This window comes from Perna viridis, chromosome 4 (assembly GCF_037379345.1).
Source record: "Perna viridis isolate PV_CMFRI_1.1 ecotype Kerala chromosome 4, ASM3737934v1, whole genome shotgun sequence".
In the NCBI taxonomy this organism is placed as follows: Eukaryota; Metazoa; Mollusca; class Bivalvia; order Mytilida; family Mytilidae; genus Perna; species Perna viridis.
In genome coordinates, this window is record NC_142448.1 from 13,322,939 (window position 1) to 13,432,234 (window position 109,296).

At 32.7% G+C, this 109,296-nt stretch overlaps 3 protein-coding genes and 1 pseudogene across 8 annotated transcripts; 2 read left to right on the top strand and 2 right to left on the bottom strand.

The window, feature by feature from the left end:
* Positions 1 to 1,833: 1,833 nt before the first annotated feature.
* Positions 1,834 to 16,112, bottom strand: LOC148618928 (rhomboid-related protein 3-like). Its single transcript, XM_088578300.1, has 10 exons — positions 15,951 to 16,112; positions 14,540 to 15,110; positions 13,760 to 13,783; positions 13,193 to 13,357; positions 7,968 to 8,189; positions 7,168 to 7,310; positions 4,672 to 4,784; positions 3,895 to 3,995; positions 3,525 to 3,579; positions 1,834 to 2,434 (listed from the first exon to the last, which is right to left on the bottom strand). Exons 2-10 carry the CDS (start codon positions 15,032 to 15,034, stop codon positions 2,202 to 2,204), a joined length of 1,551 nt encoding a protein of 516 aa, XP_088434426.1. The 5' UTR covers positions 15,035 to 15,110; positions 15,951 to 16,112; the 3' UTR covers positions 1,834 to 2,201.
* A 6,711-nt stretch (positions 16,113 to 22,823) lies between these two features.
* Positions 22,824 to 28,998, top strand: LOC148618929 (uncharacterized; annotated as a pseudogene).
* Positions 28,999 to 35,804: 6,806 nt separating this feature from the next.
* LOC148618930 (uncharacterized) lies at positions 35,805 to 61,870 on the top strand. 2 transcript variants are annotated; one of them, XM_088578307.1, is made up of 2 exons: positions 35,805 to 36,987; positions 39,111 to 39,552. In XM_088578307.1, exons 1-2 carry the CDS (start codon positions 35,933 to 35,935, stop codon positions 39,292 to 39,294), a joined length of 1,239 nt encoding a protein of 412 aa, XP_088434433.1. In that variant the 5' UTR covers positions 35,805 to 35,932; the 3' UTR covers positions 39,295 to 39,552. The 2 variants fall into 2 exon arrangements, with proteins under 2 accessions (XP_088434433.1, XP_088434432.1); XM_088578306.1 differs by lacking the exon at positions 39,111 to 39,552 and adding an exon at positions 59,631 to 61,870 and having other exon boundaries at positions 35,814 to 36,987.
* Positions 61,871 to 62,735: 865 nt separating this feature from the next.
* On the bottom strand, positions 62,736 to 97,022 carry LOC148618931 (sodium/calcium exchanger 3-like). Of its 5 annotated transcripts, XM_088578310.1 has the most exons (13): positions 96,931 to 97,022; positions 87,040 to 87,093; positions 79,254 to 79,933; positions 76,159 to 76,176; positions 73,523 to 73,573; positions 71,760 to 71,992; positions 68,758 to 68,963; positions 68,258 to 68,496; positions 66,729 to 66,961; positions 66,377 to 66,482; positions 65,674 to 65,852; positions 64,802 to 65,131; positions 62,736 to 63,532 (listed from the first exon to the last, which is right to left on the bottom strand). In XM_088578310.1, exons 3-13 carry the CDS (start codon positions 79,909 to 79,911, stop codon positions 63,293 to 63,295), a joined length of 2,493 nt encoding a protein of 830 aa, XP_088434436.1. In that variant the 5' UTR covers positions 79,912 to 79,933; positions 87,040 to 87,093; positions 96,931 to 97,022; the 3' UTR covers positions 62,736 to 63,292. The 5 variants fall into 5 exon arrangements, with proteins under 5 accessions (XP_088434436.1, XP_088434434.1, XP_088434438.1 ...); XM_088578308.1 differs by lacking the exons at positions 87,040 to 87,093; positions 96,931 to 97,022 and adding an exon at positions 85,579 to 85,700; XM_088578312.1 differs by lacking the exons at positions 73,523 to 73,573; positions 96,931 to 97,022 and having other exon boundaries at positions 87,040 to 87,312.
* Between the last annotated feature and the right edge of the window lie 12,274 nt (positions 97,023 to 109,296).

The window sequence follows — 109,296 nt, forward strand, 5'->3', positions numbered from 1 at the left end:
CGCGCCCGTTAAAAACAAATTTAAAGAAAAAAACTACAATCCAATGGGACGGAGGCAAACAAAATTAATAGTCTACCTACATGAAAGGAAGTGAAAATGTCTAAACACTGTAAAGAATACTGTAAACTCCATCATAGTTATATCTGGAATGTAGACCATACTGACTGAATTCCTCCACTTTTTGAACCAAATGTCAAATCTCAGTAATTTATCTGATTGTTTTAAAGGAAAATAATTATGATGAGACAGAGATGATTTTAATATCAAAATTACCGAACTTATAATCATGAAAACGATGGGAAACAAATAGTACACCTCATTTCAATTGTTTTGCTCATTTTGGTTTTTTTTTCAAATTTTACAGTGAGTGCTTAATAATTGATAGATACATGATCATTAAATGATCAAAAATACAACAGACGAAGGAAAGTCACATAAAAATCATTAAAAAAGCAGAGAGCACAAGTATCGTTATAATGTTTTTGAAGGACGTACACCGTGCTGCTTGTTGAAGGTCTGAGTCCGGAGACAGGGGCAAATGAAGATGGATTGGCCTTATCGGGTAATTACATCATGGGTCCCGATATTCGAATTTTTAAAGTGAAGAACTGAATATATAGAACCCCCCCCCCCCCCGGAAGCACCGCGGAGATAGCGTTTTAGAGCATCATTTATGCCTCTCCTGGATGTATTTTATCTCAAAAAAAGAAAAAAAGATGGCAAAATTAAGTGCAGGCAAAAGCTTTTTTTCCTAACGGCAGCTACGCGCCTGGTGGTCACAATAGTGTTTTTGTAAACCCTTAGCACCATTACCTGTGTTTTGGAAGTCAGATTTTTCTCGGTCTTTTCACAGCTTGCTTTGTGATATGGGTTTTGACCATCATTGGAGACCATCGGATGCCCTGTAGAAGTTTTATTGGTTGTTGATTGTTATTTGGTGGATGACTGTCTAATTGGCAATCGTGCCACATCTTTGTTTATAAGGATAATAGCTGTGTGTCCTGTTCTTTGGGAGGGCAAACAAAGAAGCAGCATTAAATTCACACTTTTAGGGTTTCTTTTTACTGCCAATGTGGGATTGCAGTATCGAATGTTGTTATGCTACTTAAAAAAGAAATCTAAGATGTAGTTTTAGTGGAGTCCGTGCTGCTCTTTTACTTGTTTCTTGGTGCATATTATTTTGGTTATATAACGTTCTTTGGTTCTATCATCCCCGTCTAGTCTCTATCCCAGGGATATTTTCTTTAGATTTCCGCCCGAAACTTTGTTCCTTTGATTAGTCTTGTCTGTAATTTTTTCACTATTTATATCTGATAAAATTCATATCTGGTGTAGCAAGTTCAAAGGCCATTTTCAATAGTTGTTAAGATGTGACTGATCAGCTGAAAAAGAAGTTTTAAAATGTACCGGCAAAAAAACGTTCCTTTTTTTTGCACTTATATATTTGAATATCCTGTTTAAATAGAAACACATAAGGAGTATTAGACCGATTTGTAATTGTATATGATTTCGTTTTTCAGAGGCGATTTTAGTTGCTGTATATATTGGATTGAATCTGATTCTCAGTATTTTAATGTGGAAGCTTTTCATTATTATGGAAACTACAAAATTCAAGAATAAAAAATAAGTTGAAAAATATGATCAACTTTTTTAAATCGTCTCAACTGAAATGAATTTGATCAGATTTATGAAGAAAGCTTTCACCATTTCCAAATAACAATTTTGAACCAACCGGTTTTCTCGAGTAAAATGATTTATGTGACTTGATTTTTAAATATTAGTATGACATTAAATGTAAGATGATGGCACATAAAGAAACTTTCATACTTTAAATACAATTATAAAAGATGTCTTTAATGAACAGACTTAAAATGGAGACATACAAAAATGTCACATTCCCATAAAGTTATTCTTGAAATAGCTCATCCGCTTCTTGTCATAAGAGACATTTGATGCACATGCGCAGTAACGAGTCACAATGTCATTAAAATAGTTAATCCACTTTTAATCATACACATGTCACATGTGTAGTAACGAGTCTCAATGTCATTGAAAAAGCTCATCCACCTCTCGTCATAAAATACATTACCATGCTAATACACATGCGTAGTAACGAGTCACGATATCAATAATCTACAAACTTCAGGAGGACACCTGGTACTTTTTTCAGTATTATAAATTTAGCTTCAAGTTGAGGAGAATCAATAATACAACACATTCCAACAGACAGCAAAAACCATACAACCTAAATACACAGCCAGTGCTATCCACCAAATGTATTGATCATGAAGCTTCTGCTCGAAGTTCTTCAACACTACAAGTCCTATCGTCAGTCCAGCTAGTGCACCCATTAGATGTGCTGTATAACCTACCGGAGCGTTCGATTCGGTTCCTGAATATCTATCCCATATAGCAAAACCAACATCAGCGCTTGCTAAAAAACAAATAAAGACATTGCCATCAATGTTTTATAAGGAATAAATAGCTTTGCCAGAAATTGTTTTAGAAGAGAGGATGGCTTTTCAATCCGCTACAGTACAATAAATATAAAAGATATTGAATTGTATGTATAGGTATAATGGGGGGCATTTATCACACTTATGTAACTCTACATTTATTAAAGACATACAATGTGGCTTAGCAGGAATTATGTAAGGGATGATTATGAAAACTTAGAAAATACTGGTTGGGTGAGCGATTGGAGAAACGCTCATGTGGCGGGAAATGTGAAATCTAAAGATAATTATTTATTGCAGCTCAGGTTATTAAGTTCTACAATTGTAAACATAGAAGATCAGGTTATGGAACGCCAAATGAATACAAACATTAAAAATGAATTCATGTATAGATTAAAAGGTTCATTCAAGTTTACCAGGGGAACCCACTTTACGTTTGTTACCAAATGGGAGTGTTGCTCACTTTTGATCACAGAAGGAACAAGTTCATCAGGGCAAAACGGAAAGTAAATATTTTTCAGACTCTGGAGTACAGGTATTGCATGCATAGGGAGGGGGTGTCATCTCTGATTACCAGAGGGACACCAACATGCCAGAAAATGTTTTTACCCAAGCTGCTGGTTGTTTTCACAGAGTCTTGACAAAATTTGTGCTGTGGTCGTATCCTTAATAGTGAAGGTAAAAGTATGTTTATAAAAATTTACAATTTTAATTTGTAATAAATATTTTACACTTTGTTTTCATTCATCTTCACTTGAATAAAATGTTTATACCGATATTTCCCTTGATTATAATAAACAAAGTGCAGAAGTATATGCATCTGAAGCTCATCAAACCAGTTTTGTCTCCATGAAGTTTCTTCTATTTTCTTTTCTTAGTTCTCCTATTCCAATGTCATTGTTTTATACTTTATTGCATCACAGAAAAAAATAAAAGTATATATTCAGTATGTTAGCATTACCAATTTTCAAAATAGGTTCTATTAGCTAATATCTTTTAAATAAAAAGTAGCTTAATATCAGTACATCTGACATAGTTATCTTCACGAAAGTTCATCTAGAAACTTACCAATAATAAGGACTGCTGCTAATTTAAGAATACCAAGTTCCATGTTTGAATAGTTCTACAAAATATGATTTAAAATGTAGTTACGCTTATGAAGTTATAAAAGCTAATTGTAACTTTAACTTGATTCTAAAAAAATTTACAATAATCTATTTGATAACAATTAAACCTTTACAATAGACAGATATTCTTTTACATATTGTTCTTGTCAATTTCATAACTTTGTTTATACAATTCTTTGTTGATGAAACAACAAAAAACATATAAAACTATAAAACAGTTATGACTTACTTTAAATGTATTTTTTTGTATTTTAATATTATATCATGCAAATTTATTCGAAATAGTATAAAATATAAAAAAAAAACTTTACCAGAACAATATTTGCCAAATGAGCTGCCAATAATGCATAAACTCCACCAGAAGCACCCACTAAATATGCTTCCATGTCAAATACTGATGTTCCCAATGACCCTGTAGATATAACGATTTATTTTACAAACAAAAAAACTGTTTTCTAGACTGAACGTTTTGCATCAAAAACAGCCCGGTTTTACATCCAAAACAATTTCGAATAACCTCTCGGGTTAATATGGTGTAGTGATAAAAAAAAAAATCTTGATTAATTGTTTATACTTCATTCTCATTACATACATTTTATAATTATAATTATTAACTGATATACAACTCTCTAAAATTTCATAAAACAAAAACATTAGCAACATTTTTGTAAGAAAAATGTGATAAAAATAAAAACTGAATTGTTGTCGTTCACTTCTCATCAATATATTTTAAACATTTATCGTTGAATGTCGTGAATACATTTTTAATGTGGTTCATTCCCTTTGCTTATTGTATTATTTTAATGTGATTGAATGCTGTAATTGAATTAAATATATATGCTAATTGAAATGAATGTGAGTTTAGTGCTTTTTGAGATCAAATACGTTGACAAATACAAGAAAAGGACTGTTGAATGTCAACCAAGAGGATTTTTTTTATAAGAGGGGGCATAGATCAGATGAATTGATATGGTAGGTATTATAATATTCATTGGTTATTTCATAATATCATACTTGCAATTACTGAATAACATGTGATATAACAAAAGGTCAGTGTTAAATAAAAGAATTAAGGAAAATGGTAATACCTGCCAATACTCCAGACATATATACAATACAAGTTCTAAGGCATCCATGGATCATCTCCAGAGGTATACCAACCACTATCTGTACAACCATATTGAACATCAAGTGAACCCATCTGAATAAAGCATGGATTTATCATCGATATTATATCTATGTTTCTAAAAATCATATTTAGTAAACTCTATTATCTGCTTTGATTGCTTTTGACACTATCTTGTTTACGAAAGTTATACAGGAAAAATTGCAATATATGTTTTGAAAAACAAATGAAAAAACGTGTTGTGTCTCTCCTATATTTTTCATACGTCTAGGGCCACAATATCAACAAATAAAAACATACTGTAATTTTTCCTATATTCTATTAGAGCTATTCCTTAAATTCATCTGCAGATATAAATATAGTTAATATTCACAGGGACCACTCCTATTGCGGTGAATAATCTATCATGAAGTGAAGGCCAGTTGCCGTGGGATTGAACAACATTTTTTTCAATTTAATATAATTTGAAAGATATTTCATTCTTACAATTCAAAATATGCCAGTTCTTTAATTGGCTTTTCATATATTTTTTTTCATAGCAATTTACACCGTGGTGGGGGCTAGGGTCAAAGTACAGCAGTTGTATATCGCCAAAAAATATTGCATGACCCTATCTTTTGAAAGTTGTAAAAAAATAACTCGTCTTATGAACCTTAAAGAGTAATACATAAAACTTCTTGATCTCTAAAGATATATTCACAAGGGGCATAACTTTAACAATGGGTTTGCGTTGAAAGCAATTGGGTTTTTTTTACTAAATATATTCCTGTAATACATGCTATGACCATATTTTCAATTCAAAATAATTATATAAATTTTTATCAAAATCCTTCATGAAGAAGCTTGTTAACAGTGCATTTCCTCTACATACAAACATTAATTCGTGTTTTTTTTAACTTTGAGGGTTGTTCATATTTCTTAAAGGTTTTTCTGCATGATTTAGATCTTCTTGAAACCCCGTGTTAAAGATTATTATCAGAATACAACAGCATTCAAATCCTATATTTTTTTTCAACTCTTTATACTCCTATTCCCCATACTCCGTTAAAACCCCGACTCAAAAACATTATACATCAATGTTACTCCAAACAGACGATACACCTACAGATATGTAATACTTAATACGGATTCTTCATACTTTGTGAATAACGATTCCGAATCATCTTCCAAACATACCGAAGAGAATGTTTTCAAAATCCTGGAATTTTTATCGACTTCTTTGTCCAATGCGGTGGACGCGTTTTTCAATAAACGGTCGACATTTCAATAGGAATAAATTGTGCTCCTCTACTCGCTGACCTAGTCCTTAGTTTCCAATATAAAGATGACGCATTATCGTTATACAATCCTTGTTTCATTGTTTTTATACAATGCATCTTCCCCAAAAAACTTACGATAAAGGAAACTACAGACACTGTGAAGTTAATCATATCTTGACCTCCACTTAGAGATCGATGGTAAAGGAAAACTATTGACCAAACTATACGACAAACGCGATAACTTTTCATTCCAAATTGTCAACTTTCCTTTCATCTGTGACAACATCCCTTCAGCGCATGCGTATGGAGTTTTCATATCACAACTCAGACGTTATACAAGAGCTTGTCATCATTATGCAGACTTTTTCTATTGTGCTTAAATTCTTAAAATTAGGCTTCTGGAACAGGGTTATGTCGCTTCAAGATTGAAGTCATCACTACAAAAGTTTTATGGTCGTCATAATAAACTCGTGGATCGTTACGGTGTATCCATCTGCACCATGAAAACTGATTTGTTCAGCGTGTCATAGTTTTCATTTTATCTTTCGTCTACCCCGGCATTGACTTTTTATGAGCAACTCGGCAGGTGTTTCTAGAAAAGAAGAGGATGCCTACCCTACCGGTGCAACTGAGCCATGCTCATTTACTTTTGTTGCTTTCTTTTTTGGTTATTTTATGTTCTTTGTTGTGTCTGTCTGTTTTCCATGTCCAGTATTTGTCCCTGGATTGCATTCTTTTCATTTCCGCTGGAATCTTAATTCCCTTATTTACTCTTATATCAACTTGTTTTTAAGCAAACTATAATTTTTGACTTGGCTTGGTTACAATTACAATCAAATAGAGCTGAAAACAGGAAAGTGCCAGTATATGGTTTACACTTTGACAAATGGCGTCTCGTTTCAACTTTTATATACACTATACTACTTTATGATAGTAATGTAGTGTTACTAAAGACCCCTACGTGGTAAGGGAGTTTATAAAGAATGAAATGAATAAGCACGTTTTTTTAGGTTGGCAACAATGACAGTGACAAATAAGATGAAAATGAAAGATTTTATAGTTTATCACTCTTTTAACATTTCTTACTCGCGTGTCTCCAAGTAAAGAACAAATGATACGCACTGAACGCCAATGAATCAGAATATAATCAATATTATATTTTGATGTTCTAGAGTTATTTCTCTTGTATGTATACTTACCCTGCATGTATGAAAGTATAGCAAATATATCTCCAGAATTCTACGCGTTTATCTGGTCTATATATAAGTACACTGTCGACAGGTAACGGTCCATTGTGTGTGATGTTTCCTCCTTCCACAGAGTGATATGCAAATAGTCCCACCTATAGCAATAAAGCAAAGTTGTAATGTTCATGCTCAAATAAAAGACATATTTATATTCAGTTCATGTTCTACGTTTTTACATTTTCCCAACTGAAGATGAACAATTATTTATCAATTAATTTTCTATTATTATTTTTCTCTGAACAGTTTTCCTTGGGAATTAACCCAGAGTAATCGTTTTTATCAAATCATTTATGTGCGTGCGTATCAAAAGTCGAAATTTTATGGTAATTGCCACTAGTAGTAGAATTATCCTCTATCTGTTGAATTTGAAGTGTATTTATCTAAAAATATTTTTTTAATATGTGTAATGGTACAATAAGGTATCTCTGCGAGTTTGAGTTTGACAACAAAATTGTAAAAACACTGTACGTTTTGTCTGCAAGTGCTTATTTAGAAGAAACGGTGTCATATCAACAAAGCCTTATACAAAATATGATAATATGATATGAAATTGAATACTCCACTGAACTGATAGATGATCGGATAGGAAAGTGTCCATCCGTTCACTCTTAATATATACATACATAACATGATATGTATTCATTCAAAAGGACACCTGTAATCAATTAATCATTGAACATAACAATGCCTCGTGAACTGCAATAATGAATTTTTTCAAACAAATAATTCCAAAATAAAAAATACAAACTAACCTCAATAAGTGTAATTAAAGGCACAAAAATCGGTGGAGGACAGCAAGTATATCTATCTGCGTAATACTGTCTTTCAACATCATCGGTCAAGTAATTACGAGCTACAGCACGAACCATCACCTGGAAAAACGTTGTTCTCTCTTGTCTAGTTAAACATTCTAATTTCTCTTTACTATGACCATCTACAGCAAGTCTGAAACTTGGTGTTCTTTTATTACTCATCTACAAATATACATAAACCGAGGGAAATGAATCACGTTCGAGTCTTACTCATGCTTTGTTTCTCATATACTTTTTTTTAATTGCAATGATTTCCATGTACTATAATGGTTTGATTTTCAGGGAAATAACATTTTTATTACTGCGAAGAGTGTCTTGTTTATGTGGCATCGTTGTTTTTTTTTTTTTTTAAACATTGCACTGTTACATTACTTAAAAATAATACAATAATATGTTAATAATTGACTCAGTTACTGAAAAAATATAACATTTCCTAGTTAGTCATTATATCATCTCATTTAAAACAAAAGGCGATGCTATTTTAAGTATTACTAATACTGTATTATGTTGTGCAGTCTCTAAGTGTAGTTTTTTTACCATAAGCATTTAATTCTGCTAAGTTATCGATCTAAAGCAGGTCACTGATTGGTTCGATATATAATCAATAACATGTGTTCTTGACATCATGATGCTATTAACGGAAGTCTGTATAGGTTACTTGTCAATATATCTGTCAGCTGTTTGATACAGCAGCTTTGTCATTTATAATTATGAAATTACCATATGATCTCAGCTATTTAACTATGTCTCGTGTCTCTGTTTCAATATTTGATCAATAGATCTTGAAAATATTAATATTTTGTTTTCATCTCGTTCAATAACTTCTTTTTACTCGTTTTTTGTCAGAGTTAGAATATCTGCAAGTCTTTTCAAACTGGACTTCGAAATTGTAGTTCTCTTACATAATAACTAGGTTCGCGGCAAAATTAAAGCTCCAGGCAACATATATGTGTGTGTGTGTGTGTGTGTGTGTGTGTGTGAAAACTTATGATTTGTGATACATACGGTATGTAATATCATAACATGTGGAAAATTTAATATGACAGAAGAAAAATTAATCGTGCTTGTATATTACTGTCACTTGTATTATTGTATATTGTCTTTTACGACAGACCAGAAAATCTACAATGGTCTGCGGTGTCGTAACGTCTTTGCAGTATCAAATCTTTTTCTTAGCCAGACATTTGTCTCGTATTTGTGTGATTCGTGGTTTGGAATAAACTCAAAGGTAAACAATATATATGATGGTAAATTAGTTCAAGTCTTATATAATGCATTTAACATCTCACATGCTGCATCCAGAAACGTGTCCCATTCAATTGCACATGCATATTCGATTTACAAATATCTTACAAAACTGTTTATGTTCGTTTTATGAAATAGTTGGAGCTTGGGAGAGATATACTCTTGATATCTACTTCAAATATTGAGACCAGTACAATACATGGTTCATATTCACCGCTTTTTTTAGTTCTGAGGCATAAACTATCTTAAATTGTTAAAACCAATATCTGTTAATCGCAAAATAGTTATCAAAAAAACGATTACAAGAGGCTAATATATACAATTCAAAGAAAATGTCTTCGCGACTACATCAGTTTGACGTTAAACGTAGAATTTTGTGCAGGCACATAACTGGAGCATTGGAATGGTAAACGACTGAGAAGAATACTTTTGCGCCAATTTCACATTTAAGAAGTACCATTAGCGCCACTTACATTTTTAAAATTGTTTAAACTGCGCCAGTTTACCTCTTCATGTGTTACAATCAATATATACCTAGAGTTTATGCTATTATGTATAATGGATAATCGAGAATGCTTAGATTTTAGTTAGAAATAAAGCGCTTGACTTTTTATGTGTTTGTTTATTGGTTCGTTTATAACAGCCCTTAGAACGCATCTCGGGACTGTGGTAAGTTGCTAAAATACTTTGTAGTTTGTTTTTTGCTAAAGTGTACGGACAACCAATGAACCATAAATCTGTTAAACTCTACATCCGGGAAATAAAGGAATGTCCTACTGTGCTACACCGCTCAGTTTTATGCCATCGTCGGGAACACGGCTCTCTCGCCCGTTTGAATATTTATCGCATATTTATAAAAAAAAAAAACAAAAAAAAAACAAACAAACAAACAAACAATGATGTCTATGTTTGTGGGAACAATTAGTTTGTGATTTTATGGCATATTATCGGATACATTTGTAAAATTGGACATGTTCGTGGAACCGGACACGTTTGTGAATCCTACATTTATTGCCATTTGTGGGTTTTTTTTTTACTTTAACGACCACGTCTCGTGTGTCTAAAGCCACGTATGCATGTGGATGCTATGTTTCTATATTAAAAGGAATTATTTTAAATTTGGAACAGTATGGTACGAAATAACAGTTTACACTCTCAAAGCCATGCTATTCTGTACAACCTGTTAAAAAAATCGGAAACATTATTTATCTGATTTTATTCAAATCCAAATATTGAGAATTTGTTCGTTATCAAAACGTGATTTTGTTTGGGATTAATTGAATCGCAGTTTGTGTACCTATCGAAGTAAAAGACGCCACAGTATCCATCAAAGCAAGCTATACAATCTGAATATAATAATCTGAACAGGTCCATATATACACAGAAAAAATTACAATTTTATTTAAAATATATGGAAACATATAATTATTTAGAACCAGTATGGTAAAAATATACTTTTGTGCTTTTAAAAAATGCATGAAATAAAATGTTTTCAAAAAATCATATGAAAACCATACTCTATTGAAAACATAATATACTATTTGATTTTTATTATTGTCTTGTTTTTAGTCAAGTGTTTTTGATCATATGGTCCTAAACATATGAAAAACATATCCCGAACTTAAATTTTTCAGGTGTTTTCAAAGCAATTTTTCCTGTGATACAACGTATTGGCCTCGACAGATATTGATTCTGAAAACACAGTACGAACCAACTTTCACTTATGCTACTTCCGGTTTGTCTGATAAACCACCGGGTACGCATGAATTTCTGGTTCAAGTGGAATGTGCCGTACAGTGGAAAGCATCGCAGGCCAGAAATTAACTCACGAGTTAGCAAATTTGTTCTAACAAAAAGGGATATAACTGAAAGACCAGGTTACAATCGCACAATTAACCATATTTATCATTTTCAGCGATTTTATATTCATTCAAATCTTTAGTTTTTTAGTTATCAGGAAGCTGTAATGATTTTAAATGACTTAAAAGTTTTACTTTTTTATTATTTTTTTTCCTTAGGTTAAAAAGAAGATAAAATGCATAAATTATGTGAAAACTATACGCATGTCATGTGTGTCATTCAACTGAAAACATGTTAATGCCATAAGTTTTTAATTTACTTGTATACTAAATTTATTCGTGAGTCGGAAACATATGTTTTGAATGGTGGTCCCTGAACATATGAAAAAAATATGAGAAACATATATATGCTTTTCATGTGTTTTCAAAACATATGAAAACACATTTTGCATGTTTCCTTTGTAACAGACGCTTTTTTTAATTCAAGGAAAGTTAAATGGTGTGCTTTGTTATACTTGTTTATATATTTTCTAATATAAAAAACTGAAGAAGCGAAAGCGCTATATATTTGATTAAAATGCTCATTCATTTTTATTTTCTGATTCCATTTAAGAATGCCCACGAGTTCAAATTCAAAACCATCAGTTAATTTTTTTTTTCATCCTATCCACCATATCAAGATTTGCAAAATATAGCTGAATTGACACATGTTAAACTTTTTCAAGTATTCTAAAAATCCATTGTCTAGGAAAACATTACAAAAAACAGCAAAAAGTTGTATTTAGAATTTTATTATACTTTTTCTGTTAAGAGTATCAAAATTTGAAGAGATTATTATGAAAAGTTAATATCGCTATCAAAATCCACGAGCCTCCTAAAGAGAATCAATGTTGATTTACATGCCTGTTCAAAAAGACCATACGATTTGGATAAAAGAGATATTCCATTCTATCAACAAGATATTGTGAAAACAATGCACTTGAAATGAGAAAGATAAACAAAAAAATGCGAAGATAAGTTGTCACATTCCTGACATAACCCTGCTGATTAAACTGACACATTTTATCTTTGATATTTCTTTAAAAAATGAAGAGAAAAGAGAGAAAAGTACTTACCTAAGTCTTATGTAAAATCCAAGATTTTTATCATTAGTTCTAGGTGCATTATATTAATACTATAAGCCAAATTGAACACGAATATTAGAAGAAAACAGACTGGAGACAAAGTATAAAAGAGATATTAAGTAATTATTAATATTATACTGTGTCAGGTGACTGTCATAATTTGAGTTTCAAGTTATTAACGGTTCGCTACCTATTTTTAAAAGATGCAAAGTAAAATTATGTGAATTCATGAATACATAATTGGAACTTCTGTTTACAGGAATTCCCACGGGGAAGTCTTTTCAACAAAAAAAGCAATTACCGTTTCCAGACTTTGCCAGACATGAGCACAGCACCATAGCTTGATAAACAGTTTGTAATTTCATTTGTTCCATTTTTTAAACCGAAAAACCGAAAATTAAAACACGGAAAGCTTACTTGATATTTTTCATAATCATTGTTACATACATGTAGTGACATTTCCAGTAATAACTGTACATAGGAAACAAAAGATTCTATTTTTGTCTTGTTAACAGTCAATAATTCATAAAAGTATTCAAAGTGTAGCTATATAATACTTTATTTTTCCATTAATGTTTAAATACAGAAATTAAAAGCCAGAATAAAACATTGGCGTGACATCAATAAAATTTCCGAAAAATGGTTTATTGCAAATTTTACGAGTTCTGTCCCATTCTGAGCGAGTGATTTAATATATTTTAAACCAACAGGCAAAGATTCAATTTCCACTAGTGGTTCCCCCTCTCAATTCAACTTTTCCGCAAAGATATTTCAGTGTGTTACTTAAGTTTATTTTTTATCTAAATTTAATTCATTTTTTTATTATATAATAGCTTTTTGTTATGCTCAGCAAAAATACACTAATGGAATCTATTTGAAAATAATGTTCTTTAAACTTTTTCTCTAAGGCTTTGATTACATCGAGTGTTCCTCGAAAGTACAATGTAAGTTAAAAAAAAAACTACAATTTTGACAATGTAGGTGTCCTTTAACTTACTATGTCGACGAGTTCTTGATAGGTAAGTTCCTCTCTCTTTGGTTCAGTACATTTCATCTGTAAAACTTCTACAGTATGGCTTTCCATATCTTTAATGAAGACAGGGTTCCGGAGAAGTTGTCTTATCTCATTTACACTTATTACACCGGGACGTGGTCTGCCTGGCTATATGGTAAAATAATCATCGTCCACTTCATATTTTAGAAGTTAGTAACATGCTTTAGTGTAAGCCTTATATTACGAAATCGAAAAAAAAACAAACAAAAACAAACAAAACAAAACAAAACAAAAGTAAAAAACAAAAAATGCGCGTTCTTACAAATTATACGAAATACAAGTAACAAGACAGTGGTTGTTGTTAGGTTTGTTGTTTGTTTGGTTTTTTTTTTTTTGGTTGTTTGTTTGTTTGTTTTTTTTATTATTATTATTATTTTTATTATCATTATTTCCGATAACTCCCAATTATACCAAAAAAATTCAAATAGCTCATTATGTTTTTTTAGAAACAGTTAAATAATCTAAGACAAACTACTGTTATCATGCCAACACGAGATAACAATAACTTACCCGTTCAAAGTAGTGCTTCCAATTCTAGAAAAAAATGGAAAACAGTGTGGTCAGAATAAGTTGAAGAATATTATATCTGACCGTTTCTGTCTAAGAAAATTATCGCGTGAGAACAAAAATGGTAAGCAAACCAAAATCTCCTTCATGAATTATGAAAGACCGTCAAGCGAATAATTGGGTTTAATGTTGTTCGTTCATTTCTATATTTTTTTATCTTCCTGTCTTAATTAGATATTTGTCAGGCTGTCAATAATGTTGACAAAATCGAATTTTGGTTAAAATTTCAGATTATCTTTAAATGCCAGGGTCTCAGTAATTACAACTATGCTATTTCATCATCACCTTTCCGGCATTCTACAGTAATTTCTCCCGGACGCTCATCTCAACAATTTCAAAGCACACGATGTTTGATGCACGAGAAACACGGAAAAACATCACATCCCATTAGTTCGTTTCCAAATTTAACTTGTAATCGCTTTGTGTTCAAGTTGAAAGTATTCGATATATAAATTTTGTAATATAAGATAAGAGTATAAATTGTCATATACTTCAATGGTGGTTTGTTGATGCTTGTGAAAATTGTGTATAACAAATTTGTATGGTGCAGTGGTTAAGCTACTATGGCGATTGTGTTTTGTTAAGAAGATATTACTAGGGATCGTGATGCACGTGCAGAATACACCTAAATTTTTGTGTACACATAAGTAACTTAAAGGTTCGTGATACACAACTATAATGTGACACACTCCCTTAAATCATATGTGAACTTTGTGTACTCACGTCTATTTGGTGGGTTTTGAGGGACTGTATATAGGCATTATCAACATCGTTCGGCTTTCTGGCAAAACTTGGTTGTCTTTTCGATGACATGCTTGCCGTCCCAGACAATTTACGCCTATCCTGTCTTTGCCTCGTTCTAGATTCTCCGAGATGGTCAGGAAGCGTTTCTATGCCCGGACTTACTGGCTTTACTCTAGGTTGTGATATCAGAATAGGTTTTAGTATTGGCAGAGGTTTGTTTTGTCGTCTAAATGAAAGCTCAGAACAAATGTTATTATCCTCAAACACTGAGTCACTAGAAGAAAACAACTCTGGCTGTCGGCGAATGGAAGATAAGTCTAGGGTTAACTTCGGTCTCATCTTTGGTTTAGGAGGAGGTATTGGTTTCGAGACCGCACCCATTTCTTCAAGTGATAAAGAAATGGATGAAATCGGAGATTTTTCTTCTGTTGGAGTTATATCTTTAAATGCAACTCTCTGCTTTCTGACAGCCATTTCGATTCTGTATAATTCTGTTCATGTGATCATCTCTGTTGTTGTGTAAGTTCATCAACATCCGTTGGATTGGAATCTGAAAAAAATGACATAATTGATTTTATTAAGTGAGTTGAACTTAAAAAGCACACACACACACACACACTCTAATCATGATTTATTGTATCGAATCCCTCGAGTGTCTACTCAATGCTTTTAAAAATAATCAAAACAACCAGCTTAACAGTAATATAATAACGAATGCTGTCACAGTGAACTATCGTAGTGATAAAATAACACTCATTGTGTTATATACTGTAATAAATGACAAAACAGATTGTTATGGGTTTTTCATTAGGCGTGTGATGCAGAACAATTACTGCTGTAAAATGAAAATAAAGCCCACTGGTCATTTGGCGCACGGGAAATCAATGAATATAGAAGTCTACAAGCGTTGTGTATTCTGATGTATCGATTGTCATCGTGTGTTATGTCTGTTAGAAAATCCTTGTTTTGTACTAGAAAATTGCTTTCTTCTATAAAACCTCCATCATTAGATTTAAAAGGCAGCGTAATTAAAAGGCGTCTAACAGGTCATCTGTTCAGATTGTGAGATGATATCGATCTCGGCCTTTTATGTAATCACACACTAAACAAAAATACTTCAATTTGGCCCTGATGTTGAAATTAATAATGAAAAACACTCGTGTATTTTGTTTTGTTTTGTTTTTATTGACAATTTAAAAAAAAAAGCAATAGATAAATATTTATCAGTAATACTATGTAATTAAAGTCCATTAAAATTTCAATAGTCTGTTCACTTTTAACATTCACAAAAATGGTTTAAAATTTGAACGGGTTAAACTTTCTTTGTTCAAAATAATGACAATAAAAGATTAATAACAAAATCGATTTGTTGGCAAATAAAATCGCTTACCATGTGGTGACGGTTGATTGCACTCTATATAAATATAATCCATGTTCGGAAGCCTGTTTCCAATGAAATCCTACAATCAGCCTTTGGTCTTTTGTTATGATGTTACCTTCACATCCGTGATACTTTAGTCTGATTTAAGACAACAACAAAATATGAAAAGAAATAAACTAGTACACTATAAATTTATTTTATCGAAAGAACGAACTCGGTATGGCAGTGCATAACATGTGTATGCTATGTACACTTTAATCATAAACGTTTATGCATGAAGTAATATCTCTGTTAGAAAGAAAAAATTTTCCCATTTGAGAAAAAGTCAAATCATATCATATCTTAGACCATTGATTAGTGATATCGTTCAGTATCCTTCACATAGGAATGGTCAGATCTTGAAAGATCAACAATAAATACTCTCAATTTTTCACATTAAATTTTCTTTAACTTCACATTGGCGGGTTCAATAGACCTCTGATGGCTCGGTTCAGATTCACGTTTGATAAAGTATTGAGTATAGAGTTAAAAATGTCCAGTTTCAAGTAAAGAAAGTCGAGTATCAAGTTAAACACTCCAGTACAGAGTAAGAAAAGTCGAGCCAGAAAAGTCGAGTGAAAATAAATTTGATAACAAAAGTCATGATATGTTCAAAACCAAAAGATAAGAGATTTGCAAATTTCTTTAATTCGGACTAGAGCTTAAGTTCATGAGTTTGGTACATAAAATTGCAAAAATTGTACCAAAAGTTGTTTTAACAATATTTTTACATTTTACCATCCATTGACATAAACTATATACATGTATACTTTATTTTGCTAAACCTATGTAGAAACATCTGTATACAGATTTATATTCGTATTTTACAATATTAATGTACAGTTGAAGAAGAACATAAGTTGAAATACAAATAACAAACAAACCAAAAGTTAAGATTGATAATTACAAAGATGAGGATCATTAAGATAAAAAGATGTTGGTTATAAAGACGTGGTGGATAAAATCATGATGATGAGTAAATAGTTAAATGAGATCATCCATTTTTGGCAAGGAAGGCTATTTATAGCCTGAACTTGACTTAGAGATCATCGGCAACTGTGGTACCGGAAGTTGGATATTGGCACGTGTAACCACCAAATATTAAACATTTCGCGCTTGTTCTTTTTATTCTTTCCCATGCAAAATTTACGTTTGTATATCGCTCCGCCGCCGATCAATCAATCATTCGCACTCCCATGTCAAGTTTAATATGTGATGTTTTATTTTTGTAAGACATGAAAGTATAATTATTTTAAAGCCATTTTGTAATATTTGTTGAACTGCAATATTTCTATGAATATTTCCTTATTCTAAACTATTCAAATTTTGACCCAGTGTGCAGGACTAATTTTTTTCCAAATTGACCTGCATTCGAGAGAAAAAAGAGGGGAGAAATTGAATCGTGCACAATCCAACAAGATCAAAAATGTAAGTACATTAATTTCAAATTAATTATTGATTGTAGGAGTTTTTCACTTTTAAATTGAGTGTTTACGGTTGTTTAACACTCATTATTGTAGAAACGCAATCCGTCAAAAGCATCTACCCCGTGGCTTCCCCTCCGGCCATTTTGAATTGTTTGGTGTATCATGTTGATTAACACCACCTTGTACGTACTTAGGGACTTATGAGATTTCTAACCTGACAACTTAAGCGTTCAGTTATGAAAAGTTTACCTCCTCAGAATATTGGTTCACACGCTTTCTTGAAACGAATCCCGCTACTTCGATACCTTAGCCATACCTAACTTAGTTTCCACCGCAATTTTGAAAAATTCAATTTTAAAATCCTTGCTAAAATTTGAAATTATCTCTGTGATTCTAAATCGTGAGCAAAAGTTGCTTAGCTTGCATTAGGTAAAATACCTCAGAGAATAAATTTAGATTATTTTGGTTATCCGTTAGTTGATTTAGCTTTACCTTTCTATTTTACGTACTTCAGGTTTTTTCCGAGGTTCCCATTGCCTAGAGAGCATATATGTTACTAAAAATACATTTCACCAAACCCCTGTGTATAGACTTCTATCATGACTATAAAAATCCTTGATCTTACTCTGTTATTGTGAATGTCGAAAGCTGTTAATAATGGATTTTCGGAGCTGCAATGTACGGTTTTTGTGTGTACAAAAAAGATTTTGGTATAATTTTAATGTTTATGATTACAGTGAGAGTGCAAGGGATTGACATCCCTCCTTTTTATGAAAAAAATTTGTAATTTTCATGTGTAAAATTGACTAAAATGGCAAACAATGACCTAGCAACCCCTTTTTCTGAGGAACCCAAGCTGCCACCCCTCATTTTCAAAGTGTGTGTATCCACCCCTGCCAGATGGGTCCTAAAGATTTGAGAAAGTGTTCTAGTGTTCGTAAATTACAGGTATTTTTGTGAACAATTTTGATAAAAAAAATATTTTTATACATGCTAAGAGTTTTCAAGTTGTTTTATATTTTATACACATTGTACTTTTAAATACAAGTATATCCTACATATATATATATCATGTGTTTGATTTGATCCCAGGAATTTATAATGCAAGCAATGTGTACATGTACATGATTAAACATGCATGTAGCAAACAATATGAAGTTTTTAAACCAGAAAATAAACATTTAAATCATGGAATTGTTAAATTAGTATGATTTCAAAGCAGAGACATAAACAATGTCTGTTTCAAAGGTAAGAATGACAGGCAATATAATTAAAATTAGATCTTAATTACTCCTCCTTTTTTCGATGTCACATGAAAAAGGGGGAGCAATTAAAATCTGATCTGAATTTAATTGGGATGAAATGAGGCCATGTGGCATATTTATCACATTCAGCAGTTGATCTTGATCTATTAAAAAGGGGATACATAATAAAAATTAAGTATTTATATGTAGCCAAACAAACTTTTAGAGCATAAAGAGTCCCAGCTTATGACATTCCTGCTGGAAATTTTCCTAAATATGTTAGCGGCAATTTGATTACATTTTGTTTGTACAAGAAATTGCCCCATTCTCAAATATTCAATCATTATCAATGTGGCCGACCTGTGATTTGAATACCTTATATCACACCCCTAGACCTATATCGCATACTGTATATCACACCCCTAGACCTATATCGCATACTGTATATCACACCCCTAGACCTATTTAGCATATCCTATATGACACCCCTAGACTTATATCGCATACTCTAAATCACAAGCCTAAACACATTTCGCGTACCCGTAGAACTACATGTATATTACATACTGTACAAATGTACATGTATATCACACCACTAGACCTATATGGCATACTGGATATACTGCATACAGTCAATTAAGTTAGAAATTCTATGTCCATGAAAGTGGATTGAAAATGTGATGGATATCAAGGCACCCAAAAGTAGACCTTTCCTAAGAGCTTATTTTCAGGGACATTCATACATGTACAATGTATGAGGTAAATGAAGGTATACATAAGTTTGTTCATATACTTCCAATGTACACAATGATTTAATATTTTCAGAACTGGTGATAGGTCTGCTGTAAGCACAGTTAGTGTAAAACAGTTGTCATATTTCTTAGCAAAATTTGCAGTTTACATTTGTATTTCTGTGAACAGGAAATTTATACCGAGAATCACAAAAATACATGTGCGTGTACTCTATGGTTACTTGTATATACAGTACAATATTAATTAAAGCTTTCATTCTTGAAATTATGATACATTTTTTGTATTTGTTATATGATAATACATGTATCTAATTTGTTATCTACTTTACAGTGTGATATTAATTGCTCATAAATAAATCAACATTCAGGGATGGATCCAGATATTTTGAAATGGGGGGTCCAGACATCATTATAAATTATCAGGTAACTAGAAACCATACATGGGAGAAGCCCTAAAGCAATATCATTAGTAAACTTACCATTTTCTGTATTTAAAAGATTTTTGTCTGGTACATGAAATGACTAATTTATTGTTTGGAACTCACCACTTCAAACCACTTTAATGATCTTCTTGGTTATGAGGTGATGTTTTTTTTAACAATGACCACCTGTCAGCCAGGTGAAAAGTAACCTGTTCTACTCTTACTTATGTTACCTGTTATTAAGTTATTGAAACAAAGATGTGCCCATGAAGTACACTGTACTACATTTTTGTAAAGTTTGTTATGTTTTAAGATAAATTTGAATTGTTTTAGAGACAGAAGTGTTTATTTTTTCTTAATTAATACAGCTGATAGAGATATTTTAAGGATAACATTTCAGAACACTAAAATACAGTATATATTTATTGTATTAACATTTTATAATGTAGGACAGAAATTATGTTACAGAAATACTGTTTGCAAAATTTGCATCAACCCGTACTGACCGGGTGACTTAAAAACCAGTAAAAACCTGGGACAATGATAACCGCCCAACCTCTATTTTTGCCTGATTTTCCACAATTATATGTACATGTAAGAATATTTGCCATCAAGAGGAGGTTTCTGTACTTCCATATCATGTGGTAAAAACACATGTATATTTTCATGCATTTACATTGTAACACGTTTCTTTTATCAAAGACACTGTTTCCTTGATTCCCTTTCAGTGGTTCTTCCTTTTAAAGTTTCTCTAGATGTAGCGAGAAGAAAGTAAAAGCAAATGGACTATTCTAGTGCTGGGGTCTTATTTAAGCATAAAACAAAGTTCATGACTCTCAAGTGCTGATACATGTCAACATATCTTAATAAAAACTACAAATATGAAGTCTGATTTGTTAGCACTTATTTGTTTGCAAGACATAAGAGTTACTTGTTTTGTAATCTAATACGTATTTGTGAAACAATCATACAGAAAACAATGAAAGAAATGCACATACATTATTGAAGGTAGACAGGTATAAAACACTCTGCTTAAGGGCAATAATGATTCATCATAAAAAGTGGTACTTATGGCCCATGAGTTATGGGGTATGGGTTTACTAGTAACATGTTTGTTTTGGAGAGTAGAAAAGATGGATTTATATTCAAAGTCCATTTGTTATAAAGAAAGACATATTTCCTGTATTAACTACATCTCTTCATCCTAGACTTTCCAACTTGATTGGAATCTGAAATTGCTAAAATATATGAGGTACAAAGTTTTTTTAGTTGAGAGATCTTTAAACTGCATAGTAGTTTTGCTAACAAGAGTTTGTATCCTTGTTTGAATTGAAAAATTTCTAGAGAAAGGTAATCATGTATTATAAAAAAATGTATAGTTTAGACATTTTCAACTTGGGGCCTAATCTAGACAACAATTGCATGGACAAGTTTTAGTAAATTATGATTGAAAGAGTAATCAATGGAACCAAGATTATAGCGGTAATCAAAAGAATGCAATCCAGGGACAAAGACCAGACACGGAAAACAGACACACACAACAAAGAACACAAAGTAACTAAAACCATACATACAAAGTAACAAAAGCAAATGAGCAACTTGGACTATACCAAAACCTGAGAGCATGAACCAGGCAGCAATATTGACATATTTGTTCATTTAATCTATTACAAATCACTGTCAAAGTAAGCACAAACAAGAAGTGTTTTTCCTCATTTCTCCCTTTAGATTAGGTCCTTGGTCAACCCTCCGAGGTGCACATGATTCATTTCTACTTCAAGCATCTTCAACCCGAAATTTCAAAGCGTGGATTCATTCTTACTTTCTTACTTTAAAAAATTATCTAATAGTGATAATCAGTGATTCCTAGTGGAGATCATATTTGTTTTAAGAAATGCCGGTTTAGGTGTAAAGTGTCAAGAAATTTGAGGACATAAACGTACACAGCCAGAAATGCCAAAAGCAATAATAGAAAAGAAGATCCATTAATACATTAGAAATAAACAAGCAGTATTGATATGCATTTCATTAAAACAGATATGGTTACTCTTTAAAATGACTAAGTTTTTGAGCGGTTTATTTAGCTTGCAATTTGGTTACATAAATATTTATGAGGCCTTCCTTGACTCAGTGCCTCAGCACTTTGATAGTTCCGATAAATTGACACAACTTGTGTGATATTCATTAGTTTATTAAACTTTAAGAACTTCTCTGTCTAAGAATCTGGCAAAATGTGTATAAGGTTTGGTACATTAAGAATAAAAACGCATTATCCAAGTATTTATACTTCATGCCCTCCAGAAATAAACCATCAAAGTGCTTGTAAACCTTGCCTTTTTAAGATGCTATTAGGTCGAATTTAGTTGAAATGCACTATGACAAAATGGCTGCTAAATTTCCCGCACTTTTCCCCATATAATCAGTCAAAAAAACAAATTTGAAAAAACTTTTCGGTTCTTTTCTAGATCAATTGAATATATCTTAGTCATAAATGACGAAATTGGGATCAATGATGTGCCATCAATTGCCAGATTTTTACACAGAACGGTACTTAATTTAAAAAAAAATGAAATTCACTATAAACTTCTTAATAGTTATTCACTATTTTTCTATCATGAAGGACTTGCATTCAATGTTTGGTGCATCATTTTCAATGTTTGAATACCAACTTCGGGTAGAGTGGTCATGAAGAGTTTTTTCAACAGTACTTTTTAGCCATTTACCATTATAAACAAATTGATAAAGCCATATGTACTTCAGGCCACATTAATTCAAAATGTTTTCAACGTTTATAAGCTTATAATATCTGTGACTAAATTATATCTTCCTAGTTCCCCATAAACCAAAGAGATCAGCGTTGTTGATTTAACTCGGAGTAGAAGTTTACAAGATTTAAAATAGATTTTTTGTCTATAATTTCATTATTACGAAAGCCCTGTATTTCATAACCATTCTGTAAGATTGGCTTGTCAAACAGATCAAGCTGGCATTTAATTGAAAACCAGCTACTGACCTGTGTTCAAATTACCAAGAATTACCGTAAGCTTGGGTAATAGTGAACATTTTTAAGAGGAGAAGAAGGAAGTGATTTTACAAAAATGTGGGAACATATTCTGAATGCCTAGAAGCAGAGGGATCATAATACAGGGACCGGTGTCAGGAGAGCAAAGAAAATTTCACAAAGTTAACTGTAAATCATAGAATGAGAAGTAACATATTCAATATATCAATATAAAAGAACTTATACAACAAACAGAACAAAAATACACCAGGACATTTACATGTATGTAAGCTATAAAACGTACAGGTGTCTGATGCAACTAAAATATATGTACATGTACATCAATATGTATCTTACATTTGAAAAAAAACTTGTATTTGTACATGAATTTGCATGATGTTTAAACTTTTGTACACTTGGGAAATTTTGTATTCTTACATACATATTTTCATTTTATTTTATTACATTAATTGTTACATTTAAGTGAGATTAAAGTACTGACGTACTGAGTCAATGAAGGCCTTCATAGTTTGCTCTGTTCACATTTTAAATCATAAAAAATGGATTGTATAATATTTAAGTAGGAAAGTAATTTTTAAACCTTTGTTTCGAAGGAGAGGGGTATACAGTTTTACCCTTGTCCGTGTTTCCCTTTTTTTCGTGACACTTTTTACGTCAAAGTTTTCTGAGCAACTACTTATCATTATTACTTATACGTAATAATCGACAACAACTTCCTGTTAATCGAGGACTTTATTTTTCACTTTATATTTTGAAAGTCGACATTTTTGACGCGTTTTTCTCTGCAACTACTCATCACTGTGGCTTGAAATTGTAACACATTTCCTCGTAGTTATGCTTTATACTGGTATTCATTTTGAGGAAAATTCGACAACTTCCTCTTTACCGAGAAGTTTTTTTGTTTTTTGGTTTTTTTTTACTGTATGGTAGGATCCTTTTTGAACAAATAAATCAATAACTTCCTGTTTACCGAGGACTTTGTTTATTTTCCTTATATCGTGGTTTAATTTTTACTCTGTTAGAAACAAAGCTTTTTTCAAAGATGGTTTATAAACCGAGCAGTCAAGACACCTAGAAAAACAAATGAGAGAAAAATTACCCACAACTTAAAATATTCGGAACGAGTATGACACGTAACGGGGATCCCTACGAGTACGATCAGTTGAAGAAATAAACACAATCCACGTTGGGCGCCATCTGTAACCTAGTGGCTGTAGCACCATTAACTAAACCCAAGGCGTTGATTCAAGATGTGTATTGTATTTCCAACCAATCATATCAACAGTAACAATGTATAAATATATACTAGTAACCCTGGAAGTAAAATACATATAATCAGTACTAAGAAAGATGACTCTAGCACTCAAATAGGCAAAATCTGCCAAAATTACATGTATGTTTCATAGTCAATAGAAAATAGTGCTGGTTTTTATTTTTTTGTCAATATTATCAAATATAAACTGCATAAAGTATTTGGTTAGCAAAATAAGCACATCTGTTAGATAATAATGCACATCTTTTGAAAAATACAAGTTATAAATAAAACATATGCATTGACAAGACAAATAAGCTATTAAAATGCACATATAAGCAAATCATGCTGAAAACACTACACTTAACACAAGAATACATATAAATAACAACATGCAACACAACCTACCATGTATATGGTACAAAAGTCTTCTCCTCAGAAAATAACTGTTACAAATGTGGGATCTACATCATGAGCTCATCAATAAGTACAAGCTGTAACAAAAATAACTATCATAAGTACTGTGTCTAATTAGAGTACTCTCTGATCATTTCAATATTTAACATAAAACTATATACATTTACCTATTAGAACATATTGTAGTCAAAGTTAACGGGTTTATAATGAAAAACATGATTTATCTGTTATTTTAATCTTTTGATCTCTAAATTTAGCCTTTTATGATTTTAAGTAATTTAAACAATATTTAACTGTTTTTATCAATAAAATTAATGATTTTTAAACTCTTATGTGTTTTATTATTTTATACAGCACTGTCACCCAGAAATCACACACTCTGGCCATTTATACAAATCTTACATACAACACTCATAAAACTGTGGAAAATGGAACTATAGACAAGAACATAAGTAAAGGATAAGTAAACTAACCTTAAATACAGAAAAGTTGTCCACTAGAAATAAATGCAGAAACCAAAGTAAATTAATAAAGTTAACTAGAAATTAATATGTCTGCCAATCAATCACAAATCAGGCTGTCGATAGAAAGAAACGATAGAATTTCCCTCCAAATGTGACACATGACCAAAATGAACCAATAAAAAGACAAACAATCAGAGTTTTCCCAAAATAGAATGATAAAACCTAAGAGTATAGGAATAGAGAGCACCTTCTATGAAGATGCACTCAACCATGAAACCAACATATAGTAAACTACTAGTGGAATCACTGAGGCATGGAACGATCTCTGACCATTCATTACAATGAAAGCAATACACATAATAATACATATATAGCAAGAATGAACACAATTTATATAATTAAGTAAATTTATTTATTTATCAGAAATACAAAGATAAAAATAATAACTGTAATATACAAAATATCCACTCCACCACATATGTCTAAATGGCTTTAAAGTTAGGGTTCTCCCAAAGTTATATAAGTGCATTGTAGGTTTTTGTAGCTAAATAACAGTTAAATCCAGTCAAAGCATGTAAATTTGCCTTTTTACTGTCTAATTACCATCAATATGAATTAAATGACCATACAAACAGACAAGAGCATAACACAGCAGCCCAACCAGAAGTATGACATATTCTGAGTTACATCCGATTACCCGTGGCTGGATTCTGTCACCTCTACAGTACTAAATACAGTTACTAACAGAATCCCAATAAGGAGCTGTCCTGAGAGCTCAAGACTCAAAAAGGCTATTCAAACAACTTGTATCTTTCAGTACTTCCATATTCTCGATGGCTAAATCAGAAAGTTAGCAAGTCTCATTCAAATTAACTGCATTGGTGTGAAATATTCCAAATGAACACAAACTGAAGACTTTTGGTGAATAAAATCTTTCCCAACTAACCAAGACAAGAACTAACATATATATGTTACATATTTTTCAACGGATGTTTTTAATTGTTATGTGTTTATGTGTTAAGAAAACAAATAGTAATAGGAAGATGATTATTTAAACTGAGCTTGTTACAATGAATTTGATAACGTTTAAAAGTAACAATATGTAAAGAGCTGTGTGCAGCATGTTCGTTGGTACATATGTATGACATACAATATCTATATGTTTGATGTTGTTCAAACCTTTTTAAGTTGGTAACATGACTTTAATCATGTTGTATACAGCAAAAAAAAAGACAAAGCATCAGAAATGAGCTAATTAAAGTTTCTTTTCTATATATAATAAGGAAACTTAGTGCAAAGAAGACTACTGTATTGTACATTGATAATTAAAAAGTTTTTCTTTCATTACAATATTTTATAAATTAAATCTGATTTAAAATATAGAATGACTGAAATAATGCGTGTACTTCAAACTACTGGATATGATTTAAAGCTGATGTTCTCGGAAAAGGTATTTGAAAAAAAAGGAAGTGGCACATTTCTTCTAACGTATCAAATGACAGTATACAGAAGTAGATGGTATATTATCAAACAAAACCTGTTATATTCATATATGCTGCATCATATTTCAACAATTTAGCATTACATTTTCGTAGAAATAATGTTACTGCATAATAACCTTTGTTTAAGGCTGTTTAATATCTACATCTTGGAATATCCAGCAAATTAAAAAAAAAAATATCAAAATTTGACATAATGCTCATCTGGTAAAGAGTGACGCGAAGGTACTAAATAACGGTGACCACAGGTGTAGAAAAAAAACTTAAGATAATCAGAACTTTTTCGCAACTCATGGAGAATTTATGAAGAAAGAACGATGTCTACGTTAGGGATGCTACTGTGAAGTTACCCATCTTTAAAAAAAATAGTAGAAACTTTTCTCCTTAACCTAACCTGACAACCCGGTAATATTTTTGTTCCACAACTTACTCTCATATATATATTCATTGTAAATTTTACCATCATCTGGTGATGTTAAACATCCGATGGTGCGGACTTCTAAATAAAATGAAAGATGCGGAATTTCTCTTGCATGCTGGTTTTGATAAACTACGTATTTTAAGGTTATCTTTAATCATTTCCTTTTCACGTTTCGCTCTTTTCCATTGACTATGTTCTGTGCCTAGAAACTGAGTGCTACTGAAAAATATGATATCCGCTTAACGAAGGAAGATTTCGCGTGATGCCTAGGTCAATTGCAACCACAGTGTCGTGGCTCTATTGACAATAAAGAAAAAAAATCATTCAATTCAACATACCGGTGTCATATGATATTTTAACCCCGCGAAATATTGTCCCCCCACCCTGCACGCTATTTTAACCCTTGCTATATTTTGACCCCCTACAGCTAGTTGAATAAAACAAATGGGTTAAAATATCACAGTATAGGTTACAAATTTCACAGGGGGGGGTAAATATCTCAGCTGGGGTTATAACATAACAGGATGTCAAAATATCATATAACACTGGTAATACTACATGTACATGCAAAGGACTAAGATTACTTTTAAAAGATTATGTTCAACAGACACATTACCCTCCCAGCAAGTTGGTCCTTTGTTCTTCAAAACACCTGGAAAGTGTCAATGTTTTAGTATCTATGCTGAAGGATCAGGTAGGTACATGTAAATCTCCATGAATTTCAGATAAGTGAAGCTTTTGAATAATCTGCATTTACTTTAAATCATAAAAATTTGGAGAAATTTTGGGACACAAAAATTTGATTTCTTGATTATGAGAATTTTTTGCGTTTGTCATTTTTATTGACTGTATACAAATACATGAATATATATTTAGGTCTTACTTCGGGAACTCATGAGTTTATCTTGTTGATGAGAGTGAAGAAACTGGAAAGGAGCTTCTGGCGTTATATGTATGCTTCAATACCAATTCCAGTACAAGTCATATGGCGAAACCGCATCGAAGTTGCACATGGATAATTGCACTGGTCAAAACAAGAATAACTTTATGCTTTGGTACGTGTAATGTATATGCATAATTTAACTAATAGATAATTGACAATTGTTTATATTTACATGTATAGGATTTCACATTTATTGTTATAGTTATTCTTTACAAATTTGTATCTTTATTTAATGTGGTAAAAACTAGAAGTTGTTAATCCTTACATGTGTGTAGAGGTAGGAAATTTATGAATTATCATTTTTGAGTTTTATTGCTGAAATTCCATCCAGTCTGGCATTTTGGTTTGTGGAAGGTATCTGTGTGATTTTTTTTATATACAAAAAAGTTGAAATTGAAAGGTCAATATTTTCAATCGTTCTGTAGTTTGCTTTTGTACATATACATGTACATGATGCATATTAAATATTTTTCTATGTTTATTTAAAAAAGTGATATGGTACAGTTACACAAGGACATACATAAATAGTTTCTAGAAAAAAAAATATTGAGCACTGATACAACACCACAACATGAGAATGTATCTTTAGTAATTACGTTTGTTTAACAATTTGCATAAACTTAGAGAGCAATAATAAATGATTACATAGGGTGCTAGCAGTTGTTTATAATCTAAACATGGTGTGGCCTACCTGATTATAATGGTACATTCACATTTGATTTTTAATTCAGTAAAACATTATATGTTTTCAGGTTAAGTGGCGTCATTGTTTCTACATGACATTGTGCAATCTGTCACTGCTCCGTCTAGAAATAAACACAATATACCCCAACTAGTAGAAGATGAGGAATGCCTATCTATGTCTATGACTGGAAAAAGTTCTTACGGCAGTTTTTCAAGACACTTCCAGCACTAAACACATATCACCATTTTCGTGTAGATAAGGAATTTCATGAGGCTGTTTTTGTAAAGAAATATTGTGACTCTATTGAAAAAGAATTCAAGTTGCTTAAGAAAAGAGTAGTCGTAGACTCATCTATGCAACAAGAGATGCCAAGAAAAGGTTTAGATCCAATGTGACAGTGGTATCTGTACCAGGAAATCAGGCCACGTCGTTATGCTAAGGACACTATATGTTTAGGGGGCGATCATTAGATTTTTAGGGGCTGGCAGATTTTGAAAATAAATAATCTGTCTGATTATTTAGGAAATAAATAATCTGGCCTCATCATACCAGAAAATAAATAGTCTGACTTTGCAAATTGTTAGAAAATAAATATTCTGACCTTGGCTACTGAAATTAAAAATAAATATTCCGATCTTGGCTTGTAAATTGAAAATAAATATTCTGACCTCCACAAACCTTAAAAAAATATTTGGCTCGGTACGCTCGCCATGGATTATTTAATTAGAAAAGTATACATGTTTACTCCACAAGTTTTATACAATATCCTAATAGTCTCCAGTGGAAATATTAAATGCATGTAAATGTACATAAATGACTTTACTGTGGTAGGGTAATATGTAGGGCTGGGAAGGTCCACCATGCACCTCCACTCACAAAGTCAATGATGATTTTAGGTACCTTTATACCTCCCATTACCGTATCAATTTGTCGCCAAAGAATATTCTCGGATTTTTTTTCCACATAAGCCAATATTTGTACCCCACTGGGTCAAAAAGCCTAGATTTTTGTGACTCAATTATTTGAGCGTCTAAGTCTTCCTGGGACAGCATGTGTGAACAAACAAAACAATTATAGGTCTCATCATGTAGCGCAATGTCTCAACTTTACAATGGTACCAAGAAATTTGTGGTAACACTTAGGGTTTTGGGGTAAAATGAAAAACTATACCCCTACTCCACCCTAAAATCGCTTAAATTGACATATTTTTCCATATCAAAACCCCTAGAGTATTCATGCTTAAGTAAAAAATGGCTAATTTGGTATTTTCTGTTTAGTATTATTACCATTAATACTTCTTGGGTTCTTTTGATGAATTTTTGCGATTTTTGTGGTCAGAATTTATATTAAAAAAAATGCAAAAAATGGGATTTTCGATTTTTCCGTAAAAAGTTACGTACGTTCGACTCTACAAGCTATCACTCAACTAAAACGTCTCAAATTTGGTGTCATTCGATAGATAACTTAATTTTCTACATAAATAAACCACAAAAAAACTAATTTTCAAGAATGAATGTTCAAAGAATGCTAACAATATTACCTCTACCTCTACCTCTAGAAAACTGGTCTCAGTATCAAACATAATTCTCATTAACAGTATACTGTCACAGTAGAACTCATATTTTAGGCATTCACAATTAAGATAATCATGTACCTAACATATCTGGTCAATTCAGGTGCTTAGATTTTCTTTTTGGGGTTAAAATAACTATAAAATCGAAAAAAAATGTGAATTTTCAGAATGTCAGAATTTCTTTTATATCTACCGTTATTTTCATTTTTTCAGAATACCGTAGTTTAAACAAGCCTTTGTGTGATATGGTGTATTAATATAGTGTCTTAGCGTCCTAATGACCCCAGGTAATACATATTTGAACTTTTCCAAGTCAAATTAGTGAAAAATTGCTACCCTACCCATGAAACGAATACCTCAACATGAACTAAAATATTAATTTTAATTTTTGTATATCTAAATACAATTATATATTGTCTTAGCTTTCTAATAAGCACGAGTAATAGATATTTGAACTTTTCCAAGTCCAATTAGGTGAAAAATTGCTACTCCACCCATGAAAAAGTATTTCAACATAAACCCAAATGTTAATTTTTAGCATATTATCGATGTTAAAAATTAAGTTTGGTACTAGTGTTTTAAATATCGATATATTCAACATACCTGTTGACTTCAGGGGCGTTTTTTTCAGTTTCCATATGATAATAATGAGGTTTTTTTATAAAATGGAAATTTTCAGAATTATATATTTTTTTCCAATTCACCTGTAATTGGCAATTTTTCAAATGCCCTACTTCAAACAAGCTTTTGCATATTCAAACACATCTATGTAGCATCTAAGCTTTCTAATGAGCCAAGGCAACGCATACTTTAACGTATTTTAGGCCATTTAGGCGAAAGAATGGTACCCATACCAACTAAAATGTTCGTAATAACCCAGAATTCGTATGTGGTAGATTAGTATTTTTAAATAGTGTTGGATGCAAATCATTCATCGTAGTTGCTTCTTTGAAACCTTATATGTATAAAAATAGTGATAGCAAAGAAAATCATGTTAAAACTGTGATATCTTAAACAAAAAATATACATTTTACGTGATAAAATGTGTGATAATCTGTTAATTCTTAAATTTCCCTTTTTTAATATTGTGTCGTCTTCGTGACAATTAAAGCATATTTGCTAGACAATATGATTGATACAAGAAGATCTCTATAATAAATGCCAAAAAGACCATGTGTACAGTTCGTGTATGCTATAAACGAGCATTTTCTTTCACATTTGGGCAGATTTAAGTTACCATCTTTCGCCCAAATGGCCTGGAATTATTATTATTTTTTTATTATTATTATTTACAATATTTGGATAGCGCATTATATAATATTACAATTACTCTAAGCGCTTTACATACATAAAAATATCACACAATATAAACAATAATATGTAAATAATATAAATTAAACAAAAGAAGGTAAAAACAACTGAAATTCAATTTAAAATTCATAGAAAATTTGTCCAAAGTAAAAATCTATTTAAAAATAATTTAATTAAAGGATATCTTTACTATTGACTAAAATAAAAAAACAAAATACTTTTTTTGAAATTAAAATTGGAATACGTTTAATTGTGCATTGTCTTGACTCATTAGAAAGGAAAGATGCTACATAAATGTGTTTGAATATACAAAAGCCTATTTGAGGTAGGATGCTTGAAAAAAAAATTGCCCGTTACAAGTGAATGGAAGAAAATATGAAATTCCATATGCCTGTTCTTGAAATTTCAGCTATTTCGGAATATATCGTGAGTTCTACTGTGTTACTTCCCTGGAAATTTTAAGAAACTTCCTGGCACGGAAACATTTTCTATGCACAATCGGCAAACCTCGGGTGACTCCACTACTCTACCTCAATCCCTCGGATGTGATACTGGATTTGATATGTGTCTACGCGCTACATTTATTTGCCGGAAGTTGACCGTTTCACCTATGACCATTGGAAGTATGGCTCGCTTGACCAAGCCATAGGGTGTGCGATACGCTCTATCAATAAGACGTACATATCCGTAAAAATAGAATTAAAAAAGTTAAGTTAATTATCTTAGAAAACGACATGTTTATATTTATAAGCACACATTTTCCAATTTCAAATCCATATTATGGGCGCATTCATCTTTAAATAAACATTAAATACCGCTACATAGAAGATTTCAAAAAGTAGCTCCAATGGCAGCTGACGTAATACAGACGAGGTATGAGGAGGGTACGGACTCGGCCGAAGTTGCGACGAGTGTTTCTATGCATTGGAATTATGAAGGCTTATATTATTGAATGTAAAGACACTGTCTGGCCGGAAATAAGTATTGTGCAAGAAGGAAATACGATGAGAAACGACCGACTGGTTGTTACGGACTGGAAAAAAATTCTAAGAGAAAAACGAAGAGGAGTTACCGTTGGTTAAAACATGTTCTACTTTTAGAATTTATATAGTTCCTAGCCTTCTTAGAGAAGGGGATAGACGAAAAACTGAGCATAGTATAAACAGCATTAAATAGCAAGCGGGCATGTCTGAGAACACACATAATAACTCAAATATGGAAACCAAATGTTTTAATGATATTTTTGTGATTATCCCACGGGCCTGTGGAAAGAACTTGTCCTTTTTGTACAAATGTGGTTGAAGATGATGAGTTTTCTAGTGAACTCTGATATTTATACAAGATATGATTTATTTAATCATGCTATTCATATTGGTAATTCTTTTGTTACGAAAACTGATACTGAAAAATTCCCCCTGAGTAGATTTTAATGCGTGAGTTCTGTTTTAAACTTCGGTATTTGATAAGATTTTTTGGCACTGTTTATTTGAAAATTGAAATGTTGAAACGTTGGTTGACACAGCAAAAGGATCTGCCTCCACAGCAGCCCTATTTGCCCGATCCAAGAAAGGCTGAAACACCAGAAAAGGTGGAAAGAATTGTTTCGGCGAATGAAAGTGTTGAAAAAGAAATAATGTCATCGTCAAGTACGGATCGATTATTTAACTGTCCCTTTCATAATAAATAAAGATCAAAGCGTACACAGGTCATTATGGTCACTATGGATTATTCGGATCAATGAACACATTCACAATGAAAGTGTCAATCTTACAAATACAGGTAGCGTGGACTGCTCTCACCTGATATTGTTTTCGCAACAATTTAAAGGTCAGCTTGGGTCGTTCTGGTTGTAAAATTGTTTACATAGCAATTTGTCTTTGATCGACGGGTATGTGTTGTCTAGGGTAATAAAGTCTCTTCTAAATTTTGTGATATGGGTATTTATGTTCGCGGGTATTTATTTTCGCGGAAAATGGTCAACCGCGAAATCCGCGAAAATAAATACCACGCGCAAATAAGTACGTTTACAGTATATCTTCTATCAAACAAAATTGTTTAAAAGTTTAACTGATAACTTGGATATTTTTATATAAATATTTTTTAGAAATTGTTTTAGTTTCTTTCATGGATTTTTACAGTTTAAATGCGGTTTATAGTGTCTGATAGGTCAATATTTGGCGGGTGTCAGATTATTTTAAATCATATTGTTGAGATATGTTATTTTTACGTGTATATAGCTTTATGTTTATAATTTGATGTGTGACACTTTAATAAAGTAAATTATTATATTATATTCTAATATTTAATGACCCATATAATTCCAGAGGAATACCATAGGAATTTCCATATCATGCTGTCTATGCAGATTTTTTTTCAAGGTACGTCCTGGTCAATAGTTAAAGATTTTAGATCAAGCAACCATGTTTCAACTTTGAAACTTATCGATAAAGCATTCAAATCAACGAAGAACATTATAAACTAAAAAAACGCGTTTGTTACAATCAATAGAAAGGTTTTACTTTTCAAATTTCACAATTATAATATCAAAGGCAATCTTCCAATTTTACAGGACATTTACCGAGAAGTTTTATTCTCAGTATAAACAAAGATGGTATGACTTATTTGTTTTATTCAAAAATGGGGACAAAACAAGGATGTATACTTAGCCTGACCTCATTTTCACTCTATATAAATGATTTTTATAAAGACAAATTAATATAAGATAAGAAAAAAAGACCCTCTTTAAAAATCTTTCGATCCATCGCTTAACAAGTGTTTGGTGGTGTACAGTTACCCAAACGTAATGTAACTTTTGAGGATAAAAAGGGACAAAAATTCTGTGTCCGTCAACAAACAAAACAAAAGGAAAAGGCCATATCTTGATTCAGAATTGGAATCCAAATATAGAGCCTTTAAAAAAAGTATACGTATTTGCAGATCATTCTGCGCTGAACCTTGGAATAATAAATGCGAACCCATGTTTTATCAAAGAGAAAGGAATTTAATAGATTAATATGAATGAAATAGACAGTTTAATCCAATTTATTTGATAAAGTTGTAGATTCTAATAATGAAACCCTACTTATGTTAAAATAGTCCAACCTATCTTATTATACTGCAGTGAAATATGGTTGGTCTCTCAACTTTGTAACCAATAAACATGAACTTGAATCAAAATCATCTATGCCAACAGTCAAAACATTTATCATTACCAACAGTCAAAAACATTTATCATTACCAACAGTCAAAACATTTATCTTTACCAACAGTCAAAAACATTTATCATTACCTACAGTCAAAACATTTATCATTACCAACAGTCAAAATATTTATCATTACCAACAGTCAAAAACATTTATCATTACCAACAGTCAAAAACATTTATCATTACCAACAGTCAAAACATTTATCATTACCAACAGTCAAAAACATTTATCATTACCAACAGTCAAAACATTTATCATTACCAACAGTCAAAATATTTATCTATGCCAACAGTCAAAATTCAGATTAAATTTGCTAAATCCATTACTAGCGTAAACCGCGCGACAGTCAATCTTGCAAAGTTGGCTGAACCTGATATGTATTCAATATCTCTTAAATCAGCGACCGAGTACTGGCTTCATGTAATCAAATCTAAAAACTTTGTTGTATGATGCATTTACTGCAAGATGGTTTTGCTTCTGAGATAAAGCTTTTACTTATAATAATAATACTTAATTTTGACCATGTTTGGGATAATCAGGGAACATTTTCATTAAAAAAACTGAATAATGCTTAAAATGAATTGAAAGAAAATTATTTTGCACGTTGGAAAAAAAAACTAAATTTGATGACATTCATTCTGGTTATGGGCAACAATTACGAATTTACAGGAAGATAAAAGAAAAAATATATAATAGATACAAATTCAAAATTAGACTTGGATAGCAATATAATTAAAATATTCACAAAAAATAAAATTAGCAATAGTTAACATGAACTTTTGAGTAATAAACGATTTTAAATCGATTCATTTTATGTTCATTTGAAATATAATGTTACATTTGGAGTTTAGTAAATATATTGGCATACCACCTCCACCAATTCCATTTATATACATATATAGTGTAGAGTAGTCGTTGGTATTACACCAATCCTAATGGTATTTGCCTCTGAAACTTTCTAGAAATGATACGATTTCCCTCTTTATTTGTGACGTGTTGGTAACAATCCTTGTAATCGGGATTTAGCCAAATAAAATTCTGTTGTGTTCTGTTCTGTTCCAGTCGCTTAAAAACAATAACACGCACATCCAATTTTTCGACGCTGGGATCTGAATGTCATGAACTACTAAGCCTAAATTATAATTTCTTGAGGAAATTTTGGTATATTATATTATCTTGATAGTATCTCTGAATGTGTAGTTTTTTTTTTCTTTTTCTGTTCATCAATTTTGAAATTGACGAACTACATAACACTCGCACATGTTTCACGTTCTTGCATCCGTCGTAAGTAACTGTGACGTCATTTGATTTAAAATGTGGGACCCATCGCCAGAAATCGTTACAAAACTTGATAGAAAGTTGAGATGTCTAAAACTGTTTTTGGTGATATTTCTTCCGTTGTTTATTGTCTGTACTTGTTTAACTCACTACTATTTGGGACTACCGGGACATTCACGCACGTCTCAAACAAACACAGAGGATGACGAACTTCTCAAAAAGGTACTTAAAATCGAACCCGTATACAGAAGTGGAAGAGAAAGGCGATCAATAGACGTTGCCGCCTACCGAGAAATGGGGTGGAAGTTCACACCTGAAGAAGCAAAAATGGTATTTAAAGCTTACTACAGGTGTATAGCCGAGCGCAAAGAGGAGTCGACCTTGAAATCCCACATAAAAGCGGTGCTTGCACTAGAAGGCCAGACGGTCAAGTTAGAATGTGCAACCTGCTTTCGTCCAGACCAAGATCCTTCAACATACGACTACGAATGGCAACAGTTAAGAACGCAAGATGGCGTTCTGCGATATGTCGAAGAAAATAACAGAATTGAAATAACGAAAGATAAAATGCTGACCTTTTTAGAAGTGGATGTAATCGACGCCGGACAGTATTTCTGTGTACAAACGCATATCCAAGAATACGTAGAAATATATCAGTTGGATGTTGTATTAAAAGAAAATAGAGTAACTCTACCCGAAGATGAAATCAAAGAATTGTTGAAACCAGTCGTATTAAAAGAACATAATTTGCGCGTTTTCACTTATTGGTCTTCGTGGAGCATGTGTAATCAGTGTAATAAGATTGGTAAAAGAAGGAAAATTGGCGTTTGTATGATTCAAAAACGGTACATTAATAAGCCTATAGAGCCGATAGACTTGCCTATCATAGCTTTATATCCTGATGGAATTCCATGTCGTTCAACTATACTTCCAAAGGAAATCTCACGTAACAGAGAAATCCGATTGAGACCTAGCGAAACTATTATAGGGGACTGCTACGTAGAATGTCCTACTACGCCAGCCTTTTTGACAGTAACTGACGAAAACGGGAAAATTGTAGAAACCGTTGAAGCAGGCTTTTATTCTGCACGGTAAGTAATGTATTGAAAAGCTTAAAGATTTTTCTATTTCCCTTTTCTATAGTTCAATACTTAACAGTCATATAAAGGACATCGTAAAGGTCCGCAATTTTCTTGCACTGCATGTTATCTTATTCAACTCAATTAACTTCAGCATTTTTTTTGTTTAGAACGCTGCAAACATAACCAGGAATATTAACATTTTTAAAAGCTTGTCATTAAAGTGTAATCGATTTACACCATCTTAAGATTTGGAGACAATGTTCTTACTTATAACTATCAATGAATGCTTCACCTTCCGAAGAAAATATGCATTGTTTCTTATTCAAAACTAATTTTTTTATCATAAGCTTTCATAAGTCGCCACATCGGCAATGTTCGTTTTGCTAAATAAGTAATTAATCATGATTAATTACATTATTCTATATATGCTGTAAACATATATTATTACTTTTGACTTCAAATGGTGATGTGTGCAAATATCCTTTTGCTCAATGAGATAGGCAATTAATAGAACAAAATCATACCTTTAGTGACGTATCTTGCCCGGATTTCGTATTTCTGAACTTTTGTGCAAAGGAGCGTGTCGGATATAGAGTCCCGTTCACACAACCAAATATGCACATTTTAGTATAATGATCATTGATTGTCATACAAACTTACAACCAAATGTACATATCCCCTGAAATGCTTGATCCGTCCTGTAGTACGTGGGCTGAGATACCCCCCCCCACCCCCGTGCACCCCCGCTCATCAACCAAAATATGATTTTCATGTACCCTTATACCTCCCATTACAGACTATTTTTGTCGCAAAAAAATTCACTGGAGCATTTTTGTATTTTTCGTCTACTTTTTATATCTCGTTGAGGCAAAAATAATTTTTTTGAGTATTTTGATGTATGTATCATCATGTAGCCCAATGACTCAGCTTTACAATGGTACCAATACTGTTGCAGTAACACTTAGGGTTTTGGGGTAAAATAAATAAAGTGTACCCCTACCCCGCCGAAAAATTGCTTAAATTGACTTATTTTTCAATGTCAAAACCTCTAGAGTATTTATACGTCAGTAAAAAACGGTTATTAGGTATTTTCTGTTTAGTATTATCACAATTTATACTTCTAGGGTTCTTTTGATAAATTTTACCGATTTTCGTAGTCAGAATTTATCCAAAAATTGCAAAAATTGGGATTTTTGAATTTTCCGTAAAAGTCAGATAAATTCTACTCTACAAGTTATTGCTCGACTAAAACGTCTCAAATTTGGTATCAATCGATAGATAATTTTATTTTCTACATAAATAAACCTAAAAAAAACTAATTTTCAAGAAAGATTTTCCAAAAAATGGTAAAAATATTACCCCTACCCTAGAAAACTGATCACAGTATCAAACAGAATTCTCATTCACATCATACCAAAATTGTAGAACTCATATTTTAAGCATTCATTATTAAGATAAAGATGTATAAAATATATCTGATCAATTCAGGCGCTTAGTTTTTCCTTTTAGGGTGACAATTACTGTAAAATACTGGAAATTGAAGAAAATATTAAATTCTGTTTTTTTTTTTCTGAAGCATAAATACTCTAGGGACATAGAAAAACATGCCATTTTAAACGATTTTTCGGCGGGTTAGGGGTATATTATTTTCATTTTACCCCTAAACTGTAAGTGTTACCGCAACTGTTTTGGAATCATTGGAAAGCTGAGACATTTGGCTACATGATAATACCTAAATATGTTTAGTTTGTTCACACATGCTATCCCAGGAAGACTTAGACGGTCAAACAATTGAGTCACAAAAATCTTGGCTTTTTTACCCAGTGGTGTACAAATATAGGTTTATACTGAAAAAGAATCTGAGAATATTCTTTGGCGACAAATTGATTCGGTAATGGGAGGTATAAAGGTATCTAAAAATCACCATGAAGTTGATGAGTGAGAGGGGGTGCATGGTGGACCCTCCCAGCCCAAGGACGACTGCTTTATATATTTAAATTACACTTGTATAACATCTGTCTATGAATGAATGATTTTACCACTAATACTAACCAAATTTCAACGTACTCCACTAAAGAATCGTGCAAAATGTGATTCATGGTTGGAAAGCCTACATATTTTCACTTTTGCAGGCGTGTAGCTGAGGCCAAATTGAAGTGTAGGCACAATTTCGGCAGGGGGTCTGGCGGAGCCCTGGTAGGGGGTCCAGGGGGCGAAACCCCCACCCTCACCCCGAAGCTCCGCGGAGATAGCATTTTAGAGCATCATTTATGTCTCTCCTGGATGTATTTAAAAAACAAAAATTGGCAAAATTAAGTGCAGGCAAAAGCTTTTTTGCCTAACGGCAGCTACGCGCCTGTTTTGATATTTTGTATAAAATGTTATGATAAACAGAAATAAACATGTGGCTTTTCATACTCTCTGTGCTCTTATGAGATAAAAATTATATAATTCAAAATTAAGGGAGATAACTAATAATACACTAAAATAAAACAGAAACTATTGATTTTTCTATATCGATTATCTTCTAAGAGCAGACCGACTGGAATGAATGATTATACATATTATATTATAGACCTATGAAGCAACTTAATAACAATAATAAAAATATGTAGTTTTTTTTTAAGGTGTATCACATATTGCAGAATTTGCATGATTCTTACGAAGACTGCTACTTAATTATCTGTTTTATAATTTTGTGTACGAAACAGTGCGTCTGAAAATAACTCCGTAGTACACCCTGATGTGTGCATAATCTGCATTAAAGTTCATGATGATTGTATAATCAATACAAGTGGATATGTCGGACAGACGCACGTGGACAGACGGAAATATACTAAAAAATAGTTTTTCATGAAATCAGCCTCTCTTAAAGTTTGTGAATTCGGGCGACAAACTTTCTGAGAAAGTTTCACCACTTGTTTCAATAATTTTTGCAAACCCTTGACGTTCATTAGCTTTACATGGAGTAATACATGTACTTCCAATTTTCCCTAAAATTAATGTCTGCTAGTACTTGACAATTTTTCAACAAAGTATCGGCATTCCAATGTGCACCAATTGTGTCCCTCTCCTAGTCATTCTGTTGTTTGTTCTCATGAAGCGGAGTTCTTTCAAAATCTTGTGCAAGACAAAAAAAGGTTAGAGAGGCAAGATCCTTTAATTACACATATCTGTATATTGACGATGTTCTTTGATTATTATAATCTTAAATTTGGAAGAGTAATCAAGGGAACCAAGGTTATAACGGTAATCAAAAGAATGTAATCCAGGGACAAAGACCAGACATGGAAAACAGACATACACAACAAAGAACATAAAGTAACTAAAATCATACATACAAAGTAACAAAAGTAAATGAGCAACTCGGACTCCACTAAACACTGGGAGCATGGACCATGTGCACCGGTAGGGTAAGCGTCCTCTGCTTTTCTAGAAAACACCCGCCGAGTTGCTCATAAAAAGTCAAGTCCGGGGTAGACAAACGAGGGAAGGAAAACTATGACCCGTTGAATAAATCAGTTTTCATGGTGCTGATGGATACACCATAACGATCCACGAGTTGGAGAATGTCTTCCGTTTATTTATCCACCAGAACTGGAAATTAAAGAGACTGCAAACGCAGCTTCCATCGCGTCATTTTTAGACCTTCATCTCGAAATTGACGACAGTAGTTATCTCAGTAAAAGAGTATATAACAATCGACATGGTTTTGATTTTGTAACAAAGTGAATTAAAAATCCTGTGCAGTGATATACCAGGAAGCCCTGCATTTTAGTGTTTATAGTTCTCAGTTGTCAGAGCTAATAGCGGCTTTCCTGACCTATTAAGACGCCACCGTTACCTAAGAGTCAAACTGTACGCAGCATAAAGAAGTTTTATTTACAATATCCATATCTTATTGAAAAATGTTCTGTTTCCGACAAATAGATAATAGAAGATGGATATTCAAAATGTCAACAAATTAATTTTCTCTGGTGTATTTTAATATTATTTCATCTTGAACTTGACGCACCTTCCAGACAAAGTACAAAAACTTTTTAGAATTCTTGGTTAGGATTTACATAATGTTAATTGTAATGAATTCTTTTTATATTCACTTATTTATTGTTCATATCTTCTGTACTGTTTTGGCTATTGTTTTTACCCATTTTGACCGGTGGCAATTTGAGGCTGTCCAATTGTTTTGTGTTGAAATATACCGGAAACAATGGAAGCGGGAGGTTTAGCGCGCTGTCAGTCGGAGCGCCGCGTTCAGTTGAGGTAGAAAAATAGTGATTTTTTTCTGTCCACCGGTAAGACCTGTCCGTCACTGTTCTTTCGATATGGCGCTTGTATCTACATCATGTGGTTCTGATAATCGTGTTGTTTTGTCATAAATTTGGAGAATTTAGATCCAGGTGAACCGATTTGTATAGGACAACATTTTCGAGGTGACTGGCATACTGTCACCATTTTTTCTAGTCCCACGTTCTTCAAAATTTACCTGGATAGTGAGAGAATTAAAGAAATAAATATGGCGGGTAAAGACCACAGTCCAAAACGATGAAGCAGATTACCTCGCTAAAGAAACAGCGGAAGAAGCCAAAAACTTGTCACCTGAAGACAATATCATGACTGTACATGGTATAAAAAAGGGAGCAGAGAAAAGTACAGAAATAAAATGGCAAAGAAGATGGACAAATGTAGATAAGGGCAGAGCATTGTTTGAGAAACTCTCAACTATAAACCTAAAACCCAATTCGATCATCCAAGCAAAATATGTTCTTAATATTGGTCCAACTAAGAACAGGATACTCAACTCAAAAGATGCTAAAAATCTCAAACAATCTATGAATTAGAAAAATGAACATGACCAGCCTATAACATCAGTAGATGGCGAAACAATAGGAAAAAAACTAAAAACAAACTGGAAATCGTAGCAATATTCATCAACTCAAGAAGATGCTTCCAGACCCTTAATTCTTAATCTTAATTCGGAACATGGGCAAGCACTCGGAGATAATGTACCTGTGGAAAATAACACAAGGAGTGAAACCAATAAAGACGAAACTATTGGTGCCTTGAAGCCGTAAGATTGAGGATTGAGGTCCAAAATAACTGACACAATTGTGTCCCCGGGACTTTTTTTTTACAAAATACGACCGTAAGTAGGAAGGCAAAATGTATATGTAACTTTTCGATTCAAGAAACAGCCATTACAACTCCATTTGAATTAAAGTAATTTAAAAAATTTTTCTGTGAATTCCCAGGACAAATGACATCTTAAAGTTGCATACCATTGCAAAAATTGGAAAATAAGGTTTTCAAAATCATTATGCCAATGGTACGATGATCGAAAAAATTCTTCACAAAATTTACTTGAATATATGAATAATATTGAAAATCCACATTTTTACCTTTTCTGCTAACTGACAGCATGGAGGCAAATTACTCACACATGTAAACAATATTCATACACTTTTGTAGTAAATTACAAATATGATTTTAAAGTACAGATTCTCAGCTTTATTTTGACTACTTTTAATCAGAATACACACAAAAAATCCTGTCGATCGCAAATTGACTCGTTCTCCAGATCAGAATATCTTTGATGGCGCTCTTTGATCTCCTGCTTTAAGTGGTGTTCGGTCTAGAGAAGCATTTACTAAGTTCTATTGAGTTCAACGCGGCGAAAGGAAAAACTGACATAGATCCCCCCCCCCCTTGAATGTCCTTAGTCTCTCTACGTCCCTGCGTAATTTTGATTTTGATTTATCTTAACGTGTTCTTTCATGTGGTGTGGTATTGAAATTGCACATTTTTGCAAAATGTCCAGCAAAATGATTTTTTGATTATGGCTTTGCCAAAGTGACTATTTCCTCAAAATAGAGACAAATCGAACGGTTATTCCTAATATAGTTTCTGGTGTTATTTCCCTTCTATTGAAAATATTTTATCTACACGTATATACATTAACATAGTTTTTAAAATAAAAGCAGATAGGATTATTCTAATTACATATTTTTTTTTCATGAAGAGTGGCTGTGTGTTGGTTGCTCTTCCTCTATGATGTGAAGTCAAACTGACTCGATCAAACCAGAGGTGGACATACTATTAAATGGTGTCCAGTTGCACTGTTTGTGAACATAAGAATATCAGGTTATAGAACTGTTCACCCATGAACAATATATATATGTATATCCTAGAAAGGGATCAGGAAATACAGGTATATTTTTACATTTGTATACCATCACAGCCTTATATGAAATTAAAACAACCAGTTTAAATAGAACATCAAAATTGACAGTAGCAAGCTATAAGGAAACAATAACAGTCAAACAGTTATATTTTGTTTCTATTTCAAGACATTTTTGACTACACTTCACCACTTAATGTACATGTATAATCAGTTGTTTCAAGACAATGAAATTACAAATGTATTGAAGTCCCATTTACAAAGCACTGAAACTTTAATTACTTGCCATGATATGTTTTCAATATTCAAGGACAAAATAAAACAAAAAAGTTAATTTAAGGAAATTATTAGAATCTCCAATTTTAAACTAAAAAGTAGCAGTTATAATCCACTCAGGTTCCGCATGCTGAAATTTAATGCAGATTCCTAGAAATATGTGTCGGTATATATCTTTTTGTTAATCAAACAAGTCCATATTTTAAGTTTCTGACATCGATATACTTTATCATCATGCATGAATGTCAAATGCTGTTTATCAATAAAAAGGTATGTACAACTCAACTTAATTATTTGTGAGTTGTTATGTTGACATCCATGTGGTCTTGGTCAATCATAATACCGAGGTTACTGGTGTTGATGCTACATGCCCACAGAACAAATCTTTGATAGCTTTGATTTCCAGTACGACAGTAGCTATTCCCTCTCACAAAAACAAGTCACTTTTCTCTAAGAATAAACATCCTCTGTCTTAAAATTTCACTAATTTGACGGTTATACATTACATTTTATATAAAACTAATATACTGTAATATTTCAATATATTAGTTACAAATATGGACCTAAGGAACAAATATCCGAATAGTCATTTTTAAAGTACCTTTCCAAGTCTTATTGGTGTATGTATACAAAGTGTACAGTAAATTATTTTCCTTTCTTCACAAAATGTATGTCTAACACTGCAAGACAACAAAGATCTTTGACTAATAAAATGTAATTATGCAGTAGTTTTATTAGCATTAAATAAAAGTTATAGAAGAATGACAAATTTCATTAAATTAAGACTCGATTTCTTTGAATGTACAGATGGAATGTCAACAACTGTCAATATTCTTTAGTTTGTTTGTGTGTGTGTTGGTTTATGGAGAACAATTAGTTCATGCTTTGAAAGCTCTGATTTGGTCATGCAGACGAACAGGAATTAAACAGCATTATTCATAAAAATTGAAGACGGGAAAACTATGACATCTCAATATATCATGTAGTTATTCTTCAAAGGAATTAAATAGGTCTTCCTTAATTTGGTAAATCTCTTGGATCTTCAAGCGATTGAATTCCAGTACAACCTGATTCCATTACTTTTTTAATTTAACTTATATTATTTTTCCATTAATTATTATATAGATAGCAGTATTTTAACGAATATTCCCAGTGAAATAAATTTCGATAATTCACACTGAAATAAATTCGGTAATTTCATTCTCGGACTTTCTCTCGCCAAAACGTCACAACTTTAAAATCAATCCGCGGTTTACAAAATTTGAAATTTATGTTGAAAATAGCAACGAATAATAAAGGAAATCAATATAAAAAATAGGATAATCAATTGGTTATCACGAATAACCAAAATATGATCACTCAAGCCAAGAACACAGTAAGATTTAGCGCACGGAACAAGTTCCGCACACTCGTTAAATCTATGCGTTCTTCAGCATGTATCTTTCTTCATAGCTTCAGTTCAAATTGTTTGTACGATCGTCTAGAATACCCAAAAATCAGCCTGCTTAATATTCGTCAATCATATCGAAATCGTGGAGTCTCTAACAGTCCACCATTACTTCATCCTCGCTTTGCAAACGCTTCAAAACAGCCTCAAAATGTCGATTTTTTGGTCTTCATTTTCATATTTTAACCACTTTATTTACTTAGCCATTTACATCCAATAATTATTATCAGAGGCAGACGTAGAAAATGATAGCAGTAATAAGACATATACTGCCACTACAATTTCCAAAGAAGATATAGTGGAAAACCATAAATCTGTGCTATCCTCTTTTCGTCTCTCTACCAAAGACGATGATTGTGATCTACAGTCTATGTGCTAGATTCCTAAACTCCACAAGAATCCATACAAACAACGCTACATAGCTGGATCTGCAAAATGTACCACCAAACCCCTTTCAAAGGTTTTAATTTCTATACTAACAGCTGTCAAAGATGGTCTCTAGTACTATCACGACACTTGTTACTCCCGTAGTGGTATTATTTCAATGTGAAATTCTTTATACTTCTATTCCCGATACTCGGTTAAAATCCCGTCTCAAAATCATTATACATCGTTGTTACTCCAAAAAGACGGTTTACCTAGATAAAAATGTTGTTCTTGGTAGATATTGCTTATACTTTGTAAAAAATAATTCCAAATCATCTTCCAAATACTAATATACCAAAGATGCTTTCAAAATGCTGGAAATTTTAATTGACACATATTTGTCCAGTGTGGTGGATGCGTTTTTCAACAAACGGTCGGCATTCCAATGGAAACAAATTGTGCTCCTCTACTTGCTGACCTATTCCTTCACTCATATGAAGCTGACTTTAAAGTTGATCTGATCCGAAAGAAAGAAAATAGTTAAGCTAGATCCTTTAATCTTAGTTTCCGCTATATAGATGACGCATTATCGTTAAACAATCCTAGCTTCGGGGATTTGATACATCGCATCTACACCAAAGAAATTGAGGTACATTTGAAAAAGGATACTACAGACACTGTAAATTCAGTCTCATGCCTTGACCTACAATAAAGATCGATGGTTAAGGAAAACTATTGACCAAACTATACGACAAACGCGATGACTTTTCATATTGTCAACTTTCCTTTTATCTGTGGCAACATCCCTTCAGTACCTGCGCATGGAGTGTTCACATCACAACTCATACGCTATGCCAGAGTTTGTCGTAACTACGCGAACTTTTTGTATCGCGCTAGACTTCTTACAATTGGGCTTCCTTCTGGAACAGGGTTATGTTGCTACAAGATTGAAGTCACCACAACAGACGTTTTATGGTCGTTATCATGAACTCGTGGATCGTTACGGTGTATCCACCTGCACCATAAAAACTGATTTGTTCAACGTCTCATAGTTCTCCTTACCTCTTTCGTCTACCCTGGACTTGACTTTTTATTAGCAACTCGGCGGGTGTTTCTAGAAAAGCAGAGGACGACGCTTACCCTACCGGTACACCTGGTACATGCTCCCATTTTTAGTGGAGTCCGAGTTGCTCATTTACTTTTGTTACTCTGTATGTATTATTTTGGTAATTGTGTGCGCTTTGTTGTGTTTGTCTGTTTTCGATGTCCGGTCTTTGTTCCTGGATTGCATTCTTTTGATTTGCGCTAGAATCTTGGTTCCCTTGATTACTCTTTCACATGGAATGATGGGTTATATTTGGTGTTTTTAGAAAACTCTGCGTCACTTTTGTCATAAAATCACATTATTGACCAGACAAGGGATGCAATTGTGTCAATTAAATATAGACGCGGGGTATCCCATACTCGAAAAAAAAATTACATTCCCCTTTTTGAAACGATTGTCCCGACAAACCGTTGTACCATTTGGTTGTATTTTTTGCTCTAAATCATATCTCAAGTCTTTGAAGAAACATTAAATAAGCTTGAATTCTATGAAAAGGGTGTACTTCATGCTTTTTTAGAAAGCATATTCATTTCCGGTTTCTTTACAAAAAAACGCGAAACGAAAATTACATTATCTTCCCCCCTTTCCCGCGTGAAAATTAGTGGAATTCTCCAGTCTGTACGGCATTCCCACTGTATAAAACTTGGTTTAACCCACCTTTCATTTTGAAATGCCTGTACCAAGTCAGGGCCATTGCGGTGGATTTGCCCTGATATTGTCATTTGTTGTACGGACTTTCCTTTTAGACTATTCCTTCTGATTAAACTTTGACCAAGTCCCGTTGTTAGTTGCATTTCAAAGTGTGTCAAAAAGCAGATATGGATGTATTATAATAGTAAAAATAAATTCAATTTCTTACTAGAGTCCTTTTTAATAAATATGCATTAGGTTTGTGCACGAGAATCGAGACGTATGTAACGTTCGCGATAATTTTACAAAAAAATATTAGAGGAACTGGCACAACCAGTAAAACTCTTGCATTTTTAAGATGGTAATTTGAAATTAACTTGATATCATGAGTTTTGGTTGATATAAAACATTTGAAAACGTTGAAAAATATCGTAGTAAATTAAACTGCTGTATACACAAAACAAGGAGTCATTCTTTGAAAATCGGGAAATCCGAATTCGGTAATATTAAATCCTTCGACTGAAAACACCTAATCAACAAACCCAATCGGAGCTCCTCAGACTTCTAATGCACAGATAAAAAAACTTGGAGGCACTAGAGGCTAAAAACCACTAATTCCACTTCCCATAGGCTTCTATGCTAATTTCACAATATTCAATGGCTTCTCTGGACTTTACCTTAACTTTAACCTGCAGATGACTATATATCAGCATGATTCTACATATGTCAGCTCACAATCCTCAGAATGGCATGTGGGGTTAGCAGACTTGCAGTGCAGTACTGGTCACCGGAAGTGAAGGGTCTATAAATAGCATGGGAAATCCCAGTGTTTTCACAAGATAGGGGTATATTTAAAAATCATTATGGAGATTAGGCTTCACATCACAAGAAGCAAAATGCACCTATAAAATGTACAGAAATGTTTTTCCTTTCAGAAACTCTTTAAATTTTTAAAATAAGATGAGAATTTTTTTCACAGCACTAAGAGGAACAGGGGTAATTTCTGCGTAGGACTATTTTTGCGTACGTTCCAAATGCTCATTGGTTGAATTGGTGGTCTGTAACCTAAAGGGTCACTTTTTGTCTTAGAAAAAATAAATAACTATACAGGTATCTTCCTACACACATACTGAATGCATTTGCAAAGTTTCAGTGAAATGTGACAAGCACTTTTTTAAATATTTGATTTTTAAATATAGGGTAACCAAGTTGTGCGAGCAAAAAAGTGAAAATATTCTACCATACTGAAATGCATTAAATATTTGCAAAGAACTTTTTCTGACTTTTCAAATAAAAAATATCAATCACAACTTGTTTTTTAACAATATTAATGAAGAAATAGTTTTAAAAGTAATCATTTTCTGAGAAATTGGTCTATTTTTAAAAATTTATTTCTGACATGCCTCCCCCTTTTTCTTGATCACATGTCAAAAATCCTAAATCTTTAAATTTTCACAAAAGGTGATATATTTGGCATTAAATTTGTAAATACAGTGTTTTCACATTAAAACATGACCAGTAAAGAGCACCTAAAGCAAAAAAAGTGCTCAATAATGGATTTTCCATGTTGCCATAGGGGAATGCTTATATGGCCTTAACCGCAGTAATGAAAGTGAGTTTTTCCTCATTTCTAACCTAATTTTTGCTCAGATCTACACAAAACTTGATTTCAAGTGCTTATTACTACCATATTTAGGTAAATATAGCCCTCAAAGTTTAATATTTGATATTTTTACTAAATTTTCTACACTTTTTACAAGATAGGACATAAAAATCAGCCAAAAAGACCAATTTTCCATAATTTGGACCTATAACTTAAAAAAATGCATATTTTGAAGGATTTTTGTAGTGTATTCCTCTCATGGCAAAGTTAACAAGATCTTCAAGTAGTTTAAAGCTATTTCAAGAAACTTTTCATTTTGCCATGGCTTCAGCTTAAGGCTAAAAACCACTAATTCCACTTCCCATAGGCTTCTATGCTAATTTCACAATATTCAATGGCTTCTCTGGACTTTACCTTAACTTTAACCTGCAGATGACTATATATCAGCATGATTCTACATATGTCAGCTCACAATCCTCAGAATGGCATGTGGGGTTAGCAGACTTGCAGTGCAGTACTGGTCACCGGAAGTGAAGGGTCTATAAATAGCATGGGAAATCCCAGTGTTTTCACAAGATAGGGGTATATTTAAAAATCATTATGGAGATTAGGCTTCACATCACAAGAAGCAAAATGCACCTATAAAATGTACAGAAATGTTTTTCCTTTCAGAAACTCTTTAAATTTTTAAAATAAGATGAGAATTTTTTTCACAGCACTAAGAGGAACAGGGGTAATTTCTGCGTAGGACTATTTTTGCGTACGTTCCAAATGCTCATTGGTTGAATTGGTGGTCTGTAACCTAGACGGAAGAATCTGGCCGGAATTTGACCGATCCGATTCTAAAATTATAGTTTTACTGGTTGAAATTTTTACCATTACTGTTTTTCCTAGCTCCTGAAATCTAGTCTTTTCTCTTGATTATGATGGTGCAAAAAAGTCAAAATGATGGGTTTTTCATACCATTTTTCACCTACTTTCTGATTCTTACAGAAACTGACACTTAAGAGTCTACACTTTGGTTTCGGCACATTTTCACGAGAACTCGCTTTCAGTTGATATTGATTATTTTCATTAAGTTGATGATATAAATAAACAAATGGATATAACCCAGCAGGAAAACTTCAACCGTTAATAGAACATTTCAATATGTGGTCATAAGCTCTCCGTTTATGAATCTCTGGTTGTAACAAAAGCCCGGTCTGTCATAACAACGTATTCCAACTAAAGCACTCTACTATAGATAAAAGTTTAAGCGGTGATTATAAGAATCATAGTGTATAGAAGAAGACAGTAAGACCACCGACGTCCCTGCAGGGCAACATCAAAGAACAGATTAGAACTCATAATCTTTTGGCAGAATCTTCATTTTTACATAAAAGCTATCATATATACTGTTTTTAGTCTGTATATTTTGCAAGACATCTGTTGTTCGTTGGCACCCGTCTGACAGGCACACTGCGAAAAAAAAAAAACAGACCAATGCCAAAAAATCAGACTCAACGCTGACGAATTGGTATTCGCCAGAAATGGCAAAAATCTCGTTGCATACAAAGGAAGAAACAAGAAACATGTGAGACTTTTAAACACATTTTCGTTTGGCTAAAATAAAAGTTGGCAAACCAAAATTCATAACTAAATACAACAAATATATGTACATGGGAACAGATGACTTGAACGATAAGGTGGTCAGCTTTATGGAGGTAATAGAAAAAGTATAAAGAATTGAAAAAAAGTGGTCGTAAATCAAATTTAACCAGGGTGAACAAACCTATAGGAATGTATTGTGAGTTCAGACAGGAGGCGAGGTATACACAAGATAACAATGTAGAAATGGAGTAGCACCCTTTATGTGTTGAAAAACATAAATGCCATGGTTCCGAATATTATAAACAATCCCTTGAATAAATGATATTTTAGTACTTGTAACTTATAGTCGAATTAATTTGTAAATATATATGTTTATGTCAGCATAAACCAGAACGCTTCATTTTTCAAGACATGATTAAGGTATTTGGGTAAGCCGCTCAAGTTATTGTAGTATACTTTGACACATTATAGGCAGCGCCATCATTGTCTAAACGTTACAATCCTATTTACTGTCACTAATACAAGAGTGATACGACAAAAAAAACGACATACATGTCCAATTAATTGAAAATGATAATTGATAATTTGAAAGATAAGGGAAATAATACGTTTAAATAAAAGGGTTCCAAACAGAAGAAAAACACTAAACTCATAACAAACAAAAAACAATAAGAATAAATATACTTCAGATTTGTATTAGTATATACATGTACAATGTGGTTATTATCATTTTAACACATGTACACTTTATTTACTTCATATGTCATCTGTAAGTTTTTTTTATTAATGTTTATCGTAAAAAATAAAGCTTTTTTTCTATTTGCATTATAAACCAGAATTATACATTTAAGTAGGATATTAATTCCATCATATTGCATTCATAAATCCAAAACTTCTTTATTAGATAACTCTGTCTATTTGTATACATGTAACTTCTAGTGACCTTAATCCGCGCATGTGCTGTAAGGATCGATTCTTAAAAAATCTTAGGTGTCTTCCTCGAATGCCAACAATTTATATGTTACCTATTCCTTGAATGCCAACAAAAATATTTCAATAGATGTTTATATTATAACAATAGGTGTTTTTATAACAATTAAAATGTTTTACAAGTATTTAATTGTTGAGATTAATATACCTTTTTTATATGGAAAACAGTAGATTTTTAAAAATATGTAAGAATATAATAAAATTGAATTATTAAAATTTGTAAAAATATAATAAAATTTTAACATTTTTTTTACTTTTATTTAAATAAATGTATAAATCATATACCAAAATATTAAAGAAATTCAGAAATTCCATAAACATTTTTCCAAACTCTGAACTTTATATTAATGATTTATTTCATTCTTTCATTCATTCTAACTTTTAACTAATTAATATGAATACATTTATTTTCTACATTTTATGCCTCATGTGATATCAATTTATAGTAATAAGAGTATAGTCCTTAAACCACTTACAGCAAAAACGGATTTTCTACATTGTGTTATTAAACTGAACAAAAACTTCATACTTGGTAACTTTTCCAGTACTAGTATTCCTACATAACTTGAATGATCGATTGAAATATCTTCAAGTTATTGGACTACAAAAAATAATTCAAAAGTCTATTGTGCTATACATGTACATGTATGATTTTATGAAGAAATGCATGAGTAGAAACAGCAAAAAAAACAAATAAAAAAAACAGATTTTAACAACTGGAATAACTATCTGAAATATGAACTGAAATAACTCACATGTAATTTACCTATCTGTTAATTAGTATTAATGTTTTAATAAGCATGCACCTTTGTTGTGATGACCACTGACACCTATTCCTTGAACGCCAACAAAATTTTACAGGTAAATTGCCGGTAGATCAAAGGATGTTGGCATTCGAGGAATAAATCAAATCTTATTACGAAGCGAAAGCGGTAAATCAACAAGGAAGACCCGTTTCTTTGATGGACTCAAGCCGTAAAAGGAAAATGCAAGGATCATTTGTAATTTATGTATAGTGATATAATATGGCACAAATGTGGTCAGTAATTGTTATTATTTATTTGAAAATTAATCAAGAGACAGGTGAAATGAAATGAAAACAGGACATGTGCTTACCTATGTATCAGTAATTGCTATTTTTAACCAAGGCAGGCGCGTAGCTGCCGTTAGGCAAAAAAGCTTTTGCCTGCACTTAATTTTGCCATTTTTTTTTTTTGAGATAATATACATCCAGGAGAGGCATAAATGATGCTCTAAAACGCTATCTCCGCGGAGCTGCGGGGGGCAGACCCCCTGCCGTAATTTTGCCTACACTTCAATTTTGCCTCAGCTACACGCCTGCAAGGTGAAAGTATTTTTAACCCTGGTGATTGTCCTGTGGGCAATATTGGGAAGTAATGGCGAAAATCAAATAATTAGATTAGAGCTGTCGATCTTCTTTGATTAAAAAACGTTGTTTTCTCAATATTCTGTAGGTACTATTGACATTTATTTCTTTAATTAATTGCATTATTGCAAACTTATTTCATTGAATCAGCAAAATTCAGTAGAATCAAAACTGAACAAATTCGGCAGCTAAAGCAGCTTTAAATGTAATGACAAATTACTGCCAGCTGCCCAAGAGTAAAAATCAATACCATCACATGGGCCTTTGACATGTCCTGCTTCAAAAAAATCTCGTGTACATCAAAATGTTTCTGAATCATAGATAATACATGTTTAATCTTATATTGAGAAGTTGGACTATCAGCCCTGTCGTCAATACAGCAAGCGGCAGTGTCTATCGTTCTGATAAAAGGAGTAAGCCTACTGATTGCAGAAAAAAAACGAACGATGCATTGTTGGTTAAGTCATTTGAAATGAACGTGAAGTTTTTATGGTATAAGTTACTGTCTAATTCGTAATACACAACAATGGGATGTAAGCATACATAAAATTTATTGAAATATGAAAACTGAACGTCATCGCTCGTTTTGCAGTTAAAGTTTTTGGCGAAGTCAGTCTGTGCAATACAAGAGGCGCCCAGGAGCCTGAATCTATCACATGGTAATTTTTTGTCTTTCAAGGGCAATAACTCTAACAAGGAGCTGCCCGACAATTTTGACCCAAAGAGGACTTTGGTAATATCATAAGGATCATTTCATCAATTGAAAGTTTCATTCTTCGGTCAATTGAACTAAAAATGGTGTTCCGGGACACTTGCTTTAAATTTGTGTAATGCTTTATACTGATTATAGACGAGTTCAACATGCTTCTTGAATTATGTTACCAGTGTTTTAAAAGGGTTCATTAATTTACTTCTTTCACAACATCAATATACAGTATTCATTCTCTATTCGTCTGAATATAGCTGAAATATTGCTGCTCGGACGTTAAACCCCAACAACAAACAAAATTCTCTATTCGGTATCTGATTTGACTCGCGTCTATTCGTCATACTCAAATTTAAATTGGCCTCTTTTGCTTGAAAAAAAATGAATTCATATTGTCAAATTATATATTTGTCTTTAATAAGTGTCTGGATTTTCTGTTCCCTCAAAACCAAATTCCTTAGGCATCATAGTTATAATGACATGTTTTTGTGCTTAATCCAAAGGCAAACATTACGCGTCGCATTCTGATTTTCTTTTCCGTGTATTGTTTTATAGTCTGATTTACCAGGCATAACTGAAGAATTGTCTACTGTGTTCAAAAGGTCTAATGCAGAATTTTGTGTTTTATCTTGGACGCCTCTTTCATATCGTCTTCTGTAATAACTTGCTTCCTGTTTTAGGGATTTTCTTCTGATATTGGGCACCTTAGTTGTATAGGAAATCATTCTGTCCTTCTTTGAAATTTTTCCGCTCACGATTTTCTTAATCAAACTAGGATCATCTATAGATGGATTTGGCTTCCTCTACTAGAACATTAAGAAACTAAAGTTTACGACATACGTTTCTGTGTTTCGATGGGTCCAACCCAGAAGCTTCCATTTCGGAAATGGATGACCTTATTGGGTTGTCACTTTGTGCATGAATTTTTTAAAGGAGAATGGTTCCTTGCATCATTGTCTTTTGATTCACCATGCAAAAATTTCACTCTCCTTATCCTTTTCCTTGTAGATTTTTCTTTTTTCTTCTTCTTCTTCTTCTTCTTCTTCTTCTTCTTCTTCTTCTTCTTCTTCTCTGTACCTTTTCATTCTTCTTAAGTCCCTTTTATTCAATAATTTACTTTGAATTTGTGACCTTTTCCTATCCATATTTTTTGTAAGAATGCAGGTTAATTTTTTTTGCTTTTTAGCGACACTGGTATCCGTTTTGATATCCTGTTCTAGTGTTCTGCTTTGTCTTAATAAATTTAGGGGAAAAGATATACACTAATTTACAGTCCAAATATGAAATTTATTTTATTGAACCTCTAAAGTTTTTATATATTTCGACTAATACGGCTATCGGATAGTATATATAAACTAAGAATATGTGGACACATTAAAGTTTGTTTAGGGTATGCTCGATTTGTCAAATGCTTCAGTTGTGTAATGCATGTTTTATACAATTAAAATTTAGTTGCGTTTGGCAATTCAATTTAGACAAAAACGTCGTATTTTTTTTCAATATAAAAAAATAATAATTTTCAATATCAAGTATGTATTTTTTATCATTAGAAATTCATTTTTAATATTTATAATCAATTTTTAATATTAAGAGAAAAAAAACTACTTCTAAGGTTAGAAATGATTATTTTTTTTTTTTTTAATATTAGAAAAGTAATATTAAAGAATCAATATCAAATAATAAGAAAACAATTTGTAACAACAATCGTTCTTAGATATTAAAAATTCAATAATCTTTTTTATATTAAAAATGCATTTTTTATTTTAAATTTTTTTTTTGTTTTGTTTTGTTTTTTTGGTTTTTTTTTTGCAATTTTAAGAATTTCTTATATTACATAATGATTTGTTCAATATTAGAAAATAATTTATAATATTTGAAATTATTTTTTTTTACTTATAGAATCTTTTTCTATATATAACCAATCCATAGTTGTGGCATGTTTCTTTTCTTCAGTAATGTTGGTAATTAAACTATGGTTTTAAAATGATTGCTTGTGTCTGTGAATGTTTTGACTGGGAGGTGATGTATCTGGTCTTTTTTCTTGTGATATTGGAGTACGTCAGGGTGAAATTTTTTCTTCTTTTTTTCCAGTGTTTTTTTTTGTCAGACCAAGAAGAATATTTTGTTCATAATGATGTAAATGGGCTGCAAGATATTAATGATAAATGTGTAAGATTCGGAACCGCGATTGGACATGGAGGTACGATGGTCGCGCGGAAGTGCGATGGTAGTACGCCGAAGTGCGTTCATGATTACGCTGAACTGCGATGGTTCGACATGATTGTTGACTGCCAATAGCAACGAGGAAATGCGTTGGCCACTGCGAGGAGGTGCGGTTTTTTGTACTTCGCTAAAATGTTTTGACTATCATGTAGATTCTTTCCGTTGACACTGTAAATATACGATTATCTTGAAATTCTACAGATATGATATTAGTTTACATGCAATCAGAAAAAAACTGCTTTCATTTCGTTCATACTTCCATCTATTGAGGAAATTAAAGAAACAAAATTAATAATTTTGCTTCATTTTTTACCTATACCCATTGGAAATTTGAATAAAACTGGCAGTCTCTGTATGTGTGTCATCTTATACACTGCTGCTAAGGTTATCAAAGAATGATTCAGAGGTCTAGAATGCGTAATATGAAGAGAAACGTGCCAGTCTTGTCCACCGAAACGTTGAATGGGGTACCAACGCACTTCCGCGCATTTGCGTTAAACATCCAACGTACTTCAGCGTTGACCATCGCAGATCAGCGCGACCATCGCACTTTGGCGTCCCCATTGCACTTCCGAGTTTTACAAATGTAAAGATATGCTTAGACCATACATAATGGTATTTGTATTATTTTATGCTGATGATACAGCAGTTTTAGCTGAAACGCCTGATGACCTTCAGAATTTTTTACTGTAATGAATGGAGTCTTGGTATTAATGTTGATAAAACTAAAACTGTTATATTTACGAAGAGAAAGTCAAAACGTAATTATGAGTTTAAACTATTTGGATCGGTAGTTGAAATTGTAGATTCCTACTTTTATTTAGGTATTGTGTTTAATTATAATGGAAAATACACTGTTGCAAAATAGAAGTTAGCAGCGCAGGCACAGAAGGCTGTTTGCCTTATATATAAAATTGCGTAGTATTCCAATCCCTGTAGATCTTCAGTTAACTTTGTTTGATTCCCTTGTTTTACCCATATATAGTTCTTTATTCTTGTGAAGTGTGGGGATTTGAGGATATGCAGGTTTTGGAAAAGATATATTTACATTTTTTGAAAAGAGTGCTTGGGTTACACTCCCGAACAACGAATTATATGGTTTATGGGGAGACTGGTGCCTATCCGCTGGCAATAAAGGTTAAGATTAGAATGTTGTGTTTCTGGTCAAAACTGCTCACAAATCAATCAAAACTATCAGGTATTATGTATCAATTACTTTTCAAAATGCACTCAACAAATCTTTTGAAGTCAAAATGGATCGATTTTTATTAAATCGATTTTAGATGACGCAGGTCCGAGTTATATTTGGGACTGTCAGTGTGCACTGGAATCAATTGAGATAAAATCATGTATACAACAGATTCTAGAATATCAATTTATACAGAGTTGGTATTCTAATATGTTGAATAGCTCAAAGGGTCAGTTCTATAGTTCATTTAAAACCGAGTTCAAGTTAGAAAATTACTTAAAAAAGTCAAAGGAAAAGATACGTCAGAGTTATGCGAAATTTCGTTGTATCAGTATACCATTTCCTATAGAAACTGGACGATGGAATAACATACCTCGTGAAGAGCGTTTCTGTCATCTTTGTAATGATAGATTGGTTGGCGATGAGTTTCAATACCTATTTGTATGTACAAACGATGTTGTACACCAACTGCGTGTAAAACCTAATTATACCGACCTACTACCACAAGAATCCATCTCTGTCGAAGATGAAAGACATGTTGTCGTTATGCAATGTTACCGTTCTAAATAACATTGTCCTATATATTGACAACATTGGCAAACTTTTTTACTTGAATCGACAATATTGAACTCAATTCTCCCCTGTGCATATCAATTATACCTTATACATGTATTGCAGCCGGTACTTTTTATTGATCGTGGTAGAATGTTAACTGTATATATGTTCGTTACACTTCTGTCATGTTCTCCATAGTATTGTATGTTATAGTTGACTGCTACTTGTTACAGTCCTGTACTGTCTGAGTGTATAATAAAATCTGAATTTTAATAGACCCTATTTTTTAATTTGTATTTTTACACATTTCAATTTTCATTTCTTTTTTGTTTTGGAGGTCGAAGTGGAGAGCTTTAACACATATTTGTTCTTAATATAAAGTAGTATTTATGTTTTTGTGAAGTCAAATGAAGTCATTTATGAAATAGGACCCCCACCCCACCAAAAAAACAAACAAACAAACAAATTTTTGCACAAGGCTTTTAATCATGAATGTGTTTTCATAATGTATAAATATAGCGAAGTCTAAGAAAATTAGCTTTCGTACAAATAATAGAACACAACAAATATTATTTTATTTCAGAATTTACATGAAGTTAAATATTGCATAGGGTTTTCAATGAACTTCAGTAAAAAGTACCCTCTCACCCATCCCCCTTTTTACAAAATAATTGGACGAGAACTATGTAATGCAAATTTGTATTTCCTGGATTACATGCCTACTTGTGAAAGTAATGCATTGAGTTACCATTACTTGTAAAACTTAATAATAATTTATGTATTATACGTTTTTTTGAATTACTTGAAAACAAAATGTAATGGATTGTAAAGTATTAATTACGCATAAGCATTACCCCCGTGCCTGGTGTGTGTATTAACGTGATATATAGTTCCTGCTTTCAGAAACACAAAAAATGTTAAGATTTACGTTATAGGGAGTAATCGATCATACTTTATATTTTATTTTAGTATAAACTTATGAAAGAGTAATCAAGGGAACCAAGGTTATAGTGGTAATCCAAAGAATGTAATCCAGGGAAAAAGACCAGACATGGAAAACAGACATACACAACAAAGAACATAAAGTAACTAAAATCATACATACAAAGTAACAAAAGCAAACGAGCAACTCGGACTCCACTAAAAACTGGGAGCATGGACCAGGTGCACCGATAGGGTAAGCGTCCTCTGCTTTTCTAGAAACACCCGCCGAGCTGCTCATAAAAAGTCAAGTCCGGGGTAGGCAAACGAGGAAAGGAAAACTATGACCTGTTGAATAAATCAGTTTTCATGGTGCAGATCTATACACCGTAACGATCCACGAGTTCATGATGACGACCATAAAACGTCTGTAGTGATTACTTCAATCGTGTAGCAACATAACCCTGTTTCAGAAGCCTATTTGTTAGAGTTCTATCGCGATACAAAAAGTCTGCGTAGTTTCGGAAAGCTCTGGCATAACGTATGAATTGTGATATGAACTCTCCATACGCAGGTGCTGAAGGGATGTTGCCACAGATGAAAGGGAAGTTGGCAATTCTACCCAAACGATATTCTTTCTTTCGGATCAGATCAGCTATAAGGTCAGCCTCATAAGAGTGAAGGAAATAGGTCAGCAAGTAAAGGAGCACAATTTGTTCCCATTGGAATGCCGACCGTTTGTTGAAAAACACGTCCACCACACTGGACAAATATGTTGTCGATAAAAATTCCAGCATTTTGTAAACATCTTCCTCTGTATATTTGGAAGATGATTTGGAATTATTTCTTACAAAGTGTGAGGAATCTCTTCTAAGAACTATATATTTGTATCTAGGTGTACCATCTTTTCAGGAAAAACAACTATGTATAACAACAGCCACATGTTTGTTCCTACTACGTTAGTCTAGACAAGTAAGTTTCCTTGCTGTAGGGAACGAACAAATTTTTATTAAGTTAGGAACCTATGCTTGTAGTGTCGTGAGAATTTCATTGTTTTTTTTTCCATAGATTGTTTTTAAGTAAAAATCGGTACTAAAAAGAAAACGGAGACATTATAAATCTAACAACGCAAAGGATACAAGATGGAGAAAGCTCAGGCACCCCAAAAGAGCCTTTGCCGAGTTACAGAACATTGAAATATTACCCGAGGGTATCTGAGATTTCCATGTCTTGCATTTTCAGTGGTGTTTGATTCTTTTAATATAGTTTTGTGATTATTACCCCAATTTAAAATGCTTCCATTGAATTAAACGTTTTATTGTCAGAAACGTCGCGTGTGTGTTTTTTTTTTTTTTTTTTCAACCTTAGATGGAATTGACGATATTTCACATGGATTAATAGAGGAATATATTTGTCTTTTTAGTGATGAGAATTCATGATTATTTCTTATCTGTAGCTTAATCCTAATTGTTTTGTTATATTCCAGTAACAAACCAACACTACCACCGATGGTCAAGCGAAAAGTCATTTACACAAACAAAGGTGAAAAAGTTGTCTTGAAATGCCCGGATAACTCGGAAAAGAAAACTTTGATCAGATGGCAAAATGGCTCCATACCTCTAAACCCACTATCAATTCAAAGAAATACACGAGGTAGAGTGAAGATTGACGGTAGCAATCGACTGCATATAAAGGGAATCCGATTTACAGACATGGCTATATATAGCTGCTGGTCCAAGACAAAACTCATCTGCACTATGAAGGTTATAGTTACAGAAGGAGTAGACAAAGGCGTCCATTTAGCTATTACCAAAGTTGGTATTGGGTTGACAATTACTTCCCTTGTCATATCCTCCGCCCTTTCTTGTTATAAAAGATCAACGAAAAAAGCTAAATTCTGACATTTATTATTACCGATGTCACAGTGCATTATAATTAATACATTAACGGATGGTTACAGAGACAAATCCGGAAAACGTTTGATAATAGAGGGTTTTTTTCTGAATTAGATGCAAGTATTAGTTTTAACTAAAAAGTTATCATAAAAAATCTCAAATGAAAAAAATTAGGACGTCACAATACTAAGATCTTTTATGACGTCATACCTTATACGGTTCGTTCCTTCGTGTACTATTATTGGTTTGTTTCAAGTGGTTCGTTTCAGATGAATCGGAAGCAGAATTAGGGAAAGTTCCTTCGTACCGGTGAATGAAAAACAATAGTACGTGGGCTGAGATAAACCCCCGTGCACCCCCCTTCAGAACGAAGTAAACTTACATATGTATGTATCATCATGTAGTCCAATAAGTTAGCTTTACAATGGTACCAATACTGTTGCAGTAACACTTAGGGTTTTGGGGTAAAATAAATAAAGTGTACCCCTACCCCGCCGAAAAATTGCTTAAATTGACTTGTTTTTCAATGTCAAAACGCGTAGAGTATTTATACGTCAGTAAAAAAAGACCGTTTATTGGGTAATTTCTGTTTAGTATTATCACAATTTATACTTCTATGGTTCTTTTGATAAATTTTACCGATTTTCGTAGTCAGAATTTATCCAAAAAAACTGCAAAAAAATGGGATTTTCGAATTTTCCGTAAAAGTCAGATAAATTCTACTCTACAAGTTATTGCTCGACTGAAACGTCTCAAATTTGGTATCAATAGATAATTTTATTTTCTATATAAATAAACCACAAAAAAATAATTTTCAAGAAAGATTTTTTTTTAAATGGTAGAAATATTACCCCTACCCCTAGAAAACTGATCACAGTATCAAACAGAATTCTCATTCACATTATACCAAGAGTGTAGAACTCATATTTTAAGCATTCATTATTTATATAAAGATGTATAAAATTTATTTGATCAATTCAGGCGCTTAGTTTTTTCCTTTTAGGGTGATAATTACTATAAAATCGGGAAAATGGGAAATTTCAGAATTTCTGAATTTTCTTCTATATCACCCGTTATTTTCTTCATGTTTTTGATTTATCCCATTTTCCTGATTCTTACACTTAAAAATATGTTAAAATGAATAATTATTATTCATTGCATATATTTAATTTGTGTTATTGTAAACATGTTTAAGATGTAACTAGTGATGTGGTGTTCCCAGATTATATTAAATATGTTTTAACAGGACTTGACCTATACTTAGCAGTTTGGTGGGTGCTTTAAAAGAAGCTGGAATTACACGGAAGTCCATTGTCCCGGGTTTAAAGCGAGGTTCGTGATTTTTTTCTCTCTGTGCTTTTTGTTTTTTAGTTTCTTTTTACCTTCTGTGCTTTGCTCTCAATAAACTAGCGTAATGATATGTAGTAAATCAGGAAGCGGTTAGAGGTCTAGGGATGAGATTGCTCTGTGTATTGTCCTTTTTGTCGTTCCCTGACGTTGAATACATGTACTTAGTTTAACTGTGGACTCAAAATGGGTTTTATTCCTTTTACAGGGAGTATTTTCAAGGATTTAGATTAGGATGGTAGCAAATCTCTTAAATTACAGTCTGCCAATGGTTTGCCCAACTTGTATGTAGGCTGTACAGTACAGCTTAGAACGTCATCCTGTTGAAATTAGGAATATTATTATGAAGTTAAATAAACTTTGGCATGTCAAGAATATGGGTTAGAATAATGACTGTAGGATTGTTTTGTGGACAATTTAAGTATCATCCTTAATGTGAAAATTCGATGGGGAATGAATTTTGAAGTCCGCAATTTTTGTTAGTTTGGAAGAGAGTTATTTTGGAATGGAAAAAATGCGATCAGGAGATTTGAAGAACTGTAATTTGACATTCATAGACACACTATATTTGTTTAAGTTTTTAACTTTTTAGTTTGTGTTATATAATTTCGGGTCTTCAAAGAACCTTTGTTGCTTTGGGTTTAACACACCCGATCCCTAAGCTTTCGAAACCCGTTTCTGTGCATGTCTTTTCTGGAATGACATTAAAATTGAGCTGCAGCAATTTACAGTTCTCCATACTTATCTGATTAAAGTCAAGATCTTCACGTATGTAAGTTGTAACTCGCATTTTCTTCATAACTTAAACAAAAATAATTATTTTTGGATGACTGGCATGAAAGTGAGCCTTAAACTAAAATGATTCTTGTGCGGATTATGCGATGTATGTCGTTATTAGGAGAATCATTCGTCATGAAAAAAAATGAGACTTTCAAAAATTATTTGTCTTCTTGTATGAGTTGCTCATTTACTTTTGTTACTTTGTATGTATGATTTTAGTTACTTTGTGTTCTTTGTTGTGTGTGTCTGTTTTCCATGTCTGGTCTTTGTCCCTGGATTACATTCTTTTGATTACTGCTATAACCTTGGTTCCCTTGATTACTCCTTGTAATGATTTATCAACTTAAACAATTTACTCAAGCCAAAAACTAAGTTTTCCAAATTTTCTCAAAAATGTTTTAAACAAATTTGTGTAATAGAGAAATGCATATCCTTGCCAATTTAAATCGTCTGAATTGAAAGGGAAAATATTGCATATCATCTGGTTTCAACTTACTGTCTTCAGTGCCACGTAGATCATTCATAATTATTTTTGTCGTTTTGCATGTATTAAAGAAAAAACAACAGACACAACTGAAATTAATTTAATAAACAACTAAAGAAAATCAACAGTATAAATGTATTTTAAAGAACAAGAAACAAGTATAAAGTATAATATATATGTATATATCACAGGTAATACTGCACTATTTTGTTCACAAATCATCACATTATTCGTGCATAATTGGTATAACAAAATTTATATTGCATCTCCTTTCAAAAGCGTTTGAGCTCCTTTTCATGATACGTGAAGAAATTTCTTAATTTTGTTAAATTTTTTGCCTATTATTATTTTTGTGATAATGTCGTTTTAATCTAAATACGTTATGCAATATGATATGCTAATTGAGTTGTAATTGAATAATGTACTACTCTACTAGTTACGAACAATTACTTGGAAATCTTTATTTTTGCCTAGTTTGTCCCACATACTTTATATCCGATGATATGATTTTACATTTCCATAATGAAACAGTCCTGACAGGCGATTGGCTGTAAGTGGCATAAAAGTCATTGAACATTTGACTGACTCCGCAATTCCCTGGTGCAATAAGGGTTTTGTTTTAATTATTCTCAGTGTTGCCTTTTAGAAACCTTTAATAATATCGTATGATTCGAGAGACGAAATGACCACGTAAAATACCCAGAGGAAAAATATGAATATTCCTGTTATCCATTTCGTTTTGACTGGTCCCCCAAGTTCTCCATTTCCGAACAGTTTCATTTTCCTTCTAATGAAGAGTACGGTTATGGCAACAAAAGCAACTGATAGATAGATTACAACAGAAAATCCCAAGCTGCCCGCTTTATACTCAAACGTTGTATCCTGGAAAATATAAACAGAGGAGATTAGTAAAATCAAACATGTAAAATGATGCTTAACTTCCCTTAAAGGAAAAACACAACATAATGCGATTTGCTACGGTTTATATCAAAGTATCAGATAAGAAAGTAATAAAGGACTCCAAACCTCGCGGGGGGAATTCAAATTAAGAGTACATCAATCAGTAATGATCGAGACATGCATTTCAGCAATTAACCAAACCATTCCTTAACACAAAACCATAAACATTCTGTGGATAAACAGAAAAGTCAGAATTAACAATGAAACATAAGTAAATGAACAGAAATCATAGTTTGAGCGGTATTTCAACACCTAAAGACTACTAAACGTGAGGCTCTTAATAGCCTGAATCGCTCACCTGGCTCGATAAGCAACACTTTATTTTTGTAAAAGCGGCTATTTTTTTTTCTTGGATAAAATTTTCACACGCTAATACCTAAGGAACAATTAAAATGATTTTTATTAAATTCTGTTGGGTAGTTTCTGAAGTAAAAATGTTTTAAAGTAACAACATTAAAGATAGCCAGAAAAAAAGTCGAAATGGGCAATAACTCCAACATGGCTGAAAAGATTAACACGAAAATTTGACCACTGCAGATCTCATCATGCTGAACATTTTAATTAGTCAGATTTTGGTTGACCATCTACGGACGACGACAAAAGCCAAATGATTACAATAAATACAATAATAGTAGAAAGTAAAATGAACGACCCTGACTCCTCAAGATAATTTATAGCACAGTTAGGTTCGTGTCCTCTGATATCCATTTATATAAAATATTAAAAATCAGGTTTACCCATTCTTGAATGTGATTAAACATGCTAGTGACTTTGACCTACAGGAAGTTACCATTTCATAATATTCTAGCAAAGTCTTGATAAAAATATTCCATAGCTCTGCATATAACATAAAGTAAAAACGGGGAACATTTTGATGGGTCCAAGAGATATAAACACAGCCAGACTGTGAAAATAACAGCCAAATGTAGTATATGTTCAATGAACCGATACAAATTATGAACACCTTGAAATAATTATGCTCGTTTAGGCTTACTTGTTGAATTTTTTTTTTAATCTCAAGTGGAGACTACCACCTTAAAAATATTTTATAATTATATATACTGTATATTTACGAAACGTGTTTTTTTTTCACGATTCATCTTAAGCAATGATATATATACAGTCGCAAAATTACAGTTTGTGTTATGTGTTATGTTTTGAAAATAATACAATAGACTTAAAAAAAAATACCTTTGCCTCCCAGTAACTGGCTGCTAGTAACCATGGTAAACCAAGACCCAAAAATACATTGACGGCATTACTACCATTTATATTTCCAATGGCACAGTCTGCGTAATTTTCATTGATAGCAGCAAGTTTGCTGGCAAAAGTATCTGGCATGCTTGTTCCTAAAGCAACAAAGGTAATAGCTGTCACTGTTGGTTTAATACCAAGCAGACATCCGAATATCGTCGCGAGATCTGCTACTATAGCAGTCAGCAGACCAATTACTAACAATGAAAAGATGAATGTCAACCAACCTCCCCATATTCCTGTTGGTGGAATGCATGCGAAAAATACCTGGAATAAAAGTAAATATATGTACAGCATTGTTTTGGTAATTCTACAATTTGCGATGAAAAGCTCCATCTTCTCATGTGAATATACACCATCGATATTTCATCTCAAAAACCTGTAAAAATGTATTAAATTTTCTGCATTCCGTATTAGGAAATAATTGAATAAAGGTGACCTCATTATAGTAAATAAAACCATGCATACTTATATTATCATATAACCTTATAAAAACCGTACCAGACATTACTGTTAATCACTGAAACTTACTTGAGTTTCCTTTTGAAATAAATCGGTCATTTCTAATTAACATGGATTATTTATGGGCTTCGATGCGTTTTAATCACTGTTAAAGATTCAAACAGATTAGGTTGCATTCTTGCCAGCAAACATTTTTCTCGACTAAATTTTAAAAAAAAGTTTATCTTGAATTTATACAAATGTACAGTCAAGTTACGGTAATTTAATTAATTTCTTTTTTAGTTTAATGGCGCGTAGATTGGAGAATGTTCCTTTTAAAATAGTTCATAGATGCAGATAATATCTACCTTCCAGAAAAATGACAAAAAATGCATGACGTAATCTAATCCTGACGCTTCATCTATATCCCCGCCATTGACATTCATTGCCTCATGAAACTGTTGTTTCCACGACGACGTGTCTAACCTAATTCCATCTAGATTCTGTTTTGTCTGATTTGCTATTCTTGAAACCAAACCATCAAATTCTGAAATAAAGACGAGAAATAAAAAAAAACGTGATGAAATTTATCGATTTTTTTAGTCGTTTCTCTGAGAAGAAAGATTTTTGTCACTATCTGTTTAGTATTTAGGTTAAATAGTCTTGAGTTCAATCGATAGGTATATTTTGTTCAATGTAACAAAAAAAACTTACTGCACCACAAATTTTTTGAGCAATAAAATTGACAACAAATTGACTTCTGAATAATTCAACATTGCCACTTCACTCTACGTGACTACAGAAAGATTCTCGGCAATAGTTCGTCACGCTTTTGCAAAATGAATTAATTTCTGGGCCTCATAAAATAATGATATTAGATCAAAAATGGAAGTTTACTTGGCTATAAATAAAGCAAGAAGAAAAAATACATAGGCCATGAATAAACCATAATATGGATGCATTTGATATATATGGTTCTTAAATACATTTATGATTTATTTATTACTATTGCTTCTGTATTTTGTTAGGATATTTTGATAGTGCCACATTCATTTTTTTAAATTTCTGTACCTGCATCTGTAACCAAGGTAACAATAGTCTTGGGTATTTTACCCAGCTCTGCACCTCCTGTTGGAGTGTTTAATTCAACTTGAAAACTATGATCCCTTTCTGGTAACTAAAACAATAGGAAGATATTAATGTGATATCTGTTCAGTCAGTTAATATTAGGCCTTAGCTTACTTATTTCTTTTTTTAACAAAACTACTTTATGATTTATTCCATTTAAAATTATATTCATTTTTTAACCAAAAAACACATGCAGTTAAGAAAAAACGGTATTTGTTTACGTTCAAAAAGAATAATTACATTGATTTCAACTGCTAGTATAACAAATTTTACAGTCTTAGACTAGATGAATTACCTCCGAGTCCATGATAGCGAAGGACAGCGTTTTACTCGTTTCGCCATGTTTAAATGTGAGGTCACCCTCTCCACCAACGAAATCGACATTATGTTTGGCAGACATTTCGGTTGTTTTCCAGTTAACTGTTACCTCACCGTCAGCACCGTTAACTCGACTGACGATGACTTGTGCTGTTGCATTACTTTCGCGAACAATGTAGCTAGGTTTTGAAAATTCAAATTTTCCAGGCTCTGTAAGATATATATATCAGATATAACAGAATATTCATTTTACAGCTGACTGACTTAATTTAAGACATTCTTTCAAACTTTTCTTTTGCATTATATTATACTTATGAGACATCCATTACATTCATTTTCGCCTCCTTTCTATTTTAATTGTCAATTAATAAAAAAAAATTACACAATTTTTAAAAGCTAATGTGACGCTTTAAATTACAACATCATTAGTTATGGAGACACAATTTCACATAGATTAATCATGTAAAACATTTAAAAATACAACTTTCCAATATTCTCTGGCTATAAGAGTACTTGATCCAAAACATTTAAAAAATATATTTTCAAAATGTCATTCATTATTAAAGTATTTTACAGAAATAAACAAATTTAATATAATATAAATGTTTCATTATCGGTAATAATTTTTCGCAGTTCAGTGTCGTTTGAGAGTACTGTAAATAAATATTCATATTGTGACAACAACTCTAAACAAATAAATTTTCCAATGTTAATGACACAAAAAAAATATGGCCTTAAAAACTGCTAGTTGAAGGGTCTGAATAAAGTAGTTGATAATTTTTATTTAAAAGTACTTTTATTTGAAAAAGCAACGAAGGTGACCTGAATCATACACCACATGTTGGTATTCTAAAAACCAAACATCTGAACGTAGCTAATAAAGATCTGTTGATCAATTTACTCTGATGAGTTTTTCAACAAGTATTGTGCAGAGTCGTTACTTAGTATGTAAATTGATTTGGAGACTTCGTTAATCTAATCAATTCCACACCTTGTAAATTAATATGCAATAAAGTGAATATGTGAATGAATGAACGAAATATTATTATTTACAACAGAGTTGAGGTTTTTTTTACCTCGAGGTGGATAAGTTACGACAGACGTTTTACAACTCTATCTTTTATAGACTTCTATCGGTGTTCTATAAATATACATTTGTTGTAGTTACCGTTGTTCTGTAAATACTATGTAATACGGATAAAACGTGACGTTTTTTATTGGATCTGGCCTAAGTTTCATTAAAAAATTGAGATTTTCCTCAAATTCTTCCACAACTCAAATTTTGACCGATAAAATCTATCGAAATTGGAGATTTGAGGAAAAACGAAAGGTTTTGAGGAAAATCTCAATTTGAGATTTTTTATGAAACCCATGTCTGAACTTGCTTGTTAAGTTGAATAAGAAATCAAGATTTTGTTTTTTGATAATTTCGACAACTACAAAGATGATAAATGATAAGTTTTAGAGTACTTTAATACTCCAGATGAAAATTGTCACAAAACTTACCATCATCATTGATAATTGTTACTTGGTTGATGGAAACTTTTCCCAGAACTACATCGTGTTGTTTTTTATCCTCTGGAAGATGAAGCTTGACGAAGAAGAATTCATCTGGTTCCCAGATATCGTCATCAATAATTTCCACGTGAACTTCACGAAGTGACTCGTTGACAGCAAACTCGACAAACTCCTTCATAGGTTTATAGTCACTCCCGGCTTCTGCAGTGCCATCTATCGTCTCTACCCTAAATATTGAAAGAGACAAAACCATACAAACTTCAAAATCCTTACTATGTATATGGGTTTAACTTATTCTAACAAGTTTAATGGAAATGTAAGTACTTTCTTTGGTTTGTAAATTCTCCGTCAAAATCCACTGTATTCTTTCTTTGTTGGATGATTTTACACTTTCTAGGTCGTGACTTAAAAAAACTTTAGAAAAACAACTCAGGTTTGTCTGGCATTCTATAACAGGATGGTTAAAACATTTAGTGACTTGCACTTACAAGACTGTGACAGGTACATCCATTTTACCAAATCTTTTAATTCCTATTCTGACCTTTCCTTCGTTTTCTAATACTGCACAAGATGATGCTGTGAACTCCACAACACTATTAGAACCGCCATCGCTGAGATCTATGAAGTTCAGGCTTGCAGTGGAATGAATATCTGTCAATATCTGCGACTGTTTTACTTTGACGTTTTCGTACAACTGAAACAAAGGTTCTTATGGAAATATTTTAGGAGGTAATGACATGATACCAGCATCTTACACTACAATCATTCTAACATGAATTTATTTGTCAGCCATTATTTGAGAAATGTTGGTTTCTATTTCATAAATCGATCGGAGTTCTCTTTTCCAAACAGACACCATGATTATGCTCTGTGTCGATATTTTGTCTATAACACAGGGAATAATAATGTTTCATGGCCCCTTAACAATTGTAAATAACAATGATATCTGTGTCAACGAACAACAAACAGTATGAAGATCCTAGAGGAAGACAAAAGCTATATATCTACAACGAAATTAAGAGTTCCTACTATTTTATTCTGGCATATATAAACAAAACAGTTTCTTTGTTGTTGGTTTTTTTTTTCTTACAATAACTAAAAAAAAATATACCACTCATACAATTTCTAACCATTTACTGCAGTGGTTTATCGTGGATAGGTTATTATAATAGCAAATTAATCCTCATTTTTTTATAAAATGGATTTTTTTTCAAGTCTGTTATGTTAAAGATAAAATAAAAAAACCCTACAGTTAGATTTTATTTTACATACCACTAAATCAACCAAATGAGCTTTTAGACAGAACGTACGCAAAAATAGTCCTACACCAGTTTTAGTGCACATGTGTTATGTTGCTGTGGAAAAAGTGCACATCAAACCTACACAAGTGAGCTTGTGTTTTGCAGGAATTATATTTTTACATAAAATAGTCACTGTAACTTACTGAATTAAATATTTTTTATGAATTCTGAATGAAGACCCCTTTTGTGAAATTGAGGGGAATTCCCATTCTATTTTTAGCTCATTGTCTTCTAGGAGCCAGTGTCACACTGCAAGGTATTTTCAAGGCTATTAGTGTAAAATTCAGCTTTTATGTTAAACTTAAGGTAAAAGGTCTATAACACATTAAACTTAGCAACATCAGTAGTTTGTATGTAATAATAAAATGATGCCAGATACTGGAATTTTAAGACTTGCCATTGACTAGCAATCTAATTAGAATCAGACCTGTCAATTGTACCATTCAGTAACATCATGTAGTGACTGAATGGAACAATTGATACAATCTAATTTTAATCAGATTGACCGACTATAATCATTATATATAGACAATTTTAAAGACGAAAAAAATAATATGCTTCATACAAAATCAGTATACAAATTCTACATTAAACTTCGTCATTGTTAAGGAATAGTTTTCATTGAGACTGTATCATGTTAATGAATAACGCATGAGATATCCAACATTTACATCAAAAGTTGATTTTAAGGTAAATGACTTACAAAGTGTTATGATTCGATAGTGTTGATAGAATATGCATTGGTTGATCGGTAAAGCGCCGGAAGTACAGAAAGATCTAATGTTTCGATGTAGTTTACCCAAAAAAAAATAGTCTTTAAGTTTTCATAACAGCGTAAAATCACGGAAACAGAATTGTGTCTAGCAGTAGACCGTACGAAAATCTCAGATCTTGAAAGTGGCGATTGGGTTGTTTAACCTTAAACAATTGAGATGTTCAAAGCGATTTGCATTTGGTGACAATATCTTTTTATTTCATTTTTTTAAACATTCAAAACCCTGACTTGGGAGGATGCCATTCAAATAATTAAAAAAAAATATACGAACACACCAATCAGTGTTGATTTTTTTTTCTATAGAATTCACAACTAACGTTTAAGTTCAAAGCTAATTTATTGTAGATTATTTATTAGAAAAATCTGTATATATCTTGACGTTCTTGACTCCAGACTTTAAAACTATATACAGTTTTGTTCCGGATTAAGAAATAAATGCTCGTCACGTTATCTGTAATTAAATAAAATCATTTGTATCTACCTCAATTATTTCCAAGAGCTATCAAATTTAACAAACATAAAACTTGGAAGGAGGATCTATAGTCTGGTGTAATACAAAATATCTCCTAATTAGAACATTAAGTAGACTTTGGAGTTTTTTGTGTGGTATAAACTAGTAATGTAAAAAAACTAATGCATTACAAATTAGGGCATCAACTGAAAGTTATTAACAGATGTTATAAACAGACTTTTCCCCAAGGTCACAAGTAAATAACTTGGAATTAATAACACTATACTAAATCCCTGGTACGGACAGGATAATGCTTCCGGCGAACACCACTATCATCTATATTCATACACATTGTACAATAGGACATTATGTATTAGTTGGATACAATCCATTAGGATACTTCTCACAGCTATATAAATCAAAAGATCTCAATTCATTCTGTGTGCATTACTTGATGAATTACATAAGTACTAGCTGCTAGTATTTTCACAGAGTTCTAGCCTGTTTTGTAATAATATGATTTACTTGTGTCTTGTTATATCATTGTACAAGAGACTGCAGAGTTAAGTTTTAAATAATGCAATCAGTCTTAAAAACAAAACATTGCTGATTCCTTGAACATATTTTGTTTAAGTTTCATATGGTTATAATAATAATTTCTGTTGTGTTGTCAATTTAAACAGCTATCAAATGGTACAAGTCAAAATGTAAATGTTATATCTAAATATTGTGTTGCAGAATACTGCATTTCATTGTTAGGCTACGACAATTTTTATCCAAAGGGGGTCAGGGAATATTAGGCTGGGATTTGATGTTGGATCAGATTTTTTTCGCGCAGCAACCAAAATCAATATTTTTTATTAGAAAACCTGCTTGTTAAGTATTGGGAAAATGTACAAAAATACATTAAATCTTTTTTTTCAATGGATGAACAAAAAAAAACCCTTTTGAGGCACTACAAACCTCTTTCAGTGTTGAATTGATTTGCGGTAAAAGTTTGTGTCCTCCCGTCAGCCCCCGTCGAGCATTTACTCTGTACCACATTGAACTGTGGTGTTCGTTCTGTGCTATTTTTGCCGCTGCAAGTTTAGCTGCCTTTTCTTCAGAAAGATCCCTGTTCCGCCCAAGTTCTTTTGCTAGATGTATGATTTCAGCTCTTTCCTCTTCGGCATTCGTACTTTCACTATTGTCGTAATCTTTAAAAATAAATTTGTCTTATAAAAGATATTTCTTTTCATAATTATAGTCAACAACAACCATACACTTTGATGGTGATAATCGTTGGATTAAAACGTTTGATTAAAATATGATAAATTGCAATGATAAATGTTAACCGCAATATATACACATCTAACAAAATAGGGTTACCTAAATCTTAAAAGCAATATACAGTTTAATTGCTTTGTATTATGTTATCACAGTTCCAGATAAATACTACGACAACAACTCATGCAACTACTTTTTCCCAAAGCATACAAACAAGCATTTAGTTGGTGTTCATTCCTTGCACTATCTCCATAACCGATCAATAGTACATTATATCAAAAAATGTGCATGGACAAAGAAGTAGTAACAGAGTAATAGACATTTTTTTTTTATTTATTGCTACTGTAGTCACATGACTTTAAACGATGTAATACTGTAATATGTAATACTAAAATAAGAGCAGCTTAGAGAAACATACGTATTTGAATGGGATAAAAGTAAGCTTTACTTTAACTATCATTCTGTTCCCTTAATCGAAAGTTTGAAACCAAGCTTGTTACAAATATAAACCATCTTATGTAGATGCACACAAAGGTTTTGGAATTTCAAACATGGCCACCATTTCAAAATGGCCGAGGTTCAAATTTTAAAAAATATGTCAAAAAATTACAAAAAATGTAGAAGGACATACTTAGTTTGAAAATAGGTCACCAGAAGGGCTGCCCATCGGCCATATTAAAAAATCAAAAAGTGGCCGTCATACAAAGATTTATTAAAAAATAAGAATATAAAAAGAATAATCATGGAGAAACTGATTTAAAATGCTCCCGTGACAACTTGGAAGCTCGTGGAACATTCTATTACGCTGTGCGTAATAATTATATCTAGTTGCATTTAATTTACATTTGCATAAGACACAAAAGCAACCGAGCATTGCAACATAAATCTGCAAGTTATGATATCACGCAAATATGGTATGATCTTGCAGAATGTAGGACAAGGTTACGAAAAACTTTTTTACAAACTAAAATGGTAATAGTTAATTGTTTTTGTTTGTTTGTTTTTTTTTTTGGTTTTTTTTCATACTTCTTTCATACTTTTGTTAATATAATGGTATACTATTTGCGTGATATTATAATATAAGACTAAGGCCACAATAAGTAGACACTACCAAGCTGGCAACGTTAGCTTAACACAATATACATTTGTTCATTCCATGTTAGTAAAGTACTGAAATATGGCGACACTGTAGATTCAAACTTTTATCGTCTTATGGTAAGTGAATAATGAATGATAACTTAAATCATATTCTCTCTGTAACTGTACATGTATCAAATAAGTAAAGCTTAAATAACAGCAAAAAAAACCAGTCAAATACGATGTAACGTAAAAGTGAATAGTTAAAAACAAAACTCAAAATATTGGATTGTTTACCACTTTTTAAACAAGGACAATGATTGGGTACAGACGATAAAGATTTGAGTCTTGGGGATTTGTTAGATTTCATGCATCCCTGTTACCTATTGTTATGCGCACTTTGACATCTTTAATCGTAGTATCTGATTTTTCACCTAAATGAAATAAATATTTACAATATTGAAGTGATCACTACAGATGTTTTTTTATGGTCGTCATCATGAACGATCAATACGGTGTTTCCATGAGCAACTCGGCAGGTGTTTCTAGAAAACCAAAGGACTTTTACCTTACCGGTGCACCTGGTCCATGCTTCCAGTTTTTAGTGAAGTCCGAGTTGCTCATTTGCTTTTATTTATATGTACATATTATTTTGGATTTTCATGTTTTTGTCTGTTTTCCCTTTCTAGTCTTTTATCTTTGAATTATATTGTTTTGATTTCTGCTCGAATCTTGGTTCCCTTGATTACACAAATTTACCTAACGGTGTACCTTTTCTCAAATAACAAAATTATTACACCTATCCCAGAAGTGGCAGTAAGTTGTAATTCCCAGTCCATAATGTATGGCCTTGTCTATATATCATGCACAGGTTTGTTTATCACATATCTTTAATAATCTCTGCAATGTTTTTTTTTCAACTAGGAATGTTGTATATTAGATAATTTATGACTGGCTATGGTGCAAAAGTGTGTACAAATTTAGGAGAGAGATTTCCCTTATTCCCTCAAAGAAGATTGTCACGGATGGGTGTATTGATACAAAAGTATAAATATTGCAGTATTTTATTTTTAATAAATGCGAAAATTCATAATAAATATGCTCGTACTGAAAATTGAATAAAGCAAGACAACATATTTTTTTTTAAATTCTGGAATTTATCTTGAAAGGTTCGATGACTAATTAATTCTTAACTAAAAGAAATATAATTATATGAACAATGAAATCAGTTGAGCAGACTACACAGGAAAAATTATTTCACGTGATTTTCGCATGAATTTCATATGATTTCCACCTGAATTGAGCAAATAAACTTCGTGATAAATTTCACTTTAAATTCAGGTGAATCGAGTCTTCACATGAAATTCACGTGAATTGATAACATGAAAGTAGTGTTAAGTGAATTTCACGTTAAAATCACGTTAATTTCATGTGAAATTCACATGAATTTCACATGAAGCTCGATTAACATGAGCTTCACATGAAAAATATTTGCCTGTGTAGTCGTTCATCTCGATGTGATTATTCCATGATAGTGCATTTTCTACTTAGATGCGACGTAGATAAAATCATTCCTCTTCATTTAGGTAATAATTGATTTACGGAGAATATAAGATTTTCAATGATTAATTATTTGATAAAAAATGTAGTAAGTCTTGCTATTGTCTGTCACCTTCAATATTGATCTGTTGTAATAATGCAAGACTTTATCATTGTTTCGTAAGATTGTTTAATTCAGCGTTTCCAACGAGAAGATTTTCTATGCGAACTTTGGTGAACTTAGTCAATGCCAGGACAGAAGAAGATATCAAGTATAGCATAATATGTATGATTGAATTGGGGTTACTAACTCCATCATATATTACTTGTCTTAATGACAACTTAATTAACAAAAATATAGAAACACCTTCCTATGTAGCTATAGTGTTCATAATGACGATGATGAATTTTAATGAAAAGAAGTGCTTTTTATACAGTCTAAGTACAGATCATACAAAAGCTACTGTGTATAAATATATAACAAAGAAAAGTAAATACGTCATGATAAGTAAAATGCTTTCTGTATTTATGGTTTATATGTAGAAAAACAGGATCTAATTAGTATAAAGAACAAACAGATGATGATACTAAAACTATAGCCATAAAAACATAAGCATAAAAACACTTGGTAAATGGATGATTTTGCATCTAAGGTGACACACACTAAAATAATCATTGTCCAGAAAATTACTGAAATAGCAAAATGCAATGTTTTATAAAACGGACAGAAAAATGATAAGGTGAATATTAAACACGCCGTCACAATAAGTATGGAGTGCCGATATGGCAGTTAGAATATATTGAGATGTATGGAAATATTAAGTTGTTGTGAGATCAGCATCAAAACACAACAAATGAACCGTAAAGACTGACGAATAGATCAGAAACAAAGATGCATTGATTCCTGGCAACATATGAAGAAAACGCTATTCAAGACGCATGAATAACTGATCATTTTGAGAGCAGATAGAGATAACAACCATCGACGATATGTAAAAAAAAAACCAAATAGAATCAGAGACACACAAAGTATACGTGGTTTAAAGAGTAGAAAAGTATCAAAAATCAAAGAAACGTGTATAGCTGGTTTTGTGGAGAAGACGCATGAAATGTTGGTACAGAATACATACTCTTGTTCATGCAGTTAAGTTTAAGACCACGATTTCTAAGTGAATATTTTGAAAATAATGAAAGCAACAAAACTGTCCGAAACATACACTCTTCACGGTTAAAAAAACCGTTTCACATATATTTGTATTACAACTAAATACTCCAAAATTCAATAAGCACTCATATATACATTTGAAAATGACAACTAAGTTGATAGTGCATGCGAGTTGGCCAATTGTCAGATAAGAAGAAATATTCACATAGTGTTTTCTATATTAACTAGTGCTATTAGTAGATGTTAATTAGTAAAGGTTCATTCCCCGTGCAACTAGATTACGAAAATAAAGACCAAATTTCTTTTCTACATTACCTTCGGTACTCTTCGGTCCTGGAATGAGAATATTTGCGTCTTAAAATCGGCGTAAGGATTTTTATATGGTTTGTCCTAACAATGATGATAAAAAATATACCAAGCTTTTGGCTAATAAGTGTCTCTGGCTGTTATACGATGTAATTAAAAAAACGCACACAAAAAAAAATGTTCAAACATTAATAATAAAAAAAGAACTTACTAAACATCATTGATTTACAAATTGACATGTCCTTATCAAAAATCTTGTAACATGGGACTTTGATGAGTCATTTGCATGTCATTACATCATTGTTGCAAAGTTTCTAGCAACGAACTAAAGCACTTCAAAGAGATTGGGATTAATGCAGCAACAATTATAGTATAAGTCTCAGAAAGAATAATTCATGCTCTTTGTTTATAAAAAAAAAAACAAAAAAAAAACATCAGCACAATCACATATTTAAATGGATAGACGTTGAGTTCCTCCTTTCCTAACACACAGATATAATTGTAAAATGTGTGTAAACAGACAAGGCATATTACATGTAATATTTTTGCAGAAACGAATTTTATTCGTGTTTTACAAAAATCTTCGATCATTCACTAATTATGCATATTTCGAGTCGTGTTCTTGAAAGTTGATGTAAATTTACAGTCGTCAACTGAACGATATATAACAAATGTTCAATAAAAATAATCAATTACCTCCTGTAAGTAAACAAGCATTATTTTGAATTGAAGTGGAAAGGTTGTTCTTTGATAAAGCAATGGCGTGATATAATCCAATGGTTCCAATTACGTAATACTGTCCTCAAACACATTAAACAGAATGACGTGTTTGTAGTGATTCTGGGTTTGAACAGCCGTTCATTTTCCTTTTATCGTTATTTCCTTATAACTGAAAAAACTGCCATGTGTAAAATTCTGGCAAAGTTCTTACTTACAGAAACAGGATAGGGTCTAGTCGTATTCATTTGAGCAACTTATTATTGTTAGATATCACTCAGTATATTTTAATACATAGATCGACGTTGAAGAATTAAAATAAGAATGTAAATTGTGAAATATTTTCTGTATCAATACGTCAAAAAAAGATAAACAATCATAAAAGTTGTGCATTCTGTAATGATGGATCTAATGTAACTTATAAAATCTCAGGGTAAAATTAACCATTCTAATACTCATAGATGTACTATGTTACCAATAAGAATCTTTGAATCCATTTTTTTTTCTTAAAACCTCTATACGTGCCAGGTGTCTAAAAGCCGTAACTGTCAGACCTTCTATCATCAAAACAAGTTTTACAGACGATTGTAAAAACAAACAAAACGTGACTGATCGTCAAGTTTTGATTGTTTTCCGAATAAATTAAACATCACATAAAATCATCAAAAACCATGATCACTTAATGGAATTTGATAAGAGAAAGAGTAAACACAATATGGGGGTTGTTTTGTAATATTTTATATTTATGATTGGCGGTTAGTCAGTGACTCTTTTTACAATATATTTGATTACCGAGAGAAAATATGTATGTGACATTTCCAAAACATGTTTTTTAAGCTAATCAATTCATTTAACATCCTACCATGAAACCTCTTTTCAAACGATGCGTTTATTAGAACTTGGCTGGCAGAAATAACCACAAAAAGTTAGAATTCAACCAGGTCTATTGATTTCTGACATCTTCGTAAAATATTCCGTTCTTTGTGGAACCTTTTGAATGTTAGCTAAAGTGCTTCACAATTCAATTTACATTTGCATTAATACCCTGCAAAATATCCGCTGCCTCTTTTGATTAAGCAGTAATGGATAATCAAAAGATCTTTCATGTGTTCAAATTATTCAATAATATAGCAATTTCGCTAACATTTTATAATGTAATAGTCGTATTTGACTTTCTTACGTCAGAGTGAGAACAATATGTGACCACTAAATGGTTTTGAATTTTGAGATAAAATGTTTGGTCAGTCTGTCACAGAAATCTCGGGAAGGCAGTGGAAATTACATTGAAATTAAGCTTTGTTTTTCTTGTTTGTTGTAATTTTTTGTTCTTTTTTTTTCGTAGTACTTTATTTTCACATTTTATGAAACCTTATTCAGGTAAAAAAAAGGAAAATGAAAAGCGATTAGGAGCTACAAATAAATCAACGGAACTTTAAATTGATTAATTTTGGAAGAAACACTTGGATTGGCCGCTCAATAATAAGTCATGTACATGTTTTACTGCAAAACTGTAATGAATAAATATTCTATGACCATGGGTTTCTAAATCTGAAGAATATGAAATAAAGCTTTCCCCAAAAGCAAGCGAAGGTGTTGAATTATTCAGATTTTATGTATCTAGATTCACATAATTTCATGTCTATATTACTTGTGTCCATACAGCTAATTAAGGGGGTGAACGCCTATCTGAATATGAATATGCATGTCTTGTCTTGTCTTGTCTTGTCTTGTCTTGTATTATGTTTTGTGTGTGTATACGTATGCCAGTATTGCTCAATTTTTCATTTCCAAAAGCTAAAGGCAGCCTAAATCTCATCTCCACTATCTAGGTTAAATCTGTAAAATTTAATTGTTTTGTTTCTCTGTTTTGTCATTTTTTTCCTTACGTCTACAAAGAGAATAGCTATCATCGGTACTACTTGTATTCTCCTTTAGTGTCACCACAACTTGCCTGATCACATTTTTCTCAAACTTTAGTTTTTATATTTTCTTATCTTATCATTATTTTGCTTTCAATTTTGCTTTCATGCTTACGCACGCAAATAAAATTTATGAACAAAAACAAAACGTCATGATGATTCGTCTCATGACTTGTTCAAATTCATTTGTGAATTTTACATAATAGTTGCCGCGAATATTGCTTTGAAATGATACTGAAATATAGACCCTTCCTCAGCAACGAGCGGTTCAAATAGTTTAAATCAAGAGTAGGCTGACGAAGAATTTAATCCATTTCACCCATGAATTCAGTAGAAAACTAGGACAATGTAGGACGGTGGGAAATCTCTCCAAAAATTTAATATCCACCATGTGGTTAAAAATCCTCGTGCATTTTTAATCACTGGCTTGTAATGGGAGAAATATAATAACACCTATATTAAGCTTACCTATTCCAATTTCCACTTCCGAGGACGTTTTATTGCTTCTTTTACAACAGAAACGTTTGTCAACAGCGTACGACACCAAAATTAGCATAGGAAAAAACAAAAATGTGACAACTGCCTCCCATAAATCCACAACGTCGGGTGTGATCACCATGAGCACTAATGCAAGCCATACGTAAGACAAAAGATTAAAAACTGACGTCACAACATACACAGGAACAAGTTTAATTCTTCTAATTTCGTTTTTCGGTATACAAATGACACAAATAGCGGTTATAGCCAACAAGTTAAAGGAAGCTGATCCAACAATAGTTCCAGGACCTAGCTCTCCTGCCACAAATTTATTTCCACATATTTCTATCACATTGAGCAAAATTTCTGGGGCGCTAGTACCGAAAGCAAGAAGACTTAAATTAGCGACAGTGTCATTCCACACTTTAACTTCTACGTCTCTCGTACCCTCTTTTACTTCTGAATCTGCTATCTTAACTATTCTAGTCTTACTAGTAATTTTTTCTATTGCGCACATGAACGTATCTGCTACTATAGCTATTCCAAGAAATAACCATAGCATGGCAACTAAGTAGAGAATTGCCCGAACTGCAACATGCCAGTTCGATTCATCCAGAATAGGCAAGATCAGTGCCGTGCAGTTCGACATCTTTTAAATTATCTTCTTATTCCTGAAATCAGAGAGAAATACGAATCAGTATACAAAAATTATTACTGATATGCCTATTCTAAAACAAATATCTACACTGTTAATGACCATGGTGTTTGCATTTACAAGATAATTGTTAACAATTGATTGATTGTAGTTTTACATCATATGGCAGTTATTTCATGCATTTCAGGACGAGATCTAGTCTATCCACTTATCGAACAGACCCTGCTTTGTGAATACGCAGACCCAGATTTTAATGTTCCGGCACATAGGATCGACAGTCCGAAGAAGAAAGACGTATTATTCCAGTTCGGCACTTTATTTCAGACTCCGGGCTATTCAGTCGTCACTGTTCAGCGGAGAAGCAGTGATTCTTCGGTATAATCCATCGGGGATCGAATCCACGACTTTGCACGTTCCCATACATTCTACCGCGAGGCAATCGAGCCGGTTTTGTTTCAAATATCATTGCTACTGACAGAGATGCATTGTCTTTTGTTATAAACTTCTATTTTAACATACAAACTGACTTTTATAGAAATATAAAACTACATAAAAGGTTTAATCGTCTTTGAATGGATTAGTAAGTTACTTATGAATGTCAACAAATCTATTTTTAATTCGTATTCGTTAAAAATGTGAAATCAACTAATGTTTTCAATCCAAGTTGGTGGTACATTTGGAATGGTGATTGCGGCAATATTTGACCATCATTAACATGGGATTAAAACAATTATACAATAAATATCAAGAACAAAAACACTGTGCAGGTGGTATATTGAACTCAGAAAGTATGTTAGGCCTGCAGCAAGACTAAGCATGTCGTAAAAGGCGACTAAATAGTGCTCAGAACCCTAGCAGGGGCTAGGGCGCTCTGCCCACAGAGCAACTGCGTTGTGTGCCCCAGGTGGTGGAATGGGGTACCCCTGGCGAGTTACATGCTGGGGTTGTCAGGCTATAATACGGAAAACCTGACCGCAAACCATAGTGGTGCACCGTGTTGGGAAAGATGTCACGTTCCTCACACATTAAAGAACCCTACTGTGGTATTCTCCCGTAGTGGGAACCATAGGACTCCGCCACAGGAGGCTAATTTGCCCGACCCTACCCACCACTCCCTATTTCCAGTGGCAATCAAAATTTGTCGACCCCATTATCCTTGTGTCCCATCCCATTTTTCATTTCATCATTATTTCATGTTCATTTTATCATCCACTTCATGTTCATCATCTGAATATAGCTGAAATATTGCTACTCGGGCGTTAAACCCCAACAAACAAACAAACAAACAGTAAGTATAATTGGTCATTGATAATTCTTTTATAGAACATGTCATTATAGAGTCATATTTAGCTTTAAAACGCTACATGTTCGTATTCCAACAGCGTGACATTTAATTTAAGCACCTAAACACGGACCCGAGCCTTATCATACTTTTATCTGTGTGTTGCTGCTATTTGAATGTTGTTTGCCATTTGACTCTATTTCCATAACTTTGTCTCCTTATTTTGGCTTTTTGATTTTCTATCTTCCCCTCAACTTATTTCAAAGTATTAACAATAGTTATTGACATTTTTTTCACATATTTCTTCGGTACTGTATATGGTTTTGTCAGTTAATTTTTTTTTCGATTTGACTGAAAGTTAATAAAACTTTGCATACATATCATAAGTTCCAAATCCCCTGTTAAATATCGCAAATGTTTTACAACTGAATTCATGCTTTAAACGTGGCCGTCTATTTTTTATTTCTGTACTAAGTACAGACGTTCTGAAATTCGTTTCATTATTTTGTACGTTCCGGGCGTATTGATTTGGGTTCTTTATTTATGTATAGGTCAAGCTACCTTTATTTATATTTTATGCAGGTTAATGGAGAAAATCAACGATAGGGTGAAAATGTATAGGGAATATGTTGTCTTGTTTCACCAACTAAAGATTTGGAGATAATATAGTAAGCAGATATGGAGAACTTAACAAAATCACAGTGACATATCAATAAAACACAAACAAATAAAAAATGTCTTGTTTTGCTTCATGTGCTCTACTATTGCTCACACTGGATATGACCAGCCAGTTCTCATTCAGAATTTGCGAATCTATTGCTGGTGTACTGTGATAATTTGCGTGGAGTGGCTGGTTTAAATACAGAGTATGTGGAGGTGTGAAGGCTGTGAAAAAGCGATATCATACGAGTATATATTCAAATGTGATTATATCATTGTTTAAATACTAATAAGTATTAGTCAATGTAAAATGTTGTTTGAGTATAAAAATTAAGTCTAAAGTTAAAAATCTGACAGTTCCTTGCATTTGTTGATATACCCTTAAAGTAGTTGTTACTAGTGTAACACGCCGTTAATGAATGATAAAAGCTGACCATAAGTGTCGGTTTTCTAATTTAAAGCAAATGCCTGGTCTCGTTGTGATCGTGACAAATAAATATTGATGGTTTAATGAAGTAGTTAGATAATTAGGCCTATGTATGGATAGAATTCCATACTGCTCCACAAGCCAATCTGTATAATGGTGTTCATCAAATTAAACTGCTTTGACTACACTAAAGCATGAGAAACATTTCAATCAGCATATATTTTGTATTTTCAAAAGTTATGTCATTGATGTTATCATACTTTATGTAAAAATTGCACCGAATCCATTTACAATAACAATGACTCTTACACAACATCAAGATAATATTGGTGTATGTAGTAAATACTAGGAACTGTAGTGTCTTTAACTGCAGTGGTTATATCTCCTAATTAACAGTTTAATAACGCGTCTGTAGGAGGTACTGTATCCGTATGAATTCCTTAGAGTAAAGTGAACAATCAACGATTCTAAGAATACCAGAAATGTTGATTATCAATCGAGAACTTGAAGTTTCACATTTATCAAACTACCTAAGGATTAGTTTAACACTTTAGTGCTTGGCAATTGCTTTAAATTAACACCACAAAATTTTGTAAGCCGAGTTGTGAAATAATGTAACAGACAATTAACAATTCAAATGCATCATTCATAGTATCGAATGACCCTTTTGGCTTTACTGCGGGGTAATCAATAAGCGCACGTGACATGTACTTCCCCATAGTAGGGCTTGGGGTAAAGCAAAATATTTTTCTTCTCAAGGAAGTTTATATTGGGCATGCACAAACAAAACCCCGCAGTAAATTTAATATTCATGATTAATACCTGCAAACTTTACTCACCCGCAGACGTTACTTTTAAAATTTTAATTGTTCTTTTATGGATATAATTGACAATTGAAGTAGAATGACGACTGGTATGACTAGATTTGGTAGTGGTTAATTAAGACGACAAATCTTCAAATACAAGAAAGATGTCTTCTTATCATTATTGTCTTCAAAACAAGGAACGCTGAACTGCTTCACAAGCAGGATATCATAAGTAATCAAAGTACTGCCTGCAAATCAGTTTGCATTACAACTTCCAGGAACAATGCAAATTATTAGTATATGTTAACTAATGGTCTTAATATACTAGTTGTGTTATTCGGACAATATAAATGGTTTTCAGTGGGGAAAAGATAAATGAACGCTAGCCAAGCTCCATATTTTTATTGTATCACCACATTTTATGATTTATGATATTCATATAATTGTTTTCTTGCGCCATGTTTACAATTTCTAGACAACATTAACAACTTTTTTCACATTTCGTGTATTTAAGAGAAATCTTAACCAAATTAATAACATAAATGCTTGGTTCACGCGTGCTGCACATCGATTGTATTACTAGAATCAAATTCTCAACAAATGAATACAGCTCGTGACATCCCCTCTGATCATTGGGCTACAGAAAGGGTTCAAGAATTCACATGTAAATAACATCCAATTCGCATTTACAACAGATTATGCTGTTTTCTTGTGAATTTCAATGAAAATTTGCTATCATTTATGCAAACTGGAATCGGATCATTTGATATGAATTGTGAGGACAGACGCATCGCATTTGATCCGCAATGATTTGCGTTTTATGTACATATGGATGGGGCCTAAACGAAAACATTTGCTCTCGATCTATTTACTCAATGACACTGTTGAATACATCGTGGCAACCTACTTTGGTCTTGTTTTGATTCCACATCGTATGAATGTGGGTGGCTTCGTTATTTTTTTCCCGAATAAATTACAAAATAACACGCTGATCGTTTGTTTTTCTCAATATATGTGCAAGCGTAGATTACAAGATTGGAGATCGAAAATGAGTAAAAAGCTAAAAGTGGACGTTTAAATTCGATCTTATAATGGACCTTGTCTGTGATGGCAAAATCTGATAGCGGGACAATAAATTATTCAATATGATATCAAACAATAATTGATAGCTCATTGCAGCTCGTTTCTCACTGGTTTTAACAGCTTTATTTTAATTAATAGGAAACAGAGAGATTATACATCTCTATAGTGACACAAACATATTGATTACATAACAGAATAATTTCCACCAATCTAATTAGAATTCATTTGTTTTGTATTCGGTTTTATGTAACTTTGATAACTTTAAAAGGTATCATATTTACACTGCAAATAGCTTAAAGTTTCGTAAGTTTTCCAAATCCATAGTTTAAACTCGGATCAGGGGAGATTGTATTTGGAAACCAATTGTTCCAATATTTGATGAAAAGTCCCAACGTTGAAATTTTGATTGCTGTTTGTTCAAGTCTTGTTTCATTTTTGTTGCAACGATGTGTAGCATTATATTCGTATAAAAGGCGTATTTTTTTTATTTTTTTTTTTTGGGGGGGGGGGTTGATATTTAGTCCAGAATAGTGTATGATCTCGTTATTTGTAAATAAATTTCGACATATGTTAAACTTCCAACAGTTTCATTTTCAGGCTTTCCAGTCGTGAGATGGTAAAACATCTGCGCATATTTTCACTATTAATCTTTTAACTCTGTTTCAAACTTTGCAGTGGTCTACATTTATAATGGGGAAGTGCAAAATACTTGTTATATAGTTAGTTATAAAGCAAACAACGAGTAGTCACATTCAGTCGGATTTTCAAGAGAAAAATGAAAGTAACATTTTTTTTCTTATTAGTACAATCAAGTTGTTCTTGTGGTTATTCAACTATAGAAACTTAGTAAACTTGAAAACCTTTGTAAGTTACGTGTAAAATAAACTATTAGGCTGAATTATGTTTAATTCAGTATAAATGACTTTTGTTGATTTCATTTAAATGAAGTAAATGAAGGGACACCCGAAATGTAAAAATAAAAATAGTTTAAAAATGATCGACTATACCAGGAACGAACACGATTAATTTCGAAAAGAGAGTTTCCAAAACTTCAGGAAACAGTTTAAGACTTTTTGCTTATTCATTTAAACAGTATTTCACACCTTAGTGGATTTAGATTTTCCACTATATAGGAGAACAATTAATATGTTCTGGATTATGAGCTTACAGTCATGATTTATTAATAAACTCTGAAACTAAGAGTGTAATGGTCTAGCTGTGTCGACATGGACTCACTAACCGTATTACAGTTATGGCTCATTATACAGAATAAAAAGGCGGTAAACGTTGAAAACAAGACGTACATGTACCAGGCCGAAATAAGAAAAAAACATTTAAAGTGTCGATTAATTGCAATTAACGATACCAAAAGCCACCGAAAAAGATTTAAAATGTATTTTTACCTTGTAATTAAACATTGTAGAGTTTGTATTTCAACTGACCAACATTTGCCTTCCGTATCAAATCAATATTAAACAGATACAAATATTCCATTGTTTTCCTATCACTGAAGACTAGCTGTTAAGGTGTTTTATCAATTATGATGACGTCATGAAATCGTTAAGAAAGATACCTCTAACAAAATCACAAAAATAGATCCTGTTTTACAGATCACTGTCATGGCGATTCGTGTTTCAGCTTTAGAAAGGGACATTTAAAGAAATAGAAGCCATATGTCACCAATGTGACGAAAATACCATAGACAGTGGCTGGATATGGGCAGTTGTTTTCCCCAAGCTTGTGGTCTTGTGTTCCATGGAAATGTTAATTTAGCTTTTAATTTAACGGAAAGCTTTGCAAATCCGTACGTTCAAACCAGGAAGTTTTTTTTCTCTTTAAATATTCTATCATTTCCTACAGTAACAATGTATCATTTTCGGGGTGTATATTATCTATTCTGTCTGAAACAATATATATCAGACTGAGTGGACCGGATCAAATTTCCCGTGGGAAAATACGTTTTCATTATGAAGAACCTGATAACTTAAGAAATAACATAGCAGACTGAATGTATCGTAGAAATGATGGACAAAATGGCTTCAAAGCAGAAAAATATAGCAGACTGAATGGACAAAATAGTTTTACAGTAGAAACAAAAGAGCAGACTGAATGGACAATAATTTCCTGCTAGTAGATCAATAACGTCTTAAGAAAATATAACTTTCTAGTAAGAATGATAAAAGTACTTAGATCTTTCTGTTAGACAATGAATTCACTATACAATAAATCCCAATGGAAAAACGAGATGTTTTGGGGATGTTATGCAACATTTTAGACAACGAAAACAACCTACCATCTTGTAACTTCTTGTTTCTGGTGTTTATTTACTTGTGCATAAGAAATGCAGCAAACTAACGGGCTTCAAGTAATTTCAGTAATTTTGTATAATTTTATCACTGAGGTCCCAACTGTCTTAAGAAAACTCCTTAAAGTTCCATAATGCATCCTTTCCTGAACTTACGTCTACAAACCATTTTATATAAAAAAAATACAATATTTTTCACGGGATGACAGACCATTTTATAGCGTATACATGTACATATATATATATATATATATATATATATATATATATTGAACTCTGTTAACCGAACCCAAATATCTTTCCTAGTATATATCGGCTTTACATACTTTAAAAGTTATTAGGGTTCGACTTTGAAGTTTTCATTTTCTAAAGAATTGAACGCAATATATACGGACTAGCATTTCATAGTACCAGGGATATAAAACGATGAAATATAGCAATTATGAAATTATGGATCTGATATTAATTGAAACAAGTGTAAAATCTGAAAACTTTCTTATGGAGTAATTCTTGAAGAAATAAAATATTTAAATAATATAACACAAGATATTTTACATACCTAATTTTTATTCCACCTATTTCTTAAGCCACAGCACATGTGTCGATTTCAGTCCTGAAACAAATTCAATAATCCACATTTTAAAAACTTTCAAAATGTCCCGATCAAATAGTGCTGTTTTATATTTAAAATTGATTGCCGGTTTTCTGTGTTTCTAAATAATTAAAATGAATTAATAAATGTCTGTTTGCAGGCTAAATCACAGAGTATATATAAATATCTCAGTCAGAAACCAATAAACCAATACGTTGTGCTATTGAGCTCTTGTTGAGAAAATCACCTTGATCGATGCCGTGTCATACTGTTGACGATTTTTTCTGGGATTTAGATCACGGTCTTGAGAATGCGAATAAGCAGAATTAAATGTCCGATACTGGGTGAACAGAAGAAGTGTCACAAACACAATTGTGGTGTTTTATTCAGCATGACCAACATGTTAATGTGGAGTTTTATATCAATTTTAAATTATCAGTCGTCATTAGGAGCATTTGGGCAGCTTATTGCGTTTGAAATTTCTTGAATGTTTTAATTGTGTGTGTTTAGCAGATATGTACTTTGGGTCTAGTATTTCCATAAAATACCAGATATACCATCTTTCGCCCAGTCGTACTCATTCAAACTGAGATGAGTATTCCACTGGGGTTATAAATTAAATCACAGGTCTAAAGTATTTTACTTGGGATATAGTCAGAATTTATAGCCATTGAAAAAAACTATATTTTACAGTTTTACTGCTTTCTGCATATTTACACGAACTGTGTATAAGTGGAAAGTAATTAATTGCATATTTCACAAAAGAAAATCCTAAATCTAATTTGTCACTGCAACAGACTATTTTTCACAATGTCATGAAGGATATTTGTAGACAATACCAATTGAAGTTCAACCATGAATCTAAACACATCAACATTTTTGGGTATCAAAACGTGTCTTCATTACATGAATTACTGTAACGGGTAATTATGATTTATAGGAAACGGATGATCACGGATTATGAATTATATATTTCTTGGATTTATAGTTATGAAAAATTAATCAATTACATTAAGAACATTGTCACCTTTAATATTAACAAGAAGAGCAAATAGGTGTTCCCTAAATATGGACCAAGTTTACAGGAGGCCCGGTTTCATATGACTGACTATAGTACTACCGTATAGGGTACAGATGGAGCAAATGAAAATGGTAATATTCCTTGTGGCAATACTCCAAATAAACAATAATGGTGATAATTGTTTTTAAAAACTTAAAAGTGTCGTAAATATATGCAAGTAAATTTTGAATCTGCAAGAGTGTTAATGTGTGTAATTCTTTGTTGCTGTCCCCTAAAAATTAAATAGAAAGCCAAATTTTTGTCTTAATCATTTTGCAGCATATATAAATCATTTCTCAAAAAGTTCAAGGGTTTGGGTATATCGTGTGGACATGATATAACATGTTGTCGATGAACATTTCGTATACCGTGATGTTACATTCTACGGATGGATACGTTTACGTGAAACATATTGATAAACCCAGCAATTAGAGCTTTTAAGTTTTTATACTTGATAAATATATGATATTGATTAACTATCTCATCATAAAGTTCCATTTCGGTCTTTTTGTGTCATGGCTTTGGAAAGGGCGCTATAATTGATTCTGTTTTTTCCCTTGCATTATTTATGCTTGCTTTAACGATAGTTCCCATGACGAGAATGACAACGACATGGTTGACTGGAGATTAAGATGGATACCCCAATGACAAACAACAAAGCAAACTACGCAGTTAAATTGGTAAAGAAACTAGGAATCAAGTGTAGTTGTATATACAGACAAGTACATCTTATCTGCATAGCAAGCCAGTTAATTTGTGCTAAATGCGTAATTTTAAAATTTATGAAACAAGTTTCGAGTATTAACCTTTTGGAAGTCGAAGAAATTTTGTAATATTTTGCTCAGTAAATATACTATTGTCAAAGTTTTTTTTAATGTAATATAACGTCGCTGAATGCACAAGTCTTGAGGTTACAGACCATCAACTGCACCATCAATTTGGAACGTACGCAAAAAAGTCCTACGCCAAGGTACAAAGTAGTCCCTTTAGCATGCCATAATTAAAAGAGTTGACAATATTTTTAAATGAATGAACTTTTTTTCATAAAGGGAATTTTATTCTGATAATTTTGAGCCCAAAGTATGCTGCCTCAAACTTTAATAAACTAATTGGTGGAACCATAAATAAAGATGGTCTAAATAAAGAATTTTTAGGATTCCCCAGTCTATTTTTAGGGTAGACGAGTTCCGAGTTTCAATGATGCACTGCAAGGTAGTAAAGCCCTTGTGAAATTTTAAGTGACATAGCAGTACATGTGTATGTTTTATGTGATATATGGTTTTGGTTAGGTTAAACTTAAGGTAAACTACTGAGGATACCCTGAAAATGAGCAAATTAACATTGAGACTAATGGGAATCAGAATTAGTGGTTTGTAGCCTGGACTTGTCCGAAATTTCCGATGTAGAACGTATTAACATCCGAAGTCCATTTAGCATTTTATTGTTTACTTCCGGGAAATCGAAACGCTGCATTACAACGCAAAATCTTCTATTTTATGCTTTTCTTTGCATTTTTAACCTGTATACGATTTTTCATCAGTATTTTTACACAAAAAAGGTACTTCGCTTCTAATATTGAACTCAACGCTATGTTAATGACAAATCTCGATGCATTTGAATGGTGGATGAGGGCCCATTTTTATGAAACCACGGACTTACGTGACGAGCTTTAAATATCCTTAAATGTCGTTCGTGCGCTTACGCTGATCCGCGCCGTTCCCGACCAGTCGTGTTTGTCGCCGCTCCCGTAATGTTGGGTTCGTTCGTAATTAAGCTTTGTTTGCACTGTGTACTTTTTCATTTTATTATTTAATTTGTAGCTTTTAGACTAAGTTCATACCACCCCATATATCTTTTACTTTATATATATATATATATATATATATATATATATATATATATATATATATATATATATATATATATATATATATATATATACATATATATATACATATATATATATATATATACATATATATATATATATATATACATATATATATACATATATATATACATATATATATATATATATATACATATACATATACATATATATATACATATATATATATATATATATATATATATATATATATATATATATATATATATATATACATATATACATATACATATATATATATATATATATATATATATATATATATATATATTTATACATATACATATACATATACATATATATATATATATACATATATATATATATATACATATACATATACATATATATATATATATATATATATATATATACATATATATATATAAAAGTATATATATATATATATAAAAGTAAAAAACCGCTCTAATTTTGTTTTAACATTTGTTCTAATTTTTTCTTCAAACTTAAAATAAATATCCGCCGTAATCTCATTTATTTTGATTGACATTTTTTTTTCTTTCAAAACAGGAGGTTTCATCAAATCTTTATTAATTCATTATTAATTATGGCTAGCCTTACAAGAAAAGGCAGAAGCCCAACAGGCACTTCACCAGAAATGCCTATCAAGAAGGCTAATTTTAATGGCCACAAATAAAAAAGTTAGAACTTCTTCCCAAGGGAAGAAGCAATAGTTCTTTGCTCAAAGGCTAAGAAATTTATTACCTTGACAGTACAAACTTTGCACTACCTCCTTGTTTTTGGCTCTGTGAGATATAAACAAAGAGGCTATATCCATCAAGCCTTGCAAAAAGAGTTTCTTGCTACATGTGCCTTCAAAAACTATAAGATCAAAACTCTTATCTTTAAATAAATTAGGTTCATTTACGGTAAACTTTTCCAAATATGATAAGCGTCATAAAAATTTAGTTCAAACTCGCACCACACTCACAGGTGATAAGATGAATGTAGGAAAAAAAGTCACTGGAAAAAAAGTCACGGATAAAAATTCACAGGAAAAAAGTCTCGGATAAAAATTCACAGGAAAAAAGTCACGGATAAAAAGTCACAATACATGAAAAGAAGTATTATATTCAAATCTGAATTATCATCTTAATACTTCTGTTTTTTAATTTTATTAAATCTATGACATATTTGTTCACCTTTTTTTTTTCATGGGTATACCTTTTCAAGATACTTTATTTAATAGGAAAGAAATATGTTAACTGTCAACTTTTATTATTAATTGTCAAACTCATATAATCATATCACATGTATTGTATCTGTATGTTCATTTGTTTGTATATGCTTTGGATTATTGTAACCCCTCGATAAACTGATTGTTTAAAGACAATAAAAACATGACAAATAAACTAACAATTAATCATTTCTGTTTGAAATGAAGCCATTTCACTGTAACAGTTATTTTAACAATTTACAAGCACCCAGATAAACTGTATGAAGCCAGATCTGTCAATTAGAATATGACAACACATCCTACCATATTGTGTATGCTTGACATGTTTATTCAAATTTGTTTGTTTGACAATTATTTCATGTCCATTGCATATTGTTTTGAAAGGGAAATCCAGACAAATTGGCTACAAATGTAACTTTCAAGAAGCCCCACTTTAATTGGGACATTATTACGGCATCCTCTATGGCTTCCATCATTTTTGCATATAATGTAGAGCAGATTTCAAATGTCATCACAACCAAAATGGAAATCATCACAAGCAACAAAGGCGGTTTGAAGCTTTGCTACCAAGGCTTCATGTACACCAAACATGCTACCAGAAACCAATGGTGGAAGTGTGTTAAAAGATCAAGCACCGGCTGCAGAGGGTCCATCAGCACAACACTTCAGAATGAAAATCCAGTTCCTCCCCAGCCACACAACCACGCTCCCAATGACACCAGCATAAAGTACTCCAAAGCAAGAAACACCATGAAAGATCAAGCCAGCAACACCAAAGACAAGTCTAGCCAGATATTTGCCCAAGTTGTTGCTCAGTGTGAAGACAACGTCCCAGCCCTGATGCCAAGAAAAAAGAACTGTAAGAGAACCATACGGTACCAACGGCCAGCATCTCCAGTTCCAGACACACTAGCAGATGTCAGTTTGCCAGGTGACTTCAAGGAAACATCAAACCAAGCTGACTTTCTACAGTATGACAGCGGCCCAGAGTCACAGAACAGTATCTTAGTCTTCTTCTCACCAGACAGCCTAGAAAGATTAGTAGATGCCGAGACATTCTACATGAATGGAACCTTTTCTGTGGCTCCCCGTCCATTCAATCAGGATCCCATTTAAAGACGTATCCATGACAGCAGTCTACGCCTTCCTACCAAACAAGCACCAGGAGACATATACAGAACTCTTCCAGGCCATCGTTGACAAATGTAACAACAGAAACCTTCAACTCCACATCCAAACCATAGTCACCGACTTTGAAGACGCCGTTCTACGTGCTGTTGCAGCTGTATATGGCCGTAAGATTAATCACCAAGGATGCTTCTAGCCACACGGAGGAAGATACAGCACTTTGGTTTGGTCCCACTCTACAACACAGACAATGACTTCAGACTCTTTTGTGGTATGATAGATGGCCTTGCCTTCCTGATGCAAGAAAGAAGAATAAACTGTACGAACCATGATCCACCAGGAAGCCATCGGCAACCCACCAGTAAGGAGACTCCAGCATCGCTACGTCCAACTGCAACAACGTTTACAGAACCTCTGCACTTACCTTACCACTGGACAGAAGACTATCCAGCAGTTTCTCCAGGGTGTGGGATTCAACATCAGACTAAACCACAGACGTTAAGACTTTCTACCAAATGAACAATCAAAATCTATGTGTTGAGTTGAACATTCAAGTTTATGTTAATAAGTTGAACAATATCCATGTTACATGTGATGAACATTGTGATAATTAATCTGTGTCATTTATTTATTCTTTGTTGTTATGTCTTGTGATACTTGCATTGTTATTATTTATTGTAATTTATTAAATGTACAAAAATCAGTTGGTCTCTTTACTTATTATCGTTATAAAGTTTGGAAATAAAACAATACAATTTATGCTGAATTAAACATTAAAACATGCCAGAAAATATGTCAAATATGTCACAACAAATCAGTGTTATATCCACATTTTATACCAGAAGTAAATCTATGTTCACAGCAAAAGTTTCGAGTAAATCATACCAAGTCAGAGTACTAATATTATTGTGACTTTATTTTCTAACTTTTTTTCCGTTTACCGATAAAACTCTCCTAAAAGAATAATTAAAGTCATTTGGAATCCCATCCAGGTACAATTTTTTAACAAAAAGACAATTAAACTTAAAATGGGCGGTAATTCAAACTTTATTTTGTCTAGTCTGGATTACAAGCACAAGGATTTATCCACTATAACATTAGGACACTTTCAAGATTACACGCTTAGCCGTTATAAACCTAATCAAAACTCTGTACTTCTTGTGCTAAGTTGTGACATTTTGAAAAGGAATGCAACAAGACCAGCCTTACTTGAATTAAATGTGCAGGAAAACATACAACATCTAAATGCACTAGTCAAATAATAAAATGCAACAACTGTAATGGCAACCATCAAGCCATAGATAAAAAATACCAAGTTTATCAACACCACAAACTGGTTTTACAATACATGTATGTTGATTATTTAAATTTTGACCAGGAAGTCAAAAAGGCTCAATCTAAAAGTCAACCTGAAAACAACACCGAAGCCATAAAACCCACCACAGATGACACCACAGGAAGACTACTTCCTATATCACCGGAAATAGTGGTAATTAATGACAATAAAAACCAATCTTATGCCGAGGCTGTAAAAACGGTAAAGGACGGAAAGTCACAGGACAAAAAGTCATAATTTCGGTAGGACAAAAAGTCACAGGACAAAGTCACAAATCATGAATAGGACAAAAAGTCACAATTTTAGTAGGACAAAAAGTCACAATACTTTATATAGCACCATAGACATTTTATACAAAACAATAAACAAACAACAATATAAGCACAGAAAGTCAATAAATAAAAAGTTTTGCAATGTTTTCTTTAAACACACGATATCACTTTGAGCATTTTGTTTAAACACATGAGTTCATTTTCACTATTGTCACTGTTTTAGCAAACACTGTTGAAAGTCTATTTAGTTAGAAACGTCTATCTCTGCAGCTGTAGTACGTCTACCCAGGCAAATGTTGAAGGCGACACCATTCAGGAATTCTGGAACTGTCTTTCTGCCTGATACACGGTCTTGGCACAGATTCTGGAGTCGTTTCTGGAGATGAACTATCTTCTGCGGAACTCTCTTTGCTGGCTGTGTACCGATTGCGTCTTGGAGAACGATCGTTGTTACAGTAGACTGCTCACGCTGAAACCACTTGAGGACGGTCCAAATACTAGAATGAGACGTACCAACCAGTGTGTAGAACTTGTTATTCCAACCTTCGCAGACGTTGTTGGTTCTTGGGTTGCATTCCATAGTGGCTTTGTGGACACTCCAAACAGCAAGCTGGAACATAGGCGGTGTACGGCGCATCATCAGCTGAGGTTGTTGGTCTGCGTTTAGTTGCTGTACTGGACGGTAGGTTCCACTAACGTAGGTTGCGTCAAAGTAGTCGACTAAGTCTGCTGTCTCTGCTGGCTCTTCTGGTGTGAGGCGTCGGATGTAGGCATTACCCTTTGGTAAGTCTTCTATTGGAAGGAAGGCTAAGGCATCTAAGGTGTTGCAGAAGTGGCGGAACACTGGATCACTCATGTAGTGGGTAGATAGTCTGAATTTCTGTATCTTACGCCAGGTTGCCTGTGTCAGGTGGTAGAAACAGCCTTGGTGCTCAACTTGACGACCGAATACTGCTGAAGTTGCTCTGAGTAGACCATCTTCAAAGTCGGTTACCACTTTGGTGATGTTGATCTGTAGACCCATGTTGTTGCACTTGTCGATGATTGCTTGGAAGTGTTCTTCATATGCTTGGCGTGACTTCTTCTGTAGTAGGCTGTAGACAACGGTGATGAAGGTGTTGCCGAATGGTATTCTAATGGTGAAGATCTGCTTAAATAACGGTGGTGCTGTGTCGAAGGTACCATCCATGTATAGTGTGTCTGCTGCTGCTAGATGTCTAAGGTTGTCATCTGTTGCAAAGGCAATTATTCTGGTTCTGGCTTCTGGACCATTGTCGTGGAGGAGGAAAGTCTGCGGGTTAGGAGGTAGTCTGCGATAAGATTGTTGTTTTAATTAGTACATGCAGGTCTGTCCAGATGTTCATGCATTTCCTTGGAAGCCATACATCTTTAAAACCACACATTGATTGGTCAAACAAAACTCACAACTTTCACTATGCACCCTCCTATCAAGCCATACAGATTTTGTAGCACATTCATTGGTCATAAAAAAACTACTGAAAATTTCACTTCTACAAATGTATATCCAACAAAAAAGAAAAAAAATAATACTTCAAAACAATCTTAATGCCTTTTTCATAAAAAATTAAATATTTGCCTGTAAACTTTAGCAAAACTCTTATTATTTTACCATAATTGAAAAAAAAACTATTTGAAAAAAAAATACAAAACTAAAAATTAATCCCCCAAAAAATTAAAAAAATATATTTCTATTTCATATTTGCCTTAAAAATTATCAACATTTTATGATTTGTGACTTTTTGTCCTCAATTTCCACTGTGACTTTTTATCCTGTGACTTTTCGTCCGTGACTTTTTGTCCGTGACTTTTTGTCCTGTGACTTTCCGTCCTACACTCTGTAAAAACATCACATCTCACTTCATTACTCCAAAGCGGACAGCCGCAGGGAATTAAACAAACTCAATCACAAAACGCTGACATCAATGACTGTCACAGTGACCTTAATACCAGTAGTGGTTCCGTGCAAAATATGGTTAATTTTATTTCACCATGTAAGTCCCCTGTAAAAACTACACAACAGGCAGCCAGAAATACATTAAAAGGCAGAAAGCTTATTACAAAAGATAGCACAAAAAACCAACATCTGACCACTGCAAACAGTTAATTACACAAATACTTGAAATAGACGATTCTGGTATAGACAAATCCCTTGTGCAAGTTTTAGTAACTTTTTTGCAAAACATGGGTGTCAAAATCCAGCTTCAGCAGTAACCACCTTTGTGCATGTTTTTTGTATTCTATTTTAACAAAGTATTTTTAATATAAATTTCTTAAATGATCAAAGGGTCTTCAATGGAATGTCCGCTCATTGTGGGCTAATTCTTCAATGGAATGTCCGCTCATTGTGGGCTAATTCTCTACAACTTATACATTATCTAGATACAAATGACAAACCCCATGTCATATGTATACAAGAAACCCATTTTGTTGATAAAAATGTATTGAATTACAAGGCTATCATCAACTTGTTATTAAAAACAGAGTTGCTACCAAAATAACTAAGAGTAAAATAAAACAAAAACGCGGCGAATCCATTGGTATTGCAGTTCACTGTCAAGATAAAATTATCAATATTATTAATATTTATAGAGCCCCAGGTCAAGATCTTAAATTAGAAGATTGTGCTAATGTTATTGATAAGGTTAAAGACAATATTGCCATTGTTGGAGAATTTAATTTCAAATCCTCGCTATGGCGGTCAACATCAACCGATAAAAATGGTAAAATTTTAGAACATTTTATTGAACATAATAATTTTATAGGGTTGAATGACGGTACAGGCACACACCGCTGCCATGATGGTTCACTTACACATTTATTTAAGCTTAACATCTCCTCTTTTGGCCAACAATTCATCTTTTTATGTGCATTCTGACTCCATAGGTTCAGATCATTTTCCTATTTTGACCACTTTATTTTAAAGTGGTAACTTACCAGATTCATCGAAGCAATCCAACATTATTCCTATTCCTAAGCCTAACAAAAATAAATCTGATCCAAAATCATACCGTCCTATTTCTTTAACTTCTAATCTTTGTAAACTTATGGAAGGTATGGTTAATGAAAGACTCAAATACCTTCTCGAAGAGAAAAATATAATTAAAGGTAAGCAAAGCGGCTTTAGGCAGGGTCGGTCTACTCTAGACCATTTGTTAACGCTTGAGAGTGATATAAAAAAATATTTTTGAGCAGTATTCCTAGACATTGAAAAAGCTTTTGACCTAGTTTGGAAACCAGGATTGTTACATAAATGCAAATCATATGGCATCAATGGGCATATGTTTAACTTCATAGCTGATTTTCTCCAAGATAGAAAAATTAAAGTAAAAGTTATTTAAGATGAATTAGATCAATTTGAGTTAGATAATGGTATTCATCAAGGTAGCGTTTCCCAATCTCAAAACTCACTTTATCATAATTTGCAGACATGTGCCATGTGGTTAAGGTGTTATGATCTTAAAGCTCTTACTAGAAAAATGCAGCTAATCCTTAACAGCATAAGTAAGTGATAAAAAAATGGGGCTTTAAAATATCCCAAAGCAAAATAGTGGGAATTATTTTTGGCCATAAAAAAGAGACCTCTGTCAGCTTATTTTTAGACAATAAACCAATCTCATTTCAAACACATGTAAAATTTTTAGGTCTCATTTTTGACAAACGTCTTACATGGAATAAGCATATGTAATATTTAGAAGAAAAATCAAAAAGCAATTCTGAACTTACTGACATATGTTAAAACAAATAACTTTGGCATGAGAACAGAGTCCTTACTATTGCTTTACCGGTATCTATTAAGGTCAATTTTAGACTACGGGTGTCAAGCATTTAATTCTGCCCTTCCAAATGTTAAAGAAAAACTAGACCGCATTCAATCTAGGGAACTTAAAATCGTTCGAGGGGTAATCAAATCAACACCTTTAGAAAAAGTTCCAGCAGAAGCAGGTGAACTCCTTTTACCGCTCAGAAGAGACCAACTGAGTCTTAAATATTATGCAAACAAAATTCTTCAAATCCAGCCAATAAGTTAACCGAACAATGCTCGGGATATACTAAAAGATATTCACATAAGTAAAAAAAAAATGACTGCTCATATGGTTTCAGAGTATGTCAAATTTCTTCAGAGAATGATTTAGACTCAATAGATATCGTTCAAAACAAACAACCAAAACATGCCCCCTGGATAATTGTTACGGCTAACATATCCGAGTGTATTAAAATAACTGCAATATCGATTGCGTAAAAATGGATAACTGATCAAAATTATCAAGACAAAAACATTGTCATCCTCACGAATTCTTTTAGCTTTCTTCAATCTATAAAAAATAATAAATCTAGTAGCCCAGACTTGTTAAATTCTATTTAGCTATACGCAAAATTTCTAAAACAGAGAAATATAAGTGTAATTATAGAATGGATTCCGGCACATGTCGGTATTCTGGGTAATAAAATTAAAGACAGATTGGCAAAACAAGTTCTACTATTGATGTCAAAATTTGGTTTAGTTCAAAAGAATTTATTTCTATTATTTCCAAAATCTTTAAACAAAAATGGCAGACAAGCTGGGAAAATTCGAATCACATTTGGCATAAACAGCTAAAACCTAATGTTAATGCAAAACCAGCATTTTAGTGGACTCAGACTGGGCACAACCATGCTACCAGGTCAAATATGCTAAAGATATATCGTCTTTATGCCAAAAATGTGGAGTTTCAGAGGACATTAAGCACGTCCTTATAGATCAAGTACGTTTGGAACTGAAAGAAAATATCCACAAATTGAGTCGCCACACTCTTTCGGAACTAAACCTTAACCCACCAAAATCAGTCCAGCAACAAGCCTCGTCAGCATTAGCGCAATATATTTCAGTCACTGGTTATCACAGTAAATATAGCATACTTTTGTTTAAATTACGTCAGTTATCTTTACATAACTTAAAGCCCTAAATATATGTATTTTTTTCTTTTAATTTCAAGTTGGATAATCCACACCCTATATGTCAAGTGTAGTTGCACTGATATCAGCCAAGCAGTTTCAGGTGGTCGTGCGACACACTTATAAATATGTAACGTCAATATCTAACACAATAATACTATAACCAACATATTCATACAGTACCATTTATCTTAAATAATATCATCTTTCATTTTTCAATTAAAAAACAAAATAATATATAAATTGAATTAAATAAAATTAATCACCTGATATGGGGTTCCACAATGCAATATATACACATAATCTCTCATTTTATTCATTTATTTTTTACTATTATTTTTTTTTACTTTTGTTAATCATGTACACATATGCTTATGAAATATATCTACCGCGCCGATAGCTCCAGCCGTTTGTGTTATAATGTCGCGCGTTCTTTTTTAAAAAAAAAAAAAAATACTCATAAAGCTAAACTCCCAAATAATAAAAAAAAAAATTTTTATTTTCCTTACTTCACTGTCTTTTATTTTACTACTTTGGCTTAAAAATATATTTTTATTTGCTTCTTTGGCTAAACTTTTAGCTGTTCTTAAGTCCACGTGTAAATTTTGGATTTACATTTACACTTGTAGAATTCTAAGTTGACCAATCTAACCAATGATAAACAATCCAGTTTCCAAACTTATTAAAAAAAAGTTAGTCAACCCATTCACCGGAAGCATGAGCTGGAACGGTCTCGTGTGGCGTTAGTAAAACTGCGTATTAATGTCGTGTGTTAGCACGGTAAAATCCGGGAACTACGCCCGGATAGACAAGGCAGTCTAAATTTACATGCACTTTTTGGCTCGGCATAAACTTTTCGGCATTCAAAAAAAACATACACCTTTGGTAACTTAAACTTTTTTTTTAACTTATCATCTCTCTTTTTTTTTTTTTTTAGTTGGTAAAAATACAATTTAAATAAATAGCAAAAGTATTTAAAGCCAACCAAATTAGGCCGTCCGTGCGAGACCCGACAGGGTAGTCAAGGACATTAAAAAACCCCTTAGTTAGTCGTTCGTGCGAGACTCGTAGTCAAGGATGTTAAAGACCCCTTTAGTCGTAAAAAGCTTGCTAATATATGAAATAGTGTAGATAAAATGTAAGTGTTTATATGAATCAGGCAAAATGGGAAAAATCAGAAACCATGCATGTCATAAACCCACCGATCTGAAAATGTAAAATCACTCAAGGATACTTTCTCTATTTTAAAAAGAGTTATCTGCCCTTGAATTTATTGTCAGTGCATTTGATCCAGTATGATGTGATGCAGTAAAATTGTACATGCTTCAGCAAAAATTAAAACTAAATAAAATTGCATTTTAGCTTTAGTAACTTGATAATGTCTTGACATATTTGTAAATTTAGCCAAAAGAAAGAAATATTTGTAATATTGAATAATACATAATCTGTGACAGGAGACTAAATAGGTTTGAATTCTTTGGTACTTGCTTAATTGTTTTGCAAATAATTTATGTAAATAACTGACACTTTATGGAGATGGGTAAAATGTATTTAATTGCTCTAGATAATAGTTTCCATTGTTTAAGGATAAATAAATTAAAACAGTATTAGACATGAAAGATAAAGTAAGTTTGAGTAAACGTAATCTTACACAACCAAACGTATCATATACTCAGGTGTTATGAATATTCATCTTTGGTCATTAAATAAAATTAAGAGATTTCATTGGTAAATAAAGACAGGTCCGACAGCACGTGATACTGGGTTTTTAAGGGAGCTCAACCCAGCCCTGGTATCACTGTGTACGTTCAGGACAAAAAAGAGTAAAAACTTAATATCTTTATTTACCAGGTACGTTAACAATTTAAATTTGATATTTATTTCTAACTTTTATAATTAGAATTTTAGAAGTAAAGTTTTTAGTTGAAGTTTTATTTAAAGCAACTATGTATATAATTAAATTCTTATTTATCAAAATAAATAAACGAAAAAGTATATTAATCAAATAAATAAAAGTATACATAGTATTAAGCTTAAATTATAATAAAAATATATTTTGATCACTGTGTACGTTCAGGACAATAAAGAGTAAAAACTTAATATCTTTATTTACCAGGCCAGCCTCGAAAGCATGCAGTGTCCGATGGGCTTCGGACACAAAACCAAACTACATGCATGCCAGACATAGCAAGAAAACACCACCACTCCACCAAGACTCTACCACGAGCGAATTCTCCCCAAACAACAAACAACAAAATATGTCACTCGAAAAGATAGAAATAGTTCATATTAACGTGTCGGACGGGGAGGCAGTCGACATCTGGAGGAGCCATGTCATGCCCTCGACCTCTCCGCACACAATTTCCAACATAACAATGATATGGAAAATTTGTCTGTTTTCCTTGATTCTGATGGTGCAAATAGTCAAATGATGGTATTTTCATACCATGTTTCAACCACTGCCTGATTCTTACAGGGACTGACACTTAATACACATTTGTGATAATTTTTAAATATAAAGGATAAGTGATAAGTAAAAAACTCCGAAATGCATAAAAATACAATTATTGGAAGTAATTTTGATTAATGTAGGTCACGGTTGATTTCCTTAATCAGTTAGATAGTACACTCAGTGAATACACTATTTGATAGATTATGTAAATAAACATGATTGATTGATTGATTGTTGGGATTTAACGTCCGAGCAGCAATATTTCAGCTATATTCAGACGATGAACATGAAGTAGATGATAAAATGAACATGAAATGATGATGAAATGAAAAAGGGATGGGACACAAGGATAATGGGGTCGACAAATTTTGATTGCCACTGGAAATAGGGAGTGGTGGGTAGGGTCGGGCAATTTAGCCTCCTGTGGCGGAGCCCTATGATTCCTACTCCAGGAGAATACCACTGTAGGGTTCTTTAACGTCCGAGGAACGTTGCATCTTTCCCAACACGGTGCACCACTATGGTTTGCGGTCAGGTTTTCCGTATTATAGTCTGACAACCCCAGCATGTAACACGAAAAGGTACCCCATTCCACCACCTGGGGAACACAACCCAGTTGCTCTGTGGGCAGAGCGCCCTAGCCCCCTGCTAGGGTTCTGAGCACTATTTAGTCGCCTTTTACGACAAGCTTAGCGGTGCTGCAGGCCTATTCTTTTAACACCCGGACCTGTACGGGGTTATACATAACTAGCCCTGGAATACAGCATTGAAAGCTGATGGAATAACCACCATGACTAAATGGCTAATAACCACAGTTTTTTAAACTTATCTTAATTAAAACAGTTAAATTCTTATTTTGCACTTAAACAGCGTTTGCCTTTGATATGATATTTGTTAATACATGTACTTGTTATAGGGTTCCATTGTTTGCACCTTAATTTTTTGTTTAGATTCTAGATAGACCACACAAGAAAAGTTGCACGTGAGATACACATTTATTTGTTTTGTTATTAAATAACTTAAATCAATTTGTAATCTAATGAGTAGAATTTTATATTTTCATAACTACGATCATAGTAAGAATAAAATATAAACACTTGTTAAAATGATTGATGATTGTTAGGGTTTAACACCCGAGCAGCAATATCTCAGATATACCCAGGCGATGAACATGAATTGGATGATAAAATGAATATGAAATGATCAAATGAAAAATGGAATGGGACACAAGGATAATAGGGTCGACACATTTTGATTGCCACTGGAAATAGGGAGAGGTGGGTAGGGTCGGGCAATTTAGCTTCCTGTGGCGGACCCCAATGGTTTCTACTCCGAGAGAATACCACATAAGGGTTCTTTAACGTGCGAGAAACGTTGCATCTTTCCCAACACGTTGCGCCACTATGGTTTGTGGTCAGGTTTTCCGTATTATGGCCTAACGACCCCAGCATGTAACATGCCAGGGGTACCCCATTCAACCACCTGTGACACACAACCAAGTTGCTCTGCGTGCCTATTCTTTTGACACCCGGACCGCACAGCGCCACAAGTTAAAAAGATGTGCAGAAGTGTTATCAATTAATTAAAAGGTAATTAAATATATTTGACATTAGAGTGTAACCCTTTATTTGTATAACATCATTTTAACACACAGATGTTTGTTGGACCTGATCGCTTACAGTGACATCTGTAATCAATAGAAAATAAATCTAAAAAAAAATATGTTCCTCATTTTGGTCCAAACTTTCATCATGAATTTGTTAATCTTAGAAATAATTCGTATAATTTAAGGTACAAATCCACGCACGGGAACAGCCTGGTATGGTAGGAGAAGTTTTGGGTATGAGATAGCAACTGATACCAAACGAGTCAAGGAGTTTATCAACTTTCGGACATTTTAAAAAATTTCTTATCTACTTGGTGTTTTTCTGAAAAGTGCTCTTGCGGTGCCTGTCAATACTTTTTAGTGCTTGCTGCCTCTTGACCTTTCTCTCAAACCTGATTTTATGATGCTTTTCATTTTGTTTTACTGTCTTTTTATATGTTAATGCTTTTGTTTATGTGCTGCTTTCGTTTTTATCCTTGTCACGGTTGCTTTTATATAATTGTTTGTGTTTGATGTACTTTTATGTGTGACCGATAGTGCTTTTGTGTGTGTCTTTTATATGCATCTGTTCGTTTTTGTTTAATAATATCAATTGTCGGTTATAAACTTATACAGAGCTCATTTTACCTATGTTACTTTGTATTTAGTTGATGCCGTCTCTAAATTAAAATTACTTACTTACTTATTCTGTTAATCATACCACGAACAAAAATTCCATGAACAATTCTGTTCATTAAAAAATAACACAAATCTCTTTAATATCAATGCTCGGTTAGCTTTGACTGTACAGATCAAAGGAATATTTTACTGCTATTATGGTTTTTAAGTACCGTTCAAGTTTCATTTTCCTTACGGGAAGTTCCGATGTTGAACGAATTCAAATACGAAGACCTATCTGCACTTTCTTGTTTACATCAAGGATCACGAAACGGTGTATTTGAATGAAAAATCTTCGTGTGGTGCTTTTTTTATCACATTTTTCTTCATGTAGAAATATATATTTGTCATTTTTCACAATCTTTGAAGTTGTTGTGAATTGGCCCTCCCCGTGGAATTTCATAAATATCCCGTTGAGTAATAATAAATGAATGACAGAATAAATGAATGAAAGAATAAATGAATGAATGAATGAATGACCTATAATTTTCATAGTCACGGTGTGTTACTATGAATTTCCCATGCAAGTTCTATGGGTGATATTTGAATCCTCTCAAAAGTTATTTTATTATCCCTAATAATTTGATAGGTTTGGGCACAGAAGTTTATCAATAATGAATAAACAAATTAAGAAATAGTGGAACTTACCCATTAAGAAACAGTTTTAACTTTCCACCAGTGGATATGCAACCAACGTTCTATAAGACATAAAACAAACTTCCTTCAACTGGCACCACATATAGTATTCCTAACTAAATGGATTAATGAATGATTAAACATGATTGACATGCTAATCCTGGATTATTCTTAAAAAAAAAACCTGAACAAAAAACCCTAATTACGATTATAAATAATTACCAATGTTAAAGTGTCGTAATCAACCTCGCACAATTTAATTACTTTTCAAGGTCAAACAGGCTACACGTTATAGGCGAAATTCATCGTTTAAAGGGTTTAAGTCCATGGTCACTTATATGGAAAGAGCAAAAATTATATACACCATTTGAATGTTTACCAGCTCTGGTTTTTCAGTTTTACTCTGGGTTCAGCGTGCTATTAAGAAATATTGACCATATCTCTTTTAAGTGTTCCATAAGACTTGATTCTGCATGTGCTGAGCTGATCTAATTGTTTTATTACACTTTTCAGTGGAAATTTGAAAAAAAACTCAACTTATTCAGGCTATTAATAGTTGACCAATTAATAGTGACGTCAATCGTGTAATCAAAACGCCAAGCGTGCAACCCCCCCCCCCAAAAAAAAAAAAAAAAAAAAAAAAACCGGGTGTGTCGGAAAAAAATGGAAGCTTCAAATTAAAAAAATGTAAGACACTTTCAAACTTCCTGTGTTTTCATTCGAAAACATTTCAACTATGGTTAAAGGCAACAACAAAGGAGAAACGGACTATGGTACAGACAGAAGTGAGACGAGCAAAATGCGATAAAAGAAAAGCAAATGCTGTAGAATTGAGCAATCAATAGGTGTGGATGAAGTGAAAACTGCCAGCGAAACATATTACACGAAAAGGCTATGAAGAATGGAACCATACAGGTTCTCTTTCATGCTGCGATCAGTATATGACAAACTTCCCCCACCGAGAAATCTATGCCAACGGAAGAATCAGTCTGCAAGTTCGGTGGCGAGAGGGAAAACATAGTGGATACACTTTCAGGTTTCAAGGATGCACTGGCTTGCAGGGATGGTACATTGTACAGATGGCGGCAAACTGTTTACTAGCAAATTGCTTGAGATTCTTGAAAAGAAATAGATCAACAGTGAAGCGGACAAGATAAGTTCAGTTTGTCAGAGAAGGAGTGCATACAACAAAATTCAAGCAGAAAAGCATCCTGGACCAGGGCAGAGTATGGAACATCGAGGCGGATATCAACAAGTAGCTGGTAATTCCATATGTAGTCCCGACAACACCATACGCTCTGAGATAGCAATTTGTTCTTTACAGTAGTTTATATGTTACCAGTAATAGTAGTTGAATTGGCACTCCCTTGAGAAGAGAGAGATGTAATGTTAGGAGGCGTACCAACGGAAGGGTCAGACGTATGCAGATCTCATGACAACATGCAGAGAAAGGGGTTGGCGGGCATAGATGTTTCCAGTGAAAGTAGGCTACAGGGGATTTCCTGCCCAGTCAGTATGGAAAATGTTCTAGGCTGGTAAAGCACTCAAGACAGCAGTCAGGCAGCTAGCAAAGGCAGCAGAAAGTTTATTATGCTGGTTATGGCAACGCAGAGAAGATCCAAGCTGGAAGCCGGTAGCAAATGAGCAGGGATTGGCTACCTCTACTGACCTACCAACTGGAGGATGTGATGGTTGAGGGACGAAACATCCAGTGAAGATTGAAATCATCTGAAAACATCATGATACCGGCTATGAAACTTGAGCAGAAGAGTGACGGAAGGTGGTTAAGCAGTCAACAATGCTATGACAGTTTTGGCAGAAAAAAAACATTATCTGTAAATTTTGATCGTATATCATTCGCTTTATAGTGAAGCAGGGGTGACCATCTTAAAGTGTTGATACAAACAGTCATTCAGATCAGTGAAAGCGATATTAAATAATATCAGGCAGAAATTAATCTTCAGCCATTAGGGTTTTAATGTGGCGTCACATCCATATACATTTCCCTACATAACAAAACCAGAATATTTATATCATGTAGGCTAGCGATTTATCCAGAAATTACACAATTGTCATGGGGAATATGACTGCATAATTAGAAAGAAAAAGTTGGGACGCTTTACTTCCAGTACAGTTTTCATGATAATATGTTATATATAGTTAAGATAAATATTAAAAACAGAAAATAAGTGTGGCTTATCTGAACGAATGAAACAGGAGAAGATAGCAACAAACAGTGCTTCCTAGCATTTATTTATAAATACCTTTTAAGATCAGCTCAAATATAGCCTTAAATGTCAAAGTCAAGGAAAATCAGTTTGTATATCAATTTACGGTCTTCAAAATAATTTAATTTACAATGAAAGCAAAAGTAATCTTAAACTTCTCTTCTTTGACGTCATTAATTTGTTCACGGTCAATGTTACAAAACTTAAGTTGGATTTGGTTCAGGAATTTGTGTTACTTATACGGTATTATATGACAGCGCTACAAATACTTTTCTCACGGCTTTTCAAAAGAACACGCTACTGGGTACATTTTATTACTTCTTGACTTTAACAATAAAATGGTGTGGTATCTGACAATTCCAGCATAGAAAGGCACTCACATAATCGTGTGATCACACATACACCATGTTGAATTATGGGGTCACCTGACCGTGATTTTCGGACTTACATCAATTTGACAGCGTTCATCCCTCGCAACAAAGTTGAAATCAGAAAAAAAAACACGAGCGTAAAGCAGAGAGGCAAAATAAACCGAAATAATGATAAGATTAAGACAAAGCAATAACAATAAAAGTAAAAAAGGGGTATTAATGCATATGAGATATAGAAAAGAAAACAAAACTTGGAACACCAAAAAGAAAACAGACAAAGAACACGTCGCATAACACTTAGAAGCAACCACATAGCACGAACCCTACTAAACAGAGATGCCGTGGGAAAACCGCATATATCTTAATCTATGGGCAACACGATCTTGTTCTAGTAGCTATTTGTCTAAATATCAGGATTTCATTTTATATGCATAGTAAACAAGAAGGTGCACTCAGTACTTTGCTTTATATATGTGTTATTTCACGGTCGAAGATTTAGACAACAAAAAAGTTATAAATATATATATATATATAAACTAGTATACAAATGATCGAAAGCTCCATTTACATGGACAAATTATATATATATGTGATAAATTACACATTTGCAAATTCACACACGTGTGTAAAAGCAAAATTGCTAAGCATTTATACGAGTTTTTGGAGAGTGTGTATTTTTTTTTTTATTTTTAATCAAGCAGTCAGTCAATGAGTAATCAAGGGAACCAATATTCTAGTAGAAATCAAAAGAATGTAACCCAGAGACAAAGACTAGACATGGAAAATAGACAAACACTACAGAGAACATAAAATAACCAAAATAATACATATAAAGTAACAACTCGGTGTCCACTAAACACTGGGAGCAAAATATTCTGTTTCATGTTGACAGATCTTAACAATGGATGGAAATCTTGCCTTTAAAAGACAACAAAGTAGATCTATTTTCTAGAACTTTTTAGTGGTAATTACCATAGATTAAAGGTTAAAGTCGGAAGAGATTGACGTTGGATTTTGACAGTTCATCTGTTTGGTGGTAGAAACACCAGTGGCTTTATTCCAAATATCCTCTAAAAAGATGTTTGCAATGTCAAAGGAAAATCTAATTGAAAGGTCTAGTTTGCATGTATGGTGATTGTCGCCTGTGTGATATTACACAACATCCGAACGATGTGTTAACCAGAAGCATTTAAATTGACGATAATAAAATTGCATTGCATGAAGGAAATGATGCAGTGGTGGAGAAAACCACACGGGATGGCCTTCGCCCTCAGTCTATGAAAATAAACTTATGTAACTGCTTTAATATTTTTGTAATCTTATGAACTAGATGTTTTGTTCAAGAATGGCTAGCCTGTTGATTATGTGTGTTTTTAATTCTTTCCATGTTATGTTTATGGTATATCTGAACTGATATATTTGTAATTTCTGGGGCAAATCGAAGACAGACTCTGGGTATGGAAAACATTCATGAACATATGAGCCTTAATGTGTCAACTTTCATTTAGTTTTCAGTCCATTTGCTTCACGACCATTCCTATTTGTTTGTAATAAAATTTACTCCAGTATATGTCTCTCTGCATGTAACATAACAATTGTCTGTCTGTCCGCCATTCTTATGTTAAACTATATGGTTTCATGTCTGGCAATGCATGACTGCTTACAATAAAATTGAAAATGGGGGAAATATTAAAATAAATTTCAAACCCTTTAAAAGCATATACATGTAGATTTGTTCAAATAACTTCTTTAGAAGGACTCAGATAGCACTATTAACCCCATTAAGTATTAACCCTATTTGTTTCAGTGGACGATGAAGTTAAATCAAACCAGTATTTATACTTATTACATTTACATGCGCAAAAATTATTTCATGGTCTAGAGCATGCTTGCATTTATTTATTTAAATCTGGTCCTGAGGTGATGTATATTTAAATACGGTTTAAATTTACGTTCGTATGTATTTGCATTTACATGCAGTAGTTACACATCCATGTATATAAACACATGTGTGTAAAAATACATACGTATGTATCATTGTACATGTAAAAGGGTTTTAGTCATTATAGAAGTTTTTGTAAACATTCTAGTAGATAAATTAAAAACCATTCTGTTTCGTGGACATAGCATACCTCCCGTGATGGCGATAAAATAATTGAAATGAAGACTAAATGTAATATCATGATCGAAAATTTATTTATAAGTTAATAATTACACAAGAAAGTTTAGAAATTTGGACGAACCCTGAACATGCATACACATAAAATAGTACAATGGTAATAAAATTGCATTTGTTGGATATCTAGCTATGAGTATGAATATTTTTGACATATTATGATGATAAATCAAATGTGAATTCAACTTACATATTGGTAAACGTAGCTTTAAGCTGTTATGATAGAAGAGCTTTAAGCTGTT

Bases quoted from the DNA above. Each gene is read 5' to 3' on its own strand.
- LOC148618930 (XM_088578306.1), top strand. From the start codon at position 35,933: ATGTGGGACCCATCGCCAGAAATCGTTACAAAACTTGATAGAAAGTTG. The intron at 36,988-59,630 runs GTAAGTAATGTA...GTTATATTCCAG, and splicing joins GCAGGCTTTTATTCTGCACG to TAACAAACCAACACTACCAC.
- LOC148618931 (XM_088578310.1), bottom strand. From the start codon at position 79,911: ATGTCGAACTGCACGGCACTGATCTTGCCTATTCTGGATGAATCGAAC. The intron at 68,497-68,757 runs GTAAGTGCAAGT...TTCAATATTTAG, and splicing joins GATGTACCTGTCACAGTCTT to GGTAGAGACGATAGATGGCA. The intron at 63,533-64,801 runs GTATTTTTTTTT...TATATTTTCCAG, and splicing joins CCAGTTACTGGGAGGCAAAG to GATACAACGTTTGAGTATAA.
- LOC148618928 (XM_088578300.1), bottom strand. From the start codon at position 15,034: ATGGCTGTCAGAAAGCAGAGAGTTGCATTTAAAGATATAACTCCAACA. The intron at 4,785-7,167 runs GTAAGTATACAT...TGCTTTATTCAG, and splicing joins TATACTTTCATACATGCAGG to ATGGGTTCACTTGATGTTCA. The intron at 3,580-3,894 runs GTAAAGTTTTTT...CATATTTTGTAG, and splicing joins ATTTGGCAAATATTGTTCTG to AACTATTCAAACATGGAACT.